Here is a 128,243-nt window from a genome sequence, read left to right on the forward strand (position 1 = left end):
AGATATGAGGAAAGTTTCGTCTGGTTATCAACTACCAGCCTTTTAGTCATTTTTTTTGCAGGATAACAAATTCCCTCTTCCTCGGAGAAGTGTTCTTTTTGCAAACTTGCCTAAAGCTCAAATTTTCTCAAAGTTTGACTTAAAAGCAGGTTTTTGGCAGCTGGACATCCATCCAGATGATCGCCCCAAAACTGGTTTTTGCATTCCAGATCACCACTTCCAGTGGTCAGTCATGCCTTTTGGATTGAAAACAACCCCATCTTTATTTCAAAAGGCCATGATTCGGGTATTTGCTTCCATCCTATCCTCAGCCATTGTCTACATTGATGACATCCTACTTTTTTCTCCAGATATTGAGTCTCATGTTGTCCTACTACAAATTTTTCATTCCCTGGTCCAAACCCATGACCTATTACCATTTGATCAGTAAGCCTATTGCCATTCAACTTTTCCCAGGATACACCATAAAACACACAAGTCTATGGTTCTGATCTCCTAGGAAAAGATTTATTGTTAGGCTTTGATATTCTCCAAAATCTCAGCAAAGTTTTCTGACCCAAAAAAGGTTTAAAATACAAAAATTACATGTTACCCTGGACCACCCAACCAAATCTATTTTCCATAGAAAATTTCTCCTCCATTAAAGAAGCCATAATCCAAACTTCCTGTGCTGAGTCTCATTCCCAATTCCTCACCAAATGCTCCAACCCACTTTGGAAAAATTCAGATTTCTTCGATCATTTCTCTTCCTTTTAAGAAAAATGAAGACATCAACACCACCAAAGCTACCCGTCATGGAATGAACCCAGAACACTACCAGCTTGCTCTTTAAGAGCTCCAACAACTCAAGTCAGAAGGATTGATTGAGCCCACAACCTCTCAGTGGGAATGTGAAGCATTTTATGTGAACAAAAGAACCGAGCAGATAAGAGGAAAGTTTCGTCTGGTTATCAACTACCAGCCTTTTAATCATTTTTTTTGCAGGATAACAAATTCCCTCTTCCTCGGAGAAGTGTTCTTTTTGCAAACTTGCCTAAAGCTCAAATTTTCTCAAAGTTTGACTTAAAAGCAGGTTTTTGGCAGCTGGACATCCATCCAGATGATCGCCCCAAAACTGGTTTTTGCATTCCAGATCACCACTTCCAGTGGTCAGTCATGCCTTTTGGATTGAAAACAACCCCATCTTTATTTCAAAAGGCCATGATTCGGGTATTTGCTTCCATCCTATCCTCAGCCATTGTCTACATTGATGACATCCTACTTTTTTCTCCAGATATTGAGTCTCATGTTGTCCTACTACAAATTTTTCATTCCCTGGTCCAAACCCATGACCTATTACCATTTGATCAGTAAGCCTATTGCCATTCAACTTTTCCCAGGATACACCATAAAACACACAAGTCTATGGTTCTGATCTCCTAGGAAAAGATTTATTGTTAGGCTTTGATATTCTCCAAAATCTCAGCAAAGTTTTCTGACCCAAAAAAGGTTTAAAATACAAAAATTACATGTTACCCTGGACCACCCAACCAAATCTATTTTCCATAGAAAATTTCTCCTCCATTAAAGAAGCCATAATCCAAACTTCCTGTGCTGAGTCTCATTCCCAATTCCTCACCAAATGCTCCAACCCACTTTGGAAAAATTCAGATTTCTTCGATCATTTCTCTTCCTTTTAAGAAAAATGAAGACATCAACACCACCAAAGCTACCCGTCATGGAATGAACCCAGAACACTACCAGCTTGCTCTTTAAGAGCTCCAACAACTCAAGTCAGAAGGATTGATTGAGCCCACAACCTCTCAGTGGGAATGTGAAGCATTTTATGTGAACAAAAGAACCGAGCAGATAAGAGGAAAGTTTCGTCTGGTTATCAACTACCAGCCTTTTAATCATTTTTTTTGCAGGATAACAAATTCCCTCTTCCTCGGAGAAGTGTTCTTTTTGCAAACTTGCCTAAAGCTCAAATTTTCTCAAAGTTTGACTTAAAAGCAGGTTTTTGGCAGCTGGACATCCATCCAGATGATCGCCCCAAAACTGGTTTTTGCATTCCAGATCACCACTTCCAGTGGTCAGTCATGCCTTTTGGATTGAAAACAACCCCATCTTTATTTCAAAAGGCCATGATTCGGGTATTTGCTTCCATCCTATCCTCAGCCATTGTCTACATTGATGACATCCTACTTTTTTCTCCAGATATTGAGTCTCATGTTGTCCTACTACAAATTTTTCATTCCCTGGTCCAAACCCATGACCTATTACCATTTGATCAGTAAGCCTATTGCCATTCAACTTTTCCCAGGATACACCATAAAACACACAAGTCTATGGTTCTGATCTCCTAGGAAAAGATTTATTGTTAGGCTTTGATATTCTCCAAAATCTCAGCAAAGTTTTCTGACCCAAAAAAGGTTTAAAATACAAAAATTACATGTTACCCTGGACCACCCAACCAAATCTATTTTCCATAGAAAATTTCTCCTCCATTAAAGAAGCCATAATCCAAACTTCCTGTGCTGAGTCTCATTCCCAATTCCTCACCAAATGCTCCAACCCACTTTGGAAAAATTCAGATTTCTTCGATCATTTCTCTTCCTTTTAAGAAAAATGAAGACATCAACACCACCAAAGCTACCCGTCATGGAATGAACCCAGAACACTACCAGCTTGCTCTTTAAGAGCTCCAACAACTCAAGTCAGAAGGATTGATTGAGCCCACAACCTCTCAGTGGGAATGTGAAGCATTTTATGTGAACAAAAGAACCGAGCAGATAAGAGGAAAGTTTCGTCTGGTTATCAACTACCAGCCTTTTAATCATTTTTTTTGCAGGATAACAAATTCCCTCTTCCTCGGAGAAGTGTTCTTCTTGCAAACTTGCCTAAAGCTCAAATTTTCTCAAAGTTTGACTTAAAAGCAGGTTTTTGGCAGCTGGACATCCATCCAGATGATCGCCCCAAAACTGGTTTTTGCATTCCAGATCACCACTTCCAGTGGTCAGTCATGCCTTTTGGATTGAAAACAACCCCATCTTTATTTCAAAAGGCCATGATTCGGGTATTTGCTTCCATCCTATCCTCAGCCATTGTCTACATTGATGACATCCTACTTTTTTCTCCAGATATTGAGTCTCATGTTGTCCTACTACAAATTTTTCATTCCCTGGTCCAAACCCATGACCTATTACCATTTGATCAGTAAGCCTATTGCCATTCAACTTTTCCCAGGATACACCATAAAACACACAAGTCTATGGTTCTGATCTCCTAGGAAAAGATTTATTGTTAGGCTTTGATATTCTCCAAAATCTCAGCAAAGTTTTCTGACCCAAAAAAGGTTTAAAATACAAAAATTACATGTTACCCTGGACCACCCAACCAAATCTATTTTCCATAGAAAATTTCTCCTCCATTAAAGAAGCCATAATCCAAACTTCCTGTGCTGAGTCTCATTCCCAATTCCTCACCAAATGCTCCAACCCACTTTGGAAAAATTCAGATTTCTTCGATCATTTCTCTTCCTTTTAAGAAAAATGAAGACATCAACACCACCAAAGCTACCCGTCATGGAATGAACCCAGAACACTACCAGCTTGCTCTTTAAGAGCTCCAACAACTCAAGTCAGAAGGATTGATTGAGCCCACAACCTCTCAGTGGGAATGTGAAGCATTTTATGTGAACAAAAGAACCGAGCAGATAAGAGGAAAGTTTCGTCTGGTTATCAACTACCAGCCTTTTAATCATTTTTTTTGCAGGATAACAAATTCCCTCTTCCTCGGAGAAGTGTTCTTCTTGCAAACTTGCCTAAAGCTCAAATTTTCTCAAAGTTTGACTTAAAAGCAGGTTTTTGGCAGCTGGACATCCATCCAGATGATCGCCCCAAAACTGGTTTTTGCATTCCAGATCACCACTTCCAGTGGTCAGTCATGCCTTTTGGATTGAAAACAACCCCATCTTTATTTCAAAAGGCCATGATTCGGGTATTTGCTTCCATCCTATCCTCAGCCATTGTCTACATTGATGACATCCTACTTTTTTCTCCAGATATTGAGTCTCATGTTGTCCTACTACAAATTTTTCATTCCCTGGTCCAAACCCATGACCTATTACCATTTGATCAGTAAGCCTATTGCCATTCAACTTTTCCCAGGATACACCATAAAACACACAAGTCTATGGTTCTGATCTCCTAGGAAAAGATTTATTGTTAGGCTTTGATATTCTCCAAAATCTCAGCAAAGTTTTCTGACCCAAAAAAGGTTTAAAATACAAAAATTACATGTTACCCTGGACCACCCAACCAAATCTATTTTCCATAGAAAATTTCTCCTCCATTAAAGAAGCCATAATCCAAACTTCCTGTGCTGAGTCTCATTCCCAATTCCTCACCAAATGCTCCAACCCACTTTGGAAAAATTCAGATTTCTTCGATCATTTCTCTTCCTTTTAAGAAAAATGAAGACATCAACACCACCAAAGCTACCCGTCATGGAATGAACCCAGAACACTACCAGCTTGCTCTTTAAGAGCTCCAACAACTCAAGTCAGAAGGATTGATTGAGCCCACAACCTCTCAGTGGGAATGTGAAGCATTTTATGTGAACAAAAGAACCGAGCAGATAAGAGGAAAGTTTCGTCTGGTTATCAACTACCAGCCTTTTAATCATTTTTTTTGCAGGATAACAAATTCCCTCTTCCTCGGAGAAGTGTTCTTTTTGCAAACTTGCCTAAAGCTCAAATTTTCTCAAAGTTTGACTTAAAAGCAGGTTTTTGGCAGCTGGACATCCATCCAGATGATCGCCCCAAAACTGGTTTTTGCATTCCAGATCACCACTTCCAGTGGTCAGTCATGCCTTTTGGATTGAAAACAACCCCATCTTTATTTCAAAAGGCCATGATTCGGGTATTTGCTTCCATCCTATCCTCAGCCATTGTCTACATTGATGACATCCTACTTTTTTCTCCAGATATTGAGTCTCATGTTGTCCTACTACAAATTTTTCATTCCCTGGTCCAAACCCATGACCTATTACCATTTGATCAGTAAGCCTATTGCCATTCAACTTTTCCCAGGATACACCATAAAACACACAAGTCTATGGTTCTGATCTCCTAGGAAAAGATTTATTGTTAGGCTTTGATATTCTCCAAAATCTCAGCAAAGTTTTCTGACCCAAAAAAGGTTTAAAATACAAAAATTACATGTTACCCTGGACCACCCAACCAAATCTATTTTCCATAGAAAATTTCTCCTCCATTAAAGAAGCCATAATCCAAACTTCCTGTGCTGAGTCTCATTCCCAATTCCTCACCAAATGCTCCAACCCATTTTGGAAAAATTCAGATTTCTTCGATCATTTCTCTTCCTTTTAAGAAAAATGAAGACATCAACACCACCAAAGCTACCCGTCATGGAATGAACCCAGAACACTACCAGCTTGCTCTTTAAGAGCTCCAACAACTCAAGTCAGAAGGATTGATTGAGCCCACAACCTCTCAGTGGGAATGTGAAGCATTTTATGTGAACAAAAGAACCGAGCAGATAAGAGGAAAGTTTCGTCTGGTTATCAACTACCAGCCTTTTAATCATTTTTTTTGCAGGATAACAAATTCCCTCTTCCTCGGAGAAGTGTTCTTTTTGCAAACTTGCCTAAAGCTCAAATTTTCTCAAAGTTTGACTTAAAAGCAGGTTTTTGGCAGCTGGACATCCATCCAGATGATCGCCCCAAAACTGGTTTTTGCATTCCAGATCACCACTTCCAGTGGTCAGTCATGCCTTTTGGATTGAAAACAACCCCATCTTTATTTCAAAAGGCCATGATTCGGGTATTTGCTTCCATCCTATCCTCAGCCATTGTCTACATTGATGACATCCTACTTTTTTCTCCAGATATTGAGTCTCATGTTGTCCTACTACAAATTTTTCATTCCCTGGTCCAAACCCATGACCTATTACCATTTGATCAGTAAGCCTATTGCCATTCAACTTTTCCCAGGATACACCATAAAACACACAAGTCTATGGTTCTGATCTCCTAGGAAAAGATTTATTGTTAGGCTTTGATATTCTCCAAAATCTCAGCAAAGTTTTCTGACCCAAAAAAGGTTTAAAATACAAAAATTACATGTTACCCTGGACCACCCAACCAAATCTATTTTCCATAGAAAATTTCTCCTCCATTAAAGAAGCCATAATCCAAACTTCCTGTGCTGAGTCTCATTCCCAATTCCTCACCAAATGCTCCAACCCACTTTGGAAAAATTCAGATTTCTTCGATCATTTCTCTTCCTTTTAAGAAAAATGAAGACATCAACACCACCAAAGCTACCCGTCATGGAATGAACCCAGAACACTACCAGCTTGCTCTTTAAGAGCTCCAACAACTCAAGTCAGAAGGATTGATTGAGCCCACAACCTCTCAGTGGGAATGTGAAGCATTTTATGTGAACAAAAGAACCGAGCAGATAAGAGGAAAGTTTCGTCTGGTTATCAACTACCAGCCTTTTAATCATTTTTTTTGCAGGATAACAAATTCCCTCTTCCTCGGAGAAGTGTTCTTTTTGCAAACTTGCCTAAAGCTCAAATTTTCTCAAAGTTTGACTTAAAAGCAGGTTTTTGGCAGCTGGACATCCATCCAGATGATCGCCCCAAAACTGGTTTTTGCATTCCAGATCACCACTTCCAGTGGTCAGTCATGCCTTTTGGATTGAAAACAACCCCATCTTTATTTCAAAAGGCCATGATTCGGGTATTTGCTTCCATCCTATCCTCAGCCATTGTCTACATTGATGACATCCTACTTTTTTCTCCAGATATTGAGTCTCATGTTGTCCTACTACAAATTTTTCATTCCCTGGTCCAAACCCATGACCTATTACCATTTGATCAGTAAGCCTATTGCCATTCAACTTTTCCCAGGATACACCATAAAACACACAAGTCTATGGTTCTGATCTCCTAGGAAAAGATTTATTGTTAGGCTTTGATATTCTCCAAAATCTCAGCAAAGTTTTCTGACCCAAAAAAGGTTTAAAATACAAAAATTACATGTTACCCTGGACCACCCAACCAAATCTATTTTCCATAGAAAATTTCTCCTCCATTAAAGAAGCCATAATCCAAACTTCCTGTGCTGAGTCACATTCCCAATTCCTCACCAAATGCTCCAACCCACTTTGGAAAAATTCAGATTTCTTCGATCATTACCAAATGCTCCAACCCACTTTGGAAAAATTCAGATTTCTTCATTTCTCTTCCTTTTAAGAAAAATGAAGACATCAACACCACCAAAGCTACCCGTCATGGAATGAACCCAGAACACTACCAGCTTGCTCTTTAAGAGCTCCAACAACTCAAGTCAGAAGGATTGATTGAGCCCACAACCTCTCAGTGGGAATGTGAAGCATTTTATGTGAACAAAAGAACCGAGCAGATAAGAGGAAAGTTTCGTCTGGTTATCAACTACCAGCCTTTTAATCATTTTTTTTGCAGGATAACAAATTCCCTCTTCCTCGGAGAAGTGTTCTTTTTGCAAACTTGCCTAAAGCTCAAATTTTCTCAAAGTTTGACTTAAAAGCAGGTTTTTGGCAGCTGGACATCCATCCAGATGATCGCCCCAAAACTGGTTTTTGCATTCCAGATCACCACTTCCAGTGGTCAGTCATGCCTTTTGGATTGAAAACAACCCCATCTTTATTTCAAAAGGCCATGATTCGGGTATTTGCTTCCATCCTATCCTCAGCCATTGTCTACATTGATGACATCCTACTTTTTTCTCCAGATATTGAGTCTCATGTTGTCCTACTACAAATTTTTCATTCCCTGGTCCAAACCCATGACCTATTACCATTTGATCAGTAAGCCTATTGCCATTCAACTTTTCCCAGGATACACCATAAAACACACAAGTCTATGGTTCTGATCTCCTAGGAAAAGATTTATTGTTAGGCTTTGATATTCTCCAAAATCTCAGCAAAGTTTTCTGACCCAAAAAAGGTTTAAAATACAAAAATTACATGTTACCCTGGACCACCCAACCAAATCTATTTTCCATAGAAAATTTCTCCTCCATTAAAGAAGCCATAATCCAAACTTCCTGTGCTGAGTCTCATTCCCAATTCCTCACCAAATGCGCTCCAACAACTCAAGTCAGAAGGATTGATTGAGCCCACAACCTCTCAGTGGGAATGTGAAGCATTTTATGTGAACAAAAGAACCGAGCAGATAAGAGGAAAGTTTCGTCTGGTTATCAACTACCAGCCTTTTAATCATTTTTTTTGCAGGATAACAAATTCCCTCTTCCTCGGAGAAGTGTTCTTTTTGCAAACTTGCCTAAAGCTCAAATTTTCTCAAAGTTTGACTTAAAAGCAGGTTTTTGGCAGCTGGACATCCATCCAGATGATCGCCCCAAAACTGGTTTTTGCATTCCAGATCACCACTTCCAGTGGTCAGTCATGCCTTTTGGATTGAAAACAACCCCATCTTTATTTCAAAAGGCCATGATTCGGGTATTTGCTTCCATCCTATCCTCAGCCATTGTCTACATTGATGACATCCTACTTTTTTCTCCAGATATTGAGTCTCATGTTGTCCTACTACAAATTTTTCATTCCCTGGTCCAAACCCATGACCTATTACCATTTGATCAGTAAGCCTATTGCCATTCAACTTTTCCCAGGATACACCATAAAACACACAAGTCTATGGTTCTGATCTCCTAGGAAAAGATTTATTGTTAGGCTTTGATATTCTCCAAAATCTCAGCAAAGTTTTCTGACCCAAAAAAGGTTTAAAATACAAAAATTACATGTTACCCTGGACCACCCAACCAAATCTATTTTCCATAGAAAATTTCTCCTCCATTAAAGAAGCCATAATCCAAACTTCCTGTGCTGAGTCTCATTCCCAATTCCTCACCAAATGCTCCAACCCACTTTGGAAAAATTCAGATTTCTTCGATCATTTCTCTTCCTTTTAAGAAAAATGAAGACATCAACACCACCAAAGCTACCCGTCATGGAATGAACCCAGAACACTACCAGCTTGCTCTTTAAGAGCTCCAACAACTCAAGTCAGAAGGATTGATTGAGCCCACAACCTCTCAGTGGGAATGTGAAGCATTTTATGTGAACAAAAGAACCGAGCAGATAAGAGGAAAGTTTCGTCTGGTTATCAACTACCAGCCTTTTAATCATTTTTTTTGCAGGATAACAAATTCCCTCTTCCTCGGAGAAGTGTTCTTTTTGCAAACTTGCCTAAAGCTCAAATTTTCTCAAAGTTTGACTTAAAAGCAGGTTTTTGGCAGCTGGACATCCATCCAGATGATCGCCCCAAAACTGGTTTTTGCATTCCAGATCACCACTTCCAGTGGTCAGTCATGCCTTTTGGATTGAAAACAACCCCATCTTTATTTCAAAAGGCCATGATTCGGGTATTTGCTTCCATCCTATCCTCAGCCATTGTCTACATTGATGACATCCTACTTTTTTCTCCAGATATTGAGTCTCATGTTGTCCTACTACAAATTTTTCATTCCCTGGTCCAAACCCATGACCTATTACCATTTGATCAGTAAGCCTATTGCCATTCAACTTTTCCCAGGATACACCATAAAACACACAAGTCTATGGTTCTGATCTCCTAGGAAAAGATTTATTGTTAGGCTTTGATATTCTCCAAAATCTCAGCAAAGTTTTCTGACCCAAAAAAGGTTTAAAATACAAAAATTACATGTTACCCTGGACCACCCAACCAAATCTATTTTCCATAGAAAATTTCTCCTCCATTAAAGAAGCCATAATCCAAACTTCCTGTGCTGAGTCTCATTCCCAATTCCTCACCAAATGCTCCAACCCACTTTGGAAAAATTCAGATTTCTTCGATCATTTCTCTTCCTTTTAAGAAAAATGAAGACATCAACACCACCAAAGCTACCCGTCATGGAATGAACCCAGAACACTACCAGCTTGCTCTTTAAGAGCTCCAACAACTCAAGTCAGAAGGATTGATTGAGCCCACAACCTCTCAGTGGGAATGTGAAGCATTTTATGTGAACAAAAGAACCGAGCAGATAAGAGAAAAGTTTCGTCTGGTTATCAACTACCAGCCTTTTAATCATTTTTTTTGCAGGATAACAAATTCCCTCTTCCTCGGAGAAGTGTTCTTTTTGCAAACTTGCCTAAAGCTCAAATTTTCTCAAAGTTTGACTTAAAAGCAGGTTTTTGGCAGCTGGACATCCATCCAGATGATCGCCCCAAAACTGGTTTTTGCATTCCAGATCACCACTTCCAGTGGTCAGTCATGCCTTTTGGATTGAAAACAACCCCATCTTTATTTCAAAAGGCCATGATTCGGGTATTTGCTTCCATCCTATCCTCAGCCATTGTCTACATTGATGACATCCTACTTTTTTCTCCAGATATTGAGTCTCATGTTGTCCTACTACAAATTTTTCATTCCCTGGTCCAAACCCATGACCTATTACCATTTGATCAGTAAGCCTATTGCCATTCAACTTTTCCCAGGATACACCATAAAACACACAAGTCTATGGTTCTGATCTCCTAGGAAAAGATTTATTGTTAGGCTTTGATATTCTCCAAAATCTCAGCAAAGTTTTCTGACCCAAAAAAGGTTTAAAATACAAAAATTACATGTTACCCTGGACCACCCAACCAAATCTATTTTCCAAAGAAAATTTCTCCTCCATTAAAGAAGCCATAATCCAAACTTCCTGTGCTGAGTCTCATTCCCAATTCCTCACCAAATGCTCCAACCCACTTTGGAAAAATTCAGATTTCTTCGATCATTTCTCTTCCTTTTAAGAAAAATGAAGACATCAACACCACCAAAGCTACCCGTCATGGAATGAACCCAGAACACTACCAGCTTGCTCTTTAAGAGCTCCAACAACTCAAGTCAGAAGGATTGATTGAGCCCACAACCTCTCAGTGGGAATGTGAAGCATTTTATGTGAACAAAAGAACCGAGCAGATAAGAGGAAAGTTTCGTCTGGTTATCAACTACCAGCCTTTTAATCATTTTTTTTGCAGGATAACAAATTCCCTCTTCCTCGGAGAAGTGTTCTTTTTGCAAACTTGCCTAAAGCTCAAATTTTCTCAAAGTTTGACTTAAAAGCAGGTTTTTGGCAGCTGGACATCCATCCAGATGATCGCCCCAAAACTGGTTTTTGCATTCCAGATCACCACTTCCAGTGGTCAGTCATGCCTTTTGGATTGAAAACAACCCCATCTTTATTTCAAAAGGCCATGATTCGGGTATTTGCTTCCATCCTATCCTCAGCCATTGTCTACATTGATGACATCCTACTTTTTTCTCCAGATATTGAGTCTCATGTTGTCCTACTACAAATTTTTCATTCCCTGGTCCAAACCCATGACCTATTACCATTTGATCAGTAAGCCTATTGCCATTCAACTTTTCCCAGGATACACCATAAAACACACAAGTCTATGGTTCTGATCTCCTAGGAAAAGATTTATTGTTAGGCTTTGATATTCTCCAAAATCTCAGCAAAGTTTTCTGACCCAAAAAAGGTTTAAAATACAAAAATTACATGTTACCCTGGACCACCCAACCAAATCTATTTTCCATAGAAAATTTCTCCTCCATTAAAGAAGCCATAATCCAAACTTCCTGTGCTGAGTCTCATTCCCAATTCCTCACCAAATGCTCCAACCCACTTTGGAAAAATTCAGATTTCTTCATTTCTCTTCCTTTTAAGAAAAATGAAGACATCAACACCACCAAAGCTACCCGTCATGGAATGAACCCAGAACACTACCAGCTTGCTCTTTAAGAGCTCCAACAACTCAAGTCAGAAGGATTGATTGAGCCCACAACCTCTCAGTGGGAATGTGAAGCATTTTATGTGAACAAAGGAACCGAGCAGATAAGAGGAAAGTTTCGTCTGGTTATCAACTACCAGCCTTTTAATCATTTTTTTTGCAGGATAACAAATTCCCTCTTCCTCGGAGAAGTGTTCTTTTTGCAAACTTGCCTAAAGCTCAAATTTTCTCAAAGTTTGACTTAAAAGCAGGTTTTTGGCAGCTGGACATCCATCCAGATGATCGCCCCAAAACTGGTTTTTGCATTCCAGATCACCACTTCCAGTGGTCAGTCATGCCTTTTGGATTGAAAACAACCCCATCGTTATTTCAAAAGGCCATGATTCGGGTATTTGCTTCCATCCTATCCTCAGCCATTGTCTACATTGATGACATCCTACTTTTTTCTCCAGATATTGAGTCTCATGTTGTCCTACTACAAATTTTTCATTCCCTGGTCCAAACCCATGACCTATTACCATTTGATCAGTAAGCCTATTGCCATTCAACTTTTCCCAGGATACACCATAAAACACACAAGTCTATGGTTCTGATCTCCTAGGAAAAGATTTATTGTTAGGCTTTGATATTCTCCAAAATCTCAGCAAAGTTTTCTGACCCAAAAAAGGTTTAAAATACAAAAATTACATGTTACCCTAGACCACCCAACCAAATCTATTTTCCATAGAAAATTTCTCCTCCATTAAAGAAGCCATAATCCAAACTTCCTGTGCTGAGTCTCATTCCCAATTCCTCACCAAATGCTCCAACCCACTTTGGAAAAATTCAGATTTCTTCGATCATTTCTCTTCCTTTTAAGAAAAATGAAGACATCAACACCACCAAAGCTACCCGTCATGGAATGAACCCAGAACACTACCAGCTTGCTCTTTAAGAGCTCCAACAACTCAAGTCAGAAGGATTGATTGAGCCCACAACCTCTCAGTGGGAATGTGAAGCATTTTATGTGAACAAAAGAACCGAGCAGATAAGAGGAAAGTTTCGTCTGGTTATCAACTACCAGCCTTTTAATCATTTTTTTTGCAGGATAACAAATTCCCTCTTCCTCGGAGAAGTGTTCTTTTTGCAAACTTGCCTAAAGCTCAAATTTTCTCAAAGTTTGACTTAAAAGCAGGTTTTTGGCAGCTGGACATCCATCCAGATGATCGCCCCAAAACTGGTTTTTGCATTCCAGATCACCACTTCCAGTGGTCAGTCATGCCTTTTGGATTGAAAACAACCCCATCGTTATTTCAAAAGGCCATGATTCGGGTATTTGCTTCCATCCTATCCTCAGCCATTGTCTACATTGATGACATCCTACTTTTTTCTCCAGATATTGAGTCTCATGTTGTCCTACTACAAATTTTTCATTCCCTGGTCCAAACCCATGACCTATTACCATTTGATCAGTAAGCCTATTGCCATTCAACTTTTCCCAGGATACACCATAAAACACACAAGTCTATGGTTCTGATCTCCTAGGAAAAGATTTATTGTTAGGCTTTGATATTCTCCAAAATCTCAGCAAAGTTTTCTGACCCAAAAAAGGTTTAAAATACAAAAATTACATGTTACCCTGGACCACCCAACCAAATCTATTTTCCATAGAAAATTTCTCCTCCATTAAAGAAGCCATAATCCAAACTTCCTGTGCTGAGTCTCATTCCCAATTCCTCACCAAATGCTCCAACCCACTTTGGAAAAATTCAGATTTCTTCGATCATTTCTCTTCCTTTTAAGAAAAATGAAGACATCAACACCACCAAAGCTACCCGTCATGGAATGAACCCAGAACACTACCAGCTTGCTCTTTAAGAGCTCCAACAACTCAAGTCAGAAGGATTGATTGAGCCCACAACCTCTCAGTGGGAATGTGAAGCATTTTATGTGAACAAAAGAACCGAGCAGATAAGAGGAAAGTTTCGTCTGGTTATCAACTACCAGCCTTTTAATCATTTTTTTTGCAGGATAACAAATTCCCTCTTCCTCGGAGAAGTGTTCTTTTTGCAAACTTGCCTAAAGCTCAAATTTTCTCAAAGTTTGACTTAAAAGCAGGTTTTTGGCAGCTGGACATCCATCCAGATGATCGCCCCAAAACTGGTTTTTGCATTCCAGATCACCACTTCCAGTGGTCAGTCATGCCTTTTGGATTGAAAACAACCCCATCTTTATTTCAAAAGGCCATGATTCGGGTATTTGCTTCCATCCTATCCTCAGCCATTGTCTACATTGATGACATCCTACTTTTTTCTCCAGATATTGAGTCTCATGTTGTCCTACTACAAATTTTTCATTCCCTGGTCCAAACCCATGACCTATTACCATTTGATCAGTAAGCCTATTGCCATTCAACTTTTCCCAGGATACACCATAAAACACACAAGTCTATGGTTCTGATCTCCTAGGAAAAGATTTATTGTTAGGCTTTGATATTCTCCAAAATCTCAGCAAAGTTTTCTGACCCAAAAAAGGTTTAAAATACAAAAATTACATGTTACCCTGGACCACCCAACCAAATCTATTTTCCATAGAAAATTTCTCCTCCATTAAAGAAGCCATAATCCAAACTTCCTGTGCTGAGTCTCATTCCCAATTCCTCACCAAATGCTCCAACCCACTTTGGAAAAATTCAGATTTCTTCGATCATTTCTCTTCCTTTTAAGAAAAATGAAGACATCAACACCACCAAAGCTACCCGTCATGGAATGAACCCAGAACACTACCAGCTTGCTCTTTAAGAGCTCCAACAACTCAAGTCAGAAGGATTGATTGAGCCCACAACCTCTCAGTGGGAATGTGAAGCATTTTATGTGAACAAAAGAACCGAGCAGATAAGAGGAAAGTTTCGTCTGGTTATCAACTACCAGCCTTTTAATCATTTTTTTTGCAGGATAACAAATTCCCTCTTCCTCGGAGAAGTGTTCTTTTTGCAAACTTGCCTAAAGCTCAAATTTTCTCAAAGTTTGACTTAAAAGCAGGTTTTTGGCAGCTGGACATCCATCCAGATGATCGCCCCAAAACTGGTTTTTGCATTCCAGATCACCACTTCCAGTGGTCAGTCATGCCTTTTGGATTGAAAACAACCCCATCGTTATTTCAAAAGGCCATGATTCGGGTATTTGCTTCCATCCTATCCTCAGCCATTGTCTACATTGATGACATCCTACTTTTTTCTCCAGATATTGAGTCTCATGTTGTCCTACTACAAATTTTTCATTCCCTGGTCCAAACCCATGACCTATTACCATTTGATCAGTAAGCCTATTGCCATTCAACTTTTCCCAGGATACACCATAAAACACACAAGTCTATGGTTCTGATCTCCTAGGAAAAGATTTATTGTTAGGCTTTGATATTCTCCAAAATCTCAGCAAAGTTTTCTGACCCAAAAAAGGTTTAAAATACAAAAATTACATGTTACCCTGGACCACCCAACCAAATCTATTTTCCATAGAAAATTTCTCCTCCATTAAAGAAGCCATAATCCAAACTTCCTGTGCTGAGTCTCATTCCCAATTCCTCACCAAATGCTCCAACCCACTTTGGAAAAATTCAGATTTCTTCGATCATTTCTCTTCCTTTTAAGAAAAATGAAGACATCAACACCACCAAAGCTACCCGTCATGGAATGAACCCAGAACACTACCAGCTTGCTCTTTAAGAGCTCCAACAACTCAAGTCAGAAGGATTGATTGAGCCCACAACCTCTCAGTGGGAATGTGAAGCATTTTATGTGAACAAAAGAACCGAGCAGATAAGAGGAAAGTTTCGTCTGGTTATCAACTACCAGCCTTTTAATCATTTTTTTTGCAGGATAACAAATTCCCTCTTCCTCGGAGAAGTGTTCTTTTTGCAAACTTGCCTAAAGCTCAAATTTTCTCAAAGTTTGACTTAAAAGCAGGTTTTTGGCAGCTGGACATCCATCCAGATGATCGCCCCAAAACTGGTTTTTGCATTCCAGATCACCACTTCCAGTGGTCAGTCATGCCTTTTGGATTGAAAACAACCCCATCGTTATTTCAAAAGGCCATGATTCGGGTATTTGCTTCCATCCTATCCTCAGCCATTGTCTACATTGATGACATCCTACTTTTTTCTCCAGATATTGAGTCTCATGTTGTCCTACTACAAATTTTTCATTCCCTGGTCCAAACCCATGACCTATTACCATTTGATCAGTAAGCCTATTGCCATTCAACTTTTCCCAGGATACACCATAAAACACACAAGTCTATGGTTCTGATCTCCTAGGAAAAGATTTATTGTTAGGCTTTGATATTCTCCAAAATCTCAGCAAAGTTTTCTGACCCAAAAAAGGTTTAAAATACAAAAATTACATGTTACCCTGGACCACCCAACCAAATCTATTTTCCATAGAAAATTTCTCCTCCATTAAAGAAGCCATAATCCAAACTTCCTGTGCTGAGTCTCATTCCCAATTCCTCACCAAATGCTCCAACCCACTTTGGAAAAATTCAGATTTCTTCGATCATTTCTCTTCCTTTTAAGAAAAATGAAGACATCAACACCACCAAAGCTACCCGTCATGGAATGAACCCAGAACACTACCAGCTTGCTCTTTAAGAGCTCCAACAACTCAAGTCAGAAGGATTGATTGAGCCCACAACCTCTCAGTGGGAATGTGAAGCATTTTATGTGAACAAAAGAACCGAGCAGATAAGAGGAAAGTTTCGTCTGGTTATCAACTACCAGCCTTTTAATCATTTTTTTTGCAGGATAACAAATTCCCTCTTCCTCGGAGAAGTGTTCTTTTTGCAAACTTGCCTAAAGCTCAAATTTTCTCAAAGTTTGACTTAAAAGCAGGTTTTTGGCAGCTGGACATCCATCCAGATGATCGCCCCAAAACTGGTTTTTGCATTCCAGATCACCACTTCCAGTGGTCAGTCATGCCTTTTGGATTGAAAACAACCCCATCGTTATTTCAAAAGGCCATGATTCGGGTATTTGCTTCCATCCTATCCTCAGCCATTGTCTACATTGATGACATCCTACTTTTTTCTCCAGATATTGAGTCTCATGTTGTCCTACTACAAATTTTTCATTCCCTGGTCCAAACCCATGACCTATTACCATTTGATCAGTAAGCCTATTGCCATTCAACTTTTCCCAGGATACACCATAAAACACACAAGTCTATGGTTCTGATCTCCTAGGAAAAGATTTATTGTTAGGCTTTGATATTCTCCAAAATCTCAGCAAAGTTTTCTGACCCAAAAAAGGTTTAAAATACAAAAATTACATGTTACCCTGGACCACCCAACCAAATCTATTTTCCATAGAAAATTTCTCCTCCATTAAAGAAGCCATAATCCAAACTTCCTGTGCTGAGTCTCATTCCCAATTCCTCACCAAATGCTCCAACCCACTTTGGAAAAATTCAGATTTCTTCGATCATTTCTCTTCCTTTTAAGAAAAATGAAGACATCAACACCACCAAAGCTACCCGTCATGGAATGAACCCAGAACACTACCAGCTTGCTCTTTAAGAGCTCCAACAACTCAAGTCAGAAGGATTGATTGAGCCCACAACCTCTCAGTGGGAATGTGAAGCATTTTATGTGAACAAAAGAACCGAGCAGATAAGAGGAAAGTTTCGTCTGGTTATCAACTACCAGCCTTTTAATCATTTTTTTTGCAGGATAACAAATTCCCTCTTCCTCGGAGAAGTGTTCTTTTTGCAAACTTGCCTAAAGCTCAAATTTTCTCAAAGTTTGACTTAAAAGCAGGTTTTTGGCAGCTGGACATCCATCCAGATGATCGCCCCAAAACTGGTTTTTGCATTCCAGATCACCACTTCCAGTGGTCAGTCATGCCTTTTGGATTGAAAACAACCCCATCTTTATTTCAAAAGGCCATGATTCGGGTATTTGCTTCCATCCTATCCTCAGCCATTGTCTACATTGATGACATCCTACTTTTTTCTCCAGATATTGAGTCTCATGTTGTCCTACTACAAATTTTTCATTCCCTGGTCCAAACCCATGACCTATTACCATTTGATCAGTAAGCCTATTGCCATTCAACTTTTCCCAGGATACACCATAAAACACACAAGTCTATGGTTCTGATCTCCTAGGAAAAGATTTATTGTTAGGCTTTGATATTCTCCAAAATCTCAGCAAAGTTTTCTGACCCAAAAAAGGTTTAAAATACAAAAATTACATGTTACCCTGGACCACCCAACCAAATCTATTTTCCATAGAAAATTTCTCCTCCATTAAAGAAGCCATAATCCAAACTTCCTGTGCTGAGTCTCATTCCCAATTCCTCACCAAATGCTCCAACCCACTTTGGAAAAATTCAGATTTCTTCGATCATTTCTCTTCCTTTTAAGAAAAATGAAGACATCAACACCACCAAAGCTACCCGTCATGGAATGAACCCAGAACACTACCAGCTTGCTCTTTAAGAGCTCCAACAACTCAAGTCAGAAGGATTGATTGAGCCCACAACCTCTCAGTGGGAATGTGAAGCATTTTATGTGAACAAAAGAACCGAGCAGATAAGAGGAAAGTTTCGTCTGGTTATCAACTACCAGCCTTTTAATCATTTTTTTTGCAGGATAACAAATTCCCTCTTCCTCGGAGAAGTGTTCTTTTTGCAAACTTGCCTAAAGCTCAAATTTTCTCAAAGTTTGACTTAAAAGCAGGTTTTTGGCAGCTGGACATCCATCCAGATGATCGCCCCAAAACTGGTTTTTGCATTCCAGATCACCACTTCCAGTGGTCAGTCATGCCTTTTGGATTGAAAACAACCCCATCGTTATTTCAAAAGGCCATGATTCGGGTATTTGCTTCCATCCTATCCTCAGCCATTGTCTACATTGATGACATCCTACTTTTTTCTCCAGATATTGAGTCTCATGTTGTCCTACTACAAATTTTTCATTCCCTGGTCCAAACCCATGACCTATTACCATTTGATCAGTAAGCCTATTGCCATTCAACTTTTCCCAGGATACACCATAAAACACACAAGTCTATGGTTCTGATCTCCTAGGAAAAGATTTATTGTTAGGCTTTGATATTCTCCAAAATCTCAGCAAAGTTTTCTGACCCAAAAAAGGTTTAAAATACAAAAATTACATGTTACCCTGGACCACCCAACCAAATCTATTTTCCATAGAAAATTTCTCCTCCATTAAAGAAGCCATAATCCAAACTTCCTGTGCTGAGTCTCATTCCCAATTCCTCACCAAATGCTCCAACCCACTTTGGAAAAATTCAGATTTCTTCGATCATTTCTCTTCCTTTTAAGAAAAATGAAGACATCAACACCACCAAAGCTACCCGTCATGGAATGAACCCAGAACACTACCAGCTTGCTCTTTAAGAGCTCCAACAACTCAAGTCAGAAGGATTGATTGAGCCCACAACCTCTCAGTGGGAATGTGAAGCATTTTATGTGAACAAAAGAACCGAGCAGATAAGAGGAAAGTTTCGTCTGGTTATCAACTACCAGCCTTTTAATCATTTTTTTTGCAGGATAACAAATTCCCTCTTCCTCGGAGAAGTGTTCTTTTTGCACACTTGCCTAAAGCTCAAATTTTCTCAAAGTTTGACTTAAAAGCAGGTTTTTGGCAGCTGGACATCCATCCAGATGATCGCCCCAAAACTGGTTTTTTCATTCCAGATCACCACTTCCAGTGGTCAGTCATGCCTTTTGGATTGAAAACAACCCCATCGTTATTTCAAAAGGCCATGATTCGGGTATTTGCTTCCATCCTATCCTCAGCCATTGTCTACATTGATGACATCCTACTTTTTTCTCCAGATATTGAGTCTCATGTTGTCCTACTACAAATTTTTCATTCCCTGGTCCAAACCCATGACCTATTACCATTTGATCAGTAAGCCTATTGCCATTCAACTTTTCCCAGGATACACCATAAAACACACAAGTCTATGGTTCTGATCTCCTAGGAAAAGATTTATTGTTAGGCTTTGATATTCTCCAAAATCTCAGCAAAGTTTTCTGACCCAAAAAAGGTTTAAAATACAAAAATTACATGTTACCCTGGACCACCCAACCAAATCTATTTTCCATAGAAAATTTCTCCTCCATTAAAGAAGCCATAATCCAAACTTCCTGTGCTGAGTCTCATTCCCAATTCCTCACCAAATGCTCCAACCCACTTTGGAAAAATTCAGATTTCTTCATTTCTCTTCCTTTTAAGAAAAATGAAGACATCAACACCACCAAAGCTACCCGTCATGGAATGAACCCAGAACACTACCAGCTTGCTCTTTAAGAGCTCCAACAACTCAAGTCAGAAGGATTGATTGAGCCCACAACCTCTCAGTGGGAATGTGAAGCATTTTATGTGAACAAAAGAACCGAGCAGATAAGAGGAAAGTTTCGTCTGGTTATCAACTACCAGCCTTTTAATCATTTTTTTTGCAGGATAACAAATTCCCTCTCTTCCTCGGAGAAGTGTTCTTTTTGCAAACTTGCCTAAAGCTCAAATTTTCTCAAAGTTTGACTTAAAAGCAGGTTTTTGGCAGCTGGACATCCATCCAGATGATCGCCCCAAAACTGGTTTTTGCATTCCAGATCACCACTTCCAGTGGTCAGTCATGCCTTTTGGATTGAAAACAACCCCATCGTTATTTCAAAAGGCCATGATTCGGGTATTTGCTTCCATCCTATCCTCAGCCATTGTCTACATTGATGACATCCTACTTTTTTCTCCAGATATTGAGTCTCATGTTGTCCTACTACAAATTTTTCATTCCCTGGTCCAAACCCATGACCTATTACCATTTGATCAGTAAGCCTATTGCCATTCAACTTTTCCCAGGATACACCATAAAACACACAAGTCTATGGTTCTGATCTCCTAGGAAAAGATTTATTGTTAGGCTTTGATATTCTCCAAAATCTCAGCAAAGTTTTCTGACCCAAAAAAGGTTTAAAATACAAAAATTACATGTTACCCTGGACCACCCAACCAAATCTATTTTCCATAGAAAATTTCTCCTCCATTAAAGAAGCCATAATCCAAACTTCCTGTGCTGAGTCTCATTCCCAATTCCTCACCAAATGCTCCAACCCACTTTGGAAAAATTCAGATTTCTTCATTTCTCTTCCTTTTAAGAAAAATGAAGACATCAACACCACCAAAGCTACCCGTCATGGAATGAACCCAGAACACTACCAGCTTGCTCTTTAAGAGCTCCAACAACTCAAGTCAGAAGGATTGATTGAGCCCACAACCTCTCAGTGGGAATGTGAAGCATTTTATGTGAACAAAAGAACCGAGCAGATAAGAGGAAAGTTTCGTCTGGTTATCAACTACCAGCCTTTTAATCATTTTTTTTGCAGGATAACAAATTCCCTCTCTTCCTCGGAGAAGTGTTCTTTTTGCAAACTTGCCTAAAGCTCAAATTTTCTCAAAGTTTGACTTAAAAGCAGGTTTTTGGCAGCTGGACATCCATCCAGATGATCGCCCCAAAACTGGTTTTTGCATTCCAGATCACCACTTCCAGTGGTCAGTCATGCCTTTTGGATTGAAAACAACCCCATCGTTATTTCAAAAGGCCATGATTCGGGTATTTGCTTCCATCCTATCCTCAGCCATTGTCTACATTGATGACATCCTACTTTTTTCTCCAGATATTGAGTCTCATGTTGTCCTACTACAAATTTTTCATTCCCTGGTCCAAACCCATGACCTATTACCATTTGATCAGTAAGCCTATTGCCATTCAACTTTTCCCAGGATACACCATAAAACACACAAGTCTATGGTTCTGATCTCCTAGGAAAAGATTTATTGTTAGGCTTTGATATTCTCCAAAATCTCAGCAAAGTTTTCTGACCCAAAAAAGGTTTAAAATACAAAAATTACATGTTACCCTGGACCACCCAACCAAATCTATTTTCCATAGAAAATTTCTCCTCCATTAAAGAAGCCATAATCCAAACTTCCTGTGCTGAGTCTCATTCCCAATTCCTCACCAAATGCTCCAACCCACTTTGGAAAAATTCAGATTTCTTCATTTCTCTTCCTTTTAAGAAAAATGAAGACATCAACACCACCAAAGCTACCCGTCATGGAATGAACTCAGAACACTACCAGCTTGCTCTTTAAGAGCTCCGACAACTCAAGTCAGAAGGATTGATTGAGCCCACAACCTCTCAGTGGGAATGTGAAGCATTTTATGTGAACAAAAGAACCGAGCAGATAAGAGGAAAGTTTCGTCTGGTTATCAACTACCAGCCTTTTAATCATTTTTTTTGCAGGATAACAAATTCCCTCTCTTCCTCGGAGAAGTGTTCTTTTTGCAAACTTGCCTAAAGCTCAAATTTTCTCAAAGTTTGACTTAAAAGCAGGTTTTTGGCAGCTGGACATCCATCCAGATGATCGCCCCAAAACTGGTTTTTGCATTCCAGATCACCACTTCCAGTGGTCAGTCATGCCTTTTGGATTGAAAACAACCCCATCTTTATTTCAAAAGGCCATGATTCGGGTATTTGCTTCCATCCTATCCTCAGCCATTGTCTACATTGATGACATCCTACTTTTTTCTCCAGATATTGAGTCTCATGTTGTCCTACTACAAATTTTTCATTCCCTGGTCCAAACCCATGACCTATTACCATTTGATCAGTAAGCCTATTGCCATTCAACTTTTCCCAGGATACACCATAAAACACACAAGTCTATGGTTCTGATCTCCTAGGAAAAGATTTATTGTTAGGCTTTGATATTCTCCAAAATCTCAGCAAAGTTTTCTGACCCAAAAAAGGTTTAAAATACAAAAATTACATGTTACCCTGGACCACCCAACCAAATCTATTTTCCATAGAAAATTTCTCCTCCATTAAAGAAGCCATAATCCAAACTTCCTGTGCTGAGTCTCATTCCCAATTCCTCACCAAATGCGCTCCAACAACTCAAGTCAGAAGGATTGATTGAGCCCACAACCTCTCAGTGGGAATGTGAAGCATTTTATGTGAACAAAAGAACCGAGCAGATAAGAGGAAAGTTTCGTCTGGTTATCAACTACCAGCCTTTTAATCATTTTTTTTGCAGGATAACAAATTCCCTCTTCCTCGGAGAAGTGTTCTTTTTGCAAACTTGCCTAAAGCTCAAATTTTCTCAAAGTTTGACTTAAAAGCAGGTTTTTGGCAGCTGGACATCCATCCAGATGATCGCCCCAAAACTGGTTTTTGCATTCCAGATCACCACTTCCAGTGGTCAGTCATGCCTTTTGGATTGAAAACAACCCCATCTTTATTTCAAAAGGCCATGATTCGGGTATTTGCTTCCATCCTATCCTCAGCCATTGTCTACATTGATGACATCCTACTTTTTTCTCCAGATATTGAGTCTCATGTTGTCCTACTACAAATTTTTCATTCCCTGGTCCAAACCCATGACCTATTACCATTTGATCAGTAAGCCTATTGCCATTCAACTTTTCCCAGGATACACCATAAAACACACAAGTCTATGGTTCTGATCTCCTAGGAAAAGATTTATTGTTAGGCTTTGATATTCTCCAAAATCTCAGCAAAGTTTTCTGACCCAAAAAAGGTTTAAAATACAAAAATTACATGTTACCCTGGACCACCCAACCAAATCTATTTTCCATAGAAAATTTCTCCTCCATTAAAGAAGCCATAATCCAAACTTCCTGTGCTGAGTCTCATTCCCAATTCCTCACCAAATGCTCCAACCCACTTTGGAAAAATTCAGATTTCTTCGATCATTTCTCTTCCTTTTAAGAAAAATGAAGACATCAACACCACCAAAGCTACCCGTCATGGAATGAACCCAGAACACTACCAGCTTGCTCTTTAAGAGCTCCAACAACTCAAGTCAGAAGGATTGATTGAGCCCACAACCTCTCAGTGGGAATGTGAAGCATTTTATGTGAACAAAAGAACCGAGCAGATAAGAGGAAAGTTTCGTCTGGTTATCAACTACCAGCCTTTTAATCATTTTTTTTGCAGGATAACAAATTCCCTCTTCCTCGGAGAAGTGTTCTTTTTGCAAACTTGCCTAAAGCTCAAATTTTCTCAAAGTTTGACTTAAAAGCAGGTTTTTGGCAGCTGGACATCCATCCAGATGATCGCCCCAAAACTGGTTTTTGCATTCCAGATCACCACTTCCAGTGGTCAGTCATGCCTTTTGGATTGAAAACAACCCCATCTTTATTTCAAAAGGCCATGATTCGGGTATTTGCTTCCATCCTATCCTCAGCCATTGTCTACATTGATGACATCCTACTTTTTTCTCCAGATATTGAGTCTCATGTTGTCCTACTACAAATTTTTCATTCCCTGGTCCAAACCCATGACCTATTACCATTTGATCAGTAAGCCTATTGCCATTCAACTTTTCCCAGGATACACCATAAAACACACAAGTCTATGGTTCTGATCTCCTAGGAAAAGATTTATTGTTAGGCTTTGATATTCTCCAAAATCTCAGCAAAGTTTTCTGACCCAAAAAAGGTTTAAAATACAAAAATTACATGTTACCCTGGACCACCCAACCAAATCTATTTTCCATAGAAAATTTCTCCTCCATTAAAGAAGCCATAATCCAAACTTCCTGTGCTGAGTCTCATTCCCAATTCCTCACCAAATGCTCCAACCCACTTTGGAAAAATTCAGATTTCTTCGATCATTTCTCTTCCTTTTAAGAAAAATGAAGACATCAACACCACCAAAGCTACCCGTCATGGAATGAACCCAGAACACTACCAGCTTGCTCTTTAAGAGCTCCAACAACTCAAGTCAGAAGGATTGATTGAGCCCACAACCTCTCAGTGGGAATGTGAAGCATTTTATGTGAACAAAAGAACCGAGCAGATAAGAGGAAAGTTTCGTCTGGTTATCAACTACCAGCCTTTTAATCATTTTTTTTGCAGGATAACAAATTCCCTCTTCCTCGGAGAAGTGTTCTTTTTGCAAACTTGCCTAAAGCTCAAATTTTCTCAAAGTTTGACTTAAAAGCAGGTTTTTGGCAGCTGGACATCCATCCAGATGATCGCCCCAAAACTGGTTTTTGCATTCCAGATCACCACTTCCAGTGGTCAGTCATGCCTTTTGGATTGAAAACAACCCCATCTTTATTTCAAAAGGCCATGATTCGGGTATTTGCTTCCATCCTATCCTCAGCCATTGTCTACATTGATGACATCCTACTTTTTTCTCCAGATATTGAGTCTCATGTTGTCCTACTACAAATTTTTCATTCCCTGGTCCAAACCCATGACCTATTACCATTTGATCAGTAAGCCTATTGCCATTCAACTTTTCCCAGGATACACCATAAAACACACAAGTCTATGGTTCTGATCTCCTAGGAAAAGATTTATTGTTAGGCTTTGATATTCTCCAAAATCTCAGCAAAGTTTTCTGACCCAAAAAAGGTTTAAAATACAAAAATTACATGTTACCCTGGACCACCCAACCAAATCTATTTTCCATAGAAAATTTCTCCTCCATTAAAGAAGCCATAATCCAAACTTCCTGTGCTGAGTCTCATTCCCAATTCCTCACCAAATGCTCCAACCCACTTTGGAAAAATTCAGATTTCTTCGATCATTTCTCTTCCTTTTAAGAAAAATGAAGACATCAACACCACCAAAGCTACCCGTCATGGAATGAACCCAGAACACTACCAGCTTGCTCTTTAAGAGCTCCAACAACTCAAGTCAGAAGGATTGATTGAGCCCACAACCTCTCAGTGGGAATGTGAAGCATTTTATGTGAACAAAAGAACCGAGCAGATAAGAGGAAAGTTTCGTCTGGTTATCAACTACCAGCCTTTTAATCATTTTTTTTGCAGGATAACAAATTCCCTCTTCCTCGGAGAAGTGTTCTTTTTGCAAACTTGCCTAAAGCTCAAATTTTCTCAAAGTTTGACTTAAAAGCAGGTTTTTGGCAGCTGGACATCCATCCAGATGATCGCCCCAAAACTGGTTTTTGCATTCCAGATCACCACTTCCAGTGGTCAGTCATGCCTTTTGGATTGAAAACAACCCCATCTTTATTTCAAAAGGCCATGATTCGGGTATTTGCTTCCATCCTATCCTCAGCCATTGTCTACATTGATGACATCCTACTTTTTTCTCCAGATATTGAGTCTCATGTTGTCCTACTACAAATTTTTCATTCCCTGGTCCAAACCCATGACCTATTACCATTTGATCAGTAAGCCTATTGCCATTCAACTTTTCCCAGGATACACCATAAAACACACAAGTCTATGGTTCTGATCTCCTAGGAAAAGATTTATTGTTAGGCTTTGATATTCTCCAAAATCTCAGCAAAGTTTTCTGACCCAAAAAAGGTTTAAAATACAAAAATTACATGTTACCCTGGACCACCCAACCAAATCTATTTTCCATAGAAAATTTCTCCTCCATTAAAGAAGCCATAATCCAAACTTCCTGTGCTGAGTCTCATTCCCAATTCCTCACCAAATGCTCCAACCCACTTTGGAAAAATTCAGATTTCTTCATTTCTCTTCCTTTTAAGAAAAATGAAGACATCAACACCACCAAAGCTACCCGTCATGGAATGAACCCAGAACACTACCAGCTTGCTCTTTAAGAGCTCCAACAACTCAAGTCAGAAGGATTGATTGAGCCCACAACCTCTCAGTGGGAATGTGAAGCATTTTATGTGAACAAAGGAACCGAGCAGATAAGAGGAAAGTTTCGTCTGGTTATCAACTACCAGCCTTTTAATCATTTTTTTTGCAGGATAACAAATTCCCTCTTCCTCGGAGAAGTGTTCTTTTTGCAAACTTGCCTAAAGCTCAAATTTTCTCAAAGTTTGACTTAAAAGCAGGTTTTTGGCAGCTGGACATCCATCCAGATGATCGCCCCAAAACTGGTTTTTGCATTCCAGATCACCACTTCCAGTGGTCAGTCATGCCTTTTGGATTGAAAACAACCCCATCGTTATTTCAAAAGGCCATGATTCGGGTATTTGCTTCCATCCTATCCTCAGCCATTGTCTACATTGATGACATCCTACTTTTTTCTCCAGATATTGAGTCTCATGTTGTCCTACTACAAATTTTTCATTCCCTGGTCCAAACCCATGACCTATTACCATTTGATCAGTAAGCCTATTGCCATTCAACTTTTCCCAGGATACACCATAAAACACACAAGTCTATGGTTCTGATCTCCTAGGAAAAGATTTATTGTTAGGCTTTGATATTCTCCAAAATCTCAGCAAAGTTTTCTGACCCAAAAAAGGTTTAAAATACAAAAATTACATGTTACCCTGGACCACCCAACCAAATCTATTTTCCATAGAAAATTTCTCCTCCATTAAAGAAGCCATAATCCAAACTTCCTGTGCTGAGTCTCATTCCCAATTCCTCACCAAATGCTCCAACCCACTTTGGAAAAATTCAGATTTCTTCGATCATTTCTCTTCCTTTTAAGAAAAATGAAGACATCAACACCACCAAAGCTACCCGTCATGGAATGAACCCAGAACACTACCAGCTTGCTCTTTAAGAGCTCCAACAACTCAAGTCAGAAGGATTGATTGAGCCCACAACCTCTCAGTGGGAATGTGAAGCATTTTATGTGAACAAAAGAACCGAGCAGATAAGAGGAAAGTTTCGTCTGGTTATCAACTACCAGCCTTTTAATCATTTTTTTTGCAGGATAACAAATTCCCTCTTCCTCGGAGAAGTGTTCTTTTTGCAAACTTGCCTAAAGCTCAAATTTTCTCAAAGTTTGACTTAAAAGCAGGTTTTTGGCAGCTGGACATCCATCCAGATGATCGCCCCAAAACTGGTTTTTGCATTCCAGATCACCACTTCCAGTGGTCAGTCATGCCTTTTGGATTGAAAACAACCCCATCTTTATTTCAAAAGGCCATGATTCGGGTATTTGCTTCCATCCTATCCTCAGCCATTGTCTACATTGATGACATCCTACTTTTTTCTCCAGATATTGAGTCTCATGTTGTCCTACTACAAATTTTTCATTCCCTGGTCCAAACCCATGACCTATTACCATTTGATCAGTAAGCCTATTGCCATTCAACTTTTCCCAGGATACACCATAAAACACACAAGTCTATGGTTCTGATCTCCTAGGAAAAGATTTATTGTTAGGCTTTGATATTCTCCAAAATCTCAGCAAAGTTTTCTGACCCAAAAAAGGTTTAAAATACAAAAATTACATGTTACCCTGGACCACCCAACCAAATCTATTTTCCATAGAAAATTTCTCCTCCATTAAAGAAGCCATAATCCAAACTTCCTGTGCTGAGTCTCATTCCCAATTCCTCACCAAATGCTCCAACCCACTTTGGAAAAATTCAGATTTCTTCGATCATTTCTCTTCCTTTTAAGAAAAATGAAGACATCAACACCACCAAAGCTACCCGTCATGGAATGAACCCAGAACACTACCAGCTTGCTCTTTAAGAGCTCCAACAACTCAAGTCAGAAGGATTGATTGAGCCCACAACCTCTCAGTGGGAATGTGAAGCATTTTATGTGAACAAAAGAACCGAGCAGATAAGAGGAAAGTTTCGTCTGGTTATCAACTACCAGCCTTTTAATCATTTTTTTTGCAGGATAACAAATTCCCTCTTCCTCGGAGAAGTGTTCTTTTTGCAAACTTGCCTAAAGCTCAAATTTTCTCAAAGTTTGACTTAAAAGCAGGTTTTTGGCAGCTGGACATCCATCCAGATGATCGCCCCAAAACTGGTTTTTGCATTCCAGATCACCACTTCCAGTGGTCAGTCATGCCTTTTGGATTGAAAACAACCCCATCGTTATTTCAAAAGGCCATGATTCGGGTATTTGCTTCCATCCTATCCTCAGCCATTGTCTACATTGATGACATCCTACTTTTTTCTCCAGATATTGAGTCTCATGTTGTCCTACTACAAATTTTTCATTCCCTGGTCCAAACCCATGACCTATTACCATTTGATCAGTAAGCCTATTGCCATTCAACTTTTCCCAGGATACACCATAAAACACACAAGTCTATGGTTCTGATCTCCTAGGAAAAGATTTATTGTTAGGCTTTGATATTCTCCAAAATCTCAGCAAAGTTTTCTGACCCAAAAAAGGTTTAAAATACAAAAATTACATGTTACCCTGGACCACCCAACCAAATCTATTTTCCATAGAAAATTTCTCCTCCATTAAAGAAGCCATAATCCAAACTTCCTGTGCTGAGTCTCATTCCCAATTCCTCACCAAATGCTCCAACCCACTTTGGAAAAATTCAGATTTCTTCGATCATTTCTCTTCCTTTTAAGAAAAATGAAGACATCAACACCACCAAAGCTACCCGTCATGGAATGAACCCAGAACACTACCAGCTTGCTCTTTAAGAGCTCCAACAACTCAAGTCAGAAGGATTGATTGAGCCCACAACCTCTCAGTGGGAATGTGAAGCATTTTATGTGAACAAAAGAACCGAGCAGATAAGAGGAAAGTTTCGTCTGGTTATCAACTACCAGCCTTTTAATCATTTTTTTTGCAGGATAACAAATTCCCTCTTCCTCGGAGAAGTGTTCTTTTTGCAAACTTGCCTAAAGCTCAAATTTTCTCAAAGTTTGACTTAAAAGCAGGTTTTTGGCAGCTGGACATCCATCCAGATGATCGCCCCAAAACTGGTTTTTGCATTCCAGATCACCACTTCCAGTGGTCAGTCATGCCTTTTGGATTGAAAACAACCCCATCGTTATTTCAAAAGGCCATGATTCGGGTATTTGCTTCCATCCTATCCTCAGCCATTGTCTACATTGATGACATCCTACTTTTTTCTCCAGATATTGAGTCTCATGTTGTCCTACTACAAATTTTTCATTCCCTGGTCCAAACCCATGACCTATTACCATTTGATCAGTAAGCCTATTGCCATTCAACTTTTCCCAGGATACACCATAAAACACACAAGTCTATGGTTCTGATCTCCTAGGAAAAGATTTATTGTTAGGCTTTGATATTCTCCAAAATCTCAGCAAAGTTTTCTGACCCAAAAAAGGTTTAAAATACAAAAATTACATGTTACCCTGGACCACCCAACCAAATCTATTTTCCATAGAAAATTTCTCCTCCATTAAAGAAGCCATAATCCAAACTTCCTGTGCTGAGTCTCATTCCCAATTCCTCACCAAATGCTCCAACCCACTTTGGAAAAATTCAGATTTCTTCGATCATTTCTCTTCCTTTTAAGAAAAATGAAGACATCAACACCACCAAAGCTACCCGTCATGGAATGAACCCAGAACACTACCAGCTTGCTCTTTAAGAGCTCCAACAACTCAAGTCAGAAGGATTGATTGAGCCCACAACCTCTCAGTGGGAATGTGAAGCATTTTATGTGAACAAAAGAACCGAGCAGATAAGAGGAAAGTTTCGTCTGGTTATCAACTACCAGCCTTTTAATCATTTTTTTTGCAGGATAACAAATTCCCTCTTCCTCGGAGAAGTGTTCTTTTTGCAAACTTGCCTAAAGCTCAAATTTTCTCAAAGTTTGACTTAAAAGCAGGTTTTTGGCAGCTGGACATCCATCCAGATGATCGCCCCAAAACTGGTTTTTGCATTCCAGATCACCACTTCCAGTGGTCAGTCATGCCTTTTGGATTGAAAACAACCCCATCTTTATTTCAAAAGGCCATGATTCGGGTATTTGCTTCCATCCTATCCTCAGCCATTGTCTACATTGATGACATCCTACTTTTTTCTCCAGATATTGAGTCTCATGTTGTCCTACTACAAATTTTTCATTCCCTGGTCCAAACCCATGACCTATTACCATTTGATCAGTAAGCCTATTGCCATTCAACTTTTCCCAGGATACACCATAAAACACACAAGTCTATGGTTCTGATCTCCTAGGAAAAGATTTATTGTTAGGCTTTGATATTCTCCAAAATCTCAGCAAAGTTTTCTGACCCAAAAAAGGTTTAAAATACAAAAATTACATGTTACCCTGGACCACCCAACCAAATCTATTTTCCATAGAAAATTTCTCCTCCATTAAAGAAGCCATAATCCAAACTTCCTGTGCTGAGTCTCATTCCCAATTCCTCACCAAATGCTCCAACCCACTTTGGAAAAATTCAGATTTCTTCGATCATTTCTCTTCCTTTTAAGAAAAATGAAGACATCAACACCACCAAAGCTACCCGTCATGGAATGAACCCAGAACACTACCAGCTTGCTCTTTAAGAGCTCCAACAACTCAAGTCAGAAGGATTGATTGAGCCCACAACCTCTCAGTGGGAATGTGAAGCATTTTATGTGAACAAAAGAACCGAGCAGATAAGAGGAAAGTTTCGTCTGGTTATCAACTACCAGCCTTTTAATCATTTTTTTTGCAGGATAACAAATTCCCTCTTCCTCGGAGAAGTGTTCTTTTTGCAAACTTGCCTAAAGCTCAAATTTTCTCAAAGTTTGACTTAAAAGCAGGTTTTTGGCAGCTGGACATCCATCCAGATGATCGCCCCAAAACTGGTTTTTGCATTCCAGATCACCACTTCCAGTGGTCAGTCATGCCTTTTGGATTGAAAACAACCCCATCTTTATTTCAAAAGGCCATGATTCGGGTATTTGCTTCCATCCTATCCTCAGCCATTGTCTACATTGATGACATCCTACTTTTTTCTCCAGATATTGAGTCTCATGTTGTCCTACTACAAATTTTTCATTCCCTGGTCCAAACCCATGACCTATTACCATTTGATCAGTAAGCCTATTGCCATTCAACTTTTCCCAGGATACACCATAAAACACACAAGTCTATGGTTCTGATCTCCTAGGAAAAGATTTATTGTTAGGCTTTGATATTCTCCAAAATCTCAGCAAAGTTTTCTGACCCAAAAAAGGTTTAAAATACAAAAATTACATGTTACCCTGGACCACCCAACCAAATCTATTTTCCATAGAAAATTTCTCCTCCATTAAAGAAGCCATAATCCAAACTTCCTGTGCTGAGTCTCATTCCCAATTCCTCACCAAATGCTCCAACCCACTTTGGAAAAATTCAGATTTCTTCATTTCTCTTCCTTTTAAGAAAAATGAAGACATCAACACCACCAAAGCTACCCGTCATGGAATGAACCCAGAACACTACCAGCTTGCTCTTTAAGAGCTCCAACAACTCAAGTCAGAAGGATTGATTGAGCCCACAACCTCTCAGTGGGAATGTGAAGCATTTTATGTGAACAAAAGAACCGAGCAGATAAGAGGAAAGTTTCGTCTGGTTATCAACTACCAGCCTTTTAATCATTTTTTTTGCAGGATAACAAATTCCCTCTTCCTCGGAGAAGTGTTCTTTTTGCAAACTTGCCTAAAGCTCAAATTTTCTCAAAGTTTGACTTAAAAGCAGGTTTTTGGCAGCTGGACATCCATCCAGATGATCGCCCCAAAACTGGTTTTTGCATTCCAGATCACCACTTCCAGTGGTCAGTCATGCCTTTTGGATTGAAAACAACCCCATCGTTATTTCAAAAGGCCATGATTCGGGTATTTGCTTCCATCCTATCCTCAGCCATTGTCTACATTGATGACATCCTACTTTTTTCTCCAGATATTGAGTCTCATGTTGTCCTACTACAAATTTTTCATTCCCTGGTCCAAACCCATGACCTATTACCATTTGATCAGTAAGCCTATTGCCATTCAACTTTTCCCAGGATACACCATAAAACACACAAGTCTATGGTTCTGATCTCCTAGGAAAAGATTTATTGTTAGGCTTTGATATTCTCCAAAATCTCAGCAAAGTTTTCTGACCCAAAAAAGGTTTAAAATACAAAAATTACATGTTACCCTGGACCACCCAACCAAATCTATTTTCCATAGAAAATTTCTCCTCCATTAAAGAAGCCATAATCCAAACTTCCTGTGCTGAGTCTCATTCCCAATTCCTCACCAAATGCTCCAACCCACTTTGGAAAAATTCAGATTTCTTCGATCATTTCTCTTCCTTTTAAGAAAAATGAAGACATCAACACCACCAAAGCTACCCGTCATGGAATGAACCCAGAACACTACCAGCTTGCTCTTTAAGAGCTCCAACAACTCAAGTCAGAAGGATTGATTGAGCCCACAACCTCTCAGTGGGAATGTGAAGCATTTTATGTGAACAAAAGAACCGAGCAGATAAGAGGAAAGTTTCGTCTGGTTATCAACTACCAGCCTTTTAATCATTTTTTTTGCAGGATAACAAATTCCCTCTTCCTCGGAGAAGTGTTCTTTTTGCAAACTTGCCTAAAGCTCAAATTTTCTCAAAGTTTGACTTAAAAGCAGGTTTTTGGCAGCTGGACATCCATCCAGATGATCGCCCCAAAACTGGTTTTTGCATTCCAGATCACCACTTCCAGTGGTCAGTCATGCCTTTTGGATTGAAAACAACCCCATCGTTATTTCAAAAGGCCATGATTCGGGTATTTGCTTCCATCCTATCCTCAGCCATTGTCTACATTGATGACATCCTACTTTTTTCTCCAGATATTGAGTCTCATGTTGTCCTACTACAAATTTTTCATTCCCTGGTCCAAACCCATGACCTATTACCATTTGATCAGTAAGCCTATTGCCATTCAACTTTTCCCAGGATACACCATAAAACACACAAGTCTATGGTTCTGATCTCCTAGGAAAAGATTTATTGTTAGGCTTTGATATTCTCCAAAATCTCAGCAAAGTTTTCTGACCCAAAAAAGGTTTAAAATACAAAAATTACATGTTACCCTGGACCACCCAACCAAATCTATTTTCCATAGAAAATTTCTCCTCCATTAAAGAAGCCATAATCCAAACTTCCTGTGCTGAGTCTCATTCCCAATTCCTCACCAAATGCTCCAACCCACTTTGGAAAAATTCAGATTTCTTCGATCATTTCTCTTCCTTTTAAGAAAAATGAAGACATCAACACCACCAAAGCTACCCGTCATGGAATGAACCCAGAACACTACCAGCTTGCTCTTTAAGAGCTCCAACAACTCAAGTCAGAAGGATTGATTGAGCCCACAACCTCTCAGTGGGAATGTGAAGCATTTTATGTGAACAAAAGAACCGAGCAGATAAGAGGAAAGTTTCGTCTGGTTATCAACTACCAGCCTTTTAATCATTTTTTTTGCAGGATAACAAATTCCCTCTTCCTCGGAGAAGTGTTCTTTTTGCACACTTGCCTAAAGCTCAAATTTTCTCAAAGTTTGACTTAAAAGCAGGTTTTTGGCAGCTGGACATCCATCCAGATGATCGCCCCAAAACTGGTTTTTTCATTCCAGATCACCACTTCCAGTGGTCAGTCATGCCTTTTGGATTGAAAACAACCCCATCGTTATTTCAAAAGGCCATGATTCGGGTATTTGCTTCCATCCTATCCTCAGCCATTGTCTACATTGATGACATCCTACTTTTTTCTCCAGATATTGAGTCTCATGTTGTCCTACTACAAATTTTTCATTCCCTGGTCCAAACCCATGACCTATTACCATTTGATCAGTAAGCCTATTGCCATTCAACTTTTCCCAGGATACACCATAAAACACACAAGTCTATGGTTCTGATCTCCTAGGAAAAGATTTATTGTTAGGCTTTGATATTCTCCAAAATCTCAGCAAAGTTTTCTGACCCAAAAAAGGTTTAAAATACAAAAATTACATGTTACCCTGGACCACCCAACCAAATCTATTTTCCATAGAAAATTTCTCCTCCATTAAAGAAGCCATAATCCAAACTTCCTGTGCTGAGTCTCATTCCCAATTCCTCACCAAATGCTCCAACCCACTTTGGAAAAATTCAGATTTCTTCATTTCTCTTCCTTTTAAGAAAAATGAAGACATCAACACCACCAAAGCTACCCGTCATGGAATGAACCCAGAACACTACCAGCTTGCTCTTTAAGAGCTCCAACAACTCAAGTCAGAAGGATTGATTGAGCCCACAACCTCTCAGTGGGAATGTGAAGCATTTTATGTGAACAAAAGAACCGAGCAGATAAGAGGAAAGTTTCGTCTGGTTATCAACTACCAGCCTTTTAATCATTTTTTTTGCAGGATAACAAATTCCCTCTCTTCCTCGGAGAAGTGTTCTTTTTGCAAACTTGCCTAAAGCTCAAATTTTCTCAAAGTTTGACTTAAAAGCAGGTTTTTGGCAGCTGGACATCCATCCAGATGATCGCCCCAAAACTGGTTTTTGCATTCCAGATCACCACTTCCAGTGGTCAGTCATGCCTTTTGGATTGAAAACAACCCCATCGTTATTTCAAAAGGCCATGATTCGGGTATTTGCTTCCATCCTATCCTCAGCCATTGTCTACATTGATGACATCCTACTTTTTTCTCCAGATATTGAGTCTCATGTTGTCCTACTACAAATTTTTCATTCCCTGGTCCAAACCCATGACCTATTACCATTTGATCAGTAAGCCTATTGCCATTCAACTTTTCCCAGGATACACCATAAAACACACAAGTCTATGGTTCTGATCTCCTAGGAAAAGATTTATTGTTAGGCTTTGATATTCTCCAAAATCTCAGCAAAGTTTTCTGACCCAAAAAAGGTTTAAAATACAAAAATTACATGTTACCCTGGACCACCCAACCAAATCTATTTTCCATAGAAAATTTCTCCTCCATTAAAGAAGCCATAATCCAAACTTCCTGTGCTGAGTCTCATTCCCAATTCCTCACCAAATGCTCCAACCCACTTTGGAAAAATTCAGATTTCTTCATTTCTCTTCCTTTTAAGAAAAATGAAGACATCAACACCACCAAAGCTACCCGTCATGGAATGAACCCAGAACACTACCAGCTTGCTCTTTAAGAGCTCCAACAACTCAAGTCAGAAGGATTGATTGAGCCCACAACCTCTCAGTGGGAATGTGAAGCATTTTATGTGAACAAAAGAACCGAGCAGATAAGAGGAAAGTTTCGTCTGGTTATCAACTACCAGCCTTTTAATCATTTTTTTTGCAGGATAACAAATTCCCTCTCTTCCTCGGAGAAGTGTTCTTTTTGCAAACTTGCCTAAAGCTCAAATTTTCTCAAAGTTTGACTTAAAAGCAGGTTTTTGGCAGCTGGACATCCATCCAGATGATCGCCCCAAAACTGGTTTTTGCATTCCAGATCACCACTTCCAGTGGTCAGTCATGCCTTTTGGATTGAAAACAACCCCATCGTTATTTCAAAAGGCCATGATTCGGGTATTTGCTTCCATCCTATCCTCAGCCATTGTCTACATTGATGACATCCTACTTTTTTCTCCAGATATTGAGTCTCATGTTGTCCTACTACAAATTTTTCATTCCCTGGTCCAAACCCATGACCTATTACCATTTGATCAGTAAGCCTATTGCCATTCAACTTTTCCCAGGATACACCATAAAACACACAAGTCTATGGTTCTGATCTCCTAGGAAAAGATTTATTGTTAGGCTTTGATATTCTCCAAAATCTCAGCAAAGTTTTCTGACCCAAAAAAGGTTTAAAATACAAAAATTACATGTTACCCTGGACCACCCAACCAAATCTATTTTCCATAGAAAATTTCTCCTCCATTAAAGAAGCCATAATCCAAACTTCCTGTGCTGAGTCTCATTCCCAATTCCTCACCAAATGCTCCAACCCACTTTGGAAAAATTCAGATTTCTTCATTTCTCTTCCTTTTAAGAAAAATGAAGACATCAACACCACCAAAGCTACCCGTCATGGAATGAACTCAGAACACTACCAGCTTGCTCTTTAAGAGCTCCGACAACTCAAGTCAGAAGGATTGATTGAGCCCACAACCTCTCAGTGGGAATGTGAAGCATTTTATGTGAACAAAAGAACCGAGCAGATAAGAGGAAAGTTTCGTCTGGTTATCAACTACCAGCCTTTTAATCATTTTTTTTGCAGGATAACAAATTCCCTCTCTTCCTCGGAGAAGTGTTCTTTTTGCAAACTTGCCTAAAGCTCAAATTTTCTCAAAGTTTGACTTAAAAGCAGGTTTTTGGCAGCTGGACATCCATCCAGATGATCGCCCCAAAACTGGTTTTTGCATTCCAGATCACCACTTCCAGTGGTCAGTCATGCCTTTTGGATTGAAAACAACCCCATCGTTATTTCAAAAGGCCATGATTCGGGTATTTGCTTCCATCCTATCCTCAGCCATTGTCTACATTGATGACATCCTACTTTTTTCTCCAGATATTGAGTCTCATGTTGTCCTACTACAAATTTTTCATTCCCTGGTCCAAACCCATGACCTATTACCATTTGATCAGTAAGCCTATTGCCATTCAACTTTTCCCAGGATACACCATAAAACACACAAGTCTATGGTTCTGATCTCCTAGGAAAAGATTTATTGTTAGGCTTTGATATTCTCCAAAATCTCAGCAAAGTTTTCTGACCCAAAAAAGGTTTAAAATACAAAAATTACATGTTACCCTGGACCACCCAACCAAATCTATTTTCCATAGAAAATTTCTCCTCCATTAAAGAAGCCATAATCCAAACTTCCTGTGCTGAGTCTCATTCCCAATTCCTCACCAAATGCTCCAACCCACTTTGGAAAAATTCAGATTTCTTCATTTCTCTTCCTTTTAAGAAAAATGAAGACATCAACACCACCAAAGCTACCCGTCATGGAATGAACCCAGAACACTACCAGCTTGCTCTTTAAGAGCTCCAACAACTCAAGTCAGAAGGATTGATTGAGCCCACAACCTCTCAGTGGGAATGTGAAGCATTTTATGTGAACAAAAGAACCGAGCAGATAAGAGGAAAGTTTCGTCTGGTTATCAACTACCAGCCTTTTAATCATTTTTTTTGCAGGATAACAAATTCCCTCTTCCTCGGAGAAGTGTTCTTCTTGCAAACTTGCCTAAAGCTCAAATTTTCTCAAAGTTTGACTTAAAAGCAGGTTTTTGGCAGCTGGACATCCATCCAGATGATCGCCCCAAAACTGGTTTTTGCATTCCAGATCACCACTTCCAGTGGTCAGTCATGCCTTTTGGATTGAAAACAACCCCATCTTTATTTCAAAAGGCCATGATTCGGGTATTTGCTTCCATCCTATCCTCAGCCATTGTCTACATTGATGACATCCTACTTTTTTCTCCAGATATTGAGTCTCATGTTGTCCTACTACAAATTTTTCATTCCCTGGTCCAAACCCATGACCTATTACCATTTGATCAGTAAGCCTATTGCCATTCAACTTTTCCCAGGATACACCATAAAACACACAAGTCTATGGTTCTGATCTCCTAGGAAAAGATTTATTGTTAGGCTTTGATATTCTCCAAAATCTCAGCAAAGTTTTCTGACCCAAAAAAGGTTTAAAATACAAAAATTACATGTTACCCTGGACCACCCAACCAAATCTATTTTCCATAGAAAATTTCTCCTCCATTAAAGAAGCCATAATCCAAACTTCCTGTGCTGAGTCTCATTCCCAATTCCTCACCAAATGCTCCAACCCACTTTGGAAAAATTCAGATTTCTTCGATCATTTCTCTTCCTTTTAAGAAAAATGAAGACATCAACACCACCAAAGCTACCCGTCATGGAATGAACCCAGAACACTACCAGCTTGCTCTTTAAGAGCTCCAACAACTCAAGTCAGAAGGATTGATTGAGCCCACAACCTCTCAGTGGGAATGTGAAGCATTTTATGTGAACAAAAGAACCGAGCAGATAAGAGGAAAGTTTCGTCTGGTTATCAACTACCAGCCTTTTAATCATTTTTTTTGCAGGATAACAAATTCCCTCTTCCTCGGAGAAGTGTTCTTTTTGCAAACTTGCCTAAAGCTCAAATTTTCTCAAAGTTTGACTTAAAAGCAGGTTTTTGGCAGCTGGACATCCATCCAGATGATCGCCCCAAAACTGGTTTTTGCATTCCAGATCACCACTTCCAGTGGTCAGTCATGCCTTTTGGATTGAAAACAACCCCATCTTTATTTCAAAAGGCCATGATTCGGGTATTTGCTTCCATCCTATCCTCAGCCATTGTCTACATTGATGACATCCTACTTTTTTCTCCAGATATTGAGTCTCATGTTGTCCTACTACAAATTTTTCATTCCCTGGTCCAAACCCATGACCTATTACCATTTGATCAGTAAGCCTATTGCCATTCAACTTTTCCCAGGATACACCATAAAACACACAAGTCTATGGTTCTGATCTCCTAGGAAAAGATTTATTGTTAGGCTTTGATATTCTCCAAAATCTCAGCAAAGTTTTCTGACCCAAAAAAGGTTTAAAATACAAAAATTACATGTTACCCTGGACCACCCAACCAAATCTATTTTCCATAGAAAATTTCTCCTCCATTAAAGAAGCCATAATCCAAACTTCCTGTGCTGAGTCTCATTCCCAATTCCTCACCAAATGCTCCAACCCACTTTGGAAAAATTCAGATTTCTTCGATCATTTCTCTTCCTTTTAAGAAAAATGAAGACATCAACACCACCAAAGCTACCCGTCATGGAATGAACCCAGAACACTACCAGCTTGCTCTTTAAGAGCTCCAACAACTCAAGTCAGAAGGATTGATTGAGCCCACAACCTCTCAGTGGGAATGTGAAGCATTTTATGTGAACAAAAGAACCGAGCAGATAAGAGGAAAGTTTCGTCTGGTTATCAACTACCAGCCTTTTAATCATTTTTTTTGCAGGATAACAAATTCCCTCTTCCTCGGAGAAGTGTTCTTCTTGCAAACTTGCCTAAAGCTCAAATTTTCTCAAAGTTTGACTTAAAAGCAGGTTTTTGGCAGCTGGACATCCATCCAGATGATCGCCCCAAAACTGGTTTTTGCATTCCAGATCACCACTTCCAGTGGTCAGTCATGCCTTTTGGATTGAAAACAACCCCATCTTTATTTCAAAAGGCCATGATTCGGGTATTTGCTTCCATCCTATCCTCAGCCATTGTCTACATTGATGACATCCTACTTTTTTCTCCAGATATTGAGTCTCATGTTGTCCTACTACAAATTTTTCATTCCCTGGTCCAAACCCATGACCTATTACCATTTGATCAGTAAGCCTATTGCCATTCAACTTTTCCCAGGATACACCATAAAACACACAAGTCTATGGTTCTGATCTCCTAGGAAAAGATTTATTGTTAGGCTTTGATATTCTCCAAAATCTCAGCAAAGTTTTCTGACCCAAAAAAGGTTTAAAATACAAAAATTACATGTTACCCTGGACCACCCAACCAAATCTATTTTCCATAGAAAATTTCTCCTCCATTAAAGAAGCCATAATCCAAACTTCCTGTGCTGAGTCTCATTCCCAATTCCTCACCAAATGCTCCAACCCACTTTGGAAAAATTCAGATTTCTTCATTTCTCTTCCTTTTAAGAAAAATGAAGACATCAACACCACCAAAGCTACCCGTCATGGAATGAACCCAGAACACTACCAGCTTGCTCTTTAAGAGCTCCAACAACTCAAGTCAGAAGGATTGATTGAGCCCACAACCTCTCAGTGGGAATGTGAAGCATTTTATGTGAACAAAAGAACCGAGCAGATAAGAGGAAAGTTTCGTCTGGTTATCAACTACCAGCCTTTTAATCATTTTTTTTGCAGGATAACAAATTCCCTCTTCCTCGGAGAAGTGTTCTTCTTGCAAACTTGCCTAAAGCTCAAATTTTCTCAAAGTTTGACTTAAAAGCAGGTTTTTGGCAGCTGGACATCCATCCAGATGATCGCCCCAAAACTGGTTTTTGCATTCCAGATCACCACTTCCAGTGGTCAGTCATGCCTTTTGGATTGAAAACAACCCCATCTTTATTTCAAAAGGCCATGATTCGGGTATTTGCTTCCATCCTATCCTCAGCCATTGTCTACATTGATGACATCCTACTTTTTTCTCCAGATATTGAGTCTCATGTTGTCCTACTACAAATTTTTCATTCCCTGGTCCAAACCCATGACCTATTACCATTTGATCAGTAAGCCTATTGCCATTCAACTTTTCCCAGGATACACCATAAAACACACAAGTCTATGGTTCTGATCTCCTAGGAAAAGATTTATTGTTAGGCTTTGATATTCTCCAAAATCTCAGCAAAGTTTTCTGACCCAAAAAAGGTTTAAAATACAAAAATTACATGTTACCCTGGACCACCCAACCAAATCTATTTTCCATAGAAAATTTCTCCTCCATTAAAGAAGCCATAATCCAAACTTCCTGTGCTGAGTCTCATTCCCAATTCCTCACCAAATGCTCCAACCCACTTTGGAAAAATTCAGATTTCTTCATTTCTCTTCCTTTTAAGAAAAATGAAGACATCAACACCACCAAAGCTACCCGTCATGGAATGAACCCAGAACACTACCAGCTTGCTCTTTAAGAGCTCCAACAACTCAAGTCAGAAGGATTGATTGAGCCCACAACCTCTCAGTGGGAATGTGAAGCATTTTATGTGAACAAAAGAACCGAGCAGATAAGAGGAAAGTTTCGTCTGGTTATCAACTACCAGCCTTTTAATCATTTTTTTTGCAGGATAACAAATTCCCTCTTCCTCGGAGAAGTGTTCTTCTTGCAAACTTGCCTAAAGCTCAAATTTTCTCAAAGTTTGACTTAAAAGCAGGTTTTTGGCAGCTGGACATCCATCCAGATGATCGCCCCAAAACTGGTTTTTGCATTCCAGATCACCACTTCCAGTGGTCAGTCATGCCTTTTGGATTGAAAACAACCCCATCTTTATTTCAAAAGGCCATGATTCGGGTATTTGCTTCCATCCTATCCTCAGCCATTGTCTACATTGATGACATCCTACTTTTTTCTCCAGATATTGAGTCTCATGTTGTCCTACTACAAATTTTTCATTCCCTGGTCCAAACCCATGACCTATTACCATTTGATCAGTAAGCCTATTGCCATTCAACTTTTCCCAGGATACACCATAAAACACACAAGTCTATGGTTCTGATCTCCTAGGAAAAGATTTATTGTTAGGCTTTGATATTCTCCAAAATCTCAGCAAAGTTTTCTGACCCAAAAAAGGTTTAAAATACAAAAATTACATGTTACCCTGGACCACCCAACCAAATCTATTTTCCATAGAAAATTTCTCCTCCATTAAAGAAGCCATAATCCAAACTTCCTGTGCTGAGTCTCATTCCCAATTCCTCACCAAATGCTCCAACCCACTTTGGAAAAATTCAGATTTCTTCGATCATTTCTCTTCCTTTTAAGAAAAATGAAGACATCAACACCACCAAAGCTACCCGTCATGGAATGAACCCAGAACACTACCAGCTTGCTCTTTAAGAGCTCCAACAACTCAAGTCAGAAGGATTGATTGAGCCCACAACCTCTCAGTGGGAATGTGAAGCATTTTATGTGAACAAAAGAACCGAGCAGATAAGAGGAAAGTTTCGTCTGGTTATCAACTACCAGCCTTTTAATCATTTTTTTTGCAGGATAACAAATTCCCTCTTCCTCGGAGAAGTGTTCTTCTTGCAAACTTGCCTAAAGCTCAAATTTTCTCAAAGTTTGACTTAAAAGCAGGTTTTTGGCAGCTGGACATCCATCCAGATGATCGCCCCAAAACTGGTTTTTGCATTCCAGATCACCACTTCCAGTGGTCAGTCATGCCTTTTGGATTGAAAACAACCCCATCTTTATTTCAAAAGGCCATGATTCGGGTATTTGCTTCCATCCTATCCTCAGCCATTGTCTACATTGATGACATCCTACTTTTTTCTCCAGATATTGAGTCTCATGTTGTCCTACTACAAATTTTTCATTCCCTGGTCCAAACCCATGACCTATTACCATTTGATCAGTAAGCCTATTGCCATTCAACTTTTCCCAGGATACACCATAAAACACACAAGTCCATGGTTCTGATCTCCTAGGAAAAGATTTATTGTTAGGCTTTGATATTCTCCAAAATCTCAGCAAAGTTTTCTGACCCAAAAAAGGTTTAAAATACAAAAATTACATGTTACCCTGGACCACCCAACAAAATCTATTTTCCATAGAAAATTTCTCCTCCATTAAAGAAGCCATAATCCAAACTTCCTGTGCTTAGTCTCATTCCCAATTCCTCACCAAATGCTCCAACCCACTTTGGAAAAATTCAGATTTCTTCATTTCTCTTCCTTTTAAGAAAAATGAAGACATCAACACCACCAAAGCTACCCGTCATGGAATGAACCCAGAACACTACCAGCTTGCTCTTTAAGAGCTCCAACAACTCAAGTCAGAAGGATTGATTGAGCCCACAACCTCTCAGTGGGAATGTGAAGCATTTTATGTGAACAAAAGAACCGAGCAGATAAGAGGAAAGTTTCGTCTGGTTATCAACTACCAGCCTTTTAATCATTTTTTTTGCAGGATAACAAATTCCCTCTTCCTCGGAGAAGTGTTCTTCTTGCAAACTTGCCTAAAGCTCAAATTTTCTCAAAGTTTGACTTAAAAGCAGGTTTTTGGCAGCTGGACATCCATCCAGATGATCGCCCCAAAACTGGTTTTTGCATTCCAGATCACCACTTCCAGTGGTCAGTCATGCCTTTTGGATTGAAAACAACCCCATCTTTATTTCAAAAGGCCATGATTCGGGTATTTGCTTCCATCCTATCCTCAGCCATTGTCTACATTGATGACATCCTACTTTTTTCTCCAGATATTGAGTCTCATGTTGTCCTACTACAAATTTTTCATTCCCTGGTCCAAACCCATGACCTATTACCATTTGATCAGTAAGCCTATTGCCATTCAACTTTTCCCAGGATACACCATAAAACACACAAGTCCATGGTTCTGATCTCCTAGGAAAAGATTTATTGTTAGGCTTTGATATTCTCCAAAATCTCAGCAAAGTTTTCTGACCCAAAAAAGGTTTAAAATACAAAAATTACATGTTACCCTGGACCACCCAACCAAATCTATTTTCCATAGAAAATTTCTCCTCCATTAAAGAAGCCATAATCCAAACTTCCTGTGCTGAGTCTCATTCCCAATTCCTCACCAAATGCTCCAACCCACTTTGGAAAAATTCAGATTTCTTCATTTCTCTTCCTTTTAAGAAAAATGAAGACATCAACACCACCAAAGCTACCCGTCATGGAATGAACCCAGAACACTACCCGCTTGCTCTTTAAGAGCTCCAACAACTCAAGTCAGAAGGATTGATTGAGCCCACAACCTCTCAGTGGGAATGTGAAGCATTTTATGTGAACAAAAGAACCGAGCAGATAAGAGGAAAGTTTCGTCTGGTTATCAACTACCAGCCTTTTAATCATTTTTTTGCAGGATAACAAATTCCCTCTTCCTCGGAGAAGTGTTCTTCTTGCAAACTTGCCTAAAGCTCAAATTTTCTCAAAGTTTGACTTAAAAGCAGGTTTTTGGCAGCTGGACATCCATCCAGATGATCGCCCCAAAACTGGTTTTTGCATTCCAGATCACCACTTCCAGTGGTCAGTCATGCCTTTTGGATTGAAAACAACCCCATCTTTATTTCAAAAGGCCATGATTCGGGTATTTGCTTCCATCCTATCCTCAGCCATTGTCTACATTGATGACATCCTACTTTTTTCTCCAGATATTGAGTCTCATGTTGTCCTACTACAAATTTTTCATTCCCTGGTCCAAACCCATGACCTATTACCATTTGATCAGTAAGCCTATTGCCATTCAACTTTTCCCAGGATACACCATAAAACACACAAGTCTATGGTTCTGATCTCCTAGGAAAAGATTTATTGTTAGGCTTTGATATTCTCCAAAATCTCAGCAAAGTTTTCTGACCCAAAAAAGGTTTAAAATACAAAAATTACATGTTACCCTGGACCACCCAACCAAATCTATTTTCCATAGAAAATTTCTCCTCCATTAAAGAAGCCATAATCCAAACTTCCTGTGCTGAGTCTCATTCCCAATTCCTCACCAAATGCTCCAACCCACTTTGGAAAAATTCAGATTTCTTCATTTCTCTTCCTTTTAAGAAAAATGAAGACATCAACACCACCAAAGCTACCCGTCATGGAATGAACCCAGAACACTACCAGCTTGCTCTTTAAGAGCTCCAACAACTCAAGTCAGAAGGATTGATTGAGCCCACAACCTCTCAGTGGGAATGTGAAGCATTTTATGTGAACAAAAGAACCGAGCAGATAAGAGGAAAGTTTCGTCTGGTTATCAACTACCAGCCTTTTAATCATTTTTTTTGCAGGATAACAAATTCCCTCTTCCTCGGAGAAGTGTTCTTCTTGCAAACTTGCCTAAAGCTCAAATTTTCTCAAAGTTTGACTTAAAAGCAGGTTTTTGGCAGCTGGACATCCATCCAGATGATCGCCCCAAAACTGGTTTTTGCATTCCAGATCACCACTTCCAGTGGTCAGTCATGCCTTTTGGATTGAAAACAACCCCATCTTTATTTCAAAAGGCCATGATTCGGGTATTTGCTTCCATCCTATCCTCAGCCATTGTCTACATTGATGACATCCTACTTTTTTCTCCAGATATTGAGTCTCATGTTGTCCTACTACAAATTTTTCATTCCCTGGTCCAAACCCATGACCTATTACCATTTGATCAGTAAGCCTATTGCCATTCAACTTTTCCCAGGATACACCATAAAACACACAAGTCTATGGTTCTGATCTCCTAGGAAAAGATTTATTGTTAGGCTTTGATATTCTCCAAAATCTCAGCAAAGTTTTCTGACCCAAAAAAGGTTTAAAATACAAAAATTACATGTTACCCTGGACCACCCAACCAAATCTATTTTCCATAGAAAATTTCTCCTCCATTAAAGAAGCCATAATCCAAACTTCCTGTGCTGAGTCTCATTCCCAATTCCTCACCAAATGCTCCAACCCACTTTGGAAAAATTCAGATTTCTTCATTTCTCTTCCTTTTAAGAAAAATGAAGACATCAACACCACCAAAGCTACCCGTCATGGAATGAACCCAGAACACTACCAGCTTGCTCTTTAAGAGCTCCAACAACTCAAGTCAGAAGGATTGATTGAGCCCACAACCTCTCAGTGGGAATGTGAAGCATTTTATGTGAACAAAAGAACCGAGCAGATAAGAGGAAAGTTTCGTCTGGTTATCAACTACCAGCCTTTTAATCATTTTTTTTGCAGGATAACAAATTCCCTCTTCCTCGGAGAAGTGTTCTTTTTGCAAACTTGCCTAAAGCTCAAATTTTCTCAAAGTTTGACTTAAAAGCAGGTTTTTGGCAGCTGGACATCCATCCAGATGATCGCCCCAAAACTGGTTTTTGCATTCCAGATCACCACTTCCAGTGGTCAGTCATGCCTTTTGGATTGAAAACAACCCCATCTTTATTTCAAAAGGCCATGATTCGGGTATTTGCTTCCATCCTATCCTCAGCCATTGTCTACATTGATGACATCCTACTTTTTTCTCCAGATATTGAGTCTCATGTTGTCCTACTACAAATTTTTCATTCTCTGGTCCAAACCCATGACATCATGCTTTCAGAGAAAAAAATGTTTCTTGCCCAACCAGAAATTGATTTTTTAGAGATGCATATCTCAAAAGGTCAATATACCCTCTAGCCTCATATAGCCTCCCAACTTGATCATTTTTCAGATGAAAATCTCACAGTCAAACAAGTTCAACAGTTCCTTGGAATTGTTAACTATATGGCTGATTTTATTCCCAACCTGGCCCAATACCGAACTCCTCTCTCAGCTCTACTAAAGAAAATTCCTCCTCCTTGGTCAGCCCTTTATACCAAAGCTGTAAAAGACCTCAAAGCCATAGCTAAAACTCTTCCTCCGTTAAGCATACCTTCAGATGAAAGAGAGTCCTTCAGACAGATGCCTCTGATTTATACTGGGGAGCAGTTCTTTTGGAAGAAAACACAGATCAAAAGCGTAGAATTTGTGGATATAAGAGTGGTGCATTCTCTCTAGTAGAACTTCATTACCACTCTACTTACAAAGAAATTCTGGCAATCAAAAGGAGCATTGAGAAGTTTGAATTTCATCTAATCGGTCATCATTTTCTAATAGAGACTGATATGATGAGTTTTTCCAGCATGCTCAAGTTCAAACAGAAGCACCTCCTAAATGCACAGTTACTCAAATGGGCAAATTGGTTTTCCAATTGGAGTTTTGATATTGTTCACATAAAAGGAAAAACAAATGTCCTTCCTGATTTTCTGTCAAGGCTCAAAAAAGAAATCAACTAGTTTTCAAAAACAAAACCACATTCCTTTGTTCCTGGTTGCTTTCCCATAATTTTCTGTTTCTATCCAGTCAATTTTTCTGTCCACCTTCAGTGTCATATTTTAGAATTAACCATTCTTTCTAGGTGTGTTCAAATGTGTCAAAACCTTCAACATCTCTGTATTTTCAAGTATGGTCTTGATGAAGGTCCCATAAAAAGCCTACATTTCCATCATGTTTATTCCTTTCTCACCCAGTTTGAAGTGTCTTTCCACAATGTCTTTTATTTCAAAAAAGAAGCCTATCTCCTCTTATGGTATTTAGTCGATGCGTATACTATAAGTGTCTGTTTTAATAAATCAGCAGTCTTGGTTTATCTGGCTCATGCGGCGTTCAATCAAGTTCAACCTCCAAAAGATTTCTTTTTGAAATTTCTCCTGCTTTTTGGAAGCATACCCTACTGGCAACCGAAGATCAGACAAGTTCCCACAGGTCCAGACGAAGACCTCCAATTTGCTTTTTGGACAACTCGCAACAACAGATGTCTTCCTAATCCTGATGGTTCTATCACTTGGAGAAAGGAGTATCACACTATATTCCTTTCAGCATATCAAGAGTCTCCGAGCATTGAGATCCACAGTGGAAATTATTTGGTCATGACTCAAACACTGTGTTCACTCAATGAATTGACACCTGCAGAAGTTCCCTCATCTCTCCTCCATTATGAAACTGCAAACTAAAAATTCAATGATACTTATCTGGAAGAATGACGCCAAAATATCTGCTATCTTTTGACCCAGTATCACTTGACTGACAGAGATGCAGAAAGTAGTTCAGATGATCCAGAGTAACAATCACGTGCTCATACCAGCTGTCTCTTTTGTGTGGTGTATATTTACTTTTGTGTACTGTAATATAAAGTGTAATAGTGTTGTCTTCTTTTCCGGAGAGAGTAAAATTATTAAGTACTGTTTAGGTAAGTAGTAGTATTATAATTGATCTGTTGTAATAAATGCTAGTAGAAGACTTTGGTCTGTAACGAATATAATTGGTAGTAAACCAATTATATGTTTATACTGTTTGTGTAGGTAATCAGTAATGTAAGCGTTCCCTCCTTACGCCTATAAAAGGAAGGCTTTCCCCATTGTAAAGAACCAAGTTAGAAACCCAATCAGTGTTTGCAATAATATTTCAGTCTCTTGTGTTCTTATAATTTCTTGTTTTGTTCTCTCTACGATCCTAACCTACTTAGTGTTTGTACCCACTTCGTGTCTGTAAACTTACCCACATGATCAAGGGAGCAGTTTTGCTTAGTCATGGAGCAGTTCCACAACGTGGAAGTTATTTGCTCTACTGCTCGCGGAGGTTATTCAAAGGCACAACAAGAAAGAATAACTGCCATATTGGAGGGAGGATTCAAATTCAAATTGAAGAAGGCCTATTTAAGTACAAGTTAGTAGCAGTTTCAAGGGACACACAAACAACGCCAACATGCCTTTATCTTTTCTTTTTTAGGAGTAGTTATAACTTGTAATTGTTCACTCGATTATCTTAATCGATTGTTCTTCTATTTTGGAGATTGATAAAGTTCATTTTGTTATTCTTCTTCCATAATCCATCCACTTAATTGTTTGCTTCCAAAGAAGTCCTGAAAACGACAAGGAACCAAACTCCACTTTTCACATTTCCATTCCAGCAAATCACATATACCATTTCACCGTCGATTCCCCGTCGATTGGATAGAAACCAGAAAATTTGTAACAGCGGGCCTTGTTTGTATTGGGGTCTTAAAATTTCTAAGCAGAATCTCTCTGCAACTACACAATTGCGGACCAAGGATTTACCCCTCTTTCTCTCCCTCCCACTCTGATTTCTCCCTTAGTCTAATCTCACGCGTATCCCTCCCTCCACAGACAGTTGCGGACCCAAGATTTTCCAAACTATACATTCAGATTATTGGGTGTTCTAATATGTACCGTCGCTATTTAGCAACTAGGTGCGTGTGCCTTCCTCTGTGAGAGAGAGAGTAAGTGGGCAGTGGGTTTGCACAATGGAGATAGTAGAGAGGTGGAAGTTGCGCTGGCAAACGTGGGATCTCCGGGTTGTGATGCTCATTAGTCTCAGCCTACAAATCCTTTTGATATTCCTTGCACCTTTGAGAAAGCGAGTGTCAAAGGCTTGGATAACCATCCCCATATGGTGTGCGTACCTGCTTGCAGACGCAACAGCTAACTTTGCTGCGGGACTCATCTCCCATAGCCAGGGTCAAACCTCTGGCCCTTCCACTGATCCGACCCTTCTTGCATTCTGGGCTCCCTTTCTCTTGGTACACCTTGGGGGTCCCGACACCATTACAGCTTTTGCCCTCGAGGATAATGAGCTCTGGCTCAGGCATTTCCTGAGTCTTGGATTCCAATTCTGGGTCGTCGGTTATGCCTTCGTTCAATCATTTCCCAATCACAAGCTTTGGATCCCCACATTGCTCATATTTATTGCTGGAGTCATCAAGTACATTGAGCGAACACGTGCTCTTTATCTCGCTAGCTCTCGTATAATCAAAGACTCTTTTCTCACAGACCCTGATCCCGGGCCTAACTATGCCAAGTTCATGGATGAGTACGCTTCAAAGAAGGAAGCAAAACTTCCAACGGAGATAGAGATGATTCCTGAACCTAGTAGTAGGAGCAACAATACAGGAAATAACGAAGCCAAGGAAGAAGACCTGTCTTGTTTGGAGGTGGTACAAACTGCTCATAAGTACTATACCACTTTCAAAGGTCTGATTGCAGATTTGATCTTCAGCATCAGTCAGCGCAACGAGAGCCGAGATTATTTCCTCAACCGAACGGCAACAGATGCTTTCCATATTATTGAGGTAGAACTCAATTTTTTCTATGATATTCACTATACTAAGGCCAGGGTGGTGCAAGGTAGGTTTCTTGGATATCCTCTTCGGATAATTTCGTTTAGTTTGACTTGTGCAGCCCTTGTGCTCTTCCGTTTAATCGAAAAGAAGAAATTTTACGAGTTTGATATTGCAGTTTCCTACACGTTGCTTATTGGTGCTATTGCTCTCGATTTAATAGCTTTCTTAATGGTCCTTTACTCTGATTGGACTGTTGTGGCACTCACTAAGTCAAAACAACCCAATGGGTTTATTAAGATCCTGCAATGCTTGCTCAATGTTAATAGGGTAAGGTGGCCTAAAAACCATGGACAAAAGCCCAAATGGTTTTCCTCCAGGAAGATCATACATATTGTGCGCCTCAGGTGGTCTAAATCTCTCTCACAGTATAACTTGATAAATTATTGTCTGCACCCACGTATTGAATGGTGGGAGAAAACTATTGCTTTTTTTAGCCTAACCAACATGCTAGATGGGATGAACTATGTGAACCCTGTGGATTTCACCACTAAATTGAGAGATTTTATTTTCGATGAGCTGAAAAAGAAATCTAAGCAGGCAGACGACTTAGAAACGGCCAAGGAGATATTTTCCGCCAGAGGGGATTGGATTCTACGATATGAAAGTCGTGCCAACTTACTCTGTTGGATCAACGATGTCGAATTTGATGAGAGCATAATTTTGTGGCACATTGCCACTGAACTCTGCTACTACACAGATGTCGACGACAAAATTGATAACCGCGAGTTCTCTAAACACCTATCGGATTACTTGTTATACTTGCTAGTTATGCAGTCCACAATGTTGTCCAATATAGCAGGTATTGGGCAGATAAGGTTCAGAGATACTTGTGCTGAGGCCAAAAAATTCTTTCGTGGAAGGGATGTATTAGAGGAAGAGAAGGACACCTGTCAGAAAATTGTCACCTTTTGCAAATACTTCTGCTGCTTTTATAAATGCTGCTTCAGAGGGAAAAAGGAAAGGGATGAATTATTAAAGGAATATGCTTGCAGAAGTATCCTCAAGGTTAATACAGAAGTTGAACCTATTGCTGTTAAGGGAGACAGAAGCAAATCTGTGTTGTTCGATGCGTGCAGGCTGGCCAAAGAGCTGAGGAAATTAGAAAGACTTCAAAGGTGGAAGATAATAAGCAAAGTCTGGGTTGAATTGATGTCCTATGCAGCGTGTCATTGCAGAGCCCATACCCACATGGCACAACTCAGTAAAGGTGGACAACTCCTCACTTCAATATGGCTGTTGATGGTTCAACTTGGCTTAGGTGATCAATTCCGAATAAGAGAAGGGAATGCAAGGGCGAAACTGATCGTGAGCAAGTAGATTGATGAATTTGTTGGATCAATAAATTTGGAGATGTGTGCTTTTTAATTTTAATTTTTTCTTGTTTGAACATTCCGGTAGTACATGCCTAAGCGAGATACCTGTGTTTGAAATGTGGCATGCACTAATGGCCAATGGTCAATAGTACTACTAGTTGCAGAAACTTGTGCACATGTGTGATTAATTGTTCATTCGGTGTATTTCGGTTAAAATACGCAGTCTAGCTTCATGTTATTGTCAATTTTTTTTAAATTTTTATTGTAGATTTGTAGGTCATTCCCTTTTTTTTTTTTGTAGTCATTCCATTCTTAATAGTGTGGTTAGAATAAAAATACTTTTCATATGCTCATGCGTGTTCCTGTGGCAAGAGTTTGGCAAATATTGTTAGAAAATTTTGAAAAGCTCATCTCATTCACATGAACATGAACAATGATGAATAACCTAAGTTAAAGTATTAGAAGTGAGTTTTGTCCATATCCCGTCCTTTGTCATCTTTTGTTCTTAGTTTAGGTTCAATAATCTATTCAGGCCCAAGTGTGTCAGATATCTTCTTTGCATCATTGTGGAGTTTAAGGTATACTTAGGAAAGAATTGAAGGCATTATTTCATTGTTTGATCAAACCACATATAAGTCTCCTAAACATTTGTGTGGACACACCCCCTTGCGGTAAAGGCGTTGCCACACAGTGGATGGGTGTATTGTTTGATAATAGATAATAGAAATCCGTTGCGGCATGCATTTGTTTGATCGGAACACTGCTATAATAAAGCATAAAGATTATAATTATTTGTTGTGATTGTAAGCCTTCCATCAAATTTGTAAGATTATATTCTGAAGCACCAAAAAAAAGAGTGGAGCTCAAAGGATTTTTGTCGGTGGCTAGCCTTGTAGCGACTTTATTGTGAAAATTTTAGCAAGTTGGAGCCCCCAACGATCAATGATTACGAACATTTCCTGAGGGGAATGACTTCGGTGTCTCCGGTCATTTTGGGGACACCGTAACTTTTGGCATAACAAAACTATTATGAACATAACCAAAACCATTATAAGCATAACAGAACCATAGCAAAGCGTAACTTGTTTGTTATGCCTTGGTTGGGTTTGGTTATGCCTTGTTTGAGTTTTGTTATGCTTATAATAGGTTTTAGTTATGCTCATAATAATTAAATTATGCCAAACATTACGGTGTCCCCAAAATGACCGGGGACACCATAGCATCATCCTTTTCTGAGAGTTGAATATCTAGTCTATGTTGAACGGTAATAACTCTTTATACGTAATTCGTCAAAGAATGCCCATGAATCAAATTTTATTAGTGCTTGAGTGGTAGAATTTTAATGCATTACCATGTGCGGGTATAAGGTTTTTATGCATAAACATTATGGTATTAACAGAAAATGATTTGACATTATTTCCTTCGCAAGATAGTCCTGAGTTGATTTGCAGGAAGCCATGCGTGGTAGACTATAGGGTGAATCAATGACACTATCTCACAAGAAGTCATGGTAGTCAGTGGCAGAGTCAAGATTTTGTTTCTAGGGGCCGGTTTAATAGACATATTTTTTTTCCGGAATGTATACTTATTATATCATAAGATTTTTTCTTTCCAATACATTAAATTTGTACATTAAAATTATTCTAGCCTAATGCAGTTAAAGAATACTAATCATTTTATTTTTTTCATTTAAAAAAAAGGAAGATCCAACCGTTGAGGGAAAATGGGGGCATGGATGCCTCCAAATTGGACTGGCATCATAGCTGGATTTGTAGTTTTAAATTTGGACTGTCCAAAATATTTTTGAATGGTCCGAATGCAAAATGGACTGAACTGGTCCAAAACAAATGGATGAATCCGCACCCATCATTTAGGGGATGCACCCCATCTTTCTGTTCTTGCCCACACTTTTAATCGAGCGCAGTGGCCCTTTCCATAGCAACAATTGCATAATTGGTTCCATTCCAGAATAAATGGACACCATTTATACTTGCCTTACCTCTGAGGTTCAGAAAACCCTTTTACGGTGAAGACAGAATAGTACCCCAAAATAGAATAGGAAGTGCTCCAATAAATGTCTTTGGAAAATTCTAAAATCAGTTCAATGAGCTGACTATAGTATGTGTATAAATGTGTATTAAAGGATGTAAAAAGTGCAAAGAAATACATATTTTTCTTGTCTTTTAGTGTGTTTATTGTCAGCCAAGTGGATTGACAATAGCAAGACCGAATGTCTTTTCGTACCACCACCATGCTGTCATATACTGTATATAGAGACGAGCCAATTGGGCCCGTGGACGACAACTGAAACCAAAAGAAGACGTACTGTGGGCAGATTTTTCAGGGTATATGCCCTACACTATTAATTTCTCCTCAACCGCTCAAAATTTACGTTACGTCGTTACCCCCATTTCTCTCCCTCCCACTTTGATTTTACGGGACCTTGAAATTAATGATCATATATGTAGGTTAACTCGTGCGCATATCGACTAATCTCGAAAACCTACCTTGCACCTTCTTTAGATAGTCGTGAGCTGATTTACAGAAAGTCATGCGTGGTAGACTAGAAGGGTGAGGTCAACCACTCTAATCATCTCTATGGCAGCATTTAGGGGAGTATCCACCTCATCATCTCTTGTGAAATGGAACCCTTTATTTTAAATGGGACCAATTATAAGTGTTATTTCTTGCCGACACTTTTAACCTCATCTCTTGTGAGATGAGATCATTCATTTTAGAATGAAATCAATTATAAGTGTCACTTCTTGCCAACATTTTTAATTGGGTGCAGTAGCCCTTCCCATAACAATGACATAATTGATCCCATTCCATTTTACGCTAGCTGTAGACAGAACCACAAAATAGAAAGGAAGTACTCCAATAAATGTCTTTTCGTACCACCACCATGCTGTCATTTATAGAGCCAAGCCAATTGGGCCCGTGGACAACAACTGAAACCAATTACTAACGTACTGTGGGCAGATTTTTCAGCATACGGCCAACACATATAATTTCCCCTCAACCACTCAAAATTAGCCTTACTGTTGTTACACATTCCAAACAGGAAAGTGAAATTGCAAGACTGCAACTACATGAGGAAGGAGGGGCCCATGCATTGTTCGTTTTGAAATTTCAAAATTTTTATCCATAGTTTTCAATAAATTTTTTTTATTTATCTTTCAATTTATTATTTTCAAAAAATTCCTTCAAAATTCAAACCGAACAATTGCGGGCCTGGAATTTGCCCCCCTTTTTCTCCCTCTCACTCTGATTTCTCCCTCTATCTAATCTACCGCGTATCTCTCCTTCCACATACAGCTGCGGACCGAGGATTTACACTTTTTCTTATCCGCCCCAGGATATACACTTGACTGCACCCAGAACTTAGGCACAATTTAAAAGGAAAAAAAAAATCGAATTAGGCACAATTTTATTTTGACGAGTCAACCATATGCGTAGGTTAGCTTGTGCGCACATTGGGTAATCTCGAAACCTTGAAATTAATGACAAGGCATACCTTTAGCGGCCCCAAAATAGTTGATTTCACCAGATAAATTTCAAACCTAAAAACTTAGGAGGAAGTAAACTCCTTTCTTCCTCACTAAAATTTCTTTAATTTCACGTTCAAGCTAACCTATACATATGGTTGAAAGATTTAGTTTACCAAAACTCACCCTCAATGCTACGTGGAATAATATTGTAATTTGTTTGAAAGATTCCTTTCAATGATCGTGATTATCTGGAGAGCTATTGTATTTGTGGCTCCTTCACTTCTGAAAATGGATAATTGGTTCAAGAATTCTGTTTTCCAATTTCCTTGCATCGTATAAATTTTTGTGTTTTCTCTTCTTCCGGAGCAAATACAAGATTGCTTGCTTTCAGACAGCTAGCGAAGATGGAACCTAATTACCGAAACCTGCTATTTGCGCTCGTTTTCAACTTTTTCTCACAGTCGAACATATTTCTGAGAGTTGTCTGGTGTCTATGTTGGATAATACTAGTGGGGAAATGCTACGGTGTCCATCCGTCGTTTGGGAATACCGTAATTTTTGACATAACTGACCATTAAAAGTATAACCAAGACCAATGACGTGTATAACCAAAACCTTACAAAGGCATAACCCCCAAAATCCCCAAAAATTCTAGGGATTTAGGAGGTTATACATTTGTAAGGCAGTGTTATACATGTCACTGGTTTTTGTATGCTTGTAATGGTCGGTTATATCAAAAATTACGGTGTCCTAAAACGGCGGGTGGACACCGTAGCATCATCCCATACAAGTGTATCCCCAAATAACATAACTATTAGAAATCATAATATTAAATTATTTGAAGGCATAACACTTTTTCACAAATGGTATATTATTATTATTTTTATTATTATTATTATTATAATTATAATATTAGGCATAATATTTTTCAAAATGGCATAACATAACCACTTTAAGGCATAACACTTTTTATAAAATGACATAACATTTTGGATGATGCTATGATGTCTTTTAATTATCATGCCAAAACACTTTTTAAGGCATAACACTATTTGGTTATGTCTTGTTAAAGGATTGGTTATATATGTCATTGGTCTTTGTTATGCTTGTAATAGTGATGTTATGTCAAAAATTACGGTGTCCCTAAATGGAGGGTAGACACCGGTTATGTCTCGCAAATGTTAATGTTATGGCTTATCAATAAATAAATAAATGTATTAATGTTATGTTTTTGAGTGATATGTTATGCCATTTTTATATTAGCATAACACTTGTTATGCCATTTTTAAAAAGTGTTATGTCTTCCAGTAGTTATGTTATGCCTTTGAGTGATTATATCATGCCATTTTTAAAAAAAAATGTTATGACATAATATAATAATAATAAAAAATGTATGCCATTTTAAAAAATAATCCACATAATCGCATAACATGTTATGCCATTTTATGATTTGTTATACCGGTGTCCCCAGAAAAGGGGGAGACACCATAGGATATGTATATTTTGTTTTCACAATCTTGCTCATATTAAAGTGCAGCTGTAGGCGGCGGTTTTCTGAGCTTTCCAACTGCGACAATGAAGTCATCTTAATGCATATACGATGGCGATCTTGTGGTGGGAGTGGCGATCTTGTGGCAACTTAGTGTAGATCCGGTGGTGATCCTCCACCCACCCACCTCCATGAGTGGAGCTCTGGATTTGACATCGACACTGAGCAGCTTTTCTGATTTTTGTTTTATTTTATTGTTTTTCGTATTTCTTGACCGATAGTGTCCTTGTCTGTAATAGAATGTGCATCCTCTCGCTGAAGTTGTTCTACAAGTATAAAGTATTTTCAAGAAAAAAAATACTCTTATACTGTGATAAAATGTTAAACTATCCTGTACAATTAAGAGGAGGAGAAGTGACAGAAGTCCCACCGCTACGGTAATATTGACAAGGGGAGAAATTGGTGTCGCACACATTATCTCGCCAGATGAGATGATATTACACCCGTCCTAGAGGCATGAGGGGAGAGGTATTTGAGAGAAGGTAGTTTTTTTTTTGTTGATTTTCTGGTGTGCCAAAAAAATACACAACTGGGCAGGATTTGAAGTTTAGTCTCAGTGGGCAATCTTTATTAAACCACATCTCGGAGGGGAGTTCCCCTAGCAAAAAGTGCAAAAAAAAGAGAGTTTTGTCTTTATTTTTTTGTATTTGTTAATTTTGAGCTAAATTTTTGTAAATTATAATTCGTCTCGATGAGAGGAATTGAAAAATCTAATTTTTTTTATTTTTATCCAAATATTCTGAAAAATATCCATTCTTAAGATAAAAAGTGGGGAAATTTAATTAGCCATCCTTTTTACCATACTTATTTATGTGCTCATCCTAATGTGTTTAAATACTTATCTTTCCATCCTCAAATTCAATTAAATCCTAAACTACCATTTCTTTCTCCTAATTTTTCAAATCTCTCTCTCTCTCTCTCTCTCTCTCTCTCTCTCTCTCTCTCTCTCAATCTTTTCTAATTATCTCAATTCTCTCTCTTCTTTCAAACATTTCTCTCACCTAATCTCTTAAATTTTTTCTCTCATATTTTCATTCCCCTAAAATCTAAAAAGAAAACACGATTCTTACAAAAATGAATGTGTAAGCCGAACAATATGGCAAAACATTATCAATTCACAAAACATGACAAAAACCTGATCGAGGTAGATAAACAAAACAAGATCAATTAAAAAACATGACAAAATCGAAAAACATGACAAATTTCGAGAAATGTAGATTTCGATCGAGATAGATGAACAAAATATGATCAAATAAAAAACATGACAAGTTCTGAAAAGTGTAGGTTTCAATCAAGGTAGATGAACAAAACATCGTCAATTTACAAACATGACAAAAATCGAAAAACATAATACCTAGAACTGATATTCCGACAACGGAATCCGGTAACAGCGGCGATTAAGAGGACGGAAGCGATGTGACTCAACCTTAGAACCTCGACCATTCATGACTGTTTTGATGTCGATCAAACTCAAACAAACAAGATAAATTTGGAACCACCGAGAGTAGATTGGAGTGGTCGCTCTTCCCTTTCGATCTCAAGCCGATGTCCTCTCTTTTGAAAGCCATTACTCTTTTGCCATCTTCGAAATTGATTATTCAAATTAATATCACTCTTCGAAAGGCATCTTTGTGTTCAATCGGCTCTTCGGAAGCCATCTTGCCTCGACGACGTCGACTGATGTTTGAAGACCAAAGATCGACGGACTATCCGATGAAATCTTACATTTGTTGGGTTTGTGATAGGTGGGTTTGATGTGGAGACTGAAGGTTTTTTTGTGATTGGAGGACTTTGGTTCTCATGTAGAGAATAGGCAGCCCCAACAAATTAGGTGGGGTTGAACAAGGATTAGTTCTGGGTTTAAAGGCGCTAGGGAGATAATGGTGGTGAGGGGAATGTGACTGGTGGATTGAAGGTGGATCGGTGGATTCGAAGGAGGGAGATAAAGATGATTAGAGTTAAATGGAAACCCTTAATCCCTTTGATTGTGGAGGACTTGTAACCGTCCCTGAAAATATGGGAAAAATCAAAATATTCTATACACACTATCTATATTAATATATATAATAACTAGGGGTATAATGGGCAACAATAAATTTAGAGGACGGCAACATAAGTATTTAAAACCTCTAGGATTGACACCTAAATAAATCTAGTAAAGAGGATGTCTATTTAATTTCTTCTAACTTCTAAAAAGTGCCACTTTTTTCATTTTTTTTCTTAAAAGTGGATATTTTTTAAAAATATTTGGCCAAATTTTTTTTTTTTTTACTTATTTAATGCAAAAAAATTTGACGCAAATATAACTAATATAAATATTTTTAATAAGAACAAAACTTCAAAAAGTCAAGCGGAACTCCTCAACCTCAATGAGTCGTCACTTACCTCTGAGCTTTAGAAAACCATTCACACCCAAATTCAAACACATACATCTCCAACACCAAGCAGGAGGGTTGCGCCTTAACCTTCTGCTTGATTTTCTCCTCAAATCTTCAAGTCTCTCTCTTTCAAAGAGCATGGCCAGTACTAGCAGTGAAGCCCCTCCCTCATCACCTCGTGAGACTCCAACCATCACCAATTCTACCGAATCCAAACCGCTTGAGAACGCAGATCCTAAAGGCAAAAAACCGCTTGAGAACAACCACTACAATGCAGCTTCCAGCAGTGAAATTACCAAAGAAGATGACACCCACGGTGGAGCTCTTTCCCTCTCTTCTGAAATGATCCATAAGAATCTCCTCTTCTTGGATTCGGCTCAACTCTCTCTTTCAAAGAGCATGGGCGTCAGTACTAGCAGTGAAGCCCCTCCCTCATCACCTACTAAAACTCCAATCATCAACAAATCTTCTACCAAAACCAAATCCAAGTACCGATCAATACTGTCTTGGTTAGCCAAGTTTTTTGTCACCAAACCCAAACCGCTTGAGAACAACCCCCACAATGCAGCTTCCAGCAGCAGAATCACCAACGAAGATGACAACCACGGTGGAGCTCTTTCCCTCTCTTCTGAAATGATCTCTAATGATCTCCTCCGTGTGAATTCGGACTTGAAGAAGTACATCGACCGTATGGAAGCGCAAATCAACGAGGCCAGTAAGCAATTCGAGGAGCTACGACTAAAATCATCGAGTAGTGAGACAGATCACTTTGACGAAGTACGAAAGGCCATGACGAAGCTTAAAGGCCAGATCCCTTGGGACCGTTCTTCCTATTCTAAACCACAACATAGGGAGTGGCCTAATATAAACAAAGCCAAAGAGGGAATGAGGCACTTCTTCTACTTGGAGCCAGAGGACGAGGAGCCAGAGGACGAGGAGACCGGTGACATGGAGGAAGCTTTCTGTGCCCTCTCCGAGCCATTGCGTTGTTGTTTGTTATGTTTCTTCAGGTTCCCACCTGAGGAATTTGTAAAGAGAACGACGATGATTTACTTGTGGATATGCCAGGGATTTATTTCAGAGCCAGATGATGGCAAAAAGATCTTTGATGAGCTTATTGCAAAGAACTTCATCAAGCGTTGCTCCTCGGTGCCAAATAGTTGCATGATGATCCTTTCAGTTCGTTCTTCTTTATGCAAAGAAGCTAAAGCTCATGGATTTACTTCAATTGGAGCTCTTCATCAGAATATTGAAAACGTTTGTGTTTGTCTAGCTGGGAACTCATGTCTGATCAACATTGGTAAGGCCATTATTAATAATAACGAGCATAAAATATTTGAGAATGTGGAGAATATCCAAAGTCTTCATCTCGGAAGGTGGCAAAGCTTAGCTAATCACCACATTGAACTAGAAGACATCAAAATTCTCTCCAAGAAATCTAACATTCTCGATGAATTGAAGGATCTAAAGAGCTTAACGTTTCTTAGCCTTCGAGGAATTTCGATGATCATGGAGCTCCCCGCAACCATTTTAGAGCTCAAGAAGTTGGCGATCTTAGATCTCCGAGCATGTCATAATCTTGAGGCAATTCCTGAGGATATCGGTTTGCTCGATAATCTGACACACTTGGACATGTCCGAGTGTTACTTTTTGGAGCACATGCCCAAGAGTCTTGCTCAACTATCAAACCTCGAAGTTCTTAAGGGATTCTTCATTGGACATGTCAAGAACAAAAAACAATCGTGTACGCTTCACGATTTGTCAAAACGGCGGAAGTTGAGAAAACTTAACATCTACACGAGTGTGAAAGAGTTTCCTACAATGTCGGACCTTGATGATTTACAAGAATTTGAAGGCCTACTAAAGTTGACAATATCATGGGGAGGATGCTCTTTACAAGTTGATCATCAAACACAAACAAAAATTGAAGAAGATAACCCACGTCTTGAACAAACAAGAAGAAAACTACAGGAAAAAATTGACGGCAGAACTGCAGCATTAAAGCGCTTAGCTTCTAAAATTGACGGCAGAACTGCAGCATTAAAGCTTGTAGCTTCTCGAGCAGAAGGGCTTCAGACACTTCATCTCAGACTGCAGAAACTAGACCTTCAAGGATTCCCTATGAAGAATCTACCCCATTGGCTGCGGCCTGCCAATCTGAAGGAACTAAAGAAGCTCTACATTAGAGGAGGGAACTTATGTGATCTGGGGCAATTACCGGAACTCCCAGGGGAGCAATGGAAAGTGGAGATATTACGTTTGAAGTACTTGAGTGAATTAGAGATAGATGGGAACAAACTGAGGTCATTATTTCCTGAATTAATTTACTTGCACCAACTAAAATGCCCCAAGCTTACTTTCTTCCCAGTTAATGAGAGTGGTGTACGTGGTGTGTGGATGGACAAAGAGGCCATTGATACTCGTTTTTGGCTGCAGAAATTCTTCAAAAGCCATGGCGTCAGCTTAAGTTCTTTGTTGGGCTATGGTCCAAACTTAGCTCAGGATAGATTCTAATGTTTGTCCAGTAGATTAAAGTACAGCTTTAGTTAGTTAGGTTTTCGTGTGGTAATATTTTAATGAAATGCAAAACGTTTCATACATGATTTTGTAACTCCCAAATATTTGTAACCCCAGATTTGATTCCAATTTTTCATTTTTGAATTTCCATTAAACCTCTCAATTATATCAGATTTTTAACATGTGAGTTATGGAGTTATAATGGGCGTATGTAACGTTAGAATTCTCTCGTTATCTACTATATATTACTCCCTCCGTCCCTTTTTAAGTGTCTTGCTTCGTAACTCCAACTTATTAAAAAGGCATCATCATTACACCTTTCACATCAACTTTTTCCTCCACTTTCCCTACTTACCCATTATCATTACACTTTTACTCACTAACTTTTCAAAATAAAATCTACTTTTAGGGACAAAATAGACAATATACCAACTTTTACCCCCTAACTTTACAAAATGAACACTTATTAAGGGACAGCCCAAAATGAAATACTGGACAAAAAAAAAGGGACGAAGAGAGTACTACAGATTAGGGGGGTTGCTCTAGCATTTCAAGAGTGCAAGTTTGTGAACTTCCCAAGTAATCTTTTTGGTTTCTCTTGTTCTCTTTTATGTTATATTCTCATCTTATATTGTGTGAGCAAAAGGAAGGTGTTGGGAGAAGCACTTCAATAGTGGTGCTGCCGGAGTGAGATTACAGTTTTTTATTGGGCTCTTATATCGTAGAGGTGACCGTATGAATATCTTTTGTGCTAATCATTGAATAGGGCCTGGTAGCTTATTGATTGTCGCCCCAAAATTATATTTACAAAATTAGGAATTAACTATTAATCTGAAAAATAGCGGTTAAGTCCAAAACAGTGAGAAATAAATGGCTAAGGTCGAGATGACTCTGCCCCTGAAAGGCATGCTAAAATGGACCCAATACAGCTGGAAACCAAATAAAGTTAAAGGTTAGGCCCTTCATTATTGATGTTCATTCTTTGGCCAACATTGATACATATGTGGTGGGATACTGGGATGTGACAAAAGACAAGGTTGGACAAAATTTTCTCACTAGAGAATTCCATAACTTAATCAATGGGATCGTATTCTACTATCACAAAGTCTTGGTCATCGATTTTTTATTTCTTTCTTTTCACGGGGTACACAAATATATATATATGTACACACACTTATTTTCAAATGAAGAGATCCTTATTTTAATTAAAATAAGGACCTCTCTATTTCTCCCATTTTCCGTTCGAATTTCGATGATCCGAGCCACTCTATGTGTTCAGAACGTGATTTTAAGAGTACCTGTGAAGAATCAGCAAAAAAAAATAACCGGGAAGGGCTTCATCCGAGCAGTTTTTATTTGAACCGTTCGATAAAAAACAAACAAAAACTGTTCGGATGAAGCCTTTCCGGCCATTTTTTTTGGCTGATTTCTCGTGTGTACCCTTAAAATCACGTTCTGAACACATTGAGCGGCTTGGATTATCGAAATTCTATCGGGAAAGGGAGGTCCTTATTTTATTAAGTTAAGGTAATCCTTAGGAAAAAGGGACTCTATATATATATAGTCATTTTCAAATGAAGATATTCTTATTTTAGTTAAAATAAGGACCTCTCATTTTCTTCCATTTCTCGTTCGAATTTCGATGATCTAAACCGCTCAATGTGTTTAGAACGCAATTTTAAGAGTGCTCGTCAGGAATCAGCAAAAAAAATGACCGGAAAGGGCTTCATCGATTTGAACTGTTCGATAAAAAACAAACAAAAACTGCTCGGATGAAGCCTTTCCGGTCTCTTTTTTTTTTTTTTTGATTTCTCGCGGGTACCCTTAAAATCACGTTCTGAACACATTGAGCAGCTTGGATCATCGAAATTCTATCGGGAAAGGGAGATCCTTATTTTATTAAGTTAAGGTGGTTCTTAGGAGAATGGATCTCTCTCTCTCTCTCTCTATATATATATATATATATATATATATATATATATATTTATTTATTTATTTATTTATTTATTTATTTGATACATAAAGATGCATTAATATTTAAGAGTTTACAGTTTAGGGTAAACAACCCTAATCAAATCGCATAGAAAACATTAGCAATATAACTAGGAATGTTGTGCTGAACATAAAAATCAGGCGGATCATTTGTCAATGCATCTGCATTTTGATTTGCTTCCCGATAAATGTGTTTAATAGATACCGCCTCAAATTCCTCCATAAGGGACCTGCAATCGAGTATAATATTATCAAGTGGGTGGTGTAACAAACTATTATCATTAATCGATTGAAGAATCCCCAATACATCTGTTTCTATCTCCAGTTTTCTCACTCTCTCCTCCTTTGCAATAATTAAATCGTCACGCAAAGCACATAATTCAGCCATAAGCTAGAGGTTGCCAAAATGTTCCTGTGGAAGCCTCGTAGCCATCTGCCATGCTGATCACGGAGTAAACCTCCTGTTGAGGCCTTCCCCGTACTAAGCTCTAAAGCACCATCAATGTTGAGATTCACAAAAGAGTCCCGTGGAGGTGTCCAGCCGATGAGAATGTCGCTCTTGTGGTTGCTACCCTGTTGAGGCACAATGAAAAACCACTCCAAAGCTTTGTTCCTGATGTTCTTGTCAATAGTGGTTGGGCCCGGTAAACTTGAGTTGGAATTATGTTCAAAGAGACGTTGGTTACGGTAAATCCAAATGTGTCACATGGCGAAGAGAAAGATGATATTTGAAAATCCTAACTCGCCTAGGTAGATAGATTTGCTATATTTTATCTCTTCAATTAATCAACCCACCAACAGAAAAGTAAATCAATCTCACTAACGGAAAGCAAACAAATAATGAACACCAAGATATACGTGGAAAATTCTAAATGGGTAAAAATTACGGAAAGAAATCAAAACACTATACTCAATGTGCGGTTACAAGTAATCTTATCTTACGATTCTGAATCCTCACAATCGCTCTATGACCTACTTGCCGAATCCCCGTTCACCAAATCCAGCGTTTAATTGCCGCCACCTTGAATTCTCAAGCCTTCCGAATATTCTTCCAGAAATTCACCGAAAGCAACTCTGAATATTTTGAGACAAAGTTATGAATACCTCTTGGAGTTAGATTGAAGCTTCCTTGTTTCCATGATTGAATACTCTAAGATTCAACCTTAAATCCTTCTCAGTTTATAATAGTTGTTGACGTGAGCCAACTGTTAGCAAGAGTGAGTTAAAGAGTTAGTGAATATTCACTAATGTTAAGAAGGGATTAGTGAATATTCACTAATATCAATATTCATGGGATTTTCACTGATATAGCACATGTGCTTATGGTATATATTTGACTGTAATTAAGGGGCATAATATTAGGCATGATTAGTGCCCTCATTACTTGTAAATCCTCCATAGAATCCTTCTTGGAATGTGTATTTATACCACTACTGTGGTCCTTATTCAATATTAGAAAATTATGTTATTTGATATGGTATCAGAGCCTCCTTCAATCTTCTCTTCTTTACCCTAGGAATTGTAGTTATTGTTTTAAGATCCGTGGGAGAAAACGTTGGGGTTTTATTTTAGGTACTAAGTCTGCTCCAAAGGACATTCAGTCAGAGGAATATGGGAGGATAAAAACTGCTTGGTCAAATCTTGGCTTTTTGATGCAATGACAAAGGACATCTGATCTCTCTTTCTTCGATTGGCTACAACAAAGGACATATGGGAGGTGCTCAAATAGACATATTCCGTCAGAAAAGATGCATCAAAAGCCTATAAGTTACATTGCGAGGTAATCTCTGTTCACCAAAATGGAGGTTCTGTTATTTCTTTTTTCGGAAAACTACAAAAATTATGGCAGGAGTTTGATGATATTGAGCCCTGTACCATGGAATGTACCCGGGATATCGAGCAATATACTACAATGGTTACCTCCCAACGGTTATATATTTTTCTGGCTGGTCTCGATTCTCATTTGGATGGGGTTCGTGGTCGGATTCTTGCTACTGCACCTCTTGCTCATTTGGATGGGGTTCGTGGTAGGATTCTTACTACTGCACCTCTTCCAAATTTCTAGGATACATATGCCATTTCTTGCGTTGAGGCAAATCATCAGGATGCTATGCTCAATGTAACACCAAGTGATGGGTTTGTTATGTCTGTTCAAAAATCTGTCTCATGTGACTCAAAAAAAGGTGTTCATAAGTGTACTCACTGTAATGGTGATAATCATGTTATAGAGACCTACTGCTTGCAACCTTAAAGTGTGCCGAAATAAGAATGCCCCAAGTGTAGAGGTAGGTCAGTTGAAAGCATAATACCCAGAAGTCTGGGGTCGAATCCAAAGAGAGCGCGGCCATAGCTTGATTGGAAGTTTGTTTTGTGAAGGGTTTTAGCGTTAGAACCGCCAACCAATGTTTGGCGTTGAGACGGCCAACTCTTGAGAGAGGTTTAGTTAATGGCTACTTAACCTAACTACGACTTTTTAACTAGAGATTTAAACTAAAGGCTAGGCTTAGGGATAATCAACACCCATAACACAAAGCAAACTTGTTCTTCTCTTCTTATCATGATTGTTAAGCATGTCTAGGATCTTTGAGACATTTTGACAAACACTTTGAAAGACATAGCTCCAAGCATCATATGTAGCAAGTAGTCTAACCCTTGCCTACACATGATCAAAGAGGTTAACACCTCTAAATTTTGGTACATAAAACTAACCCAATCACATGCTTAAGCTAGAAAATGGAGATTTATGCGAGAAGAACACGAAATACACTTGGTTACAGGATGCTAACTATCCCACAACCTAGCCTTACTACATTACTCACACATATCAAAAGAGGACATGAAATGAACAAGGGGAAATGAAGAGAGATATGAAAAGATTACCAAAAACGGAAATGAAAGCTGGATTAATAAAGATGTCAAGAGTACTTACAACTTTAATGAAGCTCAACCACCTCAAACCCCAACAATCAATGCTCTATTGAAGAGAGATTGAGGGCGTGTTTGATAACCCTCTTGGAGGGAGGGATTGGGATTGAGAAGGTGATAGGATTGTTAATTCTTTGTTTGGTTGGCATTTGTGGATGGGGATTAGTTATCCCATGGGATTGTTAATCCCCCAAAATGGGGGTATTAGCAATACCATGGGGGGGGGGGGGGTGGTGTTACTACGAATCCCATCCCCATGGGATTGAGCAAGACTAGTTTAAAAACCCATCTCAATCCCAATCCCAATCCTAATCTTAGCCAAGACAAACATGTTATTTACAATCTCACATCATTCTCAATTCCAATCTCAATCTTAATCCTGTGCAAAACAAACATGAATAAATGATTCATCCCCTCATTAATAATCCCACCTCATTCTTAATCCCAATCCTAATCCCACCTCATTACGAATCCCTCCAAAACGAAATCTGCAATCAAACACCGCCTGAGAGTTGAAGAAGAGAGGGAGGTGTAGAGATAAAGAGCTAGGTCTTAAAAGTTAAGATAACCTAAAAAACGTGCAAAGGGGAGTATTTATACTACCCCTTTTTAGTTACAAAAGAAAAAGAAAAGATAAATCTGCAGAAACTGAGAATCTCTATAGGTAGGAAATGACCACCTACCGGTAGGAAGTCTTCGATGCAAAATAGTGTCACTTTTGGTCTGGATTTGTACCGGTAGGAACTCTTTGATGCAATTTGGTGGCCCGACTGATCTCAGTAATTGTACCGGTAGGTTCATTTTCCTATCGGTAGAATTCTGGACTGGGCTCATTTGCCCATAGCCTTCACTTTAGGCCTTGCTCGTGCTTCCCGGGACTTCTACAGTGCTCCACTAAGCTTAGACATCGCTCTGTTTGGACTTCTTGAGTTTCCGATCAATTTAGAGCGCGTCAATGGCGTCAAGTACGCCTTATTCTCAAAGAAAACTTGTAAACACCAAAAACCGCACCTTTCGCACAATATCATTCAAAAATCATAGAGTTATGGGCGTGAGCGTGGCAAAAATAAGAGAGATAAGCCCCATTATTTATACTATCATGGGCTTATCACCTGCTTTAAGTTACATGGTTATCTTGAATGGCATCCAAAGGGTAAGACATCTTCTCTAGTGGCTCCTAACCCCAAGGCTAAAAGTTCAACTTCTAAAAGCAACTTAGCCACTACCTCCGGATTTGTTGCCAAAAAGGTATTTTTAATTCTATTCAGAGTCTTCCTTTATTTACTGAAAATAGTGCTTAGATAATTGACTCAGGTGCTATTGATAATATGACTTGTGATCGCTACTTATTTAGTAATTTATCCTCTAGCTGTTCAAAATCAGTTATTATTAATGCCAATGGTGTCTCTTCTCCAGTTTTCGGCATTGGTATTGTGTCTTTGTCACATTCTTTATCTTTAATTGATACTTTATTTGTCCCATCACTAAACTGTAACCTTATGTCTATTAGTAAGTTAATCAAGTCTCAGATAATTGTGTTGCCACATTTTTTTGTACTCACTGTGTTTTTCAGAACATCCATACCAATGAGAGGATTGGCAGTGATAAAGAAAGAGGAGGTTTGTACTATCTGGATGACGGATTCCAACGATTAGATGGTGCACTGGTTCATGCTATGGGCGACACCATGTTGGAAAATAAGAGAAAGATTTGGCTGTGACATAGACGACTAGATCATCCCTCATTTGGTTATCTAAGATGACTGTTTCCATCTTTGTTTAATGGTTGTCATCTTTCGGAGTTTGCTTGTGAAACTTGTGTAATGGTTAAAAGCCATCGTACTATTTTTTATTCACATGATAATAAAGCTGAAGCTCCTTTTGCCTTAGTTCATTCGGATGTTTGGGGTCCAGCTCCTCTTTCTACACATAATGGGATGAAGTGGTTCATTACAATTATTGATGATTGTACCAAAATAACCTGGATTTATTTAATGAGATGAAAGAGTGATGTATGTGTCTTGTTTTTCTCCTTCCATCAGATGGTACTCACCCAATTTGGTGTGTCTATTAAAGCTCTTCGTTCCGACAATAGGGGTGAATATGTGAAAAGAGAATTGACTGAATTTATGACTTCAGTTGGTAACCTTCATCAGACATCTTGTACTACTACTCCTCAACAAAATGGAGTTGCAAAACGCATAAATCGCCACTTTTTGGAGGTCGCTCGATCTATTACTTGGCAATCATGTTCCCTCCCACTTGTGGGGTGAAGCCTTGAATTCTGCCGTCTACTCAATTAATAGAACACTTTCTGGTGTTCTACATTTTTGGAGGCCTTTGGATGTGTTATCTGATCAGTGCACGCTTCCTTTCGTTGTTTAGTTGGAGCCTTGTATTTTTGGTGGTGTGGTGTATGTACATTTACACACCTATCAACGTAACAAGCTTGATCCATGGGCATTAAAATGTGTCTTTGTTGGCTATGGATCTTCTCAAAAGGGCTACAAGGGTTACCATCTCCCTACCAAGAAGTTTTATGTTTCCATGGATGTCACATTCCATGAACAAACATCGTACTACTCAAAACATATCACTGATTCTTCACTTCAGGGGGAGACTAGGGAAGAAGTACATAATCGTGATGATATGGGGTTCTTTGAAATGTTTCAAATCTCTGATACATCTTCCACTGATTGTGAAAGCCCGACACCCTCCAATGAAAATCCAGTTGACTCAGTTGATTTTGAAGATCCGGTCCATGATAGTACATTATCTCCTACAATAGAATCATTAACCCAATCTTCTCCGAATGACTCCGTAGAGATATCACCTGACCATAATTCTGAACCATCTCAATATCATCTTCCACCTCGGTCTAATCGTGGTCAACCACCATCTAGATATGTCCAAGATACCAAAGCTAAAATTAAGTCTTTTCCAATGCTATCATCTCTTCTGCCATAGATTTGTTCCATCTAGAATCTGTGAAAGCTTCCTGCAATTTACTAGGAATAGGCATAGAGGATAATTCAAGTACATACGATATATATGACTTTGACAACCTATGGGAGGATACATGGCTAGTTATATATGGGAGTATTGAGAGATTCAAAGCTTAGCTAGTTGCAAAAGGATACACAATCTAATGGTGAGGATTATCAAGAAACATTTGCGCCAGTTGCTAAACCTAATACTGTGAGAGTACTTTTATCTTTAGCAGCTAATCAGAATACTTTTACTCAAGCATTATGAGAAATAATCATTTTTTAGCGTCAAAATGTCTTCTTCTTTTTTGTTGCTAAAAAATGGTTATTTCTCAAAATACTTAGGTAAAATTAAAAACAATTTACTTTTTCGATTCCTTTCGTTAAGACGAATCAATAACTTACAAAAGTTTGGCGCAAAACTAACAAATGCAAAAAAATTCAAATAAGGACAAAATTTTCAAATTTAAGTTAAGTTCAAGAGAACGCAGCCTCAGAGACAAAAGCCCGAGGCAGAATCCCCACCCCCCAAGTCCCCATCCTATTGACTGGAACTATACCCTGTTTGTCTAAATAATTCATTTGGATTAATTTTTGTCCATATTCAATCTTTTAGTATTTGTTTGTTTTTCATCAAGTTTTTTTTAGGAATTATTGCTTCGTCGTGACGAGAAAAATGTAAAATGTAAAATATTAAGATTGAAATCCAAATTTTCTTGAATAATTGGCTTATTTTCGTCTTTATTCAAGAAAACTTGGATTTCGCTCATAATTTCTTACTTTTTACATTTTTCTCTCCATAACGATTGACGAAACATTAATTCACAAAAAAATAAATACTAAAAAAAATTTGGATTAGGGCAAAAAATACGCCACGTTACTTTATTAGGCCAAAATAGGCAGATTAATCTATGACCAATAATATTACATTCACACACAAACATATATACACTCACAAAAGGAGTAGGTCCCATGCACTGCACATCCCTTAGTGTGCAGTGTGTGTTAGGCCCCGTTTCAGAAACTTTCTTAAAAAATAAGCAGTTTATTTCACATTTTCAAACTAAAAAAAAATGTAAATGAAAAATAAATTTTCAAATTTTTTTGCATTGTATAAAAGATCTAGATGATATCTTTCAAAAAAGATTCATATTGCATATTTTTAAATTTCAATAAGTCAATAATTTTTGAACTTGAAATTGCCTTAATAAAAAATAAGTACTTTTTTTCCGTTGCGGAACAGACTCTAGTGTGTAGTTGTAACATTGTTGAATCCATGACTATTCAAATCTCTCTCTCGCTTCTCCTCTCGCTATGTCTCCCTCTCATTCCCTCCCTCAGTCTGAACGCATCTTCCCTATACCCAACGCTTTTATACTCTCTCTCTCTCTCTATCTTGCTAGTCTCTCTCCCTCGGCTGCTGATCTTTGTTGCGTTCAAGATAATTGATTGCGGTAACTGTGGTGATCTGTTCTCACCCTCTCTCTCTTGTGTGTTCTTGCGTCGAATTGTAGTTAGGCTTGAAATCATTTCTGCTATTTGCATTCATTTTTTTTTTTGTCTTTTGGCTATTAAGCTTGCTTTCTTCTTTAATTTACCTCCCCTAGTTCGATTCCGATACATTCGCTTTCATTTCCAGCTTGCACTGCTATTTGCTTTCGTTCTTGCTGCCTTTTAGTTTTCCATCTTTTATTTTATTTGAAGTACCAAAGTAGAAAAGGCGGAAAAAGAAAAAAAGATCAAAAGAAGTGAGAGATGGCTGAAGTAGGTGCGGCGGCGACGGGATTCTTAGATCGCTTGATCGCTCAAATCAGGCCCCCATTTACTTACATGTGTTGCTTCAATAGCAACATCATGGAACTTGAAACTCGATTCAGAGACTTGGAAACAACAAGACAAGGGGTTCAAATGGGAGTGGATGAAGTCCGTAGACAGGTCAGGTTCGTTGGACCTAATGTTGAGGCTTGGCTGAATCGTGTGAATGAGGTCACAATTGAGGTTGAGGAAATTATCCAATACAAGGCCATAGTCAATGAAGGGTGTATAAATGGGTGGTGCCCCAATCTTCCACTGCGTTACTCACTGAACAAAAAAGCCGTGATGATGACCAAGGTTATCGTTTGTCTCCAGGATGATGGCATTCTATATACTCAGTCATCTTACAGCCCACCTCCTGCAGGCATGATGACCATAACCGTTAGAGGTTTTATGGAGTTTGAGTCTCGAAGGCTCAACATGGAAGAGATCATTATGGCTCTGAAGCATGATGAGATCAACTTGATTGGGGTTTGCGGGATGGGAGGTGTGGGCAAGACAACTCTGGTGAATGAAGTTGCAGAAAGAGTGAAGGAAGATAATCACTTTGACGAAGTTGCAATGGCCGTTCTCGGGCCATGCCCGAACCTAACCTATGTTCAGGCTTGCATGGCAGACATGCTTGGTTTGAAAGATCGTCTTCTTAACATAGAGAGCCCAATTGTGAGAGCTGATCTCCTACGTAGGAGACTTCTACAGGATAACAAGAAAGTCCTTGTTATACTGGATGACATTTGGGAAGAATTTGACCTACAGGCCATTGGAATCCCTTTGGAAGGCACTAATAAGAAAATGAAAACACTTTATACGTCTCGGACTCAAAATCTATGGCTTCATCTACCAACTAAAAAGGAGATCTGTCTTGAACTCTTGTCAAAAGATGAAGCATGGCAACTATTCAAGGAGAAAGCCGGCGATTCAGCTGATGCTCAAGATTTGAAACCCATAGCCAAACAGATTGTGAATGAATGTGGACGTTTACCGCTTGCTCTAGTACTTATTGGTAGGGCACTTTCAAAAAAAAGTGGGAGAAATGCCATTAAGGAGATATGGAAAGATATGTTTCATCGGCTAACTTGTGCAAGCAGCACTCCAGCGGATAAGCATTTGTATTCAAGTCTAGTGCTGAGTTATCAATATTTAGAATGTGAGGAAGCTAAGCGCCTGTTTTTGCTTTGTTGCTTATTTAAAGAGGATGAAGATATCCGTATTGAAGATTTGGCCAGATACGGATTGGGGCTATCACTTTTCGACGGAATAAATGAAATGGGTGAAGCAAGGCGTCTAGTTTCTCTTATTGTTGATTATCTAAAGAGACGTTATTTATTGCTAGACAGTGAAGATGAAGAAGAAGAGCGTGTAAAAGTGCTTGATGTAGTGCGCAAAATGGGTGTATCTATTGCATCTAAAGAAAAATATGCTCTAGTAAGCCATGGTGGAGTATCTCATTGGCCAAAGATGGTCAAACTTGGGTATTATACTGCTATCTCGGTGATATCAGAGGAAATTAAAGAGCTTCCTGAAGGATTGAAATACCCAAATCTCGAGTTCTTAATGTTACAATGCAGGGAACTTGAGAAACTACCGCCCAACATTTTTGAGGGCATGGGAGAACTCAAAGTTTTAGAACTCAATAGTTTCGATGGCTTCCTAACACTTCAAGCCTTGAGGAACCTTACTATGTTATCTCTTGAAGGATTTCGTGGAGTGTTGGATAATGTATCTCTAAATGGAAATCTACTGAATCTAGAAATCCTCAACTTTCGCAATTCGAAGATCGAGGAGCTACCGGAAGAAATCGGGGAACTGGTTAGCTTAAGGTTGTTAGATTTGACAAACACTAAGTTACTGAATAGAATACCGCCAGACGTCATATCACGCTTGGTTCATTTAGAAGAACTCCACAGCATGGGCAGCAAATTTATAGGTTGGGAAGGAGAAGGCAAGGAAGAAGAAGGGAGAAATGCAAACCTAAGAGAGTTTAAGTCCTTGCACAATTTAAATACTTTAAAGATTCAAATAAGAGCTCATGTACTTGTTCCAAAACTCCCAATATTTAGCAAATTGGAAAATTACTTGGTTGGAATTATTGATACCAATGATGATAGCGATGATGATAAAGTTTTTGAACACTTATTTACAGAAACCAAAAGGATCTTGGGGGGCAAAGTGTCGATTCCGATACCTTTAGATGGTGGAGGGATTGATTCGCTCTCAAAGACTAGTGATGGTCTAGTTCTTCGAGGGACAGGATGCAATGATCTGGTGCGAGAGGTACTACTTCGGGTTGAGGTTGATGGAATCCAACAATTGAAGATTCTGATTCTCAGTAAATGTGATACACCAGAATGTCTTCTCAATACAATGAATCCAGTACATCTACCTACTGCTCCTGTTCTTGCTTCTGCTGTTTTCCCTGTCCTGCACACATTGCATCTCAACAGGCTACCTAATTTAAGAGAGATATGCCGCGGCTCAGTCCCAGCACGTTCCTTTGGGGAACTAACTTCTATCAGAGTCCATAATTGCAGAAGATTGAGAAATCTCTTCCAGCTAACAATTGTAGGATGTCTCACTCAAGTCAAACATCTCTTCATAAGCTCCTGTGGTATGATGGAAGAAGTTATTAGGAAGGAGCACCAAGAGGATATCCATGTTGCAACCAACAGAATCGTGTTCCCAAAGTTGGAAGTCTTGAAGCTTGTGAAGCTACCAAGACTAATGGGTTTTTGCACAGGGATTGACCAGATTGATTTCCCTCAATTGAAAGAACTATGTCTTGAAGATATGCCACTGGTCAACCTCCTCTTCCACAACAACTGTAATTTGTCTTCCAATTCAGAGCGAAAGAACAATGTCAACATCGTTGCTCTTTTCCCCCAGTTGGTATGCCGACCTATTTTTTTTTTCCCTTTCCCTTTCTCTTTCCCTTCCCTTTTTTTCTTTTCTTTTTATTTTTTTTTCGTAATTTCATATCTTCTGTTGCAATATGACTTTGTTAGGGTTGACAACATTGCAAAAGAGAATTCGAATTAGGTTGCAATATGAATTTTTTTAGCCATGATTTTTTAGGTTGCAACCATTGCATAATTATTAGATAGATTCTCAAACAGATATGTTGAATTTCGGGGCCACAATTTATGAATTAGCCAAAAAAGAAAAGGCACTATGATAATTTCATATTTCCATAAGCTTTCTTGTTTTGGATGAGTGTTCCCAACCCAATTGTATCCGATAAACTTGTATAATTCAACGGCTGCGATAGTCTTCGGCTTCGAAAGAAACAGAAAAGATATCATAATCATTGCTGTAAATTGCAGATATTATAACTGCATGCACTGACCGAATGAGTTGTTTGCAGGTCTCACTACCTAACTTGGAGGTCCTTGATGTCAGCGAACTTGAGAATCTGGAAAGACTAGGACATAGTCCACTTCCAGCAGGGTCATTGTCAAAACTGAAAGAATTTTTGGTGCGTCGCTGTGGCAAACTGCTCTGTGTTTTTTCATTACAATTCCTTCCGATGCTACAAAATCTGCAAAAACTTTGTGTAGAAGGCTGTCCAAAGATAGGATCCGTGGTCAAGAATGACAAAGAAGAAGAAGCGGCTGATGATAGTAGCTTGATCATCCCTCAACTATGGTATCTTAGAATTAGTGACATGGACAACCTTAAAAGTTTCTACTCCAGTTCTACAGCATCCAATGCCAAATCCTTGTTCAATCACCAGGTATGAGTGTCGTAGCTCCTTTTGTACCATGGTCATGCACAAAATAAAAAATCAGAAGATAAGGATTAGAGTTTCAATTTGATTGGTTATTTGAGCTATTTGATCGATCAACGCCTCAAGTACTAAAAGTAAATTCCGTAAACTGTTAACCTGCATTGCTCACTCCACCTTGAGGTTGCAAACCCCCAGCCCCAGGGCTTAGACCTTGAAATTACCGGGTAATATGGGAAGAGGTGACTACAGTCGGACACCCTCAGGTAGGGAACATGCAAAAAAATAGAAAAGGTTAACCGTAGATATTTTCTGAATGAAAGTTTTACAGATTACTTTTTTTGAACAGCAAAAAAGGAAAGTTTTACAGATTACAACATCGCATATATTTAACATTTTACCTTTCCTAACAATTTATAGATCAACAATCTGCTATTATATTACGATTTTGGGTTCGGCTGATATCAGTTTTTTTGTTCAGCGAAACCTAGCCCTCATAGCAAGGGTTGTTGCCGTTGGAACTGCATAATGAATTCCATCTGCCTCCTTTTATTGTTAGAATAGCGAAATTAACACCTTTGAATAATAGTTGAACTCCTGACCTCCTTTCTCGTTGTACTTTAAGTGCACTCTTGATGCTGTTGGGCTAAAGGCTTCTTTGGTGTTTGGTAGATACCATTGCGTTCTCTTTCACAACAATGAATTAACTCATGATCATGTACCCTGCAACTTGCCTGTTCATCAGTCCCAAATTACCTTCATCTTATTTTTGTCTACTTCAACTTTGACAAAAACAACATTACTGTTTGCAAACCGAAATATACCTTCCAACCAGTAACACCATTAGTTTCTGAAACATCCCACATCGGGAAACCATAGAACAAGTCAAAAGTGGTGTATAACAAAGTGTGAGCATGTAATTCGTAGTTAACATTTTCAGCCATATGGTTAGGACAAGGGTTAGCAGTGCAGGTGGTGATATCAGAGCCTACACTTACCGAAAGTGTAGGACGGGTCCCGCAAGGAGGCATGCTTGGATGGGCCCGATAATCAAAGGAGCTTGACATGCTTAAACGGGTACTGCCTCACATTGCTTGGTGGGACGTCTTCGTTGCGATCTTAAGTAGGGGAGATTGAAATATGCCTCCTCGGATGGACCCGATAATCAAAGGAGCTTGACATGCTTAAGTGGGTACCTGCCTCACATTGCTTGGTGGGACGTCTTCGTTGCGATCTTAAGTACGGGAGATTGAAATATAAAACGAAGTGTGAGCAGCTACTATGTAACTCGATATTAATCTTTTGAGTCATGTGATTGGGCTAAGGATATTAACTGGTCTGTGTAACTCGATATTAATCTTTTGAGCCACATGATTAAGCTAAGGATATTAGCAGGTTTGTTGGCACAGGTCGCATGTTACAGTTCCTTCTTCTTCTTCTTCTTCTTCTTCTTCTGGTCCTTTGGATCATGTGATTATGGCATGATTGTGCTTGCTTTGTATTGCAGGTTAGATTTCCTGGATTGGAAAAATTGGAACTAGAAGGGTGTGCTAGTTTGAGAAATACATTTCATCCTTACATGGGAGTTCTTGTGAATCTCAAGGAAATAATCATTAAAGATTGCTTGAAGATGAAAACAGTAATTGACAAGGAAGAAGTACTAGGAGACGGAGAAAGAACAATGTTCCCGCGTTTGGGTAAATTGGAACTTCATCATCTACCAGAATTGACGAGTTTTTGCCACTTTACGTGTCCTTTAAAATTGCCACTACTAAGCCAGATGGCCATATGTGATTGCCCTAGAATGGATTCATTCTCTTCGGGACATGTGAGCACCCCAAATCTCTCCTTGAAAGGTGTATCACTGTATCCTGAAGAACGGCTAAGATGGTGATGTCATGACAGTGACGGCACAAAAAATCAAGAGGATGGGGAACCAAAAAATGGGGGAAAGAAAATATCTGGAAGGATCTCCGTAGAAGAGGTGCAACTTGGCCGGGCAATACACACTTTTCTTGAATCACCTGTAGGTTGCAACTCTTGATCTTCCAACACTATTTTGTAGCTCCATGGTCCTATCTTTTGCTTTACTGTATTTTGCCTTTCAGTATTCCCAGTTTGACCTTCTTGCCTTTTAACTCCTCATAATAATTTCAGTGTAGCTGCAACAAAAATGTGTATAACCATTTTCGGTAAGTGTCAAAAACTACTGCGCCCGATCTAGAATCCTGTACATTCAACTCAAAATTAATTAGCAATGAGTAGAGAGACTGCCCAAACTCATACTAATTTTGGAGATTATAAATAACAAATGTAGGACAAATTCCAATACTCCTCCACATGTGTGACTCTGACTTGGACGTGTAGAGATCAACAAATGATCTGGAACGTACAGATCACAACGAAATAATTAAGGTGCAAGTATGGCACAAACAAAGGGGAAAAATCTTTGAAAACCTAACTTTGATATCATATTATATTGTTGACCACCAATTCATCTAAAAGCTTAAGCTAGGTCCCACATTGGTTATTTATAACCTTTTGTGGGCAGCATGCCCTTTGGAATTTCCAGATTCCAAACGCAAGGGCCCGGAATCGAGAGAGCGCTCAGCTGGACGACAATCGCTCGCAAAATACAGAGTCGCCACTCGGGTTTTGAAGGTCCGACACCCAAGGAATCGTATTTCAAAGCACCTGCCGCGCTTTTTTGATTTGAAAAAGTTAAGGAACCAGTCCGTCATAACCATATCTGGGTTTGGGAGCCAGGTTACGAGAGGGGAAGGGTTTTAAGGCACCCCTCTTACCCAATCCGGAGATCGGTCTCTACTTAGGCATTTTGTGAAAATATTTGCGATTCTTCTTTTATTAAACAATTTTTAGCCAATTAGGACGGGAAAATAGTTAATCGAGAATTTAAAACTATAACACCTTGCAACATGTGATATGAGAATAGCATGGATGGATGGATGTACTGAAAAATAAATGAGGCGAAAAACAACACCGTGGCTGGACATCAGAATTGTGCATTGGAATGAATCTGTTGCAAGCAGTAGCCAACTTGCATGCATGGATCTGCCAACATGCAAGTTAACCATCGCACATCAGACTCATACCATCACGCGATGGTCCAGTCCCTCCAACAGGTTAAATTTTCCCTCCCTCTGGGCTCTGGAAGGACCGGTGCACACCCAGGTTCAAACCAAGCAGTTTATAAGAACTGTAAGCAAATAATTATTAGAAACAGAATAATCAGATTTTGCATCAGATCCCCTAAACAGTGGGGGTATTAAAGCAAAGGCCTAGGGCCTAGTTGCCCATGCAAGGGCAGTTTCTGGAAACAGGAGAATCATCGCGCGATGGTGTGAAACTCTCGCGCGTTGATCCTGACTGGACTTCCAGGAATTGCCTTGCATGCCTGGGCTCTGAAACATACTCAGAAGCCACCCAGGGGCATTCCCAAGCTAATGGATACGAGTTCTAAGTTAAACTACAAATTTCATCATGCAAAACAGAGAATCGATTTTAGTCATACTACACAGTTATTCATAACACTCATTAAAATAGAAAATAAACTAGCACCCCATCCCCCCGAGAACCGTCGCGCGCTGATGAGAACCATCGTGCGCGTGACTGGGTTCATCGCGCGTGGGAGTGCCAGTGCGCGGTTTGTTGTAACCTTGCTGACTTTAGGACCAGGACTGGTATAGATTACCAGCCTTGGCCCTGACAGCCCCCCTCAGGGATCAAAACAGTAAACAGTAGGTATTATACCTTTGCTTGAGTGTTATGAAAGTGGCTTGAACAAGATGGTGAAGCTTGAAAAATGAGTGTATGGACATGGTTGGAGTGAGGGGATGTCAAGTGTATAAGGGTTTGTAGAGCCTTTTTTCTTTTGCTTGATTTTTTTTGGAACCCTTGGTCTTGAAAGACCAATGGGGTATATATAGGAGAAAGGAGAGGTGTGAGGTGGGTGGAGGACTTGGCCTAGGAACCAGCCAACAAGGCTGGCCAGCCTCCCTTGGTGGAGAGGGAGGCCAACAAGGTGAGGGGAGTAGTTGTGAGGGTGGTGCAACCCAAGCACCTGCAGAACACTGTTTAGTCGACGAAAACGGGGTTCCACAGGACAGTAACCCCCTGATGATCGCAATGTTCGGCTGGAAAAAGGTGAAAACGACAGGTATTGACCATCGCGTGATGGAGTGACTTCATCGCGCGACAGTCGTACCAACCCACGCGATGGTCAAAAAGTCAAGGTTTTGATTTTGACCAAACTGGCAGGCGAAGCATCGCTCTGGAGGTTCATTCAATCGCGCGACGGTCAATCCTGAGGTCAAGGCTTTGATTTAGGGTTTTGGGCTTAGGATGGGCCCCACTCACTCCAAGCTCAAGCCTTTTCAATCTCAAGATTGTTTTTTTATCTGATTCATCATTGGGGAAACAAGAAATCATAAAACAAAGTAAACAAATGAGAAATCCAGATTGAGGTGTCTACACCTTTAAAACTAGTATATGAGTTTGGACAGCCTTTTCACTCATTGCCAATTAGCTTTAAGTTGGATGCTCTAATATAGTATCAAAGTTAGGTATTGGGTGACTTCACCTCTCGTGGTCGAGACTCCGGCGTTCGAGCAAATCTCTTAGTCTCCTCAATTCGTACATCTACGTGCATCCGGGCTGCATGTGAGGGAGTGTTTTAGAATTTATCCTACATCGTTCATCTAAATCACCCAAGCCTTACCTATTGCCAACTGATTTTATATTGGAACCCTCTAAAAAATCTAACAATGTACCACAGTATTTACCCAACCGTTATCCTAAAATAGGTGAGCAGTTCCTATTTAGGTGTTTAGAATTTAGTCCCTTCAGAAATGATAAAATTACTTGGTGCGTATCAGGACTGTGAGGACTCTTGCTAAGCACTGAAAAAGGAGAAATTTTTCCTGAAAAAGTGCCTATGAGGCTGCTGTTAATGTTGAGTTCAAGTAAGCTGATTCTGATATTTATCCGGTTTCCTGTATGACAATTAAGGCATATATGTATAGTGAAAATTTTGTTTACAAAGCGGTTGTAAACAAATGTTTACGGAATTCAATCTCAGCCGTTCAAAAGTATTTTGGATAGTCTAGATTTAAAAATAAATAAATTTCGCACGAATAGTTAGATTGTCGAAATGGACGACTGAAATTGCATGGCTCCGTAAATAAGCTATTTGCAGTGGCTTCGTAAATAAGTTTCTTCTCATACCGTCATACATATACCCCTTCTAGTTTCCACTTCCCGATGATGATTAGGTGTTGGCATTTCCTAACTACTTAGAATCTTTTTCAACAACCACTCAAAAGAAGTGGTACCTTTTGTATTGACATTGGAGAGAGTGCAATTTTATTTACCCTCCTTAAAACAAGGTGAATATTACTGTAACACCTCGCTATTTTCTATAAATAGACTCCAAAATACATTATATTTTCAAATGCTTCTAGGCCCCTATTTTCTTCATAAATATATTACATCATTAAAATAAACTTAAGTCGCCTTCTAAATAATCTTCTAGATGCTCTAAAATTAACAACTCTTCCAAGACATCTCCAAATTACTCCTTAAATGCTCCGATTCAATTTCGACTAATCCGGCTCCACACCTGAAAAAGAAATTATCCGGGAAGTATACGATACAACAGAATAACAAAACTCATAAGTGGAATCAATAAACGACAATCAACCAAGTTGAAGCAACAATCACAAGAAACCTTATACCATGTCCTCTTCAGTATATGACCTGTAATCCTCCCCCAACTCCTTCCTCACCGGGTCATCCTTGACCCATTCTGGCTATTGGATAGGCTATTGGTGCATGAGTTCACTCGATCCATGTACGAAACAATTCCATAGTACTCAACCAACAACATCATATTCAATACCAATTATTCCACTTTTTAACAAGATTCCACAGGATTGAAAATCATGAGATATTCAAAATGAGTACAAAGGTGAGAGTGAAGAAAAGATTCCGGAAATAGGAAGCATATCATATACTACCCGGATTACCTCAAATATGCCCGGCTGTTTTGTGTATGAATCAACGCCTTAAACATTTTTCCATCTTCCGACTAAATACACCGCTAGCTTACCAATCCAAAACATCACTTGCTATATATAAGATAAACTCTCAAGCTCTCTTCTTTTCTTTTTTTTCTCTTTTATCTCTCTCTCTCTCTCTCTCTAAGCTAACAATTGGAATGAGAAGTGAGGTGTGGTGTGTGGAATGGAGGGGAGGAGTGGAGTGGAGTGGAGCCTATTTATACTCATGGAAGAAGAATCTAGATCTTATCTAGAAAATCAAATCAAATCTATATCATAATCTTATAATATCTAAACAAAATCTTATAATATCTAATAATATCTTATATAATCTAATAATATCTAACAAAATCTATATAATATCTAATAAAATCCAATCCAATCTTATCCCTATCATATCTAATAAAATCCTATATTATCTCATAAAATCTAAGAGTACAATCTAATCTAATCTTATCCTAGATTTTTAGGATCATGAAGTAGGGCTAGGGTAGAAAGTCTAGGTTTAAATCTATCACTTAACAAAATCAATTATAATTACAAAAAAATACTTCAATAGAATATTTAATTTTATTCAGAAAAAAAATATTGGCCCGAAATTCGGGTCATTACAACCTACCCCCCTTAAAATAATTTCGTCCCCGAAATTAAAATGTACGTAGTCAAAATCATATAATCAAAGTATCATACAATTTGCAAAAGAAATTTTTTTTTTTGAAAAGAACATAAGTCAATAAATTCAAAGTTCTACCATTGTCCTAATAACCTCAAATTCATCCTCTGGATAATAACCTATAAAAATTATAACCACGCTTTTGCTGCGAACTCTGATAAATTTCTAATCCTTATAACCTCAAACAATAATTTCTAATGAAATCTCCTCTCGAGCAACACCTCTAGATTATACCCAAGGTCCCGATTACTCCAAATATTCTCCTCTAATAAACCTCAAATAATAACAAGGATCTTACCCCCGAGTGACGTGAAACTCACACTTCCGGTCGGGACCTGCTCTGATACCATTTGTAACGCCCTGCTATTTTCTATAAATAAACTCCAAAATACATTATATTTTCAAATGCTTCTAGGCCCCTATTTTCTCCATAAATATATTACATCATTAAAATAAACTTAAGTCGCCTTCTAAATAATCTTCTAGATGCTCTAAAATTAACAACTCTTCCAAGACATCTCCAAATTACTCCTTAAATGCTCCGATTCAATTTCGACTAATCCGGCTCCACACCTGTGAAAAAGAAATTATCCGGGAAGTATACGATACAACAGAATAACAAAGCTCATAAGTGGAATCAATAAACGATAATCAATCAAGTTGAAGCAACAATCACAAGGAACCTTATACCATGTCCTCCTCAGTACATGACCTGTGATCCTCCCCCAACTCCTTCCTCACCGGGTCATCCTCGACCCATTCTGGCTATTGGATAGGCTATTGATGCATGAGTTCACTCGATCCATGTACGAAACAATTTTATAGTACTCAACCAACAACATCATATTCAATACCAATTATTCCACTTTCAACAAGATTCCACATGATTGAAAATCATGAGATATTCAAAATGAGTACAAAGGTGAGAGTGAAGAAAAGATTCCGGAAATAGGAAGCATATCGTATACTCCCCGGATTACCTTAAATATGCCCGGCTGTTTTGTGTATGAATCAACGCCTTAAACATTTTTCCATCTTCCGACTAAATACACCGCTAGGTTACCAATCCAAAACATCACTTGCTATATATAAGATAAACTCTCAAGCTCTTTTCTTCTTTTTCTTCTCTTTTATCTCTCTCTCTCTCTCTCTCTCTCTCTCTCTAAGCTAACAATTGGAATGAGAAGTGAAGTGAGGTGTGGTGTGTGGAATGGAGGGGAGGAGTGGAGTGGAGCCTATTTATACTCATAGAAGAAGAATCTAGATCTTATCTAGAAAATCAAATCATTTCTATATCATAATCTTATAATATCTAAACAAAATCTTATAATATCTAATAATATCTTATATAATCTAATAATATCTAACAAAATCTATATAATATCTAATAAAATCCAATCCAATCTTATCCCTATCATATCTAATAAAATCCTATATTATCTCATAAAATCTAAGAGTACAATCTAATCTAATCTTATCCTAGATTTTTAGGAGTCTAGGTTTAAATCTATCACTTAACAAAATCAATTATAGTTACAAAAAAATACTTCAATAAAATATTTAATTTTATTCAGAAAAAAAAAATATTGGCCCGAAATTCGGGTCATTACAATTACCGTTCTCCCTATTTGTTAAAATGACGTGAATTCCACCACAAACTCAACTCGACATTGGAGAGTGAATAACTATATGTTCTACGTATGTATTGCGCACTAGATACATTCACATTCGTATGTATTTTAAAACAAGTTGTACTGTTTGTTTCCACAAGTTTATCGAAAAATAAGAATGATTCTGTTTTGGGCTGCAAACGTCTAAGTGTATACTGTACGCACCCTTTTAATATTTTCTTGGATTTGAGATAATCTAATCTTAATCATTTAATTTTTAAATTAAAAGGGAGTTACATGTATAACCAATCATCCATTACTCTCATGTTGAGTTTCTCTCTTGTCTCTCCTTAACGGACTTTCAAATGCGCTATAAATTTGGGTGGGCAAGAAATGAGGCTTTTTAAGAATATTTTTTACTTTCTAAACTATTAAAAATTTAAATTATGAAAACAATTGTTATTTTCTATTTTTTATTGCTGTAATTTATTGATTATGTTCATATCTTTTGAACACACAATTATGTATGACTCTCGTATGTTAAAAAGTAACCAAAAAATCATAAATAATATTTTTTTTACCAAACAAAGTCATTATTCTATTGTAATAATAATTACAATCACTATGTTTACGTCATTTAATTTCCACATTAATGAGCTAACAGTATGAACCGTTTGATTTTATTAAGATGGTCAAATGATCAAATTAGAAGCGTTTTATGAATGCTATGAAACAATAAAATAATTTGAAATCAATTTAATTAGTTAACCAATAAATTTAGATTGTTCGATATGATCAATTTTTAGTCCAATTTGATCAACATGACATTATTAAACTTTAATGTCTTATGATTACATACTTGTCAATATTCTGATGATCTCTTGTTTTAGTAACAATGCTGAATACAGTAAGACTTGATTTTCCAACTGTTTAAATTGATCATTCTTAAAATAAAACCAAGTCCTTTGCTTTAGTTCAATGTATAGTAGCCACGACTGCGACACAATAATCACGATCAAAACTGTTGGTTTCGTTATTTTTGTTGATTAAATCTGCACGTAAATTTTTGGCTTGATCGGGTTTAGAAAGTGTTAGAACTTGTGGCTCATAAGGGCCAGTTGTGAGCGTAGTGGAGTGGAGCGAAGCGCAACGAACTGCGATATGGTACGGTGTTATAAGGGTAATATGCGTATTCAGGCCATAATCCGGTTTAGGGCAGGCATAGAAGAGGTATAAATATTCTCTATTGTAAAACCTTATGTACTGTGATCATCAATAATAAGACTGCTTTCTCGTTCCCGTAGACGTACCCGGTTTTGGGAAAACCACGTACATTGCTATGTCAATTTATTTACTGTTTTATACTCGTGAATCATGTGCGTATGTGTTCCGATCCTAACAGAAAGACTCTTCATCGGCACAAAAATTTAATAATAAAATGATCTTCAAAAGCTTCAATGCTCTAACCACATTCCAAATATCATCACTGAGGGAATAATGGCAAGGTTGGCATTAAGCTCATAAGTTATACTGTTATGATCAGGGCGGAGGCACATGGGTACAAAGGAGGGCGGCTGATCCCACTGGTTGTCAAATTTCCCTTGGAATAGGTATAATTTTTACCCCAAATTTTCTAGTTTGACCCCAAATTTTCATAGAAATATGTATAATTTAGCTATTTTGACCCCACAAAAATCTCTAAATTGTCTCAGCTTGTTTTAAATGCATAGAAATCCCAAGTGTTCTCTTCTTTTCGAGAGTTGATAATGCTAGAAATGAGACTATCATGTATTATTTTTCAAATACTCCATATAACAAGTCTTTTGGGGCCAATTATGAGGCAAAAATGAATTATTAGTGCATATCGATCTTATAATTAACCTTTTAATTTAGTTATTTTTGGACTTGTGCGTAGAAAAAATATATTGCATATGGATCTAATCTTTTAACCCACTAACCCTCCGCCCCTGGTTATGATCAATATTGTCTCAAACTATCACTCCTGATATCATGAGAACTAAACATGTATGTGAAATAGTTGTTTAACAACAAGTTTAACAGTGAATTTACTATACTAGACTAGAGATAAATTTGACGGAAAGATCTAGATGTTATTTAACGCTATGCACACAGGTTGGGAGACAATTACAGTTGGGAAGTGCATTTAAGTACGGATAATCTGTTAGTATTCATATTAGTTAGTTTTTTAATTATACAACGCTATTTTTTTTAGTCTAGCTACCTCCCCCTCCCTTCGTTCAAATAAAAATTAATTTATTCACATTCTAATCTTCTTCTATTACTGGTTTTTTTTTTTTTGGCCAAACAAATGATACTCCCTCCGTTCTCTTTTTAAAGTTCAGTATTCCATTTTGGGCTGTCTCTTAATAATTGTCCATTTTGTAAAGTTAGTGGATAAAAGTTGATACATTTTTCATTTTGCCCCTAAAAGTATATTTCATTTTGAAAAGTTAGTGAGTAAAAGTGTAATGATGATGTCTCCATGAAGGATAAAGAGGGAAAATGAAGGTAAAAGTTGATGTGAAAGGTGTAATGATGATATTTTCTTAATAAGTTAGAGTTACGAAACATGACATTTAAAAATGGACGGAGGGAGTGATAACTTCAATATTGATAGTAAAAACAAAGATACACAAGATAGCATCCATCTTTCATCGAACGACTAAAAAGCTACTAAAGCGGGTAGCCTTGACACCCGGACCACTACTACTCTCCAAACTAAAGAACTAGTCATCCCATTCACACTCCAACGTTCAAAAGAAAACTCACGCTAATCAAATTCCCACTTCACCATATAAGCTTCGATGGAAATTCAATCAAAAAATTAAAAAGAAAAAAAATGGGAAAAGAATTTCTATAAACATCACGAACTATCGTAATTTGTCACTGGCAGAATCACCGCGTCGACCACGATCATAAATCACGGATTTTTGGTAGCCTCAAGACAGTAACCAGAACCAAAACTGCAAACGACGACCCACCAGCAATCATGCATTGGAGACGATGGAGGAGGGAGCGGCGGAGGAGGGTCAATGATGAAAGAGAAGCCGAGAAAAAAGAAAAGAAGGAATACTACAAAAAAAACTCTCAGATCCAAGTTTGAGAGAGAAAATTTCCACCGAAAATAAAGAGTTATTGAAAGAAAAAAAAGTTATCACTAAAGAAGAAGCAAATATAGAGAAAAACCTTCCCTTCCGGCCCTATTCGAAATTAAGAACAAAATGTCTCCCTCCTTTACGCCCTATGAAATACTCCTACAATTTACGTTGTGAGAGTTGATCATTGATCGAGGGGGGACAGCGGGAGGTCCAACTGGTGAAAGCAACGGGCATCAATAACGGAGAAAAGTTACGAGAAATTTACCACGTCATTTGGCCTACGTGGTGTTTGAGCAACACATTCGTATTATTTAAAAATGTATTGAACGGTCCATATTAAAACACTTTCTCTCTCTCATTCCATCATTTTCTTTCCTCTTTCTCTCTTTTTTTTTTTTTATCTTTCTAAATCCGAACCGTCAAAGCCAAAAGGGACGGTTCGAATGTGACGAATGGCATAATAAAAATCTTCTCGAAAAGTTACACCTTCTCTCTCTCTCTCTCATTACATGTTCAGCTGTACATTGCTCTCACCTCTCTGGCGTTCTCACTCAGTCTCTCTCGTGTGCTGGTACTTGGTTGGGTTGAAGCTAATCTCCTCAAGTGACTGCTCATTCTCCTTGCTTCGGTTTATCCCCTGTGGTGATCAGTTCTCAATCTCTCTCTCTCTCTCTTGCTTGTCGTGTGTTCGTGCGTTAAATTGTAGCTAGGCTTGAAATCAAATCTGGTAGAACTTGTTTTCATTTGTTCTGTCTTTTGGCTATTAATCTTGCCTAATTTCTTCTTTACCTCTTCCTATTCCATTCTGTTACCCTTCGCTTTAATTTTCATCTTGCACTGCTATTTGCTGTACTTCTTGCTGTCTTTTGGCTTTTCGTCTTTCATTTTCTTTGATTTCCTCCAAGTACCAAAGGAGAGAAAGCGGAAAAAAAAAAAAAAACAAGAAAACCAAAACAAAATCAGATTAAATTGCTAGGGATCTAAGCCCATTGCTCATTGCTCTCGGAAACCAAAAAATCTACTTTCGGAAACTTGTGCCCATTGCTCTCGCCTCTCTCCATCTCTCACGCTCTCTGCCTCTCTCTCACTCACAGTCTCTCTCGTCTGTTTTTTTTGGTAGGCAAAAATTTATTAAAAACAGAGAGAGAAAAAAGAGAAATTTAACAAAGAAATTAAACGGTATATCACATAGGCCGAAACTGAACCCCAAAGATTTAAAATGGAGGCCTAAAAATACAGCAATCAAGCACATTCGTAATTTCTTATCTAGATAAACAATAAAGACCAAAAAGAAAAAAGGTAAATTGAGTAGGAGGACATACTATAAGGGTTTTTGCCATGATAAGGATATAAATATTTTCCTCTACAGTTTAAAGGACATTATGTCCAAGATTTACAAATAACCCTTTCCAAAGTTGACCGGCGTTGACCAAAGTTGACCGGCGTTGACTGGCGTTGACCAAAATTGACCGGAATTGACCAAAGTTGACCGGCGTTGACCAAGGTTGACCGGTGTTGAAAGTGCCTAAAACCCTAAGGTACCCTATGAAAGTGTCTAAACCGCTAAAACCTTATAATAGGAAAATGAACCCTAAAACCCTATAAAAGTGCCTAAAACCCTAGGGTACTATATAAAAGTGCCTAAAATTTTAAGATACCCTATATATGAAAGTGCCTAAAACCTTAGGGTACCCTATGAAAGTGCAACAAGATCGAAAAACACGAAAAAAGACATTTTGTGTTAGCCAAACAAGGCCCTTGTCTCATTTAAGATCATTTAAATTAAAAAAGACATTTTTGTGTTAGCCAAACAAGGCCCTTGTCTCATTAAAGGCAATTTGGTCTTTTCACGGACTTTTAAACTCTAAAATATTTTCATTAATGAACTTTATACATCACTGAAACTTAAGCTGGACTAAATCTAATTTGGGACCTCTTTTTTGGACTTTAAACCAACAGTAATGCTACACGCACAGCAACTGTGCACAGATTTTGTGCATAGATTTTTTGTGGGGTCCACTACGGGTTCCACACAAATAATCCAAGCCGTTCATTAAATGTAAAACATTTTTTCAAGGGCCCCCACCAAAAATCAGCTCAATCCGATACTCATAGATGCTTGATTCAACCATTTAACTTTTCATTTGAATCTCAGGATAATGAAAAGTTAAATGATTGAATCAAACACTTATAGTTATTGGATTGAGCTGATTTTTGGTGGGGGGCCTTGAAAAAATGTTTTACATTTAATGAACGGCTTGGATTATTTGTGTGGAACCCGTAGTGAGCCCCAAAAAATATCTGTGCACAAAATCTGTGCACAGTTGCTGTGCGTGTAGCATTACTGTTAAACCAATTTGCTGAAAGAAAAAACACAGCGCTAGTGCCTTTATACTCTCTCTCTCTCTCTCTCTCTCTCTCTCTCTCTCTTGCTAGTCTCTCTCCCTCGGCTGCTGATCTTTGTTGCGTTCAAGATAATTGATTGCGGTAACTGTGGTGATCTGTTCTCACCCTCTCTCTCTTGTGTGTTCTTGCGTCGAATTGTAGTTAGGCTTGAAATCATTTCTGCTATTTGCATTCATTTTTTTTTTTGTCTTTTGGCTATTAAGCTTGCTTTCTTCTTTAATTTACCTCCCCTAGTTCGATTCCGATACATTCGCTTTCATTTCCAGCTTGCACTGCTATTTGCTTTCGTTCTTGCTGCCTTTTAGTTTTCCATCTTTTATTTTATTTGAAGTACCAAAGTAGAAAAGGCGGAAAAAGAAAAAAAGATCAAAAGAAGTGAGAGATGGCTGAAGTAGGTGCGGCGGCGACGGGATTCTTAGATCGCTTGATCGCTCAAATCAGGCCCCCATTTACTTACATGTGTTGCTTCAATAGCAACATCATGGAACTTGAAACTCGATTCAGAGACTTGGAAACAACAAGACAAGGGGTTCAAATGGGAGTGGATGAAGTCCGTAGACAGGTCAGGTTCGTTGGACCTAATGTTGAGGCTTGGCTGAATCGTGTGAATGAGGTCACAATTGAGGTTGAGGAAATTATCCAATACAAGGCCATAGTCAATGAAGGGTGTATAAATGGGTGGTGCCCCAATCTTCCACTGCGTTACTCACTGAACAAAAAAGCCGTGATGATGACCAAGGTTATCGTTTGTCTCCAGGATGATGGCATTCTATATACTCAGTCATCTTACAGCCTATATACTCAGTCATCTTACAGCCCACCTCCTGCATACTTGGAGACCATCACCAATAGAGATTTTATGGGGTTTGAGTCTCGAAGGCTCAACGTGGAAGAGATCATTACGGCTTTAATGCATGATGAGATCAACTTGATCGGGGTTTGCGGGATGGGAGGTGTGGGCAAGACAACTCTGGTGAATGAAGTTGCAAAAAGAGTGAAGGAAGATTATCACTTTGACGAAGTTGCAATGGCTGTTGTCGGGCAATGCTGGAACCTAACCGATGTTCAGGCTTGCATTGCATTGACGCTTGGTTTGAAAAGAATTCATGACGTGGTGAGCCCACAAGTGAGAGCTGATCTCCTACGTAGGAGACTTCTACAGTATAACAAGAAAGTCCTTGTTATACTGGATGACATTTGGGCAGAATTTGACCTACAGGTCATGGGAATCCCTTTGGATGGCACTAATAAGAATATGAAAACACTTTATACGTCTCGGACTCAAGATCTATGGCATGATCTACCAACTAAAAAGGAGATCTGTCTTGAACTCTTGTCAGAAGATGAAGCATGGCAACTATTCAAGGAGAAAGCCGGCGATTCAGCTGATGCTCAAGATTTGAAACCCATAGCCAAACAGATTGTGAATGAATGTGGACGTTTACCGCTTGCTCTAGTTCTTATTGGTAGGGCACTTTCAAAAAAAAGTGGGAGAAATGCCATTAAGGAGATATGGAAAGATATGCTTCATCAGCTAACTTGTGCAAGCAGCACTCCAGTGGATAGGCATTTGTATTTAAGTCTAGCGCTGAGTTATCAATATTTAGAATGTGAGGAAGCTAAGCGCCTGTTTTTGATTTGTTGCTTGTTTGAAGGGGATGAAGATATTCATCTTGAAGATTTGGCCATATATGGATTTGCGCTATCTTTTTTTGACGGAATGAATCAAATGGCAGAAGTAAGGTGTCGAGTTTATCATATTGTTGATGATCTTAAGAGCCGTTATTTACTGGTAGACAGTGAAAAGGAAGAGTGTGTAAAAGTTCATAACATGGTGCGCCATATGGGCATATCTATTGCATCTAAAGATGAATTTGCTCTAGTAATGCATGGTGCAATATCTCAGTGGCCAAAGACGGCCACACATGAGCATTATACTGCCATCTCTATGATAATGGATCAAATTGAAGAGTTTCCTGAAGGATTGACATACCCAAATCTTGAGTTTTTAATGTTACGATGCCATGAACTTGAGAAATTACCGCCCAACTTTTTTGAGAGCATGGGAAAACTCAAAGTTTTGGAACTTCGTCGGTTTTGTGGTATCCTACCACTTCAACCCTTAAAGAACCTTACTACGTTGTCTCTTGAAGGATTTTGTGGCACGTTGGATAATGTATCTCTAATTGGAGGTCTACTTAATCTAGAAATCCTCAACTTTCGCTATTCGATGATCGAGGAGCTGCCAAAAGAAATCGGGGAACTGGTTAACTTAAGGTTGTTAGATCTGAGGGACACTCCTTCACTGACTAGAATAATGCCAGGTGTCATATCACACCTGGTTAATTTAGAAGAACTATACTTCTGGGGTAGCCAATTTATTTATTGGGAAGGAGAAGGAAATGAAGAAGCAGGGAGAAATGCAAACCTAAGAGAGTTTGAGTTCTTGTCCAATTTAAATACCTTAGAGATCAATATAAGGAGCCATGTACTTATTCCAAGAGTCCCAATATTTAGCAAACTTAAAATATATAAGGTTGCAATAGCCGATAGCTATTATTTTGATGAACGCAACGATGATTTCGATTCCATCAATATTACGGATTTTTCAAGAGAAAAATTTGAAAGGGTGTTGGTGGTCCTAGCGTCGATTGCAATCCCTTCAAACCGTGGAGGGATTGACTTGCTGTTAAGGAGTAGTGATTGGCTATATCTTAAAGGGGAAGGATGCAATGATCTGGTGCGGGAGTTAATACTCCAGGATGGGGTTAATGGACTCCAACAAATGAAGGTTCTGCAGATCAATCGATGTAATCTGTCTTCCAATCCAGAGCAAAATGACAATGTCGGCTTCCTGTCTGTTTTCCCCCAAAAGGTACATCTGCCTATTTTTCTCTCTCATTCCATTTCCTTTTGTTTCTTTTTTCTTATTTGTCACGTATTTTCATATGTTCTGTTACAATATGGATAGAGAGGCAATAGAGAATTTGTATAGGCTTACCAATATTGCAAAAAAGAATATGTATTAGGATTGACAATATACTTCAGTGCTGGTAGCACACGGAAGGACCTTTGATTTGGCCTTGACATTGGTGAAGGCTATGCGGTTTTGAGGGCAACATTCATTGGCAGACGTGTAATAGCATATTTGATTATCCTTTTTTTTAAAAGAAATTTAAAAAAAAAGGAGACATGTTAATAAGTCTTGCACTAATAATTAAACATTTTGTTATGTGACACCACAGTAGATGGAGTCCAGATATATAGAATCATTCCGTCTTAGATGTAAACGACCATAACAGTTAACCAAGACCTTATTTCCCTTTTTCTACTTTTCCTTTTGCGCACATGGGATGTTAAAAGCTACCCTTAAAAAATTGATAACTTACAAGTTTTAGCCATTATTTTTTACGTCAGAACCATTCTATAATTATTAGATTCTCAAGCTGGGGTGTTCAACTTCAGGGCCACAAATCATGAATTAGCATAAAAGTGAAGGCATTTAACTGATTTCGTATTTCCATAAGCATGCTGTCCTGTTTGGATAAGTGTTCACAACCCAATTGTATTCGACAAACCTCTGTATAATTCAAGGACTGTGATATCTTCAGCTTCAACACAAAATCATTGTTGTAAATGGCAGACGTTATAACTGCACTGACCAAATGAGTTGTTTGCAGGTTTCATTACCTAACCTGGAGGTCCTAAATGTTGCCGAGCTTCAGAATCTAGAAACACTAGGACACGTTCCACTTTCAGTGGGGTCATTCTCAAAACTGAAAAAAATTTCCGTGCATGACTGCGGCAAACTGCTCTGCGTTTTTCCATCACAATTGGTTCCGATGCTGCAAGGGCTTCAGGAGCTCACCGTAAAAAGTTGTGACTCACTGGAGGTAGTCTTTGGATTGGAAGGGTTGGAATCTAATGAACCAATCCCAGAGATTTTATCTCCATTGAAATTTGTCAAATTTTGCTATCTACCCAAATTGAATCGCATTTCAAAGAGAGATCCTGTGGGCTTCAATTACATTGAGACTCTAGAGATTCACGACTGTAATAGCTTGAAATGTGTGTTCGCACCTACCATGACAAAGAGCATCCCACTACTCCGTGAGCTGAAGATATCAAGCTGCGATATGCTGTCAAGAATTGTGGCAGAGGAGAATGGGTTGGGTGAAAGTTCGGTGGATGAAGTTGAGTTCCCTCAGTTGGAAAGTTTGGAACTTCTTGATCTACCAAACCTTGTGAGTTTCTTCCCAAATGTGAATTCTACTACTCTGGCAAAATCAACTTACCACCTCCATAACCCAATCCAACCTCAACCTCTCTTCAACAAAAAGGTAAAGGGCAGAAGTCAGTCAATGTTAATGACACTTTTGAGTTACTAAGTCTCCTAACCTTTTACTATTACGAGTTTCTTTTTCTTTTATTTTTTTAAATTTAGTGGTTGTTAACAAATTGTAATGCTTTGCAGGTTGCCTTTCCTGGCTTGAAGTATTTAGGACTAAGTGGGTTGGAAAATGTGAGTGACCTATGGTGCAGTGAACTTCTGACCAGCTCATTCTCCAAACTGAAACAACTCGAAGTTAGAGATTGCGCGAGTTTGAGAAACACGTTCCATCCTTCCATGGTCCGAGGTCTTGTGAATCTCCAGAAACTATTCATTAACTATTGCTCGACTTTGGAAGCTGTTGTTGGCAAGGAAGAACAAATAGGAGGTTTTACCTCAGTTAGGAAAATAGATAAAACTCTGTTCCCCCAGTTAAAAAAATTGCGACTTAATAGTCTACCAAATCTGATGAGGTTTTGCCACTTTACTCATCCTTTAGAAATGCCATTGCTAAGCGAGGTGGACATATTGGACTGTCCTAATATGGATGCATTCTCTTTGGGACCGGTGAGCACCCCAAATCTCTCCTTGCTCGGTACACTGTGGAACAGTGATCTCAATAATGCCATACCGCTTTTGCAAGAGGTACGTCTACCCATTCTTTTAACAAATTCTTTCTACACACTTGGTAGCATATCATTCTCTTGCATTCTTTTCTCTTCTCTTCTTTCCTAGATTACAACTTTAGGTAAATTCAACTGCCAAAAAAGAACCAAGGAAAAGTGGCAAGGAAAAAACACTCTTTAGAACTTCATGGAATACTCACTGTCTGAGTCCTTGATTCTAAGCAGTCAAAGGGGTAAACACTACAAGCGGCCTCCCTTTATTAACTTATTGTTTGAAATACTTGAAGCTTGTTCCCTATTCGTTTTTTGAATGCTTATACTCAAACGTCCATCATACACAACTTCCAACAAGTTGTGCCAGTGGTTCTGTTACAATGTTGAGAGGGGCAAAAGAGAACTTTCGTTGATAATTAAAGATCACAAGACCAATGGGAGATTATGTAGGAAAACACATCTACATTAAGAAGATAGATTCAATATTATAAGACGTTATAACTCTGCATTTACAGTTTCAAACGATTTTCCTTATTCCTCCACTCTTCGCTCTACCTATATTATGCCAAGGAATTGCAATGGCAAGCTTGGCAGCCCATCAGTATTTACCATTTTTACATTCAAGACCCATTCAATTTCTCTCTTGAATGATAGTAAATAAGAAAATTCAAAAGACAGACCAGAACCGAATGGGCACCTATGTAATTGGAGATTCCAGATCAAGTTGTAAAAGGTGGGTTGCCACTTCATATTTCTTATTTTGCCACTTCATATTTCTTATTTTTCTAAACTTTAAAGGAAGATTTATTAATCGAATGTAAAGAATGCAAGAGATTAAAGGGACCAGAGAAAAAGCGGCATCCTGCCATCACCCCTTCATATTTCTTACGGCCACCAAGAATATTCAGGCCAGTCACCGAACTATCAAAAAAGCCAGAGAGATCATGTGCTTGAGTCCATCCTTGTGGAAACTGCTCATTGGATGCCAAACAAATTAAGGTGTAAATAAACTAACAACTCAGTTAAAGATTTTCTTTTCGGGTTTGGTTTCATTCTACACCGTCTATTCTTGCTATTGTTTGATACAATAGGGGCTTTACTTATAGAATTTTGTTTCGTAAATATTATACTAGTGGTGTGCCTAGCTCCTTTCAGCCATATGGCCCAATTCCCAACATTGGTTGCAGATTTATGTATGTGTGACGTGTGTGATGTGCATATTTATTTCCTCGATTCATTTACTATCAACCACAATCTCATCTATGGAGTTATCTAATGTTTTCAAGAATCGGAGAAAGAAGGAGGAGGAGGAGGAGAAAGAGGACGTAGACGAGGACGTGGATGAGGACAAGGAGGATCAAGGAAGTAAGTTCTACATGCATTATAGTTTTCTAAACATTTTGTACAAATAGTTAATTGGGAAATAATATTCCATTTTCTTTACTTGGTCGTTTAATGTTTCAGCTTTAATAAGAAATAAAGGACGACGAAAATTAATGATAACAAGACCAATGGGAGATTATCTAGGAAAACGCTATTGATACCTAACACCTTACCTGCTTACTACCCTTACTTTTTAGAAGAGATAAATTAACTAAGTTAACAACACACATGTTATCATTAAATTTATAGTTTCAACAGATTTTCCTGATACCTCCTATGAAGTACCGACACTCCTAGCGGCGTGTCCAATAAACTTAATTACATTTTTTAGGGGTACATGGCAATGAACACGGCGGGGACATATGTGGAGACATGGAAGGGGTTAAATATGCAAAAAAAATTAAATTTTTGGAGATAAATGTGTATTATTTCAAATATTTTGGGTTAAAAGTGTAATATGATGTATATATGATAATTGATTATATATGTAGAAGCTCATGCTTATATATCTAACTATATGTTCACTGGTATAAAATAAATTCTGTTTATTTATTTATTTTTGTCGTGTCTCCCGCATGTCTCAGTCCCATTTTTTTAGAAATCCCACTCCCGTGTCCGTGCCACATACGTGCTACATAGGATTCCTCCACTCTTTACTATAGTAATGTGTTTACACCCATTTTTGGCCAAAAATCAGGAAATGGATTTACGGGTTAAAAGGTAGCCTCGAGAGTCAAGGCCCTAGCCTTGAAAGACCTTACGACCAGTTGCCCACGAATTATGGCCGGTTATTAAGAAATGATGGGCCTTCCATATAGGCCTAAATCAGTCAAAGGCCTAAGGCTTGAATCAGTCCACCAGGCCTGAGTATTTCGTCCAGGCCTAACCCAAATTCCTAGAAGTAACGAAGGCCTAAGAAATGGGCCCAAATTGGTAGAAGCCTTGGTTTTCTCACCAGGCTTGGACTCAGAAGGCTTACATTGGGCAAAGGCCCATGATTTACCAACAAGTTTAGGCCCAATTGATGAAAAGCCCACTGCTTTAAGAGCATCGTTAAAGCCTTTAAGGAGCAATTAGGGGGCCTTAAGCTGCTCACAAGTAGCTCAAAATGCCTTAAGCTGCTCACAAGCAGCTCACAAGGAGTTCAAAGGCCTTAAGCTGCTCACAAGCAGCTCAAAGGCCTAGAATATTCTTGCTAGACAGATCTGGGTAAGCTGCTCACAAGCAGCTCAAGGTCTGAACTGGTGGGACCCCATTCTTTAACATGAAGCAAGGCCAGAGACAGGTGGCGCACATGCAGCCCTTAGAGCTATTGGTGAATGATTCATGCAGACCTAAGCAAGCTGCTCACAAGCAGCCCATCCAGGTCTGGTTAATCCTTTGTTTCTGGATCCTTCTTTCGTGAAAGATGAACCTCAGAGGATTTAAGGGCCCACAAGGGATGCAAGGACCAATAAAATGGTGGGAAGACCTGAAGAAGCCTTGGTCTTCAGCATTGGTGGGCCCAAAAGACGTCCAGTCAAGCAGTAGCTGCTCACAAGCAGCTCAAAGGCCTGGATGCTGAAGTTCCTTTTACTCTTTTACAAAGTTTTATGCAGAAAAGAAGGGCTTTTCAGGCCTTTACCATTTCCTTGGAGTAAAGGGCACGTTTTTATCAAAGAATAGCCTCTCATTGGAGCATTTTGAAGCATCAAAAGGGACACTTGGCAGCCATGCATGAAGGCCTGTGGAAGCAGCTTGAACAGCTCAAGACCTGGAACATCTGCCTATAAATTCCAGAGTTGAAGGCCTTGGCAAAGGTCCCCGACCATCAAGCCCCCGGCTTATGCAAATTTATGTTTTAATTATCTTCTATCTTTCGGTCCCCGACCATCAAGCCCCCGGCTTATGCAAATTTATGTTTTAATTATCTTCTATCTTTCGGTCCACGACCATCAAGCCCCCGGCTTATGCAAATTTATGTTTTAATTATCTTTTATCTTTCGGTCCACGACCAATCAAGCCCACGGCTTACCCTATTTATTTTTCAATTATCTTTAGTTTCCCGTTCAATCTAGCCAAGCCTAGATTTTATTTCATTTCCTTGTAGTCAGACTTTATTAAACCGTTAATGAAGTCCTTTTATTTCTGTTTTAGGCCTTGCTCTACCTTTCTTTCCATTTTTTACACGATTAGGAAATTTTAAGTCCTTAGCCCGCAAAGGCAAACCACGAACCTCCTCACGGTCTCCACCCTTAGGCCGTGCACTTTCGTCCAGTTAGAAGTCAGATTAAGGCTTCCAGGCCTTGATACGAATTTGGGCAGCAATCCTGCCCTGGCACGCCCGCATCAGGCCTAGAACTGCACTACTCGCTGTTCCTAGGCCAATTGTTACTTTTCGGAACCAAACATAATGTTAGGCCTAGCGAGGAAATGCTATTTCAGCCTACCAATCTATACTATTTGCTAACTTTACACTGTTCAGTGACTGAGAATCAAGAGAGTAAATTCTACAAACATTCTAGTTTTTCGTACAATTTCTGTAATTAGTTTCTTTCACATTAACATTTTCTTTTCTTTGCTTTAAGGAGGAAAAAACAATAAGGAGCACATGATGGTGATGACACGACAGTGACGATTCAAAAAATCGATGGTTCAAATAATGATGGTGCTTCATTGTCTTTTGTTTATTTTTCCTTTCAGGATTTCAAGTTTGGACGTTTCTCTCTTTCTTACTTGTACTTATATTGTTGTAGCTGCTATAACAATTGTGCATTATTAGTGTTGGTAAGCGTGAAAAACTATTGAGTCTTATTTTGAACATTGTAACAGTATTTATTCATTAAATGTTGTAAAATAGGTGAGCGATCCTTCTTAAGGTATTTTAATCTTAGAATTTGGCGCCAAGCTGAAATGATAAAAGTGCTTTATTGCGTGTGATGATTCTCAGTAATTTCAAGTTTAGACCACAATGTCTATTCTATGGATCAACAAAAATAGTTGGATAAGCGCATTTATTTATGTACTTTTAAGATATTTTATCAAAATAGATGACAGCACAAGTTTTATGTACCAGTGTAACTGCACGGAATTTGTGACGTGGGTCGTCCTCTGTGATCATTAAGGACACTTGTGACTAGTGGTATAAAGTTAATGGAGGTTGAGATCTAAGACTAATGTGTCATATGTCATTAATGGAAAGGGTGCGTACGTGGTTTTAGATAATTTTAAAGTACATAAACACCCCATCAATTATCATTTTTTTTTTATAGAAATTTCCTCACATTTAAAAGCGTCCATACAGATTTCCTCAACTACTGAAAACGAAACAAATGCTAACTCCATTAACGGAATGGGGAGGAAATGACTAAGATACCATTTTTTATAAGGTGAAAGTACATAAAACCTCCTCAACTATCACTTTATTCCACGGAGACCACTTAACATCTGTATTATACCCTCACTCTATCGATCGTTCTAATTGTTTTTTTCGTTTTATACCATTTCTTTTTTCCTTATATTAATCATTTTAAAGAGAATCTTCTATAGATAACCATAAAAAATAACTCGAAAACCATGGCGCGACGGCGGCAGGTGCCGTGGTGATTCTTTTGCTGATAAAAATTGAGAAGGGAAGAAGACGAGGGAAATGAGAGAGGTGTGGGAGAAGAGAAGTTGAGGAAAACGGTGGTGACAGTCGACGGCAGTTGCTGCATTGCTTTTCTCATCTCTATTTTTTAAACTTTTTGTAGAGAGAGTGTGTATGTATTGGAGGAGAGAGAAAAAAAGGTCACCGGAACCAGTATTTAATCAGTTAGAGTATAGAGAGAGAATAGATTAGATGAAGAGGGAGAGATTACCTGTGATTGAGAGGAGGAGGAGAATACAATCCTTTTAAGTTTTAATCAATCCATTGATTTTAATGGTTGAGATGAAGTATTTTTTTTTAAAAATTGTGTGGGTGGAACCGATCCTTATATATATACACACACACACTTAGGATCTCCTAATCCCGGATGGAGGGTGTGGTGCGGACTTGATGCCACAGCCGTGAGATTTAATCCAACGGCTCACGTTTTAAAATGAATCTCGCGGGTCCTTTCCGGGTAAAAAATACGGGTTAAAACAAAATCCCCCCCTTCTGCTTCCATTTCACGCGTTCAACCCAGAGAAGAGAGAGACTGAAGAAGATATCGAGAAGAAGAAGAAAGAACGAAGAAGAAGACGAAGAAGAAAGAGCAGCACTCCGGACGACGAACGACGACCGACGGTCTCTCTCTCTCTCTCTCTATGTTAGGGTTTTAGTTGTTTTCGATTTCTCCAGCCCTTCGAATTTTCGATTTCGTTTTGAGAAACCCAAAAATTAGAGCTTCGATTGAGATCTGTGATAAACAATTCGTACTAAAGTTATCAATTTTTCTAGAGTTAAGGTTAGGGTTTTAGTTTTTTTCGATTTCACAACTGTTAGGGGAAACCCAAAAATTAGGGCTTCGTTTGAAATATGTGATAAACCATTCTTGCTAAAGTCATCATTTTTCTTTGTTATATTTTTTTTGAGTTAGGGTTCGAATCTGAATCTCTCGTTCGAATGTCTTGACTAACGATGCCTTGTGATTTCAACAAAATAGTCCATTGTTGCTGGGTTTTTTTTTTAAGAGTAACTGAACAAAATAATCATGGCTAGGCTTGCTTGATGGAGTGAGATTGTGATACTTGGAAAACACATATGGTGCTATGATTTATTCTCTTGGACCAAAACTGCTAAACTTGAATAAAATAGTCCAAATTTGTTCCTATTCAGTTGTGGTTAATCACGTCCCTTTCCAGAGATGTCTTCTTCTACTTCCTCCCATTTTCAATAGCATAAACGAAGCCCTTCCTTGCAAATGTGGGATACCAGCACCTATAAGAACTTCAAAAACAGAGGCTAATCGGGGAAGAAGATTCCTAGGTTGTATATGTTTTTTTTGTTATTTATATTTATTCCATGCATTTGTTACTGAGATGTTTTTTTTTTTTGTTATGTAGGAACATAATGGATGTGATTTCTTCCATTGGATTGACCCCCAAAGAAACATGGAGGTGGAAGAAATTACAAGAGAGAATCAAGTACTGACCAAAAGGAATGAGAAGTTGAGAAAAAAATTACAAGAAGCTGAAGCTAAAGTGTGTGACTACAAAATGAGGTGCTTGATTATGTCAGCTTTATGCATTGTCATGTGGTTCATCTACAATGATGTAACTGTTCCGAACATGAGGAACATGAAATACCCGCCTTAGTTGATTAGGTTGTGAATGTAATCCAACTTCTTTTTGAACAATTTCTTGGTTAAGGTTGGAACTGAATGAAATTTGTTGGTGCTTGACTTTGGTGTTGGCAATTTTTGAGCTGATCTTAGGGGTATGATAAGAAGTTTTCTCAATTAGTAGATAGGAAGTTTTTGGTGAAAAAGTAGTGCCCTCTCAAAGTTCCTTTATAGTTTTTTACCCAATTCACAAAGCAAACCATGAACTAAACAGATTTGTCACTTAAGAATCAATGAACAACAAGCTAGAATGCGATCCGATTGAGGAATAGGAGGATCAAGAGCAACCAAAGTTGTGACCAAAAGTTTCAACCTTTTTACAAAGATTTAATTTCACACATGGTTTGGGGCCCTTATTATATATGCAAAAGTAGTTTAGGCCCGCACTTATTTAAGTTCAGCACTGCCATGACCTCGAATGAAGTACTTACTATGACGTAAACATTAATTCATTCCAAGAAAGTTTGGAAAGAAAGAAACCGATTCGGGTAATTCGAATGTCACAGTGTTTGGAAGATGCCTCGATCAATTGCATGGGAGCTCAGAAGTTAAAATGTCCTTCAATTTTAAGATCTTGATATTTTGCAAGTGATATTCAAGATAACAGTAAAATAGATTATAAGCATTCACACCTCAACTTGTAGAAACTCACGTTTCCAAGATCAGAATCCCGAATTCATTGTTAGAATCCTCTCTTGGATGAATTTAATACAGAAACCAATAAACTTGATCATTGACTTTTTTTTTTTTTTATCTGCAATCATTGACGTTGATCAAGTAAACAACAAGCTGGAAAAAGCACAATGTTCTAAACATTATCTGTAGTCAGTACAGCACCCCCACATACTCCAAACTAGTACCAGATCCCCCGTTTTCAACACTACGACTAAAAGAGAAAACAGATCCAATAGCCAATTAGCCAATAACATCCAGAACCACTTGTAGCATGAACAGCAAGAAATCTGTGAATAAAAGACTAATTAGTCCGGAACATCTTTAGACAGTAAAATCATATGCTAATAAGTAAGTTCTTCCTAACATGCATAGTGTAAGAAGCTAAACAGACAAAACCACAAAAGTACTTGAATTACAAACACGTACATGTTCAGAGGTTTTGGACATTGTCATCATCGTCATCATCCAACACTCGACGATGAGATTTCAACAAATGCACCTTCCATGGCGTCGTAAGAGGGTGGGTATGACCCTCCACAAATTGGGGGACAACAAACCCTTCACCTTCACCTTCACCTTCACCTTCACCTGACCGGTTTTTTACAACTGATAGTTTTGCACCACCAAAAGACAAAACAATAACTATATGGTTTGTTTGCCATTTTAGTTTAGCTTTAGTTTTGTTTTCCAATCATTACCCTACTTCTTTCTCCAATCATTACCCTATTTTTTCAATTATTACTTTCACATCTCTCTTTATCTCTCTCCAATCATTACCCATATCTTCAATCATTACTCTATTTCTCTCTTCACCCACTACCAAAACTAAACCAAACTAAACTAAAATCTCAACCAAACACAAGTAGTTTGGTAAAAACGTTTTTCTACAATAGAGAGAGATACCTTGGTGGTGGTGGTCGAAAGAAGGGGATTGGACTGACACTGACATTATCTTCTTGTTCCATTTCTGGTCACAGAACAACAACAGCAGGCACCAATGGCTAGTCTTCTACAGAATCAATGAATCGTTCTATAGTTTTTTGGATGCATTACGTTTATGACAACAAAGAAATGGAAATGAATACTCCTGATGATTTATAAATTGCAATGAATGCATTATGTTTGTGTGCAGTGGATTTATTGAAATGATTAAGCTAGTATTTAAATTACTGGTAGTAGCTTACAAGGATACTACAAAATACTGTGGACTAACTGATTGCCTGTTTTAGCCAGGAGAAAAGAAAAACTATCGATCTCAGCCCAAATATCGAGTTACAGAAATTCAAGTTACAACCCAACTATCAATCATAGCCCAAGTCATAGATTCGAGTTATAGAAAAAAAAAAAAAAAAACCTAATCGACCATGTGTTCAATGAAAAAAAAAAACAGATTCGAACCCTAAGAATTTGAGTAAAATAATAATAATAATAATAATCGACCAAGTGTTCAAGAAAAAAAAAACAGATTTGAACCTGAAATCGAAAAAAACTAAAACCCTAACTTTAGCAAGAATGGTTTATCACAGATCTCAATCGAAGCCCTAATTTTTTGGTTTCTCAAAACGAAATCTAAAATTCGAAGGGCTGGAGAAATCGGAAACAACTAAAACCCTAACATAGAGAGGGAGAGAGAGACCGTCGGTCGTCGGTCGTTGTTCATCGTCCGGAGTGCTGCTCTTTCTTCTTCGTCTTCTTCTTCGTTCCTTCTTTCTTCTTCTTCTCGATATCTTCTTTAGTCTCTCTCTTCTTTGGGTTGAACGCGTGAAATGGAAGCATTTTAACCCGTATTTTTTACCCGGAAAGGACCCGCGAGATTCATTTTAAAACGTGAGCCGTTGGATTAAATCCAACGGCTGTGGCGTCAAGTCCGCACCATACCTCCATTCGGGATCCCTTAGGAGATCCTAAGTGATATATATATATATATATATATATATATATATGAACCAAAGTTTCAGATTTATTTACTGATTTTGGGTTTTGATTAGAGGTTGTTTGTAGAGGGAAGAAAGAGAAGGGTTAGAGAGGGTATATGTATGTAATGCAATAAGGGTATTTTTGTCCAATTCATGGATGAGGGTGTTCATCACAAACGGTTTAGAGACGGATGGGTGTCACTTGGGTAACAAAGATTAGTTGAGGGGGTCTGTATGAGCGCTTTTAAATGTGAGGAAATCTTCGTGAGAAAAAGTAATAGTTGATGGGGTGTTTATGTACTTTCGCCTTTAGAGAATAATGTAATGTTACATGGATGTATGATGTTGCTTACAAAGGGAATTATAAGAGATGGGAGTAGAGGGTTGGTTGCATGTCTTGGATGGCTGAGTATACATTGTTAGGCTCATTTTCCTATCCGCTTAAGCTTTTGAGATTTGGTGCTCTAAACATGTTATGAGTTTTGATTTCTATGTATTAATTTTTGCATCTCTACGTTTAAAATGGATTGCATGTGAGGGAGAGAATGTCTGACAGCTTGATATACATTCTCGAGCCTATGTCCTAACACCTCGTCCTTTTTGGGCAACTAATGCCCTAACAGCACGCTCATTCTCATCTACATTATTTATATCTGTTACGAAATCTTAGTCTCCCATACATTGTAGCAGTAAAGCTTTGAAACTTCTATACTGTATTGTTGAATACATACCTACTTTGTAGTTTTTGCTCCCTGGGGAGATACTGAGATTCAAACTTTTTGATACCTATCTTCGGGGATTCGAATGTCAGTTTTGAATCCCATAGTCTGTCTGACTGTCTTCTTTACAATATAAAAAATGTCACGGATCATGTCTCGGCCAAGCCGTCAAGGAGCAAAAAGAAACAAAAAGTAGTTACTCCCTTGCTTTCAATTAGAAAAGAAAGGGTTACTTTCTTGGTTGGAGAAGGTAACTGGAGTCCGTGATCTACAAATTTAGACCAGGTCCTTCAAGATCCTCATTATTATCAATATTTCGCTCGTGTATATGTGGACCTAATTCTGTATGATCAGCAACTACCTGGACTAAGCAGGAAGAGGACTGAATTAGCTTGAGGACTTTTCTTGTCTATCCCTACCGTTTTGAGGTGGTGATAGGATATACATTTTATATTTTCATTGTAGATTATAAATTGGATTCTCTGTTGGAATCCTCTGTTGTATGGAAATAAATATATCGAAATGTAATTTTCAGGTCCACTCGTCCGGATTTTCTTATGGTCCGGATTTTTCATTTTCCAGTTGATTTGCGATGATCCGAACCGCTCAATGTGATCAGAACGTGATTTTAAGGGTAGCCGCTTGAAATCAGCAAAAAAAATGATTGGAAAGGGCTTTCCGAGCAGTTTTTTTATTGAACGGTTGAGAAAAAAACTGCTCAGATCAAGCCATTCCCGGTCATTCTTTTTGCTGATTTCTCGCGGGTACCCTTAAAATCACGTTCTGAACACATTGAGCGGCTCGGATTATCGTAAATCGATCAGGAAATGGGAGCTAAGACACAAATTCGGACCATAAGAAAATCCGGACAACCGGAAAATATATATATATATATATATAGGGGGCGGTTCCGGGGACACTTAAAAAAACACTTCATAGTTTCCGATCGAATTTTGATGATCCGAGCCGCTCAATGTGATCAGAACGTGATTTTAAGGGTGCCCGCGAGAAATCAGCAAAAAAAAAGACCGGGAAGGGCTTCATCCGAACAGTTTTTTATTGAACTTTATTGAACGGTCCAATAAAAAACTGCTCAAATCAAGCCCTTCCCGGTTAGTTTTTTTGCTAGTTTCTCGTGGGCACCCTTAAAATCACGTTCTGAACACATTGAGCGGCTCGGGTCATCAAAATTTGATCGGGAACTATGAGATTAAGATTTGGAGTGTTTTTTTAAGGGTTTTTTTAAGTGTCCCCGGAACCGCCCCGATATATATATATATATATTATTTGATCAGAAAATTTTCTGATAGTACCATTTTATCAGAATTGTTTTACCAAAATAAGGAGCCATAGTCACTTTTATTAGCTCTCTGGAAATTGAATTGCGCATGTTAAAACAGTCCTCAATTTCATTAGAAATTGCCATTAAGCCAACAGATGTCTTCGGATCATCCGCCAAAAGTAGTCCGGAAGAAATTCTTGTCGCTTCAATGCCACCCGGTACTCTTTCAACAAAATATAAGTCATGATTCGAATCATCGAACCTATAAACATGGCCAGGATTTTCAACTGCATGGCTAAAATGCATTTCAACAAATTTAGGGTGACTTTTTATGGTATACCAGAGTTTGTATCTTCACTTGGCTCGTCCGACGGACTTAAAGTGGTAACATGAGAAAGACAGCGACGAGGATTTTCCATGGGAGATCATGAATGTGAAGTTCTTGATGATGTTTCCCTAGTGCTACTTCACAATGTACCAATGCCATTTCCTTTGCTTACTATCTGTTTTACATCGAGCAATACGCCAAGTAACTCGATCACAAGATAGCAGTAAAAGCAAGACGTAACCGTGGATCAACTCACCAAGTTCCCATTGAAAAAAATTCCCACAAGGAAAAGCACTTGTGATTCGTTGGTTGTTAGAGGCATCCCGAAAACGGCCGGGTCACAATATGGCTTCCAAATTGAGTTCCGAGTAGTGACAATTGTTTATCAAATCCTTTAATTTGGTGTCCGATGGCAATGGAGTTTAAGCCCAATTCATTGCACATGTAATGTGGTAGCAATTGCCATTAGATAGACTTCAATCCGCTATTAGTTGTAATCGAATGTGTATCGGCTAAATTGAGGAATCTACACATCTAAATTGAGGAATATGATCGCATCCCCAATTCAGTGGAGGCCGATGAATTTCCCATTTTAAAAGGATCTTCTTCTTCTTCCCCTGTTTTTGTATAGCAACTTTTTTGCTCTATAAATGTATTTCTCTTCCTCTAACATTTTTCAGTGTCTCTTCTACAGTCTTCCACATGGGTCAGTCTTTCCTATCTTTTCAAACAAACACACACGCGTAGACCCCGACAATGAGAAGTTATACATCTAGGTACGTACATTTTGTGTTTACGAGGAACTATGGTTTGTGACTCATTCTTATTTTTCTTATCGGAACGATAAGAATGAGTTTACAACACCGAAACTAAGAGCATATCGGCAGGAAAGATAACAGAAAAGCTACCTACCACTAAAAGGCAAGCATCCCCACTGACCCTTCAAACCTCCTTTGGATTTCTGGCATCAAAATCGCTAAGCAACAAGTACCACATATAATATGTTCCCATATTTTCTAGATTTTTTTTTATTTTGTTTCCTATTTAGACTTATCATTATTCATGTTTCGTAGTTATGCATAATTTCGTACTTTGTTTAGGTTTCTTAGTCGCCAAGTTACATAATATTTATATATAAAGGCATGCCACGATTGGATGTGTATGACACACTAATGACAACTAGGTTATTACCGTTATTTATCATTTTACTTTCTCTACAAGGATGAGCCCAACCGCACCTTGCCATCTTTGTTTCCGTTTTGGGTCTTTGAATGATATATGATTGTCGGGGGTTGTAGGTGCTAATATAGTTGGGATGTACTTTCCCGTTCATGACTCTGTCAACACAATTAGTTAGGATGTTAAATTTTACGATTTCTCCCAACCCCTTCTCTGTTCCTGCAGTGGCCCTTCCATGAAACTTGTCATTCTACGTGGCAAGCCAAGTGCCATAAAAACAAGGCTCAACTCCCCGAGAAGTTTTTCAGTGCCGGGTGGGCACAGGCCACGTGGTGCCGATCACCATCTCGGCCGTCCAAACTTGTTTGGATAATTTTTAGTGTAAAATTACCATAACACCCCCTCAAGCCCAAACAGATCTGGGCCGTCCAAAATATGTCTGGACGACCGAGATGCGTGCTCAGTACCATGTGGCCCGTGCCCCCGGCACTGAAAAATCTCTCCAACTCCCCGTACTGCTACCAGCCTACCATTCTTTGATAAGAAATGGTCATCGTTTACCTCTGAGCTTAGAAAACCATTCACATCCAAATTCCAAAACAATCATCACCACCACCAAAGGAAGAAGGTTGCCCTTAATCCTCTGCTCGATTGTCTCAACAAATTTTCAACTCTTGTCTTTCAAAGAGCATGGCCAGTACTAGCAATGAAGCTCTTTCCCTCTCCTCTAAAATGATCCGTAATGATCTCCTCCTCGTAGATTCGGCCAGAGGCGAATAAGTACATGGACCACATGAATGTGAAAATCAACCAGGCCCATGAGAAATTTCTGGAGCTACAGACATTAGGCGGTAGTCAGAGAGACTTTGACGAACTCCGAAAGGCCGTCGTGAAGCTGAAGTTGCAGATCCCTTCGCAGGTGAATATCCGTCGTGCCGATTCCAACCCACATCGTAACCGGTGGCCTAATATAAACGAGGCAGAGGATGAAACGACATACTTCTTCTACAGGGAGCCAATGGTTGCCCACAGTGGTGATTTTGATGGCGCATTGAAAGCTTTCAATGACCTCCCCTTGGCATTGCGTTATTGTTTGTTATGCTTCTTCCAGTTCCCACCAGTTGCAACTGTAAAGAGAACAATGATGATTTACCTATGGATAGGGCAGGGATATATTTACATGCATCTACGGGGTAGTGGTAGAATAGAGTGTAAAGAAGAACGTAGCCTAGAAGAGGATGCTGGCAATAAGATCTTTGATGAGCTTATTGCAAAGGGCCTCATCGAGCCTATCTCCCGAAATTGCTCCTTGGTGCCAGACAGTTGCAGGATGAGCCTTTCAGTTCGTTCTTCTTTATACAAAGAAGCTGAAGATAAAGGATTCACTTCAAATGTTACCCTTGATCTGGTTTATGGTCGTTTATATGGGTCATGTCTCGTCAATATTGGTGAGGCCGTTATCAATTGCGAGCCTAAAATATTTGAGAAGATGATTTATACCGAAAGTCTCTATCTCAAAAGATGGCAGAGCTCAGCTACGCACCACATTGAAATAGCTAACGCCAAAATTCTCCATGGACTGAAGAATTTGAAGAGCTTAAAGTTTCTTAGCCTTCACGGAATTTCTATGATTACGGAGCTTCCCACTGTCATTTTGGAGCTCAAGTTTTTGAAGATCTTAGATCTCCAAACTTGTCATAATCTTGAGGCGATTCTAGAAAATCTCGGTTTGCTCTAGCATTTGACACACTTGGACATGTCCGAGTGTTACTTTTTGGAACATACGCCCGAGAGTCTTGCTTAACTATCAAACCCCCAAGTCCTTAAGGGATTCTTGATTGGAGATTTAAACAACTACAAACAATCTTGTACCCTGCACGATTTGTCAAGACTGCGGTATTTAAGCGTGAAAGACTTTCGCAAGACTATGGGACTTTTATGATATAAAAAAATTTGAAGGCCTACAAAAGTTTACAATATCATGGGGAGGATGCTCTTTACAAGGTGACAACGGCAGACAAAGGCGAGAAGAAGCAAGCATGGAATTACTCAAATGAAAGCCCTCTAATACTTCCTCCAGGATTGCAAAAACTAGACCTTCAGTGTTTCCCTGCAGAGGGTCTAATCGATTGGTTGAGGCCTGCCAGAATAAAGGGACTAAAGAAACTTTACATTAGAGGAGGGCAACTATGTGATCTAGGTCCATCAAGGAAACACCAAGGGGAGCACTGGAACATGGAGGTATTGCGTTTGAAGTACTTGAGCGAATTAGAGATAGATTGGAGCGAATTGAGGATATTATTTCCCAAACTAATATACTTGCGCCAAGTAGAATGCCCCAGGCTTACTAACTTTCCGTGTGATGAGAGTGGTGCGTGGATGGACAAGAATGCCATATATGTTCAGGAGCAGCTGCAGAAATACTCCAGAACCTGTGGCATCGGCTCAAGTTCTATGGTGGAATCCGGTCCAACCTTAGATCAGGATGATTGTAACATTTGTCCAGTAGATGAGAAATAGGTCTTAGTTAGATAAAGAAGCCATGGGTGTGTGGATGAACATGTAGGCCATTGATACTCACATGCAGCGGCAGAAATACCTCAGAACCAGCGGCATCATCAGCTCAAGTTCTATGTCAGGCTCTGGTCCAACCTTAGATCAGGATGATTGTAACATATGTCCAGTAGATGATCACAAACAAGTTTAGTTTGTTGGCTTTAGTGCGAGTTTAAGTGCTTAGCTAAGAGATAAGATTGGTTGTACTTGTTGGAATCTTGGCCTAACTTACTCCTAGTGGAGCCTCCCCTAGCAAGGGAGATTCTCCCATGGCTTCATCTTGTATTTTCTATCTTGTTCTTCCTCTCTGTAACTTGGATTATTTCACGAATAAACAATTGATAACTTGAAATCAGGCATGAGGAGCATATTACACTGAGGTTGTTTAATGGAAGGATATTCAAGACTCTGGTTATTTTGGCGGAGCAGAAGAACGTCGACCTTGCTGTCGAACGAGGCTGATTGGACTTTCTATACTGGTAAGTTTATCGCATATTACTTACCAGAGAGAGAGAGAGAGAAGTTTTTCATATTTTCCCTTATTCATTCTCGTGATTATGCAATGTAAATGACGTCTTGGGTATGCATCTCTGATTGATTGTTGTATTTCCATTGAGTATCTCGCTTTTGTTTAATCTTCTGGGTAGCCGAGGAGCAGGAATTTGGGATGTTCAGAGTTCGAGAGAAAATCGTCTTCCATTTTTGCTCCGTAGCCCGTGTCGAAATCTTTAAAATCAACAACAAAAGTTAGAACACCCATCGAAATGGTTACAACCTTTGAAATATTTGAATTCGGAATCTAAATTTCTTGTATAGATTGAAATATTTGAAATCGTTAAGACTTGTTTACAGCAACGAAGACGAAGTTAGCGATGGATCAGACGGATGAAATCATGGAATTCGAAACTTAAATTTGAGAGCTAGGTGAGCTTTTGATTAGTCATTTTTTTATATGCAAAGAAATAAAAGTTGGGGGATGCCGGATTTTATAAATGGGACGGAAAAAAAAGTAAAGAAAAAGGATAAAAAGATAAACACTCACTACCCAAGTTAGGAAACCGGATATAGATATCACCACTCGAAGATTAACGAGGATACACGAGGAATCCACCTAAGAGATACAGAAACAAAATAAGAAGATAAACTTCTCACTAGCCGAAGGCTATATTTTACTTAAACATACACTCTCTAATGATTTCATTCATAGCAAAGAATTTAAATAGAACTTGTTGGAACATCCCTCCAATATTGGAAAAATAAATTTTGATTTTCAAAACTAGAAATAAATGAAAACAAGGATGATTAAAAAAAATATATGAAAACAAAGGCTTTGAGTTTAAAAAAAATTAGATAGACTCTTTGAACAACTCAATGACTTTTCGAACAACCAAAAAGACACTAAAAACTGTGTGGATAGATACTTAGAGGGTATTTTCACTAACAAAAATCACAAAAAACTTAACGCGTTTTTCTATTTCGTTTCCATTAACAAAAAACTTTCAGGATTTTCATATTTCGTTTTTACTAATAAAAAACTTATCAACGAAAATTGTTTTAGCTACAGTAACTCGATTCACAAACCATCAACAACTTATACACTATCGAAAATAACTTGACATTTTTCAATAACGTATTCCCTACCGAAAATACCTAACAATTTATCAACTACAAATAAAAATTTATAAATTTTTTACTACAAAAAACACCCTCTTAAACTAAGACATAAAAGAGAAGATAAAAATAACTTCTCGATTCTTGCAGCGCCATTATTTTTCTGCATCACTCTAGCCCCACGTTACCCAGGGTATCTCCGCTACGGCTGCCACCTACTCTCCCCCAATTTTAATTTATGCATCTTCCTCTCTTTTTTAACTATTTCCCATTGCCTCAAAAGACAAAACACATGGTACCTGCTACGTGTAGATTAAAAACAAAAAGAAAAGATGCTATGGAAAATGTGTAGATTATATGGGGGGAGAGCAGGTGGCAGCCTGGCAGGATTGTAGCGGAGTAATTTTCGCACCCATCAAGTTGTTAACTATACTTTTAAGGCGGGTGCGAAAATCAACTCCTTGAGTGTATATATAACAATTTGGGGAGATGTCGACCTATATATTATTGTACTCCATATATTTTTCATATATGCATAGTAATGTCAAATCTAATCGGTACCTATAAATTTTACAGTACTTGTATGCAAGTAACAAAAATAGCATGCTGTCCGGTATGAGTTTAATAACTACTAGTATAAAGTACATTCAGGATATATACTCTTGCACTGTGATAAAATGTTGAACTATCCTAGACAATTAGGGGGCGTATCCCGTTCAATTTCTTCCAAGTTCCAACTAATCCAGTCCAGTTTGGATCATTTGTGGATCCTTTCCGGACCCTCAACAATGATCGAAACCGCTCACTTTTTAGAGTTCGCCAAAAACATTGATCACATCAAAAATCACGTTAATTAGATATTATTTGATATAATTTTGAATTGCATTAAGTTTGTTAAAAAAATTGTACAACATTAAATTACAACCTACGATACAATTATATAAAGATCAATGCATTTTGATATCATACATTTATATTAGACGGGATCCTCTCCCAGACAGTGAAGTTCCACACCTTCAATAATATTGACGACTGGGTTGGATTTGATGTTGTCCAGAAATTATTGAAGGTACAGTGGGCGATCTTCAATAACCACACATGGACACCACTTAAGTCCGTTCCGCTTTCTTTCTAAACATTCTTTTAAAAAAGAAAGTAATTTCAAAATCATATATTATGAAAATAAAAATATAATTTTCCTTTTTTTTGCATTGTTTAAAAAATCTCAATGAGATTTATCAAATAAAATTCATATTGACTGAAAAATTATTTGGATATACACATAATTTTTTAGCTTAAACTTACCTTCTTTTTCAAAAAGAATTTTTAAAAAGAAAGTGGAACACTATCATGTCCGAAAAGTCCACGACCACCGCATATTGTGTGGGGTTCACTTTGGGTTGCATAAAAATTTAAAAAAATATTAATTTTTATAATAATTATTTATGAAGTCCTGAAAAAACCCGTTCTAACGAATATCGATGTATATATTTTCTAAATTTGTAGAAACGAAACTGCAAAACTTTATGTTGCATTCAGATGAGTTTTTAAGAAATTTTTTATTAGAGATTAGATTACAAATATGGGTATTGGGTAATGAGTGAAGAAAGATAAAAAGAAATATAAGAATAATAATTGGAGATAGAAGTAATGATAGCATAATAATGTTTTTTTTTGCCACGGCGATATACATCAGCGGGGGTTAGTGGGGGTGTTAGAGTTAGCATAGGGAGACCAGAAGCTATCCATAGCCCTGGTCCCCTAAAGGGCCTGCCCTCTGTGGGGCTCGAACCCAAGACTTTCCACAAAAGAGAGGTAATAACTGACCAACTGCACTAAGCAGTGGTTGTCATAGCATAATAATGTTTGAAAGTAAGAATAATAAGTATTTTTTGAGTTGAATTTTTTTTTCAAAATAGGAAAACGAAAAAGGCATATTAGTACACGGCGTGGTCCTAGCACTGTTGTTATCACTGAGCTTTAGAAAACCCTTCGCACCGAAATTCCAAAACGTACATCTCCACACCACCACCACCAATTTAGGAGGGTTGCGCCATAGCCGCCGTCTTCTCGTCGAATCTCCCACTCTCTTTCCAAGAGCATGGCCAGTAGTAGTGATTCCAGTGAAGCCCCCCTCTCAAATTTCCTACTCTCTCTTTTAAGGAGCATGACCAGTAGTGATTCTAGTGAAGCCCCTCCCTCATCACCAAATGAGACTTCAACCATCAACTCTTCTACTGAAGCCCCTCCCTCAATTTCACCTGGTGAGACTTCAAGCATAATTTCCTCATCTCCGAGTGAGACTTCAAACATCAACAATCGTACCGTAATCACGCCCTCAACACCTAGTGAGACTTCAACCATCAACAGTTCTAGCGAAACCAAATCCAAGTGCTCAGCACTCCTACAATGTTTGGCCGCCAATTTCAAGGCCAATTTTTGTGCCTCCAATTCCAAACCCAACTCGCCCGAGAACAACCACCACCACCAGGTCCACCACAGTGCAGCTTCAAGCAGTGCAACCACCAGTGAAGATGACCCCCGCGGGGAAGCGATTTCCCTCTCATCTAAAATGATCCGTAATGATCTCCTCCTCGTGGATTCGGCCTTTGCAGAGGCGAACAAGTACATGGACCACGTGAATGTGAAAATCAACCTGGCCCATCGGAAATTTGAAGAGCTACGAAAATCAGGCGGAAGTCTGAGAGACTTTGACGAGCTCCGAAAGGCCGTCGCAAAGCTGAAATTGCAAATCCCTTCGCACGGGAAAATCCGTTCTGCGGATTCCAACCCAAATCGTAACCGGTGGCCGAATATAAACGAGGCCGAGGATGGAATGACGCACTTCTTCTACAAGGCGCCTGAGGTCGAGCACGCCGGTGATTTTGATGGCCTACTATTGGAAGCTTTCCGTGAACTCCCCCTGCCATTGCGGATGTGTTTGTTATGTTTCTTCAAGTTCCCACCAGCGGTAACTATAAAGAGAACGACGATGATTTACCTGTGGATAGGGCAGCGATATACTTATTGGCGTCTGTGGGGTACTGGTAGAAAAGAGTGGAAAGAAGAACTTCCACTAGAAGAGGATGTTGGCAACAAGATCATTGATGAGCTTATTGCAAAGGGCTTCATTGAGCCTGTCTACCAAAATTGCTCCTTGGTGCCAGACAGTTGCAGGATGAGCCTTTCTGTTCGTTCTACTTTATACAAAAAGGCTGAACATAGAGGATTTACTTCAAATGATACTCTTGATTTGGATCGTGGATTTGTTTGTGGCGGTCAATATGGGCACTCATGTTTGATCAATGTCGGCGAGGCCATTATTCATTGCGGGCCTGAAATATTTGAGAATATGAATAATGTCCAAAGTCTTTATCTTGGAAGGTGGCAGAGCTTAGCTACACACCACATTGAACTAGCAGACGTCAAAATTCTCCTTGGACTGAAGAAGCTGAATAGATTAACTTTTCTAAGCCTCCGAGGAATTTCTATGATTACAGAGCTCCCTGCATTCATTGTAGAGCTCAACGATTTGAAGATCTTAGATCTCCGTGCTTGTCATAATCTTGAGGTGATTCCTGACAATGTAGGTTTGCTCGAGAATTTGACACACTTGGACATGTCTGAGTGTTACTTTTTAGAACACATGCCCGAGAGTCTTGCTCAACTATCAAACCTCCAAGTCCTCAAGGGATTCTTCATTGGAGAATTCAACAACAACAAACAATCATGTACTCTTCACAATTTGTCAAGATTGTTGAAGTTGAGGAAACTTAACATCTATGTAAGTGTGAAAGACTTTCCCAGACTGTGGGACTTTGATGATTTAAAAAATTTTGAAGGACTGCAAAAGTTGACAATATCATGGGGAGGATGCTCTTTACAAGGTGAAAGCCTGAGGCTCAAAAAAATTCTAGAGAACCCTAGTCTTGGAGAATCAAGAAGAAAAATAATAGCAGATAGTCAAGCCACCGTAGCAGCATTCTTTGCTACTCGAGCACAAGGCCCTCTGGCACTTCCTCCTAGATTGGAGAAACTAGACCTTCAGTGTTTCCCTACGGTGAGTCTAACCAATTGGTTGAGGCCTGCCGTAATGAAGGGACTAAAGAAACTATACATTAGAGGAGGGCAACTATGTGATCTAGGCCAATCAGGGAACAGCCAAGGGGAGCACTGGAACGTGGAGATATTGCGTTTGAAGTACTTGGAGGAATTAGAGATAGATTGGAGAGAACTGAGGATATTATTTCCCAAATTAATTTACTTGCACCAGGTAGAATGCCCCAAGCTTACTAACTTCTGGTGTGATCAGAGGGGCGTGTGGATGGATGTCAAGGCCATTGATACTCACGTACAGCTGCAGAATTACCTCAGATTCAGTGGCATGATTGGCTCGAGTTCTATGCAGGGCTCTGGTTCAACCTCAGCTCATAATGATTGTAACATTTGTCCAGTAGATGAGAAACGGCTTTAGTTAATTAGGTTTAGTGCAAGCTTAAATGCTTAGCTAAAAGATAAGATCCGTTGTTGAGGGAGAGTTAGAATCTTGGTTGTAACTTACTCCAAGTGGAGCCTCCCCAAGAAAGGTAGGTTCTCCCATGGCTTCTTTATCATGTATTCTCTTTCTCGTTCTTCCTTGCTGTAACTTAGTTATCTCCAAAATAAACAATTGATATCTAGAAATCAGGCATTTGTTGGGAAGTATTACACTGAGGTTGCTTTATGGAAGGATATCAAGACTCTGGTTATTTGTGCGGAGTAGAAGAACGTCGATTTTGCTTTTGAACAAGGCTGCTTGGACTACCTATACAAGTAAGTTTATCACAATTTTTCCCTTGTGCATTCTCATGATTATGCAATGTAATTGACGCCATTGGTATGCATCTCTGATTGATTGTTGAATTTCCATTGAGTTCCTCACTTTTGTCTGATCTTTTGGGTAGCCAAGGAGCAGGAATTTGGGAGATACAATGTTGTGAGAGTATGTCTGGTATGAATCATATAGGATATGGATAGATTTCAGTTAAGGGTAGTTAGTTGTAGTTATTATGAGGCAATGGCCAACTGCATTGATTTACTGGAGGGTAGTTAGTTGTAGTTATTCTGAGGCAATGGCCAACCGCATTGATTTACTTGGGTTCATTGATGTCTATTTTATGGATAAAAAAAAAGAGTTGGATAAGCGCATTCATTAATGTACTTTTAAGATATTTGGGCAAGTAGATGATCAGCACAAGTTTTATGTACAACTGTAACTCCGCAGAATTTGTGACTTGAGTCACCTCTGTGATCATTAAGGACACTTGTGCCTAATGGTATAAATTTATTGGAGGTTGAGAGCTAAGATGAAGGTGTGACATGTAAACCAATGGAGATAGTGTGGACATGGTTTTAGAGAATGCACTGTTAATTTCATGTAGGACGTTGGTTAGAAAGGGAATCATAAGGGATGGGAATTGAGGGTTGCAACAAACAGTGGCTATTGACTCCATTAGTAAAAAAAAAGACATAGGCTAATCTTGGTTGCATGTCTTAGATGGCCATACATTGTTGGGCTCATTTCCTATTTGCTAAAGCTTTTGGAATTTGATGCTCTAAATGATATGAGTTTTGATTTCTATGTACTAATTTTTTCATCTCCACGTTTAAGATGGCTTGCACGTGAGAGAGAGGATGTCTCACAGTTTGATATACATTCTTGCACAATTAATGCCCTAGCAGCATGTTCATCTACATGACTTGTATCTGTTATGAAATCTTAGTCTCCCATACGTTGTAGCATTAAAGCTTTGAAACTTCTATACTACATGATTGAATGCCCCCCAACTTCGTAGTTTTTGCTCCCAGGGGTGATTCTGATATTCGAACTTTTTGATACCTACCTTCTGGGATTTGAATGTTAGTTTTGAGTCCCATAGTTTGTCTTCTTTACGATACAACTGTCATGGATTGTATTTCGGTCAAGGAGCAAAAAGAAATACTCTCTTGCTTTCGATTAGGAAAAAAAGGTTACTTTCTTGCTTGGAGAAGGTAACTAGAGTCCGTGATATACAAATTTAGACCAGGTCCTTCAGGATCCTCATAATTATCAATATATTGCTCCTGTTTACATGCACCTATTTCTGCATAATGAGCAACTCCCTGGACTAATTAGGAAGAGGACTGAATTAGCTTGAGGAGTTTTCTTGTCAATCCCTTGATAGTGTGCTTTAAAGATAGGAAAATGTTTCTCTGGGTGACATTGATTTGCTGATATAGATGGGATCCTAGACCTTGGTCTAAGCGTGAGCCTTGCACACTGGGTGAATACCTTTGATAATTGTCACTATATCTCCAGTAATTATCTGTCTGCCTCAGACCCATGGATCTCTATCATGGTACATCGTGTAAGGTTGTTTTATAAATAATGCAAACTAGGCCAGCTCTCTTCTACTGTTCTTCAAGCGGTGCAACATTTGGATTGGGAGCATGAAAAAGCGGAAATATGTAGTAAAGAGAAGACAACCTATGGAAATTAACTTGGGGTAAGTCATTCTTTATGCTTTAGAAACCATTTGGCAGTTGACTTGTGATACTATTTAAATTTGTCTGGCGATGATTGAAGTGAGTGTTTCTCTACTCCAGGTCCAGGGTGAGTGTCTTAAGATGGAATCCGGGTAAAATATCTTGGCTGTGATGCTCTTTAATCAGGCTCTTTAATTTCCAGTATAGGATGTTGCATTTGATGTGGTACGAGGCCAGGTAAAACCTGCAATGTAGTGCAGTGGAAAACCTACCACAAAGTGCAATGCCTTAATTAGTAGGGTCAGTATTTCAGAAATTTTTTGGGTCCATGACTCGCCAGAAGAGGCTTCCATAAACAAGTACGTAGTAAAAGATGGTCATATCATTCCAATTACCATTCAGTTGACTTAGTGTGCTTGTTACCTACCTTAATTTTGATAACACCTCATTGGCCCAACCAGTAATGAGAAACTACAATGGTTGCAGTTATGTGGCGACATCAGGGCCGGCCTTGGGCGTAGGCCTACTAGGCGACTACCTAAGGCCTCCCGTTTTGGGCCAAATAATTGGGCCCCTAAATCGTAAGACATGTTAAATATTAAGTATGTGAAATTTTTTACAATTAGGGTAAAGTAGCCTGGTGGTAAGCCGTGTGTGTCTAGAATAGTAGCTCGCGAGTTCGATTCCTATCTCCTCTGTTTTTAATGTAAAATTTTGGAGTCTATTTGATTTAAAAAGACTTAAACACTTGCGAGTGTCGAACTCCTGACCTGTTCTAAAGATTTGTACAGCCACATTGCCACCGAACTACAAGCTTGACTTGTTTCCTCTATCAACACAAATAATTGATATACTAAAAAATAAAAGGCCCCATTTTTAAAACCCTGCCTAGGGCTTCGGAAATCTCAGGGCTGAAATCTCAGGGCTGAGCCTGGGCGACAGCTATGGCCAGGTTGGCTTTGGATCTGATTAAGGGAATTGATGCCCTTAGATGAGACTCATATGTGTTCCGTTGTGAGAATCATAACATTTCAAGATGCGCGGTGGAGCTTCACCACTTCATCCACGCTCCGAACATCTCGAACATAAACTCGCCACTCGGATACTCCTCATTGGGTTTCACCTCGCTACTGTTATCGCCCTCGAACTCGTCGGAATCGTTAGAGTTTTTTTCTTTCTCGGCCAACGATTCATCCTTCTGCATCTCGGAAGACAGGCAAATCAAAGGCCCGAATTGAGAGGTTCCGGCGGCGGTAGGAATCGGGGAGGGGGTGGAGGGAGAGAGGTCGGTGTGGGTTTTAGAGGGGAGAGCAGAGAGAGAATCGGGAGGGGAGAGAGGGAGTGAGGGGAGAGAAGGGAAGAGATTTGGAGAGTGTGATGAGTGGATAAAGGTTTGACAGGGCATGGAGGTGAAGTGAAAGGTGGGGAAGAACTTCGACATTCTCTTGTTGTAGAGTCTATCTGTATAACGCATCTTAAAAATGCGCCTTGTCCTTTTTTTTTTTTTTTTTTTCCAAAACGCATTTTCACAATGCGCGTCTTAGATGGCCAAGTAAACGTTATTGGGCTCATTTTCTATCCGCTAAAACTTTTGGGATTTGACGCTCCAACATGATATGAGTTTTGATTTCTATGTACTAATTTTTTCACCTCCACGTTTAAGATGGGTTGCACGTGAGAGAGAGAGGATGTCTCCCAGTTTGATCTACATTCTTGGGCCTGTATCCTAACACCCCATCCTTTTGGGCAATTAATGTGCCCTAGCAGCATGTTCATCTACATGACTTATGCTCTCTGTTATGAAATCTTACACTCCCATACGTTGTAGCCTTAAAGCTTTGATTACTTCTATACTGCATGATTGAATGCCTACAGTTCTTCAATTCCTAGTTTTTGCTCCCTGGCACGGGGTGATACTGAGATTCGAACTTTTTGATACCACGGGCTCTAGTTACCTTCTCCAAGCAAGAAAGTAACATTTTTTTGAATTTTTCAATCGTTAATCAGAGGAGTGCTGGATATGGGCCAAAAAAACTCATGTCAGAAGCAGATTCGCAAAGATTTATAGCGGTAGGTATTAATGGTCTTCACAAGAGTCTTCTTTAGAGGGAAAAAAATGTAACAGAATAATCTTGCCGGTTCTTCTTCTCACGGTTTTCTTCTTCCGTTTTTATTCCTTCTTCCCTGTTACCTTTCATCCCTGTTACCCCTAACATTATCAAACTTAGGTCTTGTTTGGATCAAGAACTCAAGGTCTAGCTTGGATAAGTTAGTCAATTAGCTTCTTTTTTTCTTTATTCAATCTTTTTCAGCATATGTTAGTTTCGTATCAAATGTTTGTTGATTATTGGATTGTCTCGATGAGGGATAACAAATGTAAAGAATCACGATGTAAACCCTTTTTTTTTTTTTGAATAAGGGCAAAAAAACTCAAAAAAATTGTCCTCATTCAAAATTAAACACAGTGTTTTTCCATTGTACTAAGTAACTAAAATTAAGTCGTTCTGTGTATGTATGTAACCAAAACTTAAGTACATTATTTTTTTTTCCACCAGTAACAGGGAACAAAGGTAACAGGGAAGAAGAAAAAAAAAACGGCATGCAAGAAGAAGGAAACGGCATGCAAGAAGAAGGAAATGGTTACTCCATTACATTTTTATACTCTAAAACGACGCTATTTTACTTTAGAAATAAAAGACATTAGATCTCCTCATTAGTGTGTTGTCAATTCCACAGCAAAAGCCTCACGAGATCCTCACAGAAGGGAGATCCTCATAGAGGATCCAAATCCGTTTTGAACTCCATATTAACAAGATTCTCATGATTCAGGAGCTAGGGATACAATGAAAGGAATGTGTTAGGCACCCGTCATTAGAGAAAACATGCGTGTTGTCCCTCAATCCAAGCCGTCTGTTCGGCAATCCAACGATCCAAATTTCATCTCGACATGAACAGCTCGGATGCCACATAATGGAGATAAAATTTGGACTGTTGGATGTCGATGTTTAGTTAACAGGACAAAAACATACTCCTATATACTATGTTCTACATATATGTTAAAACCCTAATGTTGTGATCAACTTTTTACATAACATACAAACATAAAAAGCATGTCCCAACAATTGGTCACAATTCCTTCTTTCCCACAACCATGCCTTGACCTTTGTGTATTCCAAGATTTCCACCACACCGCAAGTCCACTTTTCGATCAGTGACAAGGACCAGTGGGGAAAGAGAATTCGTGTTCGACAAGGACTAGCAGGGAAGGAGAATCAATCTGTAAGCTTGCATCTAATCAGAGATACTAACATCATCCGAATATTGAGCAAGGAGCTTTTTGAGTCTGCGGTTTCCGATCTTTTCCTGAATATCTTTTCGCCAACTGAGAGAATGAATTTTTCAACTCTTTAATCTCACAAAACACCCTTTCTCTCGTGTCCTGCCTGATAATAGACAAACAATAGCAATGTACTGTTGAAAGGCTTCCAACTTTATGATAGGTTTTTCAAGACAAATACATACATAATATATATAAGATAATGCAGTCATATATATTTATTTAAAATGTGTGCGTGTGTGGACACAATATGAGCAAGCAGTCCATTCACATCAAGTACAAGAAGCTTTTTACCTGAAATTGTTGGAGGATATTTTAGATTGAGATAAATATGTAATAGATATTTCAAGTTAAAAGTGTGTCTGAATCACCTAGTGAAAATAAAAGATTTCTGCCACAGGTTTTCCATTCTTCTCTAAGAAACACTTAGCCTATTTGAACGTCTTGGTGCAATCTTACTAGTCGATGGCCGCAAAAACTCTCAGCTGCCACAGTTTCTGTTTCTGCAACAACCTCGGTCGACTCAGGGTTTCATACTTCTTCTGCAAAATTTCGTAATCTTTATAGGAGTATTTTCTTTCATACAAATGCCTATAGCCAACTTCAGGATATTCAGGGAGAAGCATTTCTTTTTCAACTCAAGAAAAATTTGCCGGCGCATTTGACACACGTGGTTCTACACATCAAAGCATAATTCACGAATTAGGAGAACCATATTTTTTGAAAGGGGAATTTATTGTAGTGTGTTGAATATCTGTACCTTATCAAATGAAGGTATTTTATCACTAACTGCCAGAGATACCATAAATGCAATCATGTAAACTGCACAGTCACGACTGCATGACATAATTTCATTAGATAAATAAAGTGAAAATAAACCATTAAAGCATGTAGTTATACTACAGATTTTGTCATTCAATTTGAGTATGGGTCTAAGCCTGGAACTAGTGTTATTTTTTTTCTGTTATTATTTTGCTGGTGAACCAGTTGATGTGCCACTACAATGTCTAATACTGCACATAAAAGTCCTCATGGAAAATAACCTATCATAAGAGTCCTCATGGAAAATAACCTTTCCGGAGGTTTCAGTACCTGTTTTCTTGTTTTGGAATATTGCCAGGAAATTTGACTTCCCCTCATTCAAAGCATTTTGTTCATTTTGTTTATGTACCAACATGGCCTGCATGTTAGTTAAAATCAGTTACTCCATAATATATTAAGAAAGGGAATATACAAATAAAGGGATCGGAAGTTGTATGGGAACTTATAAATACTTACAAGTGTTTTAGCATGGTGTCTATGCCTTTCAAGATTCATTGAGTCCAGCCAAACAGTTAATCTTTCCTTAACATCGTGTACCAACAACATCCAATTGGTTGTCTTGGACGACCAGAAAGAATATCTGCAAGAGGAACTCTAATCTCCCTAAATTATCTTTGTCCCCAGATTGTGTCTTCCTCTAGAGGATACGCAACCACCTTGTGATGAGAAACCTTGTGATGAGAAAAGAGATCATTTCTCAAACCTTGGTTGACTCACAATGTTTTCTTATACAGCACTAGGGCAGAAGCAATTAAAGCCTAAAACACCCAACTTGGTCCAAACCATGGACCGGCCCGCCCAAACCAATCCTCAACCTTAACCAACTTCAAACATCCACAACCGCACAAAACACCGGGGCCCAGCCTCGTCGTTAAGCCAAGCCGGCCTCTCCTAGATGTAGAGACCGGCGGCGGACACCGGCCTACGGAGATGAATGCCAAAGCAAGACAGGACAGAGAGGACCCACCACCACCAAACATCAAACCCCAGCAAAAAATCCCAGCAACCACCGACCTTAATCAGCAACAGAAATCCCCAAAGCGACGAAATGATGATCCCTCGCCCGACCGAGCAACTCGGATTGGCCGCCGACCAGACTTCGGCACACAAAGCAACATGAGCTAAACAGCCATGGGAACCACATCCACCTCACCACCACCGGGAAGAACCATCTCCGATCAACACCACAACTTTACCGATCATTTTTGAAATATGAGAGACTTGCAAAACAAAGGTTAAAGAAAATAGCCTATCGACACCACCCAACACCACTGATCCACCACCCAACATCACAACCAGAACCCGCCAGATCGCCGCCACCAAACACCGCTGCACCACCGAAAAAACAAGCCACCCAACACCGCAGGGAAAAGGAGGAGCTCCTCCCCCAGGCGGCAGCGGAAAGATTGAGGAACCCTAGAGGGAGAAAAGAGGCGGAGAGTTTTTCTAGTGGGAGAGTGCTTTCGTCAAACTAATTGAGAATTGTTGCTGGATATGTATCTTATATCGTTTTCAATTGTATACATCATATTGGGATACGTATCATGTATATACGTGAGTTTCTATTGTTTAGTTGGACAAAATTTTGGAAAAGTAGAACACTGAAGACAAGAGTGGGGAATGAGACTATTTGTATTACACTGTAACTCAAACTTTTTTTGGTGGCTTGGTAGAAAATAGCTAGACCCATCCTTATTTATATTACTCCATAGAAGGCTCTAGTACAAACATATTTTCATACAAGATAAATTTTGAAATAATTCTAAAATTACACATGTGACTAATTCTCACAAAAAAAACTCTAGATATTTCGCAAGGATATTCTAGAGTTTCTAAAGATGATAGATATTTATATCTTCTTCAATAATATTTTCCATCTTTGGATTTTGTCAATTGGACTTGTTTAGACTTAACTTTCTTGCGCCAAAATATTAAATTTAGGCTCCGTTTGTTTGGACGTAAAATATTTTCTGGTAAAATGTTTTACTTATTTTCTGGTATTTGGTTGTGTAAAAAATGAGGAAAACATTTTACATATTAAATATTTTCCATCAATTGGATGAAAATGACTTACCCTTAAATCTTCCGTAAATTATTTTCCGCAATGAACTCGCTACCTTCTACTCAATTTTCTCGATCGTCAATCCTGACCCACATTCAATTCCAATAATTTCATATCTCTCCACTGTTTAGCTTCCCATCTCTCTCTCTACACTATTTTGTTGATTTCTGAAAATATTTTCAAGTGTCAACCAAACACCGGAAAATAATTTTGAAGTTTGTTTTCTGAAAAAACATTTTACATCGAAACAAATGGAGCCTGAGTTTATGCTTCAACAACGTTGATCATAATTAATATTAAAATATAATTAAAAAGTTGATACACCTAATAACACCAACAAACTATGTTTACTTAAAAAAAAAAAAGCTTTTAAGAAGCAAGTTTTCCGTGAAGGGAATCTTGATTATATGTTAACCTCAGGGGATGTCGTCTTATTTGTTGGAGCTCAGGATTATTATAGGATTGTTGGGGTTTGTAGGTACCAATATAGCTAGGATGTAATTTCCCTGTTGCCAATCAAGGGTTTGGGTCTCGGATTGGACTATTTGTCCTCTTCTTGTCCTATTAATCTTTGTAATAATTTTAAAAGTTAATACAATTTCTTTTTTGCCATTCAAAAAAAATGTGCTTTCCCAGTTCATAACTCTGTCAACAATCAGTAAGGATATTAAATGAGAATAAATTTTTTACACCGCCAATGTAAACATTTTAATTATGACTCTTTAGAATAACATGCTCAGCAAAATAAGATCTCCACAATTGTTCAAACCGATTGAAAATTAGAGCACTTAATTTTTAAACTGTTTACATATTTTAAAAAATGGTTTAAAAAATTAGTGTTCCAATTTTTAATCAATTGAACTGGTGCGAAGATCTTATTTTGCTAAACATTTTACCCTAACGGGTCATAATCAATTTTTCTCTCCAAGACTCATAATTATTATCTGTTTTTTATTTGAGATCCTATAGAGCAGAAACTTGATTAGAAGAGTCCTAGAAACATAAATTAATTATGACCCTCTGAGATAAAATGTTTGGCATAATAAGATTTTCGCACTAGTTCAAACAGAAAAAAAATTAGAGCATTTCATTTTTTTTACCATATTTTTTAGTAATACATAAACTGTCTAAAAAAATTAAACCAATATAGTTTTAAAAAATAGAATTAATTTGTTCCAAAGTGCACAACTACTTGTTCGAAAAGTGCCCAGCTACATGTTCCGTATTTGGCCAAACAGGAATTAAGAGTCATGAAGAGTGTGGACATTGTTAGGCATAAAACGGTGTAGTTTTAGGCACAGCAGCTTGCTGCTACCTCACAAGGGCAGCAGCCCCACGTCCTAAAAACCCTTGGGCGAGCCCTGCACACACCACATGCAAACTGCATACAGAACGTACCTCTTCCCAATTTCAGTGAAGACTGACTTGGGCCAAGGGGGAAGACTCAAGGTCTGAGTCATGGTTTAAGGCCCCTCAAATTTCAACTTTGGTGTGCCAAACTTGATGAAAAAGGAATATACAGAACACATCGTGTCAATTTCGGTGAAGACTGACTTGGGGCAAGAGGGAAGACTCAAGGTCTGAGTCTAGGTTTAGGGCCATTGAACTTTCTCACAAGAGGGTTGAGCCGTAAACCATCTGCTTGATTTTCTCCTCCAATTTTTAACTCTCTCTCCTTCAAAGAGCATGACAAGTACTAGCAGTGAAGCTCCTCCCTCATCACCTGCTGAAACTCCAACCGTCAACAATTCTACCAAAACCAAATCCAACTTCTCAAAACGATCTTTCGTAGCAAACTTCAAGGCCAAGTTTTGCATCTCCAAACCCAAACCGCTTGAGAACAACCACCAACAAAAATGACGACCACGGTGGAGCAGCTCTTTCCCTCTCTTCTAAAATGATTCGTAATGATCTCCTCGCCGTAGATTCGGCCTTTGCTGAGGCAAAGAAGTATATGGACCACATGAACGTGAAAATCAACCAGGCCCATGAGAAATTTGAGGAGCTACAAACATTAGGCGGCAGTCAGAGAGACTTTGATGAACTCCGGAAGGACGTCATGAAGCTGAAGTTCCAGATCCCTTCGCATGGGAAAATCCGTTCTGCCGATTCCAACCCACGTCGTAACCGGTGGCCTAATATAAATGAGGCCGAGGATGGGATGTCACACTTCTTCTACAAGGAGCCAGAGGATACGCACACTGGTGATTTTGATGGCCTATTGGAAGCTTTCCATGGCCTCTCCCGGCCATGGCAGCGTTAATTGTTAAGTTTCTTCAAGTTCCCACCAGCGGCAATTATAAAGAGAACGACGATGATTTACCTGTGGATTGGCCTAGGCCTAGGATATACCTGGTTGTCCGTTTCCAATTATGTCAAAATGATCTTTGATAAGGATGATTATGGCAATTCAATCCTGAATGAGTTTGTTGAGAAGGGCTTCATCCAACCTATCTACCAAAATTGCTCCTTGGCGCCAGACAGTTGCAGAATGAGCATTTCTGTTCGTTCTGCTTTATACGAAGCAGCTAAAGCTAGTGGATTTACTTCAAAGGATAATCTTGATTTGGATCTTCAAATTGATAATCTTGGTTTGGATCTAGGAAATGATCGGAGTCATATATTGGGGCACACATGTCTGATCAACGTTGGTGAAGCCGTTATTAACTGGGAGTCCGAAATATTTGATAATATCAAGAATATCAGAAGCCTTTTTCTCGGAAGATGGCAGAGCTCGGCTACGCACCACATTGAACTAGCATATGCCAAAATTCTCCATGGACTGAAGGATATGAAGAACTTAACGTTTCTTAGCCTTCGAGGAATTTCGATGATCACGGATCTCCCCACATCCATTTTAGAGCTCAAGAATTTGGCAATCTTAGATCTCCGAGCATGCCATAATCTTGAGGCGATTCCCGAGGATATCGGTTTGCTTGATAATTTGACACACTTGGACATGTCCGAGTGTTACTTTTTAGAACACATGCCTAAGAGTCTTGCTCAACTATCAAACCTCGAAGTCCTTAAGGGATTCTTAATTGGAGATTTCAACAACAAACAATCGTGTACTCTTCATGATTTGTCAAGACTGTGGAAGTTGAGAAAACTTAACATCTACGTAAATGTGAAAGACTTTCGCAAACTGTGGGACTTTGAGGATTTAAAATTTTTTGAAGGCTTGCAAAAGTTGACAATATCATGGGGTGGGTGCTCTTTATCAGGTGGAAGCCGCAGACTAAGTCAAGAAGAAGCAAGCATGGAACTACTCAGACGAGACCCTGTGATACTTCCTCCCAGATTGCAGAAACTAGACCTTCAGTGTTTCCCTACAGAGTTTCTAACTAATTGGTTGTGGCCTTCCGAAATATGGGCACTAAAGAAACTCGACATTAGTGGAGGGCAATTGTTTGTCTATTTTACTTACAGTCGACGAATCGACTAAGAGTTGTTGAGCGTGCTGGAAATGTGAGTGTTTGTGGTGATGGAGTTTGGTTCCTTGCCGTATTTCAGGACTTCTCTGGAAGCAAACTTATTGAAGTGAATGGAGATAAAAGAAGAACAACAAAATGGACTTTATTATTCCTCGAGGTAGAAGTCAATCGACTATGAGAACACAATCGAACAGACAGTTATGTTACAAGCTACTCCTAGAGCAAGAAATGTAAAGTACAGATAAAAGTAGAAGCCTTTGGGCGATTTGATTGGGGGTCCTAAATATCTTCTATTCTTGTATTTATAGGCTGTCATCGACTTGAAATTCAAATCATATGCAATTCCCTCCTTCGATTTGAATTAAGTGGCTCCATGCTCCTTATTCTTGCTCCACCGCCTGCACGAGGCGGTTACTTCTCCATGATCTCACATGTTTCAATCGTTGTAATTAATTCAACTGCCTGCTTGCATTTAACTGTCTTGCCCACGATCTGTATGTGATGCAAATTCCGAAACGTGTTCAGTTGAATATCAACCGTCGATCAGTCCACTTGATTTTCCTTAACAGTCTTTACATTGCATTTTTATTAATTAGTCTAAAACGTGTTGACACGTGTAACATTTTGACCCAATCGATCATATTAGACTAAAATACTAAATTATGGTGTAAACAATGCCCCTCTATTTACCTGAGTTAAATATTAACTTTGGTAAATATTTCTCTTAGTAACTTACCACCTATATAAGGCAGAGCACTTCAAATTTTAGGGCACAAATTGAGCTTCTTCTTGCACAAAACTCTGAAACAACTTTCAAACCCTAAAATAGCTCTCGAACCCAATGGCACCGAAATTCAAATTGCTGATTGCCAGTGATCCAGTTGAAGATCCGGCGGCTACTGAGTCAGCGCCGGAGGTTTCCTTCCGATTTCCTGAATCGTACCGAAATGGGGTTAATCAGAACACCCAAGTCCTGATTCCTGACGATAACGTCAGTTCTCACTGTATATTGGGTCCAGTTTTCTCGTCAGCTGTTCCGGATGGCTTTCCAGAGGTTTACCCAGTGGGGGAACATGATCCACTCCTCCTACAGCTTCCGTCGCTGGAATGGTCAGGCTGGGGTAAGAACACCTGCCTTCGTTCCTGGCCTTATACCGTCGAAATGGGATGGGTAGACTGGGTAAGGCGTATGATGAAGTTTTTTTTTTAGGATTGGAAGACAATGGGGATTCATGAGACAATTGAGCTCTCACAATTCCCCTTAAACATGAACCCTGAACTCTTAGCTGCTGCCGCCTGTTTCTGGTCCAAATCATCCAATACTTTAGTTCTGCATTGTGGCTTATTGTCTCCGACAGTTTTGGATATCTCTCATTTGACCGGCCTTCCTTCCTTAGGCCGTGAGGTAAATGCCCTACTTTCTCCTGATCCATATGATCCCTCATTCATTGTTCCATCATCTGGGGTTAGTTATTCGAAATGGCTTAAGATTCATTTCAAAGCCAAAGCATCTGGACCCTGTTTTCATGAGAATGTTGCATTTTACCTGTTTTGGATTTGTCGATTTCTTGTAGCAGTTCCTGGACTTAGGGTTACCAAGGAATATCTTAACTTGGCCGTCTGTATGGCCCAAGTAAAAAGGTTGGCCCTCGCTCCCTTTGTTCTTGGATCCTTGTATAAGGGCCTATTCACTTTTGTTGACAAAAATAT

At 38.8% G+C, this 128,243-nt stretch overlaps 3 protein-coding genes and 2 long non-coding RNA genes across 7 annotated transcripts; 4 read left to right on the forward strand and 1 right to left on the reverse strand.

Moving 5' to 3' along the window:
- The first annotated feature begins 48,787 nt into the window (after window positions 1-48,787).
- LOC131319034 (uncharacterized) lies at window positions 48,788-51,469 on the forward strand. 2 transcript variants are annotated; one of them, XM_058349135.1, is made up of 2 exons: window positions 48,788-49,867; window positions 50,456-51,469. In XM_058349135.1, exons 1-2 carry the CDS (start codon window positions 49,043-49,045, stop codon window positions 51,233-51,235), a joined length of 1,605 nt encoding a protein of 534 aa, XP_058205118.1. In that variant the 5' UTR covers window positions 48,788-49,042; the 3' UTR covers window positions 51,236-51,469. The 2 variants fall into 2 exon arrangements, with proteins under 2 accessions (XP_058205118.1, XP_058205117.1); XM_058349134.1 differs by having other exon boundaries at window positions 48,788-49,667; window positions 49,713-51,469.
- Window positions 51,470-70,408: 18,939 nt separating this feature from the next.
- Window positions 70,409-97,751, forward strand: LOC131319035 (disease resistance protein RPS2-like). Of its 2 annotated transcripts, XM_058349136.1 has the most exons (6): window positions 70,409-73,770; window positions 74,246-74,614; window positions 92,171-92,830; window positions 92,965-93,465; window positions 94,727-94,805; window positions 97,391-97,751. In XM_058349136.1, exons 1-6 carry the CDS (start codon window positions 70,825-70,827, stop codon window positions 97,435-97,437), a joined length of 4,602 nt encoding a protein of 1,533 aa, XP_058205119.1. In that variant the 5' UTR covers window positions 70,409-70,824; the 3' UTR covers window positions 97,438-97,751. The 2 variants fall into 2 exon arrangements, with proteins under 2 accessions (XP_058205119.1, XP_058205120.1); XM_058349137.1 differs by lacking the exons at window positions 92,171-92,830; window positions 92,965-93,465; window positions 94,727-94,805; window positions 97,391-97,751 and adding an exon at window positions 76,113-76,779.
- A 1,075-nt stretch (window positions 97,752-98,826) lies between these two features.
- On the forward strand, window positions 98,827-100,168 carry LOC131319039 (uncharacterized). The gene is made up of 2 exons (XR_009197871.1): window positions 98,827-99,072; window positions 99,831-100,168. It is a non-coding gene; the product is annotated as an uncharacterized LOC131319039 (long non-coding RNA).
- Window positions 100,169-113,003: 12,835 nt separating this feature from the next.
- Window positions 113,004-114,848, forward strand: LOC131319384 (disease resistance RPP13-like protein 4). The gene has a single exon (XM_058349612.1). The coding sequence runs from the start codon at window positions 113,004-113,006 to the stop codon at window positions 114,846-114,848; it is 1,845 nt and encodes a 614-aa protein (XP_058205595.1).
- A 5,905-nt stretch (window positions 114,849-120,753) lies between these two features.
- On the reverse strand, window positions 120,754-121,624 carry LOC131319040 (uncharacterized). The gene is made up of 4 exons (XR_009197872.1): window positions 121,494-121,624; window positions 121,308-121,395; window positions 120,976-121,051; window positions 120,754-120,891 (listed from the first exon to the last, which is right to left on the reverse strand). It is a non-coding gene; the product is annotated as an uncharacterized LOC131319040 (long non-coding RNA).
- Window positions 121,625-128,243: the final 6,619 nt, after the last annotated feature.

This window comes from Rhododendron vialii, chromosome 3a, assembly GCF_030253575.1.
Source record: "Rhododendron vialii isolate Sample 1 chromosome 3a, ASM3025357v1".
Taxonomy (NCBI): domain Eukaryota; kingdom Viridiplantae; phylum Streptophyta; class Magnoliopsida; order Ericales; family Ericaceae; genus Rhododendron; species Rhododendron vialii.

Excerpts from the sequence above, each read along its gene's own strand:
- LOC131319034 (XM_058349134.1), top strand. The coding sequence starts at position 49,043 with ATGGAGATAGTAGAGAGGTGGAAGTTGCGCTGGCAAACGTGGGATCTC. Across the intron at positions 49,668-49,712 it reads AGAGATGATTCCTGAACCTA|ACCTGTCTTGTTTGGAGGTG; the intron begins GTAGTAGGAGCA and ends CCAAGGAAGAAG.
- LOC131319035 (XM_058349136.1), top strand. The coding sequence starts at position 70,825 with ATGGCTGAAGTAGGTGCGGCGGCGACGGGATTCTTAGATCGCTTGATC. Across the intron at positions 74,615-92,170 it reads AATCCTTGTTCAATCACCAG|GTTTCATTACCTAACCTGGA; the intron begins GTATGAGTGTCG and ends AGTTGTTTGCAG. Across the intron at positions 93,466-94,726 it reads CCATACCGCTTTTGCAAGAG|AATCGGAGAAAGAAGGAGGA; the intron begins GTACGTCTACCC and ends AATGTTTTCAAG.
- LOC131319384 (XM_058349612.1), top strand. The coding sequence starts at position 113,004 with ATGGACCACGTGAATGTGAAAATCAACCTGGCCCATCGGAAATTTGAA.